Raw genomic sequence first — 124400 nt, 5'->3', positions numbered from 1 at the left:
GGTCACTCTGCTCGGATTTCAAAGCAGCCAATTGAGTAAATCTGTGCTGCTGAAGAGTATTCTTCCTAGTCAGGCCTGTGGAAGCTGGTGTCGATGTGCAGGCAATTACATTTTCTATCCAAGCAGGTTTCTGAAATGTTTTCATTGCGATGAGTGATGAAACACTTGTTTCATCCCACTGTTTCTGGCTATAGTCATCCAACTTGTGTAATAGTAGATTAGGATCAATGTAGTGCTGCTTTGTTTTTGTTTTCATCAATTCCTATCTTGGGTTATTTCGCAACACCATGGCCCTCCACTTCATCCTCCAGCACCTGGACTCCGCAGGAACCTACGCTAGGATCCTGTTTGTGGATTTCAGCTCTGCCTTTAATACCATCATCACAACTCTGCTTCAGGAGAAGCTCTCCCAGCTGAGCATGCCTGACTCCACCTGCAGGTGAATTACAGACTCCCTGTCTGACCGGAAACAGTGCATGAAGCTGGGGAAACACATCTCCGAAGCAAAGACCATCAGCACCGGATCCCCCCAGGACTGCGTTCTTTCTCCTCTGCTTTTCTCTCTGTACACGAACAGCTGCACCTCCAGTCCATCAAGCTCCTGAAATTTGCGGATGACACCACCCTCATCGGACCCATCTCTGATGGGGACGAGTCCGCCTACAGGTGGGAGGTTGACCATCTGGTGACCTGGTGTAACCAGAACAACTTAGAGCTCAACGCTCTAAAGACAGTGGAGATGGTTGTGGACTACAGAAAGAACTCAGCCTCACCTGCCCCCATCACCCTCTGTGACTCCACTATTGACACTGTGGAGTCTTTCCACAACTATCATCTCCCAGGACCTCAAGTGGGAGCCGAACATCAGCTCCCTCATCAAGAAAGCACAGCAGAGAATGTACTTCCTATGGCAGCTGAAGAAATTCAATCTGCCAAAGACAATGATGGTGCACTTATACACAGCCATCATTGAGTCCATCAATTGTGTTCAAACACATTGTTGGGGGGATGTGAAATTATTGCTCTGCTCTCCTCTTCAACAGGCCGGTGATGAAAAGAAAATTATGAATGTGATGCTATGGCAACCCGAGAATGAACTGAATGCCCTCAATAATGTTTTAAAAGTAAAAATCCTCCATGAAGTTTGGAAACATTCTTGCATTCCGTCATTGACCACGACACATGATTAGAAATCAATTACCGGTGATTTTCGATCAGCTCCTGGTCCCTGGCACCGTGTCCCATTGCAGTGTGTGGCATCTCCGCGGGACACTGCTCCATTCAAATGAGGGTGAACAGAAAACACTAAAATAGATACTAAAATAATAATGTTAGCTAGATCACAAATTGGGCTGAAAGGTGAAAGTTAGCGTAAAAAAACGACACCTCTGAAAGCGCATTGTTTTTTTTTTATTTTGGTTTTACCAGCGGTGCTCTCTGTCAATAGCGCTCCTCTGATAAGCCTCTTTAACGAGCTGCAGCGTCGGTGGACGGACGACTTCAGGCCTTGGGTGCTTTTCATTCCATAAATTGGTCTCCTCGTCTCCTCCACTCGCTTCCTCTCCTCGCGTCTAAGCTCCGCCCAGCGAGGACATGAAAGAGGGGTGCGAGGAAGGGACGTGAGGACGGAGGAAACGAAGCTCCGAAATGAAAAACCTCGCTCCACAGCGTCAGTCCGAAGCGACGTCAATTACTGATGACGTTTGCACAGCTGTAAAAGCTGTAAAACGTGATATGGTCAGATCTGCAGTCAGACTGTTCTACTCCTGATTGCTATTGATGAGGTTTCAATTATATGCCGTTAGAGGCATAACAGAGGACGGCTGTGTGGTAGATTAAACCAACAGCCTTGTAGCCTTGCTTTAAAAAAACGTAATATACCAAGAATTTTCATTAATTTCTTGGTGACAGATACAGTTGTTAAAAGGACACAGTTGAAACAAGAATCAAGATTACATTTGTGAAGACCTGCTCCCGCCATGATTCAAACGTGTGCCACATACGACACGCCCCTTAAATATCAAAAAACTTCCGCGTAGGCTACACCGGTGTATCCTCACTCTGATCTCCTTCAGAAGCCTCCTCTCTCCTCGCTCCTCGTCTCCTTCAGGCGCATTTAAGCAATTGGAAGATCCTTCATCATGGCGGAGGGGAATCGACTTACGGGTCGACGAAGGAGAGAGGAGACGAGGAGGCACAATTAAACGTAATGAAAAGCACCCCTTCTCAGGCAGCCAGCTCAGAATTAGCATCAGACCCCTCCTCCTCCTCCTCCCCCCGCTACTTGTCAGGTTTGAAATCATTCAAGAAGATTTCGGCCAAGACGGCCAATCAACCCCTCGGCTCTCAGTAAGACGCGTTCAGGGCTGACAACAACACATCAATCAAGGGCAACAAGACAACAACAGACCGCGGGATGAGCGCTTAGAATGCCTGTTATTACACACATCTGATAATAATATCATCGATTAGCATTATATTAACAAGCATGCGTACATTTAAGGTGTTTCCAATGTTTCTTTTAATATTCTTAAACTTAGGCTTTTGACTTTATTGGTAAAAGCTAGTTGCTTTCATTTTCAAACAGCAGCAACAAAAAAGCTGTGTTAGATGTGTATATTGTATAAGCTATTGACCCTATTGCTAATTATGTAATCATATAGCCTCTGACTACAATGTGATTCACCACTTAACTTTTTCTTAAGTGTCAGAAAATGTGATAACTCCTGAAATAACGCTTAGATGAGCAACAACTCTTGAGACTGTTGGTTCTCTGGTAATTGTAGTTTAACAGGTGCTTTTGAGATTTCTTTGCAAGGTCACAGTGCCCCCCTGTGGTACACTGTGGGCTATGGCTCAAAATACAACAGGCTAAATAAATAAATAAATAAATAAATAAATAAATAAATCACTGCACAGCAAACTGAGCATGAAATGAAATCAGATAAGCAGACATTAAATTAATCAAGAGTTTATTTAAGTACAAAACAATCCACAACGTTATTTCTGCATCAGTACAATAATTAGTGTTTATATATATAATAATAATTGTTATAATTTTCTTCAGTGTTTTTATTGTCATTTGTAAATTCAGCATTATTTTATATTATACCAAGACAAGTGCAGACGCTCAGGGGCGGTATGGAAGAGCTAAAGCGTTGGTTCCAACCAGTGCTGGAAGAAGTGTTCAGATCATTTTCTTTAATAAAAGTACTAATACCACACTGAAGATACTTCACTCCACTATTTATGCTGCATTCATGTGTAGGTTTAAGGTTGAGTTCATTTGAATTTACTTGCATTTGGATTGGTAATTTGATCTACAGCAATGCATCATATTCTCTAAGATCATCATATGTTTGTGGCATATCTTTAAAAAGTCAACTGTTCATGAAAAGGGTATGAATGATTGTAATCTGGAAAGTAATTATTAAGGTATCAGAAAAATGCAGTGGAGTAAAAAGTACAGTATTTCCCTCTGAGACGTAGTGGAGTAGAAGCGCAAAGCTGCATAAACTGCAAATATTCATGTAAAGTACAAATACCTCAAACTTGTGCTCAAGTACAGTAAGTGAGTAAATTTACTTGGTTACATTCCACTGCTGGTTCCAGCAAGATTAAAGTGCTAATGATTACTCATTACTGTTAAGAAATAAAAATCCTCATAACTCCATTTGAATATACTGTGCATATCAATCAAACAAGCATTGCTGATATCATTTACAAAGGTTTTGAAATAGAACGACTTGGCAGCATTCGAGGCTTTTAACTGAGGCCGGATCTTAGCATTTGACCATTCATTTGCTGTGACTCCTGTGTCTGACGGAGCACACCACTCCGCTCTTCGGCCTGAGCGTGAGAGTGTCCAGGATGTCAAAGGTCTGTCCCGGCTGAAGGGTGAAGTCAAACCTCTGGAGCAGCTTGGCCATCACCACCTTAGCCTCCATCTGAAAGCACCCATTGAGTTAACGCCATATGTTGTTATGTTTCGTGTGTGTGTTTGTGTTCATTCTTTTTGATTGCCACCACCCACCTGAGCAAAGTTCTGTCCCAGGCATGAGCGTGGTCCGAGGGCAAAGGGGTAGTAGCAATAATAAGGCCTTGTAAAGCAGACAAGAGAAAGCGTTCAGTACACACCATTGTCCCTCTTTCATCTGGTACGATCATTAATGACACTAAAATATGTTGCTTTGTGTAAACTGTGTGCTGCTTACTTGGGAGCATCTGGGTGAAATCTGTCTGGATCAAATCTCAGCGGGTCCTTGAAGAATTTCTCCAGTCTACCAGTCACGTAGGAGCTAAACTGAATTTCAGAACAGTTTATTGAACATTTGATGGCAGGGCATTGTTTACACTTTGTTGACTCTTTTCAATTGATTGATTTATTGAGTGTTTCTAAGTGATAGCTGCCACTGTCCTTCACGTATGGAAAGCACAAACACACTACAGAACATTTTGGGATTCTGACACACACTTCTGTTTTTATGGGAACAAGCAAAAGTGAATGACTCACCATACATGTGACTCCTCCGGGTATGTGGATGCCAGCAATGACAATGTCTTCCAGAACATCACGAGATGTGCCTGGAGCTGTGGGGTAAATCCTCAGAGTCTCTTTGAGCACCTAGTGTAGTGTTGAAAAATAAAAAGTAGATGAAACACATTTAAGCAGAATTGCAGAGAGGAGGTAAGTGAATGATCCCGGCTATGCGTTTCACCTGTAGATGGAGCCATTGCTCATATTTCAAACAACAGCATTTACAGTGCAGGCTAACTTGAGACTTTGTGAGTAAATTGCACCACGGATTCACAACGTGCTTCATTTTCTTCAAAATACATACCTGTGAGAGGTAACTCAGTTCTCCCAGATCGTCATAACTGATGTCCTGTTTCATCCCAATGACTTCATCCACCTCTTTCTTCACTCTGGGAAATAGAAACACAACTGGAGAAACTCATTGCTCAACAGCTACATTATGACACTGCTTTGCACTGTATTATTAGTTCTCACTTCTCCAGTATATCAGGATGTCTTGCGAGTTCCATGATGCAAAAAGCCAGCTGATTAGCTGTTGTTTCCTGCCCTAAAATGGTACAGATGACCAAGTGAATCAGAACATCGCCTTCAAATGGAGCAAATGTGGATCAACAACACACAACACACATTAAAGTGATCATATTCCTAATATCATATCTGCAAAGCAAAAAAATGGGCTTTAATGAACAGGTGACATAAGAACACAGGACTTTTTTATTTAGAGCATTTTACACAACGAAGCACAAACAACGCAGACTCACCCGCAATGAAAAATGTCACAAAATTGTCCAACATGAGCTCTTCATCTTCTTGAGTCATGCTTTCCTCTGGAATAATAAGAAAATACTATTGAACAAACCAATATTCTAGTCATTTAATCACAGTGCAAAAAAGTTGAACTCATTTTCTACACCTGTCTGACCTACTTCCAGACATATCTACTGTAACATTATCTGACTGTGAACTTTGCACCACCATCTATTTATGTAGAAATGTTAATAACACACCTGTTGAGATGATGACTGCACTTTATTTGTGCTTTTTGTATTATTTGTGATAGTATTCTGCACAGTTTAAAACAAGTATTTGATTCTCATCTAGACCCTTGAAAGTATTGTTTTAAACTGCCATGACCCTATTTACAACACAGGGATTTAAAACGTTCCTCCAATCTAATCTAATCTAATCTAATCTAATCTAATCTAATCTAATCTAATCTAATCTAATCTAATCTAATCTGAACTTTAGGAACCATAACCTTTGCCAGCACTTTTGATGATCTGCGTGAGGATGTCCTTGGGGACATCATCGCCGTTTCGCATGGCAGTCTTTCTCTCATTGATCCACTTTGCTCCAGTGGTGCGCAGCAGGTGGCAAGCTTCCTTCACTTCATTAATGACAGGCCAGTTCTTTGGATTGAACTGGAGATGCAAGGTTTTAGGATCTCACATGGTTTGCAATATTTTCATCATCCAAACTCCAGACCAAGTTGCAGTAATGTCATACCTGAAAAAATGTATTTCTGGTATGGTGCAACATTCCTTTAAGACATGTCTCAATGGCTTTAGGGAAAGGTGAACTCTTATTCAGCAGGTCTAAATCCACACCAAAAGCAACCTGAGAGGTATCAGGAAAACAAACATAGTTACAATCTGATTAAATTAATGGCTGTGATAAGATGGCGGTTTCATCACATTCATGGAAAAACTTGTTTGATCAAGGCTACTGCAGAGAAAGCTGCAAAACAGACTAAGGCATAGTACCTTAGCAATAACATCCATGGTCACACAGTTGACAAGGTGGAGCATGTTGGCCTCTGTTTTGGTCTCGGCGAAATCCGAAAGTTTAATCATCAGTTTCTCTGCCCTCTCATTGAAGGTGCCCATAAGACCTCTCAAATACCTGCAAATAATAGTAGTTTTAGACAGTGGACTAGCATGGTCAGGACATACCCGCAAAGCTCAAGAGAAAATCTGTAATTGGACAAAACAAAAGCAGAGCAAAGGATATTCTTTGAGATGATTAACTCACAAGCTGCTGAATGCAGGGTCCATGATCCGGCGCTGTTTATACCACTGTTCATGATCCTGGGAAGTTACCAGGCCATTTCCTAGGAACCTTAGAGACAGAAAAAGACAGAAATGGAACTTTCCAAACGGCAAAATAAGCCTGCAAATGACTTGACATCACAAAACTACAACTACTTATCATTGCTAAAGTGTTCCTAGTTCTGTTTGTCAACAATGAATGACAATGAGACTATCTGTATCTGTATCACTGGGATGTATACAGCATTAATATCTTGAATAATCTGACAGTTGGATAAAATACCTTTGACCAAACAAGCTGAAGAGTCTCTTGTAGGTTAATTTATTTTTGGGGTACTTTGGGGACATCAGAATTTCCTGAAACAGAGCCATCAAAAGAGGGAGCATTGAAAGACAAGGTGTTTTTAGAGCAAATATGACAGGACATAAGCTAACAGATTTTCATCAAACAGGACAGCAGCTGGCACTGTAGGGCCATATTTATTTTGGAAAGACCGCTTATTGCGCAAGATTTATACAACGACTGGTTTTGCAAACACTATTGTTGGGTGCTGCATTTACCTTGGTTGCCTCTGGACAGGTCACGGTGAGGAAAACATAATGCAGACTGTTTATCCTGCAAAGTGGCCCATATCGCTCTGACCTGTAAATTACATCTTAATTATAGGCTTGAATTGCAAATATACATCCATAGTTACACATGAAAACCTGGACCCACAGTGAAGGTGCATAAATCACAACCACAAGAAAAAAAAGAAAAAAAAAAGCATTTCTATACACATACACACACACACACACACACACACACACACACACACACACACGATACGTGAAGAACAACTTAACCACAAGAAAGCTGCACAAAAGAGGAAGAGACTAGGGAAACTAGTTTACTGACCTACATACAGTGTCATGGACAGCTAGTTACAGCCCGCAGCAGCCTATGAGGGCTAAACTGTACTGGTATACCGGTGTCAGCAGTGACCTTGACTACTTAACAGTGTTGCTATGGCGTTAGTTGAACATTTATACTTTTGCTTACCATTCCAGAAACTGGTCGTGTAGCAATGTGTCATTTTTCATTGCCTTCCATAGCGCGGTTGAATGTCCGAAGAGAAAACTGCGGAAGAAAAAAAAAAAAAGAACAGATAATGTAAGTAACTCACTGTTACTAAAAAACAAAAATGTCTTCGCCGACGTTAGCTAGGTGACGAAAGTAATGTTAACGTTAGCATTAACTAAACAGCGACCCACTTCAGCGTTAACTTACCTGTCCCTCGGGGGTCCAGGTATGTGGTCATATTTCGTGTGAATGTGGTGAATATACAGGCAGTAACCAAGAAACGCTATTAAAAGCAGAAAAAGCAGAAACACGAGCGCTTGAGCAGCCCAGCTCAAAATCACAGGGAAAAGGGCCATTTCGGTAAGTCAAGTCCGTGGAGTTGTATCGCGGGTTAGGTCGTCTGTGAAGTGAAAAGGTCAGCCAGTCAAGAGTCGTAGAGTTAGTACGTCAATGCCTTCGATATCCGTAATGTTGACGCAGCTACAAAAACTTATATGTAAAAGAAAATCATGGTTACAGGTTCCATAACTCAGTGGTTAGAGTAACGGTGTTATAAATCAGAGGTCGCGAGTTCGATTGTCGCAGGGGCATGCCTGTTTGTAGGCTAGATTAAATTGATATCAGCTTTATTGTCATCGTCGGAGTGCAACACAGAGACAACGAAATGCAGTTTAATATCTAATCGGAAGCGCAAATAGTCATAATATCCAAAATATAAATACATATGTTTGTAGGTTAAATGCTTTCCAAGTGCAATACAACTTATGACATTAGTAGTTTTCTCATAAGAATATTGGCAATAGTACTTTTTTTTATGGCAGTAGGATTTTTATGGCATTTACAATTTTTTTATTATCTGTACAAATGTGCATACACATAGTTGTTTTTCTATTCTGTACACCTTTTTTTTATAGTATACATACTTTTGCCAGTGGAGCAGAGTGTCCAAACTTTATTTATTATATTTTGTTTTCAGTTTATTTATTATATGTATTCTAAATATTTCTTTTGTTAATTTCCTTGTGTGTGTAATTTGATTACAAGTGTGTGTGAGAAAGAATTAAGGTGTGAAAACAGGCGTCTAGTAAAGTTTAGCTTTTTGCAAACTCAAGCCACTGAGGAAATAATAAGAAAGAAATCAAACAGTATCGCTAACATTTCCACAGTGTGTGCATGTGTGTATGTAGCAAGCCCACTTTATTTTGTTCTTGCTGTCTCTCGCTTTGTCCACCAGAGGACAGCCTGCATTGTTTATATGTTGATGTTGAGTCTGCTTTTAATGCACTTTTCAGCGTGATTTCCTCATTTTCATATATTCGCCTGTTTTGGAGCTGGTGGTTCCTTTTCTGCTTTTCTGCAGTGGTAAGATTTTATTTTGAAGACCAGTTTTTTCTATTTCCTTGCTTCCTGTATTGTACTACTAGGAAAAATAAAGGCATTTGACCACGGCATTTAAGAGCTAACGGCAAAAACGCTAAAAGTTTAAAGGCAAGGTGAAACGGCAACTAACATTTCTAAGGCTGTATGTTTTCTAGCTACCCCTGAGGAAGCACAAGGTTGGTGTGTTATGGTCTTTTACTCAACTATATGTCAATTTATATCGGAAATATGTTAATTCTGTTGACTGCTTGTTTGGTAAATTGGCGGCTTATTGCGTGGTATAACGCTGTGTTGTTGGAGAAAATGCTGTGTTTGTTTGCCATCTATTCCAGATACATGCAGAAAATTACTGTTTTGCTTTTGTTTGACAGTTCTCACGTTGGTTTAAAGGAGGTTTGTGACACAATAAACGTTAAACCATCAGTCGAGTCTTTCACCATCTTTTGGCGGGTATGCTAAAGTGTAGTTACACTATGTGTGTAGTTGTGACTACTGGTTCTTATAAATGTTTCTCACATTGCTATACATTTCCACACATTTCTACATCATGTAACCATTAAATACCACACACACACACACACACATAGATATATATACACACAGCATAATAGTGACACACACAAAAAGCAAAGTAGCTGTAGCTTTATAGGTTAATGCCAGGTCCCTGAAGCTGAACTATTATGCCTTCTTAATGAAGCAGAAGTTGGCCTACATGGCACACACCCACTGCATCTTCATCTTCCTTCCTTTCATGATAAACATGACACAGAGGTGAGTTGGAGAGCTTTCACGACTTTAAAACTAAAAAGAATCCATCCCTCACCAATCAGTTGACAAGGGAATTCCTCAATGACTGAAAATAGGACCAATATTGCCAATTGGAGCATACAACTACACATAGGTAGATGCACTTCACACTTCAGCTCATTTCTGCTTTCACTTCAGAAACTCTCTGTTGGTTTATACAATTGCTCTTGTTTCCAGGAGCAGAAGAACAGGGTAATTGTTTGAGTCAACACAGAATCTCACATAGGTTTAATAAAGAGATGCATACAGAAGTGATAGACTAAGTGATGCATGTGGACATTGTAAATCAAATATCCACTTATGTTTGCTCATGTAATAAAACACATTCTGTGGTGATAAAAGGGGCTAAAAGGCTGTGACAAAGGAAGCAGAAAAGGCACAAAATCCTATCTAGAAACAGCTATATTGTTTCTTTTATGCATCCTTCTTCAAGAACTACCATAAATTGATATATAAATATAATATATAAATATAATATATAAATATATACAGCTCTGGAAAAAAATTAAGAGACCACTGCATCTCCACATGTATGACAGCCATTCCATTCCAGTGTCTTTTGAATTCCACACCTCATTCTCATGGCCGCCTTAACCTACTGTTAGGCCCTGAACCTTGATATGCTTCTTACGGAGCCACTCCTTGGTTTTCCTGGCTGTGTGCCAGGTCGTTGTCATGTTGGATGACGCAGCCACGACCCATCTTCAACGTTCTGACTGAGGGAAGGAGGTTTTTGCCCAATATCTCACAATACACAGCCCCGTTCATCCTCTCCTTAATACAGTGCAGTCGTCCTGTTCCCTGTGCAGAAAAACACCCCCAGAGCATGATGCTTCCATCCCCATGCTTCACTGTAGGTATGGTGTTCTATGGATGATACTCCTCCTTCTTCCTCCTCCAAACACGGCGAATAGATCAAAAAGTTCTATTTTGGTCTCATCTGACCACATGACTTTCTCCCATGACTCCTCTGGATCCTCCAGATGGTCAATGGCAAACTTCAGACGGGCCTTGACATGGGCTGACTTCAGCAGGGGAACCTTCTGTGTGCTGCATGATTTTAAACTATGACGTCTTAATGTCTTGCTGATAGTAGCCTTGGAAACGGTGGTCCCAGCTCTCTTCAGGTCATTGACCAGCTCCTCCCGTGTAGTCCTGGGCTGATTCTTCACCTTCCTTAGCATCATTGATACCCCACGAGGTGAGAACTTACGTGGGGCCCCAGTCCGAGGGACATTGACAGTCATTATTAGCTTCTTCCATTTTCTGACAATTGCTCCAACAGTTGTTCTTTTCTCACCAAGCTGCTTGGCAATTGCCCCGTAGCCCTTTCCAGCTTTGTGAAGGTCTACAATTTTCTCTCTTGTGTCTTTTGACAGCTCTTTGGTTTTGCCCATGTTGGTAGTTAGACTTTTGACTGATTGTGGGGTGCACAGGTGCCTTTATGAAAGCTAACGACCTCAAACAGGTGCTACTAAATTAGAATCATGAGCAGAGTGGAGTTGGACTATTTAAAAGCAGCATAGCAGGTCTTTGCGGGTCAGAAATCTGTCTGATAAGCGAGTGATCAAATACTTATTTGACACAGTAATATACAAATAAATTGTTAAAAAAAATCATACAATGTGATTTCTGGATTTTTTTTTTTTTTTTAGATTCTGTCTCTAACAGTGGAAATGCACCTATGATGAAAATTTTAGACCCTTCCATGATTTCTAAGTAGGAGAACTTGCAAAATCACAGGGTGATCAAATACTTATTGACCTCACTGTAAGTGTACGGTTACTGACTCTGTCATGCTGCATGCTGGATGGGAGTCAACGAAATACACTCCTATTGATGGTGAGTAACATAGCCATTCTCTGTTTACACACTCGCTGTTACTCAGTTTGCGGCTGAAATACGTTTTTGGAAAAAAAACGTCTCTGTTGTTTATATGTGCGCTCTGCCGCAGACATATCAGCGCTTTTATTTTGACAAGCCGTTGGTCCCATTTTTGCCCAGTAAGCGCGTACTTTGGGCCGGTCAAAGTCATTTCCCCAGAGGCCCGGGTCACTGCTAAAAGCACCGTTGAACTCGTCGCCCGTTTTTTTGGCCGACATCTTCCACCTGGCTCTCTATCAAAGTCATGAAGCCTGAACAGATTGACAAATAGGGGGGCGGGGTTGGGCATGGTGGCAACGGGTTAATTTAGATGAATCAGCAGTCTCAAATTTGCACGTAATATGATTGACAGGAAAACTGACAAGTTACATAACAATTAGACTTTTTATGCTAATTTGTCCCAAAAATGATAGGCCCCTAAACCCCGTGGGCCCCTGGGCTACAGCCCAGGTAAGCCCGTACATTAAGGCAGCCTTGCTCATTCTGCTTAATGAGGTTCTCATTCGGTGATCACCTGAACCAAATCTTATTTAATGAGGAAAAGTATAAAAACCATTGCTGTGGTCATCACTATCCTCTTGGAATAGGACGAGCTGGATGGCAAAAACAGTGCTAGCAGCACTTCAAAAGTAATTGGAATCAAAAAAATCTATTGCACATGCCAAAAGACTTGAAAAGAAAAGTTTTGAGTGAGAAAAAGAAGGGTTCAATTCTGGCTTTACTGGCAGAGGGATACGACGGCAGTTCATAAGAACAATGTCAAGCAGCAGACCCTGGGAACAACAAAGCTACAGACCAGCAGAGGGTGAAAACGACTCTCCACTGACTGGGATGACCATCAACTCATTTGAATGTCACTCAGCAATTGTAGGATGACATTAAGTGACCTACAGAAAGAATGGCAAATGGCAGCTGGGGTGAAGTGCAAGGTGAGAATGGTTCAGGCACCTAGGGTGATTAGGGTGATAGGATCCAGCAGTGATTGGATGGATTGAAATTGGGTACAGATATGTTCCCTTCAGCATGAGCTGTACCATCAAAACTAAAGACATTCCCAGCAGCATCAGTTGTACTTTGTGTTTCCTAATTAGAAAATGTTAACATGCTAACACACTCAACTACAATGGTGACCATGCTCATTTTAGCATTTATTCCTGCCTCATGAATGGAGGCTGCATTTTGAGATTTGTCTTGTTGTTCATCTCAGAACAGGGCTTCTCATCAACAACACCTCATGTTCCTGCCAGCCTACAAAAGTAAACAGATCTGCAACCACCAAGCACTGGCACCAGGCCTGGGCCACCAGTGCTATAATTAAAAGAAAGAATCACACCACACGCATATTCACCATCTACGTGCAAGTTGAAGCGTGCTGAACAGTTTAAGATGGCAGCGCATGCATAATGCAAGGCTCAGCGTCTCACTGTCATACTGGATTCCAGCCTGTTCACTCATTACAGCTTTGTGAACACTTCCTACAACAGACAGAAACTTTTGGATTTAAGATTTTGATGCACAAGCAGTGTGTTCAACAAATTTCAGCTCCCCCAAAAGATCGCCAGGACAGCGAGGCCGACCGACTCAGCTACAGACATTTCTGAGGCTTACAAAGCTGCCCCCATCCCCCACGTGGGACAGTCTGATCACCTCTCTTTGTTCCCACTCCCCAAGTACACACCACTCATCAGATGTGTGAAGCCATCAGCAAGGACTGCTGAAGTATGGCTAGAGGGAGCAAACACCACACCAACCTGCAATGCTTCCCTCCCGGACGAGTTCGACAAGTTCTACACTCACTTTGACTGTGGACAACACACCACCAGCCACCAAAACTACTCCCCACCCAGATGAACAGCCCCTCACGCTCTGCACTTACGACGTGCATTCTGCATGCAGCAGGATGAACGTCCGTAAGGCTGCTGGCCCTGATGGCATACCCGGCCATGTGCTTAAAGCCTTTGCAGAGCAGCTGGCTGGGGTCTTCACTGACATCTTCGACCTGTCACTGGCCGAGGCAACAGTCTCCATGTGCCTCAAGACCACCACCATTATGCCGGTGTCGAAGCACTCACCTGCAGTGGGCTGTAATGACTCTCACCTCGTCGCACTCACCCCCATCATCACCAAGTGCGTCAAGAGGCTGGTATTGGCCCACCTCAAATGCTGTCTTTCCCCCACACTGGACCCCCATCAGTTTGATGACCAAACCAAACAGGTCGATGGAGGATGCCATCTCCACGGCACTGCACTCCACCCTGATGCATCTGGACAGCAACACCTACAGCATTCAACACAGTCATCCCCTCCAAGCTGGTCAACAAATTCAGTGACCTCAGCATCAGAACCTCCCTCTGCAACTAGACCCTAGACTTCCTGACCAACAGACCCCAGTCTGTTAAGTTAGATAACCACAACTCCACCACCCTGACCCTGAACACCGGCATCTGACAAGGCTGTGTGCTGAGCCCTCTGACCCATAACACCAAGAAGACCAAGGAGCTCATCATGGACTACAGGAAAACTAAAGACTACAGTCACACCCCAATTCACATCGACGGACTACTGCACCATTGAGAGTATCCTGACCAAGTGCATCTCAGTATGGTACAGTAGCTGCACAGCCTCTGAGCAGAAGGACCTGCAACGTGTGGTGAAAACAGCCCAGTACATTACCAATGCCCAGCTAACTGCCATCGAGGACCTCCAGCGCAAGCAGTGTCTGAGAAGGACACACAGCATCAGTTGAGATGGGTCCCACCCCATCCATGGACTGTTTTCCCCCTTACCATTTGGTAGGAGGCTCAGGAGCCTTTGTTCCCACTCCCGTTCCTGTCCCCCAGCAGCACTTACTACCTGTTGCACATGTCACTTGTATTCACTCCATTTTTAAATGCATCCGCCCTGGAACTCTTGCTCCATTCAATATTTTAGATAACATCTTTTCGCCACAGATTTTTGAAACCTCCCCTCTTTTTTTATGTTCCTTTCTCCTCTCTCTTCTGTTTTCCCTCTCTGCTTTCTCCTCTGTCTACACATCTGAGGTTATTTATCTGCTATTCTGCTGCAGCAATGTGGTCAACATGTGTCTGGCTTCCCTCCATGCATCACTCACCTATAGTCAACTTAGGAATCACTGAAGGACCACAGTAGACCTAAAAAGTTCCTTATCCTTCATTCCACAGTGGATGCTCACCACATGGATGGATAGATGGATTTCCAAGTATCTCCTTGGTTGTGCACATGAACATTTACGTGGACGTGTACGTCCTCTATTAATTGTGTCCCAAATTTGACCTAAAGCTCTATTTTGAATGTATAAGCAGGCTTTTTTTCTCTTCTCTCTTAGGTCAGTGAGAGCAGTCAGTGGAGGATAGACATCATGACCTACAGGAGTTAGAGTATCTAAGAGGAGTACTTGGAAGCCTATGGATTTCCATAACCCCGACCTTTGAACTTTTCATCTCATGTTATTTAATCCTGTGGAAAGAGTATAACCTCAGTCAATATGAGGGAGTAATTGTTACGGTTTTTACCAAGGCTTTTAACAGGACCCAATGATGCAGACCAGAGAGAGAAGGCAGGTAAAGAACACAAATTTATTAATAAAGAAAAGCGCACTCAAAAGGAGTGGAATAAACAACGAACAACGAAAAGCGCTCTCTAACAGAGTGGAGATAACAAAGGGAGCTCCATTTGACGGGTCTGAGGCAAGGCACACATGGAAGTGGCAGACAGGCAACTGAAACAAAGGAAACACACCTTTAGTGGTGGCTCAAAGAAAACACATTAGCACGCTCACAATAGCTAGAGAGAGAAAGTACTCACAATACAGAATCACGAACAGGTCTGGGGGGTATTCCAGGTAGGAGGTTCAACAAACTGAGTTTATCTCTGAACTCTGAGTATCTGGTTCCAGAACAGCTGATCTGAATTAGTTCAATCAACCCTGAGTATGTTAACCTTGAGTTGCGCGTGTGCACAACCACTATAAAAATTATTATAGTTATTATTACCCGGATGGAGTTGGAGGTCTTATTGCAGGCCTATGCGGGATAGGAGCACATATTTCGGCCACTTGGCTTCTACATTCGTAATGATGTAAGCTGCATCACATCTGATCTTCACAGTGCAGAGAATGACATGTGTTACAGTGTATTGTTATGTATACATTTTCATGTACATAATTTTTAAGATGGTAGGTCATAAATCTGGACATTGATGCTCTGAAAGGATTTTCTTTTCACATAGTGCCCTTCGTTTTCTGCGGGAGCTGTAACAGGAATTTGTGTCCCATCTATGCATCCTATCACATTTGGAAGCCCTGCAAAATGACAGCTAATTAAGCTACTGAACCCACTGTGAGGTCGCAGCAGAATGTATATCAGAATTTAAAATAAAAGAATATATGATTTTTACATCAGTCACCAGTCACATTAGTAACAGGCGTTTGAGTGCGAGGATCACTTTCCTCACAGCTCTACACACTGTTGCCTTTCCGAAGTGCTCTGCATCCTCAATATTGTACAAAAAACTACCGCTTGAAAGAAGAAAAACGTAGCGCTATGTGTAAAATTTGCTGTGATGTGAGCGCACGCCTGTGGTGTGTGAGGTTGGTGATGTATGGCCGGAGAATGTTATCCAGATAAATTATACCGTTTGATGAAAAGCGGTAGCGTTCGAACAGATATTCCTCTGGAAATGACGGGACATCTAAACTCGGCCGGAAGATTCTCTCGCGACGTAAAGCGTTTCAAATCAGTTGGGCTTCGATATCAATCGGATTGGGAATGAACGGGTAATCCATGTCTACCAGCTTTCTTCATGTGGGAGGAGACAGGTAGAAACTCAGGGTTTCTTAAAGTAAACCTGCCAGCGAGCAGGTTATGTTCACAGAGTCTGTTACCATGGTGACTGACTCAGAGTTTCAGTTACCTCTCTTTCTGGAACGGAAAACTCAGAGTTTCCTCATCTCAGGGTTCACTTACTCTGAGTTTTCACATAACCCGCTTTCTGGAATACCCCCCTGGAAGGATCTCGGGAGGAAGGAGACTGGAACAATCCGGCAACAGCTAGGAGAGAGCTCTCTACTGTGCCTGACGAGCCTGATGAGCAACCGGTGTGCCAGGTAGGCGGAGCTGGCCAGGTGCAGGACACACCCAGCTGCACAGGCAGGGGAAAAACAGACAGACAAAAACACACTGGGAAAAGGGAAAAGGACACACAAGGGTGAGACAAACTGCCAAGTCCTAACAGTAATAGATCAACCGAGATGCCACAATGGAGATGGATGACACTGACTATATCTACATGCTCAAAATATTCTGGTTTTGTTGCTTCAGATACCCCACTGAAGGACCACAGCCTCCTGCTTTCAGCCCCCTTCTTCAAAAGGTCAGAGTTGTACACATCCAAAAGCCTGTTGATACCCAAGTCTTTTATAATAAGTAGGCACATTTCTCCTTCTGACCAGAAATGGTGGCTTTTCTTTAGTGCATCTAAAGGTGATTATAAGAGGTCGTGTGTTGCATTACTGAGGGATTGTCGTAAAAACCCCAACTACTGTAATACACATATTCTCAATGTGCCGTATGCATGTTCAAAGAATGCTCCTAAAATCTGAATAATATCAACATATCCCACATGTCTTTATAGGTAAATGCAACAGTTCAAATAAGGCCTATTTCAGATTAGGCTCTCCAAACAGATTGTGTTGTTTACACCCAAAGGGTAAAAGAAAATTGAAAAGAGAGCGAAGCAGAGAGAGAAATGGCTCCAGAGAAGAGAAGAGGAAGAGTTCCCAATCACTGTGGCACCTCAGGCACCTCATATATTAGCGCACACACACACACACACACACACACACACACACACACACACACACACACACACACACACACACACACACACACACACACACACACACACACACATAGAAAGGCCAGGCGTTAATCACCCCAGTTAAAGCACGCAATTTTATGACTTCTCAGTCAGTTCATTAGGACTAATTTGAACCTAATTTGAGCCTATGTGGGCAGGTTTACAGGGTGACTCAACAGAGTGACTAAACATAGCTTTCTATGTTTATGGCTCCTTAAGAACAGCAGAACAAGCATCCGCCTTTAATGTGGAACAACATATTCATCAAGTTCAAATGAACGTATTGTGCTGAAGCTCTCCTGCAGACGTTGAGAAGTCTGGACATGGAAGTCACCCTTAAACACAGTGGTGCTCAGTGCGACCCCTACTGTCCTTTCTCTTTGATTTCTTCAGAACACAAGCCTTCAGTCTCCTCACACACTCTGTCCAAGCAAACATGCACATATACACACACACACACAACCAAGGGAAGCAAAGTGGTGGTGGTGGGGTGGGAGGGGTTGTCAGCGTCTCAACGCACATGAAATTCAATTAAGCAGACAGTAGGATGTCTCCAAAAACCCAACCTCCTTTGAGCTCAATATGCCCTCCTACAGTCCCCCAATTCTCCACCCCCAGGCTTCAAGCCGACCCCTTACTGCCATTCTGCCTCTCCCCCAAAACCACCGAGACCTATTAAGGGCCCTTTGCTGGGTCCCTCTTTCATACTTTCCTCAACAAGCCTCTTGCTCAAACAACAGGTCGCTGTTACTCTTTGCACACCGAGCGCAATCATCATCTTCTCTCTTCTTCCCTAGTCTGTGTGTGTCTGGCAACCGGACAAATGCTGTTCATTTAGCACTTGAGCGGCAGTCCTCGAGCTTGTCTCCTAAATGCCCAGGGGAGCCACTGGCATTTGGACAGCATTAAATAAAGTCACTCTGCAGACCTCACACCACGGCCAGATCTGACCTCGCAACATGGTCACTCTGCTCGGATTTCAAAGCAGCCAATTGAGTAAATCTGTGCTGCTGAAGAGTATTCTTCCTAGTCAGGCCTGTGGAAGCTGGTGTTGAGTGCAGGCAAATTACATTTTCTATCCAAGCAGGTTTTTTAAATGTTTTCACTGCGATGAGTGATGAAACACTTGTTTTATCCCACTGCTTCTGGCTACAGTCATCCAACTTGTGTAATAGTAGATTAGGATCAATGTAGTGCTGCTTTGTTGTTGTTTTTATCGATTCCTATCTTGGGTTATTTCACCACACCATGTCAATAACAGTTCTGTTTCTTTACGCATGGTGTTGTTTGCAATTATGTAAAAGCCAGAAAGATTTGTGATGCTCAGCTGGACGAGATAGCATCTCATTACCAATGCACTGCTTTTAACACTGAAGTAACAAACCTTCTGTCAAGTGAAACGAGACATTCCCATGCTCGCTGTCTCGTGTGTGTGTTTTAATCTTTCACAGCAGTTTTGATCAGCATATGTTGTCAGTGCAATCACACGCACATGGTAAACACATCCTGACTGTACTGACATCAGGAGAAGGAAAACAGATGTAAGAGACCAGTGGCATACCTGTCTTTTGAGAGCATAACTTTTAGTCATCCTTTCCATCTCATGTGAGCAACTTTTGGACAATTCTCCAGTGTTTAATGTGAGAAAATGTGGTTTATTTTGGAGCTTATCTCTGGCCTGATTGGTTGGTCTCTACAGTGCGCGTCTTCACGTGTTAGGTCTGCATGCAGATTACAGCAGCCGAGTGTGCTGCAATCTGTTCTCTGTGTCCACAGGTGGAGGGCTGTGTGTGTGTGTGTGTGTGTGTGTGTGTGTGTGCACTCACCATCACCATTAAGTCCATTGGGGATGCTCCTGTGATGGTGGTGCTGACAGGTCATGTCATCCATGGACCTCGTCATAGTGAGGCCCATCTTACTGTTCTCTGAGGTGGGCTTGTGTATGTGGTTGGGATTGTGGTGATCAGGGCTCCCAGCACTACCTGTGCTGGATGTGCTACTCCCATCTCCGACATCCCTGACCGTGTCGGTGCCACCGTTCAAGTTGGCTAAACTGGACTGACTGTCTATCAAACTCCTGGACCCCGCTCCGTTCCTCTCCTCATCCAGCATGAGGATGATCTCTTTCAGCTCAGAGTTCTCCCTTGACACGGTGTCCTGGTTGGCCTCCAGCTCCTTCAGGTTCATCATGTAGGTGCCCACCTCCTTCCACATGGCACTGGCAGTGTAGCGGCCGAAGCACTGCCACTCCCGGGACAGCTTCTTGCCCTTCTGTCGGTCATCGACCAGGAAGCAGCACAGCTCCCGGAGCTCATGGTTGTCATCCTGCAGCTTCTGATTGATCTCCTTCAGGCTCCGGATTTCGTGCAGGTGCACCTGCAGCCGCCGGTTGATGTCTGTCATCATGTTGCCATGCTCGATCATCAAGTTCATCTTCTCGCTGTCAACCCCCTTTAATCTCCGGAGCAGCTCGTCTTTGCTGCACCGTAGCAGCTCCTTGTCCGTCAGTTGGCTCAGATCATCCTTCGGCCCCTCGGACGGATTTTTAGCCATGACTGTCTTGGCTGTGAGTCTCAGTTCATTGAAATGGCGGCTTGAAATTAACTCTCAAAACTCATGCAACCAAGTCTCATTTGCGGAATTGTGTTCAAACGCATTGTTGGGGGAAGTGAAAGTATCGCTCTGCTCTCCTCTTCAAGGATGATGAAAAGGATGAAAAGAAAAATATGAATGTGATGCTATGGCAACCCGAGCATGAACTGAATGCCCTCACTAATCTTTTAAAAGTAAAAATCCTCCATGAAACCTGGAAACATTCTCGCATTCCGCCAATAACCATGACAGTGATTTTCGACCAGCTCCTGGACCCCCGTGCCGCGTCCCATTGCAGTGTGCGGCGTCTCCGCCGGACACTACTCCATTCAAATGAGGGTGAACTGAAAAAAATAAAATAGAAACTAAAACAATAACGTTAGCTAGATCGCAATTTGGGCTGAAATGTTAAAATTAGCGTAAACACGACACCTCTGTAAGTGCACTTTTTTTACCTGGCGGCGCTCTCCATCAACAGCGCTCCTCGGATAAGCCTCTTTAACGAGCTGCAGCATCGGTGGACGGACGACTCCAGACTACCAGACCTTCTCAGGCAGCCAGCTCGGAATTAGCATCAGATCCCCTCCTACTCCTCCTCTTTCCCCTCCCCCTACTTGTCCAAGCACTTGGGTTTGAAATCATTCAAGAGGATTTCGGCCAAGACGGCCAATCAAGACGTAGGAGAGGAGTGGGCAGCAGGTAGATGAAAAAGTGCACTGAAGCCTCACAAGGCTCAGACTCGGCCCTCTTAAAGGGACAGTAAGACGCGTTCAGGGTGTGTCCTCAACACATCAATCAAGTGGAAAAACAGCATCAGACTGCGAGATTAGTGCTTAGAATGCCTGTTTTTACACATCTCATAATATCATAGATTAGCATTATATTAACAAGCATGCATACATTTAAGGCGTTTCCATTGTTTCTTTTAATATTCTTAAACTTTGGCTTTTGACTTTATTGGTAAAAGCTAGTTACTTTCATTTTCAAACAACAACAAAAGCTGTGTTAGCTGTGTATATTGTATAAGCTATTGACCCTATTGCTAATTATGTAATCATATAGCCTCTGACTACAATGTGATTCACCACTTAACTTTTTCTTAAGTGTCAGAAAATGTGACAACAAACTCCTGAAATGAAGCTTAGATGAGCAGCAACTTTTGAGACTGTTGCTTCTCTGGTAACTGTAGTTTAACAGGTGCTTTTGAGATTTCTTTGCAAGGTCACAGCGCCCCCCTGTGGTGGGCTACACTGTGGGCTATGGCTCAAAATACAACAGGCAAAAAAAAAACACTGCACAGCAAACTGAGCATGAAATGAAATCAAATTATCAGACATTAAACTAATCAAGAGTTTATTTGAGCATGAAACAATCCACAACAAGTTATTTCTGCATTAGTACAATAATGTATAATAATTTTCTTCAGTGTTTCTATTTTCATTTGTAAGTTCAGTATTTTTTTAAATTGACGCTGAAGGCACAAGAAGTGCAGACGCTCAGGGCTGGTATGGAAGAGCTAAAGCGTTGGTTCCAAACAGTGTTGGAAGAAGTATTCAGATCATTTTCTTAACTAAGGCTACGTTTACACGGAAATGATCTGAGCGGAAAACGCTCAGATCGCAGAAACGCATTCTCACTTTTTATTCCACGTTTAGAGAAGCCTTTTTTGGGGGGGGGGGGGGGGGGGGGGAATCTGCATGCATACGGTGATGCAAAAGTGTGTGGAAACAGAGAATGTAAGGGATGGGCTCTGGCAGATTGAAGCACATTTTTGTGCTTTTACCCTTTAGATGGGAACGCAACGGTGGAGTGTTTTTAAGATTACGACTCTGGAGGGGGGTTTCACTTTTTTGCGTTTTTAAGCCCCAAAAACATCTTAATGAAAGGCACATCCGATAAAACATTTTAGCGTTTTCACCCGCGAATGTTGTCATGTAAATGGGGCCATAGGCCCGTTCATATCTTTTGGGGTAAATGTAGCCAAAAGTACTAATACCACACTCCAATATTTATGCTGCATTCATGTTTAGGTTTAAGGTTGAGTTCATTTGAATTTACTTGCATTCGGATTGGTAGTTTGATCTACAGCAATGCATCATATTCTCTAAGATCATCATAAGTTTGTGGCATATCTCTAAAAAGTCAACTGTTCATGATCTCAGAAAAATAGAATTTTCCTCTTTGTGACAATGCATTCCCCCACTAAATCCAAGACAATTTTTCAAGAGTTTATTTTAAGAAGTAGGACAATTTCCTCAAACCGTAAAGGAACACTGAACCCTTCAGATTCTCAGTAAAGTTGGAGATACATGGTTTCCACTGGACAGGAAGGGCATGAATGATTGTAATCTGAAAAGCAGCTATTAACAGTATTTTCCTCTGAGACGTAGTGGAGTAGAAGCACAAAGCTGCATAAACTGTAAATATTCATGTAAAGTACAAATACCTCAAATTTGTGCTCAAGTACAGTAATTGAGTAAATGTACTTGGTTACATTCCACTGCTGGTTCCAGCAAGTGCTAATGATACTGTAACCCACCCAGGTTTCCCATACCCTCATTACTGTTAGGAAATAAAAATGCTCGTAACTCCATCTGAATATACTGTGCACATCAATCAAACAAGCATTGCTGATATCATTTACAAAGGTTTTGAAATAGAACGACTTGGCAGCATTAGAGGCTTTTAACTGAGGCCGGATCTTAGAGTTGTATTACGATTATGGCAGCATTTGACCATTCATTTGCTGTGACTCCTGTGTCTGACGGAGCACACCACTCCGCTCTTCGGCCTGAGAGTGCCAGTGTCCAGGATGTCAAAGGTCTGTCCCGGCTGAAGGGTGAAGTCAAACCTCTGGAGCAGCTTGGCCATCACCACCTTAGCCTCCATCTGAAAGCACCCATTGAGTTAACGCCATATGTTGTTATGTTTCGTGTGTGTTTGTGTTCATTCTTTTTGATTGCCACCACCCACCTGAGCAAAGTTCTGTCCCAGGCATGAGCGTGGTCCGAGGGCAAAGGGGTAGTAGCAATAATAAGGCCTTGTAAAGCAGACAAGAGAAAGCGTTCAGTACACACCATTGTCCCTCTTTCATCTTGTACAGTCATTAATGACATTAAAACATGTTGTTATGTGTAAACTGTATACTGCTTACTTGGGAGCATCTGGGTGAAATCTGTCTGGATCAAATTTCAGCGGGTCCTTGAAGAATTTCTCCATTCTACCAGCCACGTAGGAGCTTAACTGAATATCAGAACAGTTCATTGAACATCTGATGGCAAGGAATTTATTCAAAAAACACTTCCTGTTTTGTTGACTCTTTTTAAGTGATAGCTGCCACTGTCCTTTATGTTAGATTAGATTAGATTGAACTTTATTGATCCCTTTGGGAGGACCCCTCAGGGAAATTGGAGAAACTATAGGTCCCTGGGTGGTCTCGAACCACCAACCTTTCAGTTAACAGCCATGTATGGAAAGCACAAACACACTAGAAAATATTTTGGGATTCTGACACACACTTCTGTTTTTATGGGAACAAGCAAAAGTGAATGACTCACCATACATGTGACTCCTCCGGGTATGTGGATGCCAGCAATGACAATGTCTTCCAGAACATCACGAGATGTGCCTGGAGCTGTGGGGTAAATCCTCAGAGTCTCTTTGAGCACCTAGTGTAGTGTTGAAAAATAAAAAGTAGATGAAACACATTTAGAATTGCAAAGAGGAGGTAAGTGAATGATCCCAGCTATGCGTTTCACCTGTAGATGGAGCCATTGCTCATATTTCAAACAACAGCATTTACAGTGCAGGCTAACTTGAGACTTTGTGAGTAAATTGCACAACGGATTCACAACGTGCTTCATTTTCTTCAAAATACATACCTGTGAGAGGTAACTCAGTTCTCCCAGATCGTCATAACTGATGTCCTGTTTCATCCCAATGACTTCATCCACCTCTTTCTTCACTCTGGGAAATAGAAACACAACTGGAGAAACTCATTGCTCAACAGCTACATTATGACACTGCTTTGCACTGTATTATTAGTTCTCACTTCTCCAGTATATCAGGATGTCTTGCGAGTTCCATGATGCAAAAAGCCAGCTGATTAGCTGTTGTTTCCTGCCCTAAAATGGTACAGATGACCAAGTGAATCAGAACATCGCCTTCAAACGGAGCAAATGTGGATCAACAACACACAACACACATTAAAGTGATCATATTCCTAATATCATATCTGCAAAGCAAAAAAATGGGTTTTAATGAACAGGTGACATAAGAACAACACAGGACTTTTTTATTTAGAGCATTTTACACAACGAAGCACAAACAACGCAGACTCACCCGCAATGAAAAATGTCACAAAATTGTCCAATATGAGCTCTTCATCTTCTTGAGTCATGCTTTCCTCTGGAATAATAAGAAAATACTATTGAACAAACCAATATTCTAGTCATTTAATCACAGTGCAAAAAAGTTGAACTAATTTTCTACACCTGTCTGACCTACTTCCAGACATATCTACTGTAACATTATCTGACTGTGAACTTTGCACCACCATCTATTTATGTAAAAATGTTAATGACACACCTGTTGAGATGATAATTGCACGTTATTTGTGCTTCTTGTATTATTTGTGATAGTATAGTATATTTAAAAAAAAGTATTTGATTCTCATCTAGACCCTTGAAAGTATTTAAACTGCCATGACCCTATTTACAACACAGGGATTTAAAACGTTCCTCTAATCTAATCTGAACTTTAGGAACCATAACCTTTGCCAGCACTTTTGATGATCTGCGTGAGGATGTCCTTGGGGACATCATCGCCGTTTCGCATGGCAGTCTTTCTCTCATTGATCCACTTTGCTCCAGTGGTGCGCAGCAGGTGGCAAGCTTCCTTCACTTCATTAATGACAGGCCAGTTCTTTGGATTGAACTGGAGATGCAAGGTTTTAGGATCTCACATGGTTTGCAATATTTTCATCATCCAAACTCCAGACCAAGTTGCAGTAATGTCATACCTGAAAAAATATATCTCTGAGATAGGATACCATCCCTTTAAGACATGTCTCAATGGCTTTAGGGAAAGGTGAACTCTTATTCAGCAAGTCTAAATCCACGCCAAAAGCAACCTGAGAGGTATCAGGAAAACAAACATAGTTACAATCTGATTAAATTAAAGGCTGTGAGAAGATGGCGGTTTCATCACATTCACGGAAAAACTTGTTTGATCAAGGCTACTGCAGAGGAAGCTGCAAAACAGACTAAGGCATAGTACCTTAGCAATAACATCCATGGTCACACAGTTGACTAGGTGAAGCATGTTGGCCTCTGTTTTGGTCTCGGCGAAATCCGAAAGTTTAATCATCAGTTTCTCTGCCCTCTCATTGAAGGTGCCCATAAGACCTCTCAAATACCTGCAAATAATAGTAGTTTTAGACAGTGGACTAGCATGGTCAGGACATACCTGCAAAGCTCAAGAGAAATTCTGTAAATGGACAAAACAAAAACAGAGCAAAGGATATTCTTTGAGATGATTAACTCACAAGCTGCTGAATGCAGGGTCCATGATCCGGCGCTGTTTATACCACTGTTCATGATCCTGGGAAGTTACCAGGCCATTTCCTAGGAACCTTAGAGACAGAAAAAGACAGAAATGGAACTTTCCAAACAGCAAAATAAGGCTGCAAATGACTTGACATCACAAAACTACAACTACTTATCATTGCTAAAGTGTTCCTAGTTCTGTTTGTCAACAATGAATGACAATGAGACTATCTGTATCTGTATCACTGGGATGTATACAGCATGAATAGCTTGAATAATCTAACAGTCAGATCAAATACCTTTGACCAAACAAGCTGAAGAGTCTCTTGTAGACGAATTTATCTTTGGGATACTTTGGGGACATCAGAATTTCCTGAAACAGAGCCATCAAAAGAGGGAGCATTGGAAGACAAGGTGTTTTTAGAGCAAATATGACAGGACATAAGCTTTCATACAAATTTTCATCAAACAGGACAGCGGCTGGCACTGTAGGGCCATATTTATTTTGGAAAGAGTTCCATGAAAAGTAGGTCTATCTGTCTTCTTGTTCCCTTTTTCACCGTTTATTGCGCAATATTTATGCAACGACTGGTTTTGTAAATACTATTGTTGGGTGTGGTGTTTACCTTGGTTGCCTCTGGACACGTCACAGCGAGGAAAACATAATGCAGACTATTTATCCTGCAAACAGGCCCATATTTCTCTGACCTGTAAATTACATCTTAATTATAGGACTGAATAGCAAATATACATCCATAGTTACACATAAAAACCTGGACCCAAAGTGAAGGTGCACATATCACAACCACAGAAAAAAAAAGCATTTCTATACATACACACACACACGTTATGTGAAGATGAATAGTCACAGAAAAAAAAAACAACTTAAACATAAGACAGCTGCACAAAAGAGGAAAAGACTATCGAAACTAGTTAACTGACCTGCATGCAGTATCACAGACAGCTCGTTACAGCCTGAGGGCAAGAGTTAGCTGGACTGCTTAACAGTGTAGCTATGGCGTTAGTTCGTTAGTTGAACATTTATACTTTTGCTTACCATTCCAGAAACTGGTCGTGTAGATTTCCGTCATTTTTCATTACCTTTAAAAACGTTGGTGAATGTCCGAAGAGAAAACTGTGGAAGAAAAAAAAAATGGTACAGATAATGGCAGTAACATGCTGTAACTAAAAAACAAAAATGTCTTCGCCGACGTTAGCTAGGAGACGAAAGTAATGTTAACGTTAGCATTAACTAAACAGCGACCCACTTTACCCAGTTAACTTACTTGTCCCTCGGTGGTCCAGGTATGTGGTCATATTTCGTGTGAATGTGGTGAATATACAGGCAGTAACCAAGAAACGCTATTAAAAGCAGAAAAAGCAGAACCATGAGCGCTTGAGCAGCCCAGCTCAAAATCAAAAGAAAAACGGCCATTTCGGTAAGTCAAGTCAAGTCCGTGGAGTTGTGTCGCGGGTTAGCTCGACTGTGAAGTGAAAAGATCAGCCAGCCAAGAGTTATTCAGTGACTAGGTCAATGCTTTCGATAGCTGTGGTGTTGACAGGCAGAAAATGATTTTTGTCGGCAAAATATATTGTAACAGGCTCCATAGCTCAGTGGTTAGAGCACTGGTCTTGTAAACCAGGGGTCGCGAGTTCGATCCTCGCTGGGGCCTGGTCGCGTGAGTGTTTTTGACTTTACTTGACGTATATACTGACAAATATTTGGTAATAAATGTGAATTATATTTCTGCGACAGTATGGCATTTTTACTAAACATGTCTATTAAAGCAGGTGTTAAGTAAAGTGTAGCTTTTTGCAAACTCAAGCCACTGATGATGAAGAAGAAGAAATCCTTTATTAGTCACATTAACACGCACAACATGCGAAATTAGGGAGGGAAACTGCACACGCCATGCATATGTGAAAATCTTCTCCGCCTTTAACCCACCCTTGGTCCGTCCTTACTCCGCGGCGGACCAGGAGCGGTGGGCTGCCAGCCGACCGGCGCCCGGGGACCACTTCCTTGTTATCACCATTGGTCAGGTGGTGATCTTCTTGCGTGTTTTTAGTGGGGATTCATTTTATGGAGGATACACCAGGTGAACACGGGGAGAACATGCAAACTCCACACAGAGAGGCCCCTTACTCCTCAAGCAGCAGGCACCGACGGCATGGTGGAGGATACGCCCACAGCGGGATTCGCACCGGAACCTTCTAGCTGTGAGGCGACAGTGTTACCACCTGTTCCACCGTGCCACCGCCAAATAACAAGAAACCAAATAACAAGAAAGGAATCAAACAGTATTGCAAACAGTTACACAGTGTGTGCATGTGTGAAGTTACACTACATGTGTGTAGTTGTGACTAGTGGTCCTTACAAATGTTTCTCACATTGCTATTCACTTCCACACATTTCTACATCAAGTAACCATTAAATACCACAAAGTATTATTATTTCATTGTATGGTGTTCAAAATAAGGCACTTTCCTATTTGTATCGTCTATGAAGTGATTTTTTTTTTTTAATTCAAGGCACATGATAAGAGTTCAGGTTTAAGGAGATATGTTCCATGTCAGGTATTGAACTGGCGATTTCAGATAGTTCAAATATTGCCTATTGGACATGATATTATCATTAGGAACTACAGAGACAAGTTTCAACCATGATTGAGGTTCTTGAGACAATGTCTTAAAAATGAGGCTTGGTGGTGGAAAATGCTCGTTTTATCCCTTGTTTTGAAGTAGCTGTTTCAAAGTGACTGTTTTGTCCTTCAGTTTAGTTAGGATCTTTATCAGTATCAGTTCGTTTCTTCAGATGATATATTAGGGTACACCATGTTAGCTGAAATATTTTAAACCACCACACAGCATAATAGTGACGCACACAAAAAGCAGTGTAGCTGCAGCTTTATAGGTTAATGCCAGGTCCCTGAAAGCTGAACTGTTATGCCTTCTTAATGAAGCAGAAGTAGGCCTATGTGGCACACACCCACTGCATCTTGTGAACTTCCTTTCATGATGAACATGACGCAGAGGTGAGTTGGAGAGCTTTCATGACTTTAAAACTTAAAAAAGAATCCATCCCTCACCAATCAGTTGACAAGGGAAATCCTCCATGACTGAAAATAGGACCAATTTTGCCAATCGGCGCATACAACTACGTAGGTAGATGCACTTCACACTTCAGATCGTTTCTGCTTTCACTTCAGAAACTCTCCGTCGGTTTATGCAATTGCACTCGTCTCCAGGAGCACTGGAAGAACAGGGTAATTGTTTGAGTCAACACAGAATCTCACATAGGTTTAATAAAGAGATGCATACAGAAGTGATGGACTAAGTGATGCATGTGGACATTGAGAATCAAATGTGCACTTATGTTTGCTCATGTAATAAAACACATTCTGTGGTGCTAAAAGGGGCTAAAAGGCTGTGACAAAAGAAGCAGAAAAGGCACAAAATCCTATTTAGAGAAAAGGCACAAAATCCTATTTAGAAACAGCTATATTGTTTCTTTTATGCATCCTTCTTCGAGAACTACCATAAATTGATTGCATCTGATGCATTGCCCCATTTTCCCTGATGCATTACCCTGTACAGCATCTGGTATGTAGGAGTTAATATAGTGGAATTCTAAAATATATAACTGATTATAGCTATGAAATTTGATCAAACACTGCTATCGTAACCAATAACCCCAAAAAAGCTCAACATGACGTCTTCTCAAGCTCATACACTCATCTACTTTACATTCTTTCGGCCCACACGAAGCTGGAAGCAATGAACAGCTCACTGATCTGAGCGCCATCTCAACCCGTGGGTGGTGACATACAAACACTATAGGATTATTTTTACACGGTAAACCAAGCTATTAACAACTTTTCAGAGTCACAGTGTATGGGGCAAGGCAAATCTCCACTCTACTGCTTCTGTGTTAAAATGCATGTAGTGTGATTTTTCAGACCACTTCACCAGGGGCTGAGACAGGGACTCTGAAAGCTAAGTATGATTCTGTGGGACGGACCAAAAATGTTTTTGTTCATGTGGATGTGCAGTACCAGTCAAAAGTTTGGATACACCTTCTCATTCTCATTGCTTTATTTTCCAAATTGTATATTAATACTGAAGACATCCAAACTATGAAGAAACACATATGGAATGATGTAGTAGTAGCCACAGGCTGCAAGGTGGAGCAGCAGGTAGTGCGCGTGTTTCACAGCAGCACAGACCAAAAACATGCTCTTTAGGTTAATTGGCAACTCTAAATTGTCCTTAGGTGTGAGCGTGAGCGTGATTGGCTGTATGTCTATATATGTTGCCCTGTAATTGACTGGCAACCGGCTCAGGGTGTACCCCGCCTTTCGCCCAATGACAGCTGGGATAGGCTCCAGCGCCCCCACAACCCCGAAAGGGATAGTCGGGTATACACAATGGATGGATGGATGGAAAGTAGCCACCCTTTGCCTTGATGGCAGCTTAGCCCACTCTTGGCATGCTCTCAATCAGTTTCATGAGGTAGTCACCTGGAATGGTTCCCAGAGGTGCGGAGCACTTGCTTGCCTTCACTCTGCAGTCCAACTCATCCCAGACCATCTCATTTGGGTTTAGGTCAGGTGATTGTGGAGGCCAGGTCATCTAACGCAGCACTCCATCGCTCTCTTTCTTGGTCAAATAGCCCTTACATAGCCTGGAGGTGTGCTTGGGGACATTGACCTGTTGAGTAACAAATGATGGTCCCACTAAGCACAAACCAGATGGGATGGCATATCGCTGCAGAATGCTATGGTAGCCATGCTGGTTAAGTGTGCCTTCAATTTTGAATAAATCACCAATAGTGCCACCAGCAAAGCACCCCAATACCATCACACCTCCTCCTCCATGCTTCATGGTGGGAACCACACATGTAGAAACCATCTGCTCACCTTTTCTGCATCTCACAAAGACATGGCAGGTGGAGCCAAAAATCTCAATCAGACCAAAGGACAGATTTCCACTGGTCTAATGTCCATTCCTTGTGTTTCTTGGCCTAGGCAATTCTCTGCCCGTTGCTGTTCTTCCTCAGAAGTGGTTTCTTTGCAGCAATCTGACCATGGAGGCCTGATTCACACAGTCTCTTCTGAACAGTTGATGTTGAGATGTATCTGCTACTTGAACTCTGTGAAGGATTTATGTGGGCTCTAATCTGAGGTACTGTTTACTATTTGTGGTTTCTGAAGCCGGTAACTCTGGTGAACTTATCCTCTGCAACAGAGGTAACTCTTGGTCTTCCTTTCCTGTGTCGGTCCTCATGACAGCCAGTTTCATTATAGCATTTGATGGTGTTTGCAACTGCACTTGAGGATTCATTCAAAGTTCTTGAAATTTTCCAGATTGACTGACCTTCATGTTGTAAGGTAATTATGGACTGTCATTTCTATTTACTTAGCTGAGTGGTTCTTGCCATAATATGGATTAGAACAGTAGTCAAATAGGGCTATTCACTCTATAGACCTTTGTACCAACCCTACCTCTGCACAACACAACTGATGGTCTCAAACACATTAAAAAGGCAAGAAATTCCAGAAATGAACTCTTGACAAGGCACACCTGTTAACTGAAAACCATTCCAGGTGACTGCCTCATGAAGCTAATTGAGAGCATGCCAAGAGTGGGCTAAGCTGCCATCAAGGCAAAGGGTGGCTACTTTGAATAATCTAAAATATACAACATATTCTGGTTTGTTTAACACTTTTTGTTTACTACATCATTCCGTATGTGTTCCTTCATAGTTTGGATGTCTTCAGTACTAATCTACAATTTAGAAAATAAAAAAATAAAGCAAAACCGTTGAATGAGAAGTTGTGTCCAAACTTTTGACAGACTGTATATGTGGTTTCATTCTCATTTAACCTAGCAGATCAGCTGATGACCAAACACGCAACCTTTACTTGATTAATTGATTAGTTGATGGCCAGAAAATTCATTTGCAACTATTTTTGGAATCAATTATTCATTTATGTTTTTTTTTTTAGGTTTTTCAAAGCAAAAATCCTACAAATTTACTGGCTCCAGCTTTTAAAATTGTTTTCTGTTTTTCATGATATATTTAAGTTTTGGGCTGTTGGTCAGACAAGAACAAACAATGAATTGATTGATGAGTGAAATGTGAAAATAATCTGCAGATGAATTTCAATTTCAATTTTCAATTTTTCAATTTTATTTGTATAGCGCCAAATCACAACAGAAGTTGTCTCAGGACACTTTCCATATAGAGCTGGTACAGACCAAGCTCTTTTATCTACAAAGAAACCAACAATTCCCCCATGAGCAAGCACTTGGCGACAGTGGCGAGGAAAAACTTCCTTTTAACAGGCAGAAACCTCGAGCAGAACCAGACTCTGGGTGGGCGGCCATCTGCCTCGACCGGTTGGGTGAGAGAGGAAGAGCAAGAGAGGGAGAGTGAGACAGACAGACAGACAGACAGACAGACAGACAGACAGACAGACAGACAGACAGACAGACAGACAGACAGACAGACAGAAAAGCAGTCAGAGAGAGAGAGAGAGAGAGACAGAGAGAGACAGAGAGACAGACATGCAGTCACAGTAACAGTGACAGTGATGAATCAACAATGAAAATAGTTGCAGGCTTATAACAGATGTGTAGACGGCTGTAATGGTATATTTATGAGCCTAACTTTAAATGCAACAACTTTGTGAATAACAAATAAAAATAAATTCTGTCCAATTGTCTATTGTGAACTTATATTATTGTGAATAAGATTACAAGCAAAGCTTTTAATTCTGAGATCACTGCTGAAGTTTGAGGCAGCTCAGGCACAGAGGTGAAGTCCACATTAAGGCCTGTGTACTTAGTCTTCATGACCAGCAGGGGGTGCTCTTTGTCAGTTAGCTAAAATTTTCAGTACTCTCCCATCTCTGATTTTTCTTTAACAACATGAACTCACTGTCACAAGACAGATTATGATGTTTTCTTTGTGTACAACACGCCTGTGTATTGCTCATTTAAACGAGAAAGTTGTCCATTTCTGTCCCCATCATTCCTGCAAGACAATATCTATAATCCCTGAACATTCTGATCCAGGCCTTCCAAGAACTCTCATCTGGCCTGAAGTATCCCCAAACTCTCTTCTCCTACTTGTTTGCTGCGATCCATCCTCTTCTATCACTATGGACACTTCATACCTGTACATATTGTTCGCAATAACCTTCAAGCTTGTCTGCATTCTTATCTTAAAAAGAACGAGCAATCATATTTTTGGTCCAGAGTCTTGGCTCTGTGTAAACGCTGGAGGCTAGGGGCTGTTTGATGTTGTTATGGCTGGCTGGCTGCCGCCTCGGTACTACTGGATCTGCAGGCCCCTCTCATGTCCAAAGGTATTGTGTTGGCTTCTCTTTTGATTATATTATCAACAGAGAAAGAGAGAGGGAGAAAATTAAGACTCCCACTGGACATGAGTAAACAAACAAAGGTTTGTAGTCTGGTTCATGCGAAGAATGTCAGTTATTCAGACTTCGCTGAGGATATTGATGTCCCAGCGTCGGGATTACCCTGCTCAGTGTTGTTCTTGCTTGATAAAACAATTTGCCTGTACTCTGTCTGCAACATTGAGGAGCATGAAAAATATTAATAAAGAGGAAAGGACATTTTGACCCTGGACATCCTAAAAAAATCAATATCATTATCTATACATAACAGGACCTGTAAGTGAGTGAAAGACAATAATGTGAACAGTCATAATTTTAGACATTTTTACCCAGTTGGCTCCAGACTAAAATATCTCAACACCTATTGGATGGTTTGCCATGGGATTTTGTACAGGCATTCATAGTCCCCAGAGGATACGTCCTGCTGACTTTGGCAATCCCATGACTTTGTCTCTAATGAACTGTCTCAGTGATTGGATGGATTGAAATTTGGGACAGATATGTTCCCTTCAGCATGAGCTGTAGCATCAAAACTAAAGACATTCCCATCAGTATCAATTGTACTTTGTGATTCCTAATGAAAAATGTTAACATGCTTACACACTTTGGTGGCACAGTAGAAGGGGTTCAATTCCTGCTGTGGGTGCCGGGGGGGGGGGGGGGGGGGGGGGGGCTCCACCATGCCTTCAGTACCTGCTCTAGGAAAGGGGCCTTTCTGTGTGGAGTTTGCATGTTCTCCGCGTGTTCACCTGCATGCAAGTGAACATGCAAGAAGATCACCACCTGACCAATGGTGACGAAAGGAACTGGGTCCCTGGGCGCCGTTGTTGGCTGGCAGCCCACCGCTCCTGGTCTGCCGCGGTGGAAAGACTTTCCAGGATGGGTCAAATGTGGAGAAAATAATTTCACTAAGCATGGCGTGCGTGCCGTCTCTCCCCTGTAGCATGTGTGTGCAGTGATTAATAAAAGTATATCTTAATCTCTCTTAATCTAAACTACAATGGTGAATATGGTTAGCATGCTCATTTTAGCATTTATTTTTGCATCTTATGAATTGAGGCTGCATTTTGAGATTAGTCTTGTTGTTCATCTCAGAACAAGGCTTTCCTCTGTGTCAGGCTGGTCAAGGCATGGGATAAGTCAAACTCCAGATAATCCATAAGATCCTAAGATCCACTGGCATTCATAAGTCATGCAGGTAGAGCAGCTAAAGTATGCGTATGGGTTTATAAGTGCGTTTGGGCAGCGGATGTTTACCAGCGCAGATGCATTATGTTGGCTAGTTTTCGTGACTTTCGTGACAATGAACCTTTGTCAGTGTCTGTATGAGTATACGTTTGTTTGTATGGGGTTACCCTGAACACAAGTGACCCCGCAGGAGGGGAGGGGGGCGCTGGGGATGAGGCAGCCTGTAATGGGAGCAGCAAGAGACTTGAAGGGCCATGCTGTTTGCAGGTCACCCAGCCGCAGTACACCCAGAGGAAATCTCATGTTCCTGCCAGCCTACAAAAGTAAACAGGTCTGCAACCACCAAGCGCTGGCACCAGGCCTGGGCCACCAGCGCTATAACTAAAGGAATGAATCACACCACACACATATTCACCGTGGACGTGCACGGTGAAGCGTGCTTGCAAAATGTTGGATGGCAACGCAGTCTGTTTGCATTTTGTATGCGAAATAATTGGTGCTAAATTGCGATACAATGATTCTGGTCAGATTGAATATCAGTGTAACCACAGTGTACTCCCTCAGTGACATGACACATGTGCCCTCCATAAGCTGTGAAGTGTATTCACCCCGATTTTAAATGCATCCGCCCTGGAACTCTTGCTCCATTCAATATTTTAGATAACATCTTTTCACCACAGAGTTTTGAAACCTCCCCTCTCTTTTATGTTCCTTTCTCCTCTCTCTTCTGTTTTCCCTCTCTCTGCTTTCTCCTCTGTCTACACATCTGCGGTTATTTATCTGTTATTCTGCGGCAGCAATGTGGTCAACATGTGTCTGGCTTCCCTCCATGCACCACTCATCTGTAGTCAACTTAGGAATCACTGAAGGACCATAGGAGACCTACCAAGCTCCTTATCCTTCATTCCACAGTGGATACTCACCACATGGATGGATAGATGGATTTCTAAGTATCTCCTTGGTTGTGCACATGAACATGGACATGCACATCCTCTGTTAATTGTGTCCCACATTTGACCTAATGTTCTATTTTGAATGCATAACCAGGCTTTTTTTCTCTTCTCTCTTGGGTCAGTGAGAACAGCAAGTGGAGGATAGACATCATGACCTACAGGAATTAGAGTATCTAAGAGGAGTACTTGGATTGCCTAAGCCTATGGATTTCCATTACCCCGACCTTTGAACTTTTAATCTCAATGTTATTTAATCCTCTGGAAAGACTATAGCCTCAGAGAACATGATGGGAGGAATAGATCAACCGAGATGCCACAAAGGAGATGGATGACACTGACTACATTTAAATGAATAAAATATTCTGCTTTTGTTCCTTCAGATAGCCCACTGAAGGACCACAGCCCCCTCCTTGAAAAGGTCAGAGTTGCACATAATCCAAAAGCCTGTTGATACCCAAGTCTTTGATAATAAGTAGGCACGTTTTTTCGTCTGACCAGAAATGTGGGCTTTTCTTTTTTGCACCTCCAGCCCAGCCTTGCAAATTCTCGGCTAGCTGGTGTGTTTAAAATGCACAGAGGTGATTGCAAGAGGCCGTATGTTGCATTACTGTGCATTACTGGAAAACCCCAACTAATACACATATTCTGAATGTACCGTATGCATGTTCAAAGAATGCTCCTAAAAGCTGAATAATATCAACACATCCCACATGTCTTTACAGGAAAATGCTACAGTCGGATTAAGGCCTATTATGGATTGGGCTGTCCAAACATAATGTGCTGTTTTCATGACCTTATCAGATTGGGAATATTGTCGTAATAGTAGTGCATGTAAACATAGTCATTGATAGTGGCTATTAGTGGAGAGGGGCTTAAGTTTTAGTGGTTGCGTGGAACCTTTTGTACAACTTTGATGGAGGCTGGAACCTGAATTTAAAGGAATCTCTAGCCAACACTGCCATCCCTTTCGCTCTTGCCTGGACTTGTAGCTTTGCACCCCCAACCACAACTTCGAATCACATCCATGAATAATGTGTCACTCTTGTGAATCACCAAAGGAATGCCCACAACACGTTTGTAAATCCTGAAGCATGCAAGGTTTAAAAAAAGGCTGCGGTTGTTTGTTTAGAAGTCTGACAGAAAATGTTAGTATGACTTTTGACTTCTAGTTGTGAACTGTACTTAAAAAGAAAACCAAAGTTAGATAGAGATCTTGAGGCGATCACACAGTGTAAACGGAGGAAATGTTTGATGCTGTCGGTTCAAACGGGAACTGCACATACGGCTCACATGTGCTAGCAAGAGAACTCATGCTGAAAACCTAATTGAATCCTGCTATCGCTGTGTTCAGGATGTGTTGGATGTGGAAAAGGTGTAGTGAATAATTAGATTCACATGCTACACATTGCTTCCCATCAAGGACGACACAAACGCACAAATGGTATTTATGGTGTTAAATATTTAGCATCACAGCTTCCATCAGTTCAGCTATGTGGACATGCCACTCACAGCTGAATAGACACCTCACTCTTCTTTGCTAATGTCATGATACAATGTTTTAGACATTTGGCGTTTTTGATAAAGAAGCCTGAGTGCTCTGTCACTGGGTCTTGGTACAGTATCTGCAATTGGTTGTCCTAAGATTTATCCTGCCTCTGCAAACAAGGAAGTGACATGTTTGTGTTTTAAAGGAATGCTTGCTGCACTGTACCTGTCTTGTTGGAGAGGAAAGGTACGGAAAAGTTTGGTATGTCAGTCATTAAAGAGTATAACTAGCCAGTTGTGTTAAAGGAATTTTGCTCTGCAGCACGATGCTATGCTTGGCTCTACTACACAGTATGTAAAGTGTGGAAAAAGAAACGACACATTAAAAAGTCAGATGATGAATGCAAGGTCTTTATATATTTCTTCAGCATAATTGCAACAACATATTCATAGAGCACTGCAGTACAACGTAGAATGAAACAGACACTTGATGTTGCTGTATGAAGTGATATGAGGTTATGAGGGCAAGTGGTTTCCCTTTTGATCATGGGTGCCTTCATTTCTCAGTCCGATTAGTGCACCATGTTGAGTATAGAGACAATTCAAAGCTTCAGCAAACTTAAAAAAAGAACAGACAAATAAATACTGTACAACACCATATATGTAATACTAAATTCAGAAATCACAAAAAGATCATGCTTTCCTCAACAGAACACTTGATATATGCACTTTCATAGAACAATGCAGCATTTCTGGCGAGTTTCCCTTCACAATAACACTATCATCAACAAATGGCAAACATGAGCACATTTTGATATATCTTTTGTGTGTGTGTGTGTGTGTGTATACGTATATGTATATATGTGTGTGTGTGTGTGTGTGTGTGTGTGTGTGTGTGTGTGTGTGTGTGTGTGTGTATACACACATACCTTTAATAAAGTGCCTTCCTTGAAAATCAGTGATTCCAAAATGTAAATGCCTGTTTGCATTTACACATCTGGAAGCAGAATTCCTGAAAAAAGGTTTGGAGCAAACACCCTTAGAATTAGACTGGATAGAAGGGGCAATTCCCGGAGTGTTTCTGTGTAAATCTAACATCACTGTCACTCACTTTTATGGATGAGGTGCAGCAGTCTTTTCAATACGTTATCCTAATGGTGAAAGGCTGAAATATTTGCGGTTGGTGACTACTGTACCTGTATTCTACGTTAGCCTGGGAAAGCGCTCCAACGACATGGCCTCTCAGGAATGTTTATTTGAGTAGGAATGTCCTTTCTATCCAATCCAAATTCTGCTCATAAACCCAAAGATTGTAAGCCAACAGCTTAAACAGCAATGACATCTTTCTACAACACACAATGCATCAACAGCTATTCAGTGATAAGGGTTCCAATTGCTTTCTGAAAGCATTATCTGCTCATCAATTACAATCTGGATTACACATCCGATACCCTCCTACTAATCTTTACCCAATACACTTTGTACTAGTTCCAATAGTGCTCCGCTGTCGAGGTAAATGAACAAATTTGTTTATCATGGTCAGTTAGTCCCCTGAGAACATTGTAGAGACACATCTATGAGCACAATCTACTCACTGTAGAACTGAATGTTATCCTACATTTGCACCATAGAGACTTAGGAGGCTGGATTTACACAGGCACCAACAGTCTGATTTTTAACTCTTTGGCACCCAGATCATATAACTTCCTGGCTGTGAAAATGTTAGGAAATACATGAAATCAATCTGTGTGACAAAACATTTGAAATCAAATGTGCTGTTCCCGTACCATTACTGCTTAAAGGCTGTTCTCATAACTCTCACGGCAAAGCTCGACAGCAGAATGTTTCAAATCCTTTTAGTTTACCTCTCTGGTTGAGCACCTAAATTCTTTTGACATGACTAATTTTAGTGTCCAGAAAGATTGGCTGAAATGTATATTACTGTGAATGCATGCGGCATTTTTGGGTCTACTGATGATCCTATTGTCTTGTTCCCATTAATACCTTTGTAAAACCTGAAGGATTTTATATTGTAGCAGCATAGATGGGATTATCATCTGGTGGACTCTTCCCATGCATGTGTAAGTTTAATCAGTACAACCAGCCCACATTCATATATTTCCTAATGTAAAACCTACAAGAGGCATGATCAAGATGTTTACCATATGTTGCTATTGTCAATCACAAGCGCTCCAGGACACTGTCAAAAAAGCCAGTAGGTAGACATCATGCATACACGCACCCAGGAGAGTGAACTGAATACGAAGAGAGAGAGCTTGATGCCATGCCAGAAGTGGAACAGGTTGGCAAGCGATGGGAGGACCCTGCATTTTTTTTTGCCATTCTTGCAATTCAGTTCAGTTCAGTTGAGCCCAATACCAGGACACTGTGCCAAATCCTAACTTGAGACAGCCACACTTCACCATCATCCTAAACCTCACAAATCTCCCAATCACAAATGTGCATTTCCTCTGAGCCAATGCATGTTAATGCATGACGCATGGTTTAGATGTATTATTTCATGACTTTTAACGTAGGCATTCTCCTCTCAAATTAGGATTGGGCCCTCTGACTCTCTGAGTGAAGTGGTAGTTTTGGCTGTGGTCCCTCAGTACTCCCTGGCCTCTTCCAGTTCATCCATGAACACATCTTCATGGGGGTTTTCTGGACAGCTCAATCCATTATTGGGTGGTCGCACCGCATGGAAGCGACTCCAGTCTCCCTTGCACAGGATCCAAGGCAGCACATCCACTTTGAAGTGCAGCTCAGGTGAGAACTCAGTGCTGATCAGGTTAGGCGTGCCTGCGCCTTTCCCCCGTGTGATCAGCCGCCCACGATCGCCATAACAACAGTGCTGCGCTGCAAGAGTAGATGAGTCGCTCGAAAGTGCTGAGCGGATGCAGCTACGTGCCGAAGGCTTGTAGATGTCCAGGCGCTCCTTGGGGCCGCTGGCATCACGCCAGCGGAACTGCCGGCCATGGTTCTCATCATAGACACTGACCACAGTGTATGCCACTTCAGTGGGGTAGGAGCAGGGGCAGCTGGGCAACTCAGACAAGACCTGGTGGAGGTACCTCTGCAGGAAGTCACTCTTACAGTTTAGCCACTTCTCACAGCTGTCCACATCTATTGGAAAGAGGACAGCAATGCCACATGAAATTGGGGGTTGCAGTTGTTCATGATAACACTACAGGTAGGATAAACTCAGTATACTTTGTAAAATTGTGTAAAGCATAAACGGCTTGCAGTTAAAGTGGTAAAATGTGATCCTTTAAGCTGATGGAAGCAGTTATGGAGAACTTTCCAGTAGAAAAACTCACCTGCTCCAAATGGTTCTGTGCCATTCTCCATCTCAAAAGGGAAAGGCTCCACCACAGTGTTAACATCACCTACAAAGAGGAGAGTGACACATGAGCTGGAGATTAAACACCAGCTGGGAAAGCTGAATTCAAATACCTTTTATTTCTTGAAATGGAAATATAATCTCACCTGGACAAGGCTCCAGGTCACACTTAGAGGCCTCTGTCAGAGTGCAGGAGTACCCACAGGACTTGGTCCTCTTCCTCTCACCGTGTCCACAGGTCACTGAACAGGGAGACCAGGGTGTCCACTCATCTGTCTCCGTCTCTGTGTAAAGGAAAAGAAAATTCAAATGTATTCAGTGCCACAAACTCAGCCTAAGCATTTGTACTACATTTCACACAGATCAAAACTTACTTAAGATTAAAGCAATGTAATTTACATGCTGTAAAACTATCACTGAGATCATGAAAGGAATGCATAAAGAAAGGACATGATTTAAACAGTTAAAGGAGCTCTACATCATGCTTTCAGGAGCAGATTACAATTACTAGATGTAGTGTATTTAACAGGCGAGTGGGAAGCAACTTCAAAGGGTTGAGATTCTGAACACAAGAGAGAAACTCAACAAAACACCTTACATTTTTGTGTTGAAGTGAACTCAGCCTGTACTTCAACAGTATCCAGAATACGTTTTCAAAGTTTCTGCACTGTCTCAGTCCATATAAATGACAAACCTTTCCCATGCAAACCCATATTCTTTTAAAGAAGGCTTCAGTAAAATTAGAGAGAGAAGCTGTGCTGTGGCTGTCCGCCTCCGCACCATGTTTCCTTGTGGTGTTAATAACACTGAAAACAAGTCATTCTTGATTAAAGGCGAGGTGGGTGCAGAAATACCAGCTTGGGTGTAGCGAGCACCCAATTTTACTTTATGGCCGCTGCCAACTCGCCATGTGGCCATACGGGAATGAGGTCTCAGGAGAGTCTTAATTACAGAAGAAGCTGAGGCAGACATCCTTGATTTATGTTCACTGAGTCTTTAGACGTGACCACTTAATAGGCATTGTTGCCCTTTGCTGGCTCGTCTACATGCAGAACAGTTAAACAGATAAAGTCTATGCATTGGCCTAACGGACGAGGGAAAGGTTAGAGACTTAAAAACTAGCCATTTTCCAGACACCTGTTACTACATTTGGAGATTACATGACTACAACAGTGGAGGTCTGTGCAAGAATAGCCTTCAAAAACCAGAGAGAAACAAACAGATCAATCATGCACAGAATGGTATCTGTGGGAAATTTCTCTGAAGAATGAAAGCTTTAGGCTGTGGTAAGCCCATGACTGAGCTCTGATCTACAGTAGGACTCATACACATTGGCCTTCCCACTGCCCAGCCCATCAGACTTTTTCTTTCTTTCCCTATCTCTTTTCCATCTTCTCTCCCTTTCATTCACTAAGTACACCTTTCTCCTTCTCTCTCATTATTTACTATTTTTACCACTGCATAAGTGGTCTGTGCAAGTTGAGACACAAAAATTTTTCCCACCAGAGGAAGGCAGAATTAAGAGCGGGAAAAGAACTGTAAAAGTTATGCAGAGCCCTGAAAGCCCCCCGAAATTCTTGAACTGGCTCAAAAGGCCGAGCCGCAGAGGGCAGTGAGGGCCGCCAGGGTCTGGGGGGGCCCATGGGGTCCCAGGGAAGGATGAAAGGGCCAGCCGAATGGCCCCTGTCTTTCTGTGTTCCCAATCTGCCCTCTAATTGTCCACAAGCAGAGGGCTGTTTTGTCCCAGGGAACAGTGCCGGCCTCACGCTGCCATTAGCGAGCGCATCGGACCCATCTTCAAAAGGTAGGCCTCTGCGACCAGCACGGCCAGTGTCGACTTCAAAGTGCCCATAACCCACAATGTCCTGATGGTCGAGTGCTCATGCTGCCTCGCATGCTGGCATCGTTTAGTTCTCTCTGACTGTGAAGACAGTTATCATGCAGCCTTCCTAAGCCACTCTGCTGTTCCATCTCCATTGTTCTCTATCACTTTCTGTCTCTCTCCCTCCCTTACAGATATTCCCATTATCTCCATCTTTTTTGTGCTGAGATAAATCCAGTGATTGTTTTTCCTTTTTTTGTTCTTTGGCAAAACCTGCAGGACACATCTTGGCATTTTTTTAAAAGCCATTATCAGTTTGGTTAAGTCATATCTAAAAGAGCTGTGCGTCTGTATGAGCAGACTGCGAGTGTACTACTTGGCAAACCTTACCATAGTAGCCCTGCATTGGATCCCAGCCTTCGTTCCAACGAGTATCCCAGTCTCCGCCCACTCCACTGGGTAAGGGCTCCTCACTGCCGTAATCCAGGGAGTAATCCTCCTCCTCCTCTTCCTCGCCAGTTTCCTCCACGCCTGACCGGCTGTTGCTGTCCTCGCTGGAATCGGCGTCGGTGTAACTCCAGAAAAGGGGCCAGAAAAGCTTCTTGCCTCCGAGCCAATCTACTGTGGATGAGGGGGAGGAGGAGGAGGAAGGTAGCCAGTCTTTTTCCTTGGCCAAGTCCATCTCTACCTCCATCTGGGGGTCGTCCACTACCTCAATGGTTACCTATGTTGAAAAAGAGAGGGTCTCTGTCAACCTGAAGTAACCCATGAACACATTCATCTGTGGCACTCATGTGTTCTTGGACAGCATCATCATTTGTGAAGCTGAACGACTGTCTCCCAAAGGTCTGAACTAGCAAACAAAGACTCCAAATTGTCTTGTGATTGGATAACCAAACAGACAATAACATACAACAAGTGACTGAATTGTCCAGTTGCTGCTGTGTTAGCTCCACTTTTGCTGTAAAAGCAAAAAAAGTAAAGTATTTCCAATACTTCTGTGCAGCTTTAGCACTTGCACTTACAGGTTCTTCTCAAGAAATCAACTATCTCAAATGTGCAGAGAAGTTTTTCAGCAAGTGAACCCGCTCCCTGGATCCAAGTCAGCCAGCCAGACATGAACATGAGCATTCACCCAGCCAAACGATCCTCTCAGGGGTAGAATGTGAGCATTTATTATGGATAACTACCTCTCATTACCTCAATATGACTCATCCTAGATGCTACAGTACTTCCAAGGGCCCACTCCAGCTGATGCGAAGACCAGGCAACAGGGATACTACAGGGAAAACTACCTTTTACTAATGTGAAATTAATTTCACAGTTAGGAAAGCCATGTGATGATTGGAACTGCTTTCATTTGTCTTAGTTGAGTATATCCTTAGTGTAGAGTCTTTTAGTCTTTTGGTCTATATACTACATGAAAACTCATCATAAATGTAAATGGTCCCTGTACTTGATGTACACGTAGGTCGGCATCATTATGTCCGTCTAACCACATCCTGATTACGCTGACCAGAGTTGGAGAGGATAACTGCCACGAGATAAGTTAAACAGAACACCATTTTGAACATTTTGGGTCAATGTAGAAGGAGATGATGAGGACTTAATGGCTAACACTTAGAGCCCATTTTCTTTTATTGCACTTAAATTAAACGGTAGCAAAGAAAGATGCAGGCGGGTCTCTAAGATTAGACTGAGAAACTGTTGATTTTGTTACACATTGAGGAAATAAATCATTCTACACAATAAAAGTGCCCCAGTTCTCCTTGGATGAGAGCTTTTAATTTGACCCATAATTCACCGTCTGATGGTTACTGTACGGATACAGCCGGCAAACTGAAATGAATTTGTTTTAGTGCATATAAGAGCTTGCTTTGTGAGTGTAAATTAAGAGCATGTTCTTACCAATATCTTGAGGGCTGTCTGAGACTAAAAGACTTACTAATAATAACTAAGACAAAAAACGTGTGACTGCCATCTCCTGACTCACCTGTATGTTGGGGTTCTGTGAGTTGATGTCAGCATTGGCCAAGTCTGGAAAGTTCTTGAGATCCAGGATGAAGGGTTTAGTCTCCTCCTCGGGCTCGGGCTGTGGAAGAACACCAACCGAGCGGTGCTGGGGGTGGGACCACCTTCTCTGGTGGCTGTGGGGCTCAGGCAGAAGACTCTGGACCTGGTTCTGCTGCTCCAAAGCCTCAGGGACATACTGGACCCCACTGCTGTGAACTGAGTGGCCATGAGCCTGTAAATGCAAGTTAAAACCTAACATTAAAAGTTCATCCAGACCAGAAACAATAATCTAGTGAAATGACTTAACTGATTAAATGGCTAAAGGAAAAATGGTTGATAGGAAATGCCTTAAAGCCTACATCTCTCATGACTGTGGGCACCTCTAATAAGCAACTCAGATAACTAGACACTCAAAAGCCCGTGGCTTCTTTAAAGCAAATGACAAAAAAGCATGTCACTTGTAATGGCTCATCGATGAGCATAAAAACAATTGGTGCTCTGTTTCCAGGAAGAAACCTGAACACTATCTACCACTCTATAGCCTGGTCAGCAATTCCAAAAAGCCTCTGAGGCATCCAGCTAACCAGCCAAGTGACCAACCAGCCTTCGTTTATTTCATTCTTTTTTTTTCCCACAACAGCCATGGCATCCAGGCCGTGGACAAAGAGGGGCCTGTGCCAGAGAGATCCTCTTTTAGCTTTAATGAGAGGGCCTGGGAGGCGTGGGACCCCTGGGCTGCTGCGAGCGTGCCTGAACCTGCTGTGCTGCCGCCACTATGGCCACCACTTAATTTGACCTTTCAGGTTTTACAGTTACTCAGAAGAACAGGAGGAAATGTTGATCTCTGAGATGAATGGTGACATTATAATGGGGGGGCACTGAAGATATATGTGCTGTATCTGGAATATAGTCACTGAAAATGGATTGGTCTTATTCTCCAGTGTGCATGTATCTGTTTCAAGTCTAATAGGACGCATATCTATTTCATGCCTGACACTGGTCAAAACCAAAATCCGAACCCTCTAATGAACCCTCATCTTCCATTCACTCATGTCTATATCATCCGGAATATGCTAAATTGGCCCAAACATATGATTGGATGGGACCTTAAGATTTGACCTGAGCCAGTTTGTGGTCTGCTCAGAGCAAACCAGTTGCAGTTGGAGGACTAAAGAGGAGAAGAAATGTCTGAATTAATGACCAAACGGTCTGTGATTTATAGTTATAGCCTCTAGAACAGGGCGTACTTTTCACTGACTGCCTGTGATTGTCCCATAAAGAAGTTATGTGGTCGGTCAAATTCAAGCATGTGAACACATTATGCCTGTTTTGAGGAGAAGCCCGTCAAGCATGATAAATGATGGATGAAGAGAAGTTGGCCCCCACCCCAGATATCTGTAAACTGGTGGTGACAAGTAGATATGGGCTATTTGGCCTTTCTCTCTGTAATTTCATCCACTGCAAATACTGAAAGCAAATATTACACATATTGCAATCATTGCAAATTGACTATTTGCCACATTTTATTGCCAAGAAAACTCAACATCCCATTAAAAGTGATGAACTATAATAATGCTGCTGAAACCACTCAGGAATGAAATTTCTCTAGCTTTCTGCAGGAATTTTTAACACACATTAATGCATAAAATATTGCAAGTGGCTGTCATATTCATCAGTATGTCAATGTCAGTTTGACCAATTTTTAGATCACTATAAACTTCATAGATTTTTAGGAGAGCATGTCATTTTGCTATTGTTTTTGATGAAAACAGGTCCTGTTTTAACCCAATTTTCAGTATTGGAAACAGTTTAAGTACAGCTGAAACAATTAGTTGATTCATTGATCAACAGAAAAAGAAGTGGCAACGAATCTGATAATCTGTGAATTGTTCAAGTAATTTTCAAGCAAAAAAACAAAAACAAAACAAAAAACCTTTGAGAAAGTGTCAAAACTGGAACTGTATGCTGCCTTTCCCTGGTTTAATGTATATCTTTGTTCAGTGAGTATCTTTGAATTTTGGACTGTTGGTCAGACAAAACATTAGAAGATATCACTTCTGGATTCTGGGAAACAGAAATGTACATTTTTCACTACTGAGTGAAACTGTTGCACTGGTTAGTTTTTATTTTATGTGTAGTGTCTGGCATTCTGAATTTTACTGAAGAAGTCCTCCAGCATGATGCCCCATTTTACTCCGGCCTGCTATTAGCATGTGTGCATCATCGTTAAACCTGACCAGCAGTGACAATATTCACTCATACATACCAACATTCACACACATGCCCTACATACACACTCACGCAGACACAGAAGGTCCAGAGTCACGAGAGAGGCCACATACTTTCACACCCTCCTCATCTCGTCCTGTTACACATCTGGATCCTGTATTCTTTCACCCTGTATATCACTCTCCTCCTCCTTCCTTCCTCCCCCTCGTTCTCTCTGATCCTGCTCTCCTCCTCGCTGCAGTGGGGCTCCTCCGATCAAAGGCCCGATGGCTGATGGCATGCAGTGCTTTTAACATGGAGACTATCTGGATGCAGTGAGGGACCTCGGCCTGGTCTGGAGACTGCTTCTCTCTTCTCTCTCAGACAAACATTAAATCCTCCCTTCACTACACTGAAAAGACTGGATCCATTTGGGATCATCGCTGCTACTGATGGTGACACACATTCAGGTTAGGCAGCACAGAGCAGGAGATGGGATGGGGGCAGCAGGGACGGAGGTGAGGGGCAGGGATGGGATTCAGTGGGGCTGGGGGGCAGGCTGGGAAGGCAGGCAGTGTGGCAGCCCTGATTTATGTGCCCGCTGATATCAAAGGCCTCTGCACTTGGCTGTTTCCAAACCATTACAGAAGAACAATAAACTATGGATGCTCTTTGATCGCCATCTTTTGCGAATGGAAAGGGGACAACAAATGCATGCCTGGTGGAATCGGGGTGAGGTTGTGGAGGTTGGGGTGGGTGGTGGGGATACAAAACAGTCACGGCAAACAGGTCCCAATATTTAGAAAAGAGGCCACTTCAACACAAATCCCCCCCTCCCCCTCTTCTTCTTCACAGAGAGATGGGGGTAAAACCAAAAACAGGAAATTCCACATTAACACAAAAAAAGAGCCAATGTAAACAATCAGATGAATGACACTTGACCCGAGTTCCAGTGTGAGAGATGCCGAGGGCTCGCCTTATTCTGGTTACATAAGCATCTCGTTACCAGGCGCCCGCTTTACTGAGCTTCCCCTCCTCCTTCTCTCTTCCTCTGCTAATCTCTCCTCTCCATCCACCACTTATGAACACACATCCAGCAGGTCACAGGCAAAGGCACAGAGTCACCAACTGCAGCCTTTTGGTGAATGAAATGAACAATCACACAAGCCTCAGTGATTTTTTTTTTCTTCTTCTTCTCACTAATCATTCCCTTCTCCTCTCCCCCTCCCTCCTTTTCCTCTCTGTCTCCCTTTGCTTTGACATCAATCAGACAGACGATGAGAGAGAGAGAGTCCCAAAAGGGCATCCATGGGAGGCCACACAAGAAGGAGAGTTCAAAGACAAAAACTGAACCCTGACACAAACACACACAAACAGACTTTGATATCCAAATATGTCCGTGTGTAACACAAACATTCCCGTACACACACCACACACACTGCACAACGTGTGTGTATGTGTGTGTGTGGAGGGAGTTTGGATTTATTATAGCAGAGTGAATGCCTAGTGAAGGAAAACCTTACTATACATGGAGAGAGAAGTGCAACAAAAGAGAGCAGCATGCACTGATGAGGAACGTCATTTCAGCTCATTTAATTGACTGAACCATTTGATGCAAACTGACTGAGGATAATGGTTGATAAAGAGCACTGACTTTAACAGCCATATTAAACATTTTTTTCTATTATTTGAAATTTTTTATCAAACCTGTACACATAAACACCGAAAATGTGTTGGGAATTACCTCCTTATGATTCCCCCCCCCCCCCCCCCCCCCCCCCCCCCCCCCCCAATTCACAAAAGGTAGCAAATTTTAGTGTCTGTTGTTGCCAGTAAGAATTAGGACTACAAATGTCCTTATTCAGCTTTAGCTTTGGGAGTTTTGAATGTTTTCACTCACATTGCAATTTTCCAACAAAAGCCGTTTTAAGTTTCAATGTGATATTTATATAATTCTGTCAATGTCATTATAAAAATGAGACTGTTAGTCGACATTAATGAAGGTACTGTATTTAGCTATAAAGCGGACAGAACCTGAACATTTTACCACAGCTAGCTAACCTGCAGCGCGGCGCTGGCTAATTATTAAAAAAAAAAAAAAAAAAAAAAAAAAAAAGTTTTGTCACCGTCAGGTGAGAGTTTGAGACTTCGCAGAAACCTGTTGCTACAACTTGCTAAACTTCAAAAACACGTAGCCACCATCTGAAGAAAACTTACCTTGTGGCCAACATTCTTGTGTCTGGTGGGAAACCCCGTCCCCAAACTAACGACAAGTATGGACCAAATCATAAGCAGCATCTGAAATCTCCACGCGACCTCTTGACGCATCTTCTCTCCTTCAAAGCTCCGCGTGAAGGTTTGTAAAAGTACTTCGGAGGTCAAACTGTTCTCCCTAAGTTAGCTTGTTGGTTTAGAAGAAGCGACTGCGTCTTGCTCGTCCTCCGTTTGTCCGCAACCTTGACTCAGGACAAGTGAAGTTTTAGGCCTCGTCAGTCTCAAAGTGTCGCACTTTATGAAGATGCGCACCAGCGTCCAGAGGTATCCCGCGCGCTATCCATATCTGGCACCAGCGCCTCGCGCAGCAACTGTCAGTCCGTATGGCGGGTCGAGCTCAACGCCTCTCTTCCCCATAAAAACCACAGTCGGGAGAGCTTTAAGTACCAGAAAGAAGTCAAATACCCCACGCAGAATCTCCCCGTCCGCACCGGCGCTCGCTTATTCAACTACTTTAAACTGTGAGTCATCCCGTCGTGGGTGGGTGGGTGTTTTCTTCCAATACATTGACATCTGGAGTTCATAGCATGCTGTGCGTTTTGCTATCTGTCTGATGCGTTAATCCATTATCCAGCTGAAGTTCATCCACCGGTTCGAGTCAATGTGTGTGTGTGCGTTTGTGTGCGCACAGCCCAGCCAACCGGTTTCGGTAAACTTGCCTTTTACGCACGCATTCAGAGGGTTGATGCTGTAGGAGTTGGGGGTGGGAAGCTTATTGCTCACAGCTGTGTGGAGGGGGCTGCGTCGGGCCACTGAGGTTTTTGATAAGGTACGAGGTTTAGTTTACATGGAGCCTGCAATAGGCACATTCGCAGACTCTGAAGTGGACATTTATTCACTCACTAAGAAAAGTAAATTTCATCAAATAGTCAGACCTGAATGCCAAACTTTGAAGTGAGATATCCCCCCAATGCCTTGAGAATGTATTTCCCTTGTTCCTGCAATCTTTGAAATCACTTAATTTTCTTTGGACTTGTTTTGCTGTTTTCGAATCTCTGGAAACAAGTCATTATACCATCCCACCCTTTCACAAATAGACCATTTTAAGACAGAAGTGAATGACTGGCTGGTGTGGAATGCTGGGTAATGGCAGGATGTCAGTGACTTATCAGTCAAAAAGGCTTACAAACATGTTTGTCATGAGCTCTTAGGTAGTGTCTCCAGTCTGTGTGTACCTGCTGTAAATAAACACACGCCCGTTCCAGACCGTGATACAAAGAAAGTGATTTAATCAGCACTGTTTCCAACAGCATGGTTGACAAACATCATGGCTTTACAAACTCCTCAAAGTGGTTTATCTTCAACCCAAGTACAATTCCAAGGGCGAAAGCAAGTGATAAGCAAGTTTCCAACAGTCGCTACAGGTCAGTCCACAGGTTTTTGTGGTAGGTAGGCTGGAAAACATCACATTAAATCAAAGAGCTCGAAGCAACTCAAACATTTTTGTAATCTGTGGACTTCAATTCCTCAGTTTCAGCGAGGGAAACCTGGCTGAGCGAAACAGTCACGTTGCTGTTTGCAATTACATTTTTGCCTCCATAGACAGAAATGCAGAGACTTAACGTACTGCATGGCGCTGCAGACAGCTTGAGAGGAAACTCTGACGAGAAGAAAGTGTTTTATGTCAGGGCACATTTCTGAAGAGTGCAATTCCAGATCATAGTCACGAGTTCCACCTTTTATATTAGATTTATTAAAAGCAAATGCATCACAGAGTTGTTATTCAAGCCATTTCTGTGTGAACAAAAACAACAATATTGGAATGACTCACTCAAAGACAACAATGCCTGATGGAGGTACAGTTAAAAGAGACCCCAAAAAGTTGTGCTGTGCTAAAATACCAAAAACATGAAAAAAGCAACTCTAAACTTGAGTTTAATCACTTTGATGAACTTTTCTAGGAATGGTCACAATGCCAGACAATGGCCAGCTTTCTGACTGGCTACACGGACATGGCCTCCAATTCTCATCAGTCAAGTGATAGAGCACAAACACACACGTGAACAGGACACTTGACAATGACACGTATGCCATGTTTGGGGCGTTTTCACACAGAAAAGTCAGACAAAAACAGTCAACCAAAACAAACACTGGACACTGAAAGCAGATTTAAATGGAATGTCATTCCAGAAGATGACCACAGATGATAAATTATGACGGCAAATACAAAAATTACATTTGAAGCATACCCAAGCAAATGTTGCAAATTTCAGTGACTACGTCATCTGTGCATTTACAATGCCTGTCAGTAGTGCTAGCACTGAAGTTAAGACCTGTAAGTAGTCAGTTAAAATATGCACCTTCCACTGAGACACATTTGGAGCTGCCTTTCAGATTACAGTTACATTTTTTTCTCTCACAAAAATAAGATAATTGAAAGATGACAGAAACATTTTAAATAAATAAAGCTGTCTGTATATCAGATGAGCATGGGAGCAGCATCGTCATACGTACAGATCAAAGTTACCGCGTGTCATCGTGCTCACAGACGGGTGTCGACGCTGATTCACATCTCGCACTTGGGTGACAAAAACTTGTTCAAAGGGGGAGAAAAAAAAAACACGTGTAGCTCATTATCTTATAGAAATGCTTAAGATGCTGGGCTCAAGTTTTTGAGTGCAGGTGTAAACAGTAAATAAGGCAGAAAAATATTTATAGAAAATAAGCAGTAAAAAATATTCCGTCTTGGTCTTGTTCCCTGGGATTCTTTCCCTGTTACGTGTTTTCTTTTGGAACATTCGCTTTGCATTTTCTGAGAAACTGTAGAAAACATACTGTATATATATATATATGTATATGTATATGTGTGTGTGTGTGTGTGTGTGTGTGTGTGTGTGTGTGTGTGTGTGTGTGTGTGTATATATATATATATATATATAGGGAGAGATATATATATATCCTTTGGTTAGGGAATGAACCCAATATTCCATAATCTCTTTTCAAGTAAAAGTGATTAGAAAAAAAGCCATCAGATAAATACATAGAGAGTGAACATGCTAATGTTACTCCTGTGAAATAATAGATCTCTCTTTGAGGTTCGGGATGCTACCCTAAGGCAGTATTACCAACATGAGGATAAAAATATTTACACATATCATTTTTTTTGTTGTGTTCATCATAGCAACAGCTATGATCGGATTTCTTTTTTCTCCAAGCGCACAAGTAAGAACTCGTGGCAAAAATCTATCTACTTTGCTCTAGGTTGTTTGAATTACAGCGAAACTCCACATTGTTGTTATTATTGCACAAATAAGACACACATTCAATGTGCACAAAGGAATAAGACTCTATGTTAGACCGCTGCAGTCACAATAAGTTAGGACAAACTGAAAGGCTGTGAATGCACTGTGTAAAAACGGACACGCACAGAAGGATGAGGGTGATTTTGGCCCTCCCCTGCTGTGGGTGAAATCAGCTGGACAGGTCACAGACTGCACACAGACTAATGAGCAATGCTAGTCTGCAGGTTTCAAAATGGGGTGGACCTGTGAATGACTTTGGTTCTGGGGAGTCCATGGGAGTCTGATGTGAGGTATGGCAAAGTTAGACACAGAGACTGGCTCAGAGGAAAATGAAGGACACAAAAAAGAGGGATATCAGATGTGAAAAGGCAAAGTAAAGGAGGGCTAGTTGAGCTGGGGGGAGGACTGGATGATAGTGGCTCAGTCCTGAAGCAGGCTCTCCTCGGCCATCCACCCAAGCGAGGGAAGAGGCTGTTCACGTCTGGAGTATTTCAGCTGCAGCAGGTCGCCCACTTCACTGATGGCCCCCAATGCCTGGCAAGAACAATGGGAAGAATGCTATAAATCTGAATCCAAAAGATAATATTTATGTCAATCACAATTAAGTGAAGACACCCGGACAGAGGAACCAGACAGTAAAGAAAAAGCCCCTCAGTACTATACACATAGCACAGCCTGAAAGAGGATCGCTTTGTAGGTGATAAATGAAGTGATAAGGTTTAATCACATTTGGATTTTCAAGCATTAAACATGACAGAAGGCTCCCTGCATAAACCACAACTGAACAGAAACTACTCCACTTCTTTCCACAAGAGACTGTATCAGCATTGCAACACTGCAGGGCACCTGGAAACAATTTACCTTCCTCCTGACCTTTCTTCTGATTCCATGGTTTGAGAAATAGCGAGGGCTGGCTTTTCCAAAGACGGAAAAAGCGGCTCGTCGAAGTGCTCTACAAAGGCAGGCTGATGCCCTTTAAATGGACTATTACAAACGGTGTTGACATGCTCCTCAGTAAGATGAATGAAGTGTCTTTGGAGAGACAGAGCAGCTCAAATTAAAGTCTCTGTCTGAGCCACACTGTAATACTTGGAGACAACTTTGGTCTTCCAAGTTTCTTTATAATAAAGGACATACCGGGAGTCTTTATTAAGCACACTCACCCCATGAGTCTGCAGACACACACACACACACACACAAGTTGTGAAAAGCCTGCCAAGGGTGAGGATTCATGATCACCCTTGAATCCAAATAAAGTCTTATATCATGTATAGGATAAAATTAAGTCTGCAGCAATGTAAGTCCTGTCCTGTTACAACATTCCTTGAACTGGACCCGCTGGTGAGGAAGACAGACTGAGCTGAGATCAGATGTTTTTGTCTTCACATCTTGGATAATAAATAAAGACCAAATGGCAGCTGTATGTAACAAAATCCAGATCGTCCAAGAAGCTAGTCTTGCTGTTTCTATACTGATGCATATAAGTGATGACAGGAGAGCAAATGCAAATATTCCTACAGACATACTTTCAGTTTGTGCTAACGCTTTGCCCAAAAAACCCAGATTGTTTAAAGGCGATGATCATTTTAAAGTGATTTCCATGCCGATTTTCAAGTTGTTTGTTCCCACTGCAAGTGGAAACTGCCAACATCATTTTCGAGTCCTTTTATGGCAAGACATCTGGGAACGTCTTCTGTCGTAAGACAGTGAAGAGGAAATAAATGGAAGTAAAATGTAAAGGAACTGCCGACTGCGTCCCTTGTAGTGATGAAAAGTGTAAACCTATGGGGTGCCTCTGCTGGAAATTCCATTTTCAGAATCCAATTTGAACCTAGATTTTTAAATTATTGATATGAAAAAAGATCTGCATAAATATCGACACATCTTTCTTTTTGCACTTCCGTCAGCGATCGGCCTTATCTGTGACTTACTGTGTCGAGCATCTCTCTGGTATGGGCGGCCGAAACACAGAAACGCGCCCTCGACTCAATGATGGGTGTTGCTGGGAAGCCGACGACCACTGTGCCGATGTTCCTCTTTAACATTTCCCGGCCAAATGCCCTGAAAAGCAACAGCAACATTAGACACAGGGCAACATTTGGCAAATCTAACTGCTGATGTGATCTCTCCACCACCGGCACCACATCTTAGATGGTATTCTCTTTAATGTGTGAAACTGAAATCATAAACCACTTTCCACACACCAAGTCAGATTCTATTTGGAGAAGGGAGAACAGTGAGAAAACTCAAACTCTTTCTGTCTTTTCCAAATGTGAAATCCTTTGGGAGATTCTTCCAATTAGCCATCTTAATCATTCTTGATATTTAAAGCACTGAAAATATCAAATAATATGAAATGGACCAGTCACACACCCAATTTTGGCAGGCATGTAGAGCATCATGGGTACTACGGGTGAGTCATCGTTGCCATAGATGATGAAGCCCATGTCCCGGAGTCTCTTGCGGAAGTAGTTAGTGTTCTCTGATAGCTGTCTGAGGCGATCGCCACCTGGAAAGGGCAGATACACAAAGGGATATTTCTCATGATGTGGGCATGAGTCTGTTATGAAGCTAATATCTGTTACCCAAAGCAAACTTGGATGGACGTCAGTTATATTACTACTTATACTTTATAGGTTTTTTGGTGATATGCCTGTCTTACTTTACTGAGAGCTCAACACTATGAATGATGGTTTGTACCCAGCAAGGATGCAACAGGAATATACCTTTTATATATACCCTTTGACTGTTTAGCAGAGGTGACACAGGCAGTAACAAAACTGGTCAGCTGGACACATTGGAGATGCATCGTAGACACAGGTGTGAAAGGTGGTGTGTCTCGGCTCTCAGCTTGTGATCAGATTACCCAAGACAAATGTTAATGTCTGGTGTAAACAGGGTTTTGCAGCCACCATAGGTTCTTCTACATGCAAATCAGACATTTCTGCAACCTCACAGCTAGATGCCACTAAATCCTACACACTGGTCATATTTTGCCTTTTCCCTCATTAGACCGTTTCTCATCATCTGTGCGTGTGCAGAAACAGACTGTTCTTGATTGGTATTTTCCTCATTCTCCTGTTTCACCTATTATTTCTATTAGTAGATGAAGTTTAATGACCATACACACAGTTCCAGGCAACCTGCACAGAGGTCTGATCAGCCACAATAAGTAAAATCACCTGTGGGGGTGTGCAGGCCCCAAACACTATGTTTGAGTTATATTTATGCTTGTAAGCCTCATGGAACTGTATTATCAGCTCCTGTTCAGAGGCCAAGTGAAGGAAACAGAAGAATGCATCATCAATAGTGGATAACAGTAGAAGTGCTTGGTATTTATCCTGCTTTTAAAATGCAGAACATGAATATCATCTGACAGCACAAGGCCAAGTTAGTCTGCTACAGTAACGAAAACACGTCAGCCAAAACAAAATCAATAGGATGAGTAAAACTCATCACTAAATCACAAAACGCCACGTTTTTTCTCATGTCTTACACTTATTTTGGACAGCACTACACCACTTGCCTTTGAAGGCAACCGGGACTCTTTCAAGTTGAGGTCAAGGGGCTGAAAATGAACAGGCATCAATCCTCACGTGTCAGTCTTATGCACATTGTGGATTCACTCACTGAATCCTCAGGCTGAGCCTCCAGAGATAGCATCTTAACCAAACAAATAACCATATGGCACAAAGCGCCAACAGCAACACACATCTGCCTGGCTGTGCTGAAAAACAGAGCAGAAACACCACGGCTTCAAAGTACCCTGAGACACAACAAAGTCTGACATTATATTTATCCAGACATTTTTTTTCCACAGTCAAGGAATCCAAAACTATTCTCAGCACTGAGTGATATAAAAAAAAACAGTGGCATATGATATTCAGACATTTTGCTTTTCAAGTGCTTTAGCATTCTTTTCATATTGAAGAAAGCTTTGCCGGTCTTGTGTCCTTATTTCCCATCCACATATTTGATTGATGTAAGCTTCAAACAACAAATGCCCATTTTGATGCGGGCCTATGCCGGGAACCACGAGCAGCCGCCCTGAGCAACATGAACACAGCAACAAACTGTTAGCAGGCAGCTCAGCTGTCACTTCGACTTTGTGTCAGTGTCTGAATCTTCAAAGGCCTGAATTTCAAACAGTGACAGGGCTGCAACCAATCAGACTGTCATTGTTAGTCTTCTACAAGGAAAAGTGGGATGTATTGTAAGGTCAGCCAATCTGGCCTCCTCTTCTCCAGAATGGCTTAGAGAAAGAGTCGTTGACATTGTGCAACAGTCACACCATAAAGGCTGCTCCAGGTATTTATTCCCATATGATTGAACGACTGAGGAGCAAGGTAACCCGATCTTATATCAGCATTTTAAGGGAGGCCACATCAATCAAGCCCCGTAAAGAGTAAAAGGGTGCTGCCCTGCAAGAAAAACAAGACTTAGTGATCTGTTTGTGTGTGTAGGAGATGAGTCCAGCAGAGTTTGATCTGCACAGATCTCTGGCCCTAAGCACCATGCTGCTTTGTACCCAGCGTGAAGGCAAAGAAGCACACGTACACAAAGAAACACACATCTGAAAGCCATAAAGGGAAAGTGTGAGCATACCACCACTCCAAGACCTTCTGTCAGCCCAGGGTGAATCAGAAGAAGGCAACTGTCCACATATCAGTTTTTAAAAATGCACATCCGGAAAGATAAAGACGAGAAGAGGAAATCAAACTGCAAGTTCAGTCAGACTGGGTCGTGAAAAAAAGGGAAATCACCTGTAACATTTAAGAGAAACTCTTCAGCTTACAAGTGTTTCTCAAAAGGTGAAGTAACCATGTCAAAACATAAAAAAATAACCAACATTTTGCTCAAGCAATAAAGTTTTACTCAGAGAGGACTCTTCCACTGTCACTCATCTTGAAAAATAAGATCATGTGACATTCTCAAGTACTATTACTGTTATCCAATTTTGTCCTTGCAAGTGACATGGTGTGAAGGGAAACGTATGAAGGGCATGACCCTGTCTAGAATGGGTTTACTCATGCCATACAGTTTGATAAGGCTATATAACCTTCATTTACTGGTAAATAATTGCCAGTTGGTCATATGTGGTAACCTTTTATCACTTGACTGGGAATTAAACATTTCCAACAAGCACAATCAGCAGGAAGAAATACAAAAGGTGGTAAAGCTCATGTAAATTGACTGAAATTGGATTTCTGTCAACCAGTCATCTGCTCCAGACCTGAGGTTTGCAGGAATGAATGAAGACTTAGCCACAAGCTTATACTGCCATCTTGTGGTCACTGATGAACAGTCACGCCAAACACAACCAGTACTGTGGACAATTCAGAATTGCAGAAACGGCAATGAGAAACACTGGCAAGAAAAGCTCACCAAGGAGAGCTTCTTCAGCCCACATACTAAACATGTGCCATTAGCTTCAATTTAGCTTGTAAGTTTCACATTTGACTAAGCCAAATATCAAATTTATGTTTCTACTTGTTCAATGTTTCTTGTCCAAACAAAGGTGAGACCATATATTGAGCTGCCTTTTTAATGAGTACCCTTCTCATTACACAATGCTGCTGCCAATGCAGAGATGCACTTTCAGAGATTAGTGTCATTTTCTGGCACCCACCCAGCGTGGTCCCATCCTCTCCCATGATGATCTTCATAGAGGTGATTATCTGCTGGGCCACAGGAGGGGACATGGAGGTGGCGTACAGGGCGCTGTGAGAGTGGCTTCGTAGGTAGTCGATCAGCTCCTGACAGAGAAATAACATTAAAGTTGTTTTTATTTTAAATAGCAATGCAGATGTAATACATGTCTGCTCTACTTTGACTGAAAACGAAAGCTTGGACTAAGTCAAACCCTGTTCAGAAAAACAGGAAGCTGGTAAACAGTGTTGACCAATACCAACACAGAATGACACACAACATGCTGAGTCCCAGCAAACAGGAAATTGCAAAGGTCCCTGAAGAGGATGACTAAAAGTTCCCGCTCCTGTAATCAGTTTTCTTCATCAGCTCCCTTGGAACCGAGAAGGCTTCATATTCCACCATCTGACCTCACAGCCTTTGTTTTATCTCTGCAAGAATTCACTCACCTTTTTGCCTCCAATGTATCCTCCAGCAGCACCGAAGCTCTTGGTGAATGTTCCCATCATGATGTCAACATCTTTGGGATCCAGGCCAAAGTAGTCCACCACTCCTCTGCCGTTAGGTCCCAGGGCCCCGATACTGTGAGCCTCATCAAGGTACAGATACGCCTTGTAGCGCTTCTTCAGAGCGATGACTTCTGGCAGACGCACAACGGACCCCTCCATACTTCAGGACAAGAACATGATGTGAAAAATCTTCTTCTACAGTAATGACATACTCATTAATAAACAGTTCATTTGGATGTGATGAGTTTTAGCGCTCCCAAATCAATAATCTGGTAAAAGATCTTTTATGAGGAATACAGTAACATCAGAAAGCTGCTGTGTAATTGAGGGCACATATTGACCCTTTAGACATCAGCCAAACCTTTGTTTTGTCGTGTGTGTAGGTGTTAATGTCTGTGTAGGCCTTTGTAGCAGCTGAAGCATTGATTTTGAAAATCCCAGTGGAAATGAAACTCCATTAACATTGCAGTAGTACGGAACATTGAGTATGGAAGGCAGTTTGTCTGGGAGCTATATTGATCAGCAGGATTGACTGCCTTTATGGTAAGTACATTTAAAAGAACAAGGCATACATTATGCCTTAGGAAGAGTGGGTACACTCCCACACTGCCATTATTCTCTATATTTAAACAAAATGATATAAGGGAGTGTTGCCATTGTGGCGAAAAAACTATTTGGATGAGAAATTGCTAAAAAATGCCTTGGGTCAGTATGTCGGGGAAGTTAAACAGAGAAATGTTCCTGCATTGAACTCTGATCTGCTGAGATATTGCTTCACTTATCTTATTAAAGTGCTTCATCTTTTTATTACAAATGAGCTTGCTGCAACAGTGACGATGGAGACATGGCCATATCATAAAAAGAACCTTTGGGATCTATGGCAGACTTAGTACACATCACCAATGACAGTGACACAGAAGAATATAGTGAAACACAACACATAAATGATTGAAAGCTTTTTCTCAAATGTACAAACGCACTACTAGTCAAGCGAAATCAATTAATGAGTCCTGATGCACAAAATTGTGGGTGTCAAGTAACTGACTGTAAACAGAGAGTAATGTGATACAGCACTGGTATAAAGTACTTCAAGTGAAAAAATAACAAAACAGAAGAAATAGAAACGTAATTAGCTTAACTGTCTGTGTGTATGTGTGAGAGAACAGCAGGAGTTACTGTGCTTACCTGTATATGCCCTCCACCACAATGAGAATTTTCTTCCAGGGTCGGTGGGTTCTTGGCTGCCCGTGTACGATAGCATCTCTGAGCAGCTTCTCCAGGCTTTGCATGTCTACAACACAGAGAAAACACTTGCTGTCCACAGATGGATTTAACTCCCCTAAAGTAACATGAGAGCTTTCTTTAATTAATGGATGAGTGTCAATATTTAATGATCCCAACACTTTGAAGCATTGTGAGTGTTTTCTTAGCAGTCAGCCTGCCTGGTGTAGGTCAAGAGTGTCTGTGTCTGTGTTCATCCTGAACCACAAAAATCATACCACACCCAATACTGTGTGATTCAACATAGTAAATAAGAGAATTAAGAAATAAGTGAAGGTGTGTCATCAAGATGAATTTGCATTGAGTAAAGTAACTTGCTGTAACTCACTGTTAAATGCACTTACTCTCCTGTTGGGTAAAGCTGTTTTTAGCCAATTCCTGTCTCACACTGTAAAAGACCCATTTAAGCCACTTTAATCTGGTGTGTTCTGTGTTACTGCATCCCTTCGGTGTGCTCTTAAGAACAAATTCTAACTGTTCTTGGGTAAAGTGCTCATTATTAAAGGTCACCCACTGTTGTGTTTGAAGACCCGAATTGTGGAGCCAGACAGGCGGGCGCCCAGCACCAGCGACGCGTGATTCAGCTCGTCACTCAGAATAAGACAACCCTAAAACAAGAAGAAAGGAGAAAAAAAGAGACTCTTTATAAACTAATGTTGCAGACTTTTGATTTTCTAAGCTGGTGAACTCAGTTTCTGGAACCCTGAGCCAGCAGGATTTCACATGCTGGAGTTATTAGAGTTGAGCAGTGACTTTGTAGCCCCAACTCGGATTCCATCCTCTTTGAGGAAGACGTACCCAAAGTCTCTGGAGCATACAGACTTTGTATGACCAACGATCCAGACTGGCTCTAGTTAAGCTCTTCACATGAACCTTTACTGCTTTATGACTGCGTATGCCTGTTGCCTTGAAAAAAATACTAACACTCTGACGTTCATATAAGGTTTCTGCCCCCTGAAAAGTAGGAAAATGTCATACAAGTGCCCTGTTCTTTTTTGTTTGACAAATAATACTTAATTATTACTTTTGATAAAATAAAATGATGGTCCCAAATTAAATGTGTGACTGTTTTCTATTATAACTAAAATGGATCCATGGCACTGTGTGAAGTGTGAACAATAAATCAAGACTTATGTTATGAAAAACTCTAAAAACCACCTGAATAATAAACAAGACTTTTCTTAATCAGAGTATAAGCTTCTCAGACAAACATAGATTTGATATCCACGTGCACGGATCATCACCAGCCAAACATATTTCCAGAATGGGAATATTAACTTCTTAACTGAACTGCTGCTGACACCTTATCCACCTCTCAAAGTCAACCCACTCAAGCATTCAGACAGGTCACACCATTTGCTCTGGTCAATGAATAAATGGGCTTGTTACACAACACACATACCATGACATAACAATGCCAGCTAGCAGGAAAGTTACAGGCAGAGTTAAGAATTGATGAACCCTTGTGACAAGGGCAGTGACTCAAATCTTTACTATTGTGCTCAGAGTTTCTCTCCCTGTCTGCTCAGCACATGTCTGCTTTTCACTCCTGTGGTCGTCAGGAAATGTGGTCTGCCAGTCACAAGGTACACACAATGTCAGCTCACATCTCTACTTCCTGTTCTAGTGATATTGGCGCAAGCAAGACCTGGTATGTATGATTTGTTGGAGTTAGAACAACAGTGGCTGGGACTTATCAATCTGCAGCCCCCTGCACTCAGAATGTTTTGAAAGCTTTTGCCGGAAACGACCGTGTTATGGAACAGTCTGAACTCTTCAAGTTTGGCTCGCACAGGAAACAGTGTTTTTCCTGAACAGTAGCACTGTCAATGGCACTCACATACCCATACAGTATGGGCACAGGGACCAATGTAACTATAAAAGCACAGGGGAAACAATGAAAGCAATCAAACCAAGAAGAGTGGGATGTTGTAGAGAGAGAGAGAGAGAGAGAGAGAGAGAGAGAGAGAGAGAGAGAGAGAGAGAGAGAGAGAGAGAGAGAGAGAAACAAGGAAGTGTAGGAAATTCCATACCTTCCCGGTGAGAGCAGGAATGTTCATGGAGTTGGTTGCAAAGCCCATGCCAAAAGCCATGGATGACTCAACACCGAGGAACCTGGCAACCATCTGCTCCAGCTCCTCGTGGATGTCCAAGTTCCCTGGAAGTGACATAATTTCATAAATTACATAAATTCAGTTATTTTCTTATACCTATTCAACAAACTGGTAGCACTATAGAGCTTTTTGTATGAGTGGATCTCTGTTGTGTTTATCTTGTGCACAAAGACACGCACGCAGGTGATGTGATGCACAGTCCTGCCAATGTTGTCACACTATTCCACTGAACAACAGGTGGCAGTAACAAGCCAAGATGTGCTGCAATGCACCACTAAAGGCAGGCTGGGTATTTTACAGTTTTACATCAGCTTTGCAAATGTTTTCTGATGAATGAAATGTACTCTACTTGTCCAGGTCAAAGGAGGCTGTGGCAAGGAATGTACTGAATAGAAAAGGACTTCAGCCTCAAAGCTTTCACAGTGTATCATTACATTTCAAACTCAATCTGTCAGTCCTTCAAAACCACTTGAGCCTGTGGCCTCTGCTGTGTGCTGAAGGAGCACCAGACAACGGAGCTAAAGTACCATTTGATCACGAACTCAATCTTTATAACAGAGGCACTCTTAAGATGATGACAAATCATGAAAGCTTTTTTTTTTAAAAAAAAAAAAAAAACACATCTCACGTCCAAAATAACTTGTTCTGACCCTTACCCATCTCACAGCGCGTGCTGCCCACTCCGACTCCATACTTCTGTGTGGACTCAATAGCAGCATCGGCACAAGTCCCAGTGTTCTCGGCAAAGCCAAGGTAGTTGTATGAGCCCATATTGATGACGTCCTTCACCACTTTGCCTGTGTGCCTGAGAGGGTCAGAGAACATCAGAGACATAGAACTGGTACCCTGATTGCAGGTTGATAGAAATAATTATCTTCCACATGTGTGCCTGTTGACCCTGGTTGCCCAGCAACCATTTCCTGCTCAATGTCATCCATTAACTGCCCCAGTTATCATGCACTGTGATAATATGCAATAGTTTATTATCCAAAGGGAATTCAGCCAGCACAGTGCACACACTACAGTACATATCAATCAGATAAATAGAATAATATGACACAACCTTCACTGTTATCACAGCAGTTTGCCTCCAGAGATAACAATGCACTCTCCGTGTTTGTTTGAACAGTTTCATAAAAGCCAGAATTCATTAGTCCAGCTAACACCAATATACATGTTTGTATATATTACTGTATATTTGTGATTCAAAATATCACATACCTCAAGCTGTTCTAAAATCAGTGAGTTAAGGTGTTCTCAATTCTCTTGAAGTAACAAGAGGGAATAAAATGAAGGTAATGGGACAATATTTAGTCACTTGTATGGCATTTATTTTCCATTTTGTGCTGTCTCGCTTGTACTGGTACTAGATTGCATGTATATTACCTCGTAATTTGAACGGTACTATGTGTTTAGGGCTGCTTGTGTTTTTGTTCAGTGCCATGTGACAGATACTAGTTTCAACATAAGCATCTGAATCATGACTTTCGTCACTCTTTTTATCAGAGACATGAGGTCAGTGACTGAAAGTGCAAACCAGTGAACTTCCTGTAAAGCTTAGAATCAGAGGCATGGAAACACACACCTCTGGGGGAGTCATGACCTTTATTTACAACACCTTGGTTCTAAATTAACCCTGTGCACATGGAACAACAAACAAGCAACTTACTCAAAGGTCCAGTTATAGTCATGGGAAACTCTCTCCACCAGGTCCATCTTAGCACCAGGGACGCTACAGATGGGTCGGTTCCAGTTGTCTCGAATCCTCATGTACAAGTTCCTAGTGTAAAAGTTCTCAAAGTCCTGATAGAGGGGGACAAAATCCTGCAAGAAAGTCTTGGAGTGAGTGATAGCTTCACATTCATTTTTTTTTTTTTACCAGCATTTGCATGCAAAGGGGTCTAATGTAAATACTTCTTTACCTTCTGCTCCTCTCTCTCCCGAGCCACGTGGCACTTCTCGATGTTCCACTGGCGAAGGAAGTCTCGGAGGTAGCCAAAGATGGTGAGGATGCCATAGCCCATGTAGGTGAGCACGGCCACCAGCAGAGGAGTCTCCTCAAATGACTCCAAAAAGGGCTTCTTGTACAGGCTGGAGTTGTGTGGGACATTTCGGTTCTGGAGGAAAATGAAGTAAAAGAATGTTTAATTCCAAGTCTCCTCAAGTTATAGTTACAGCTGAAATCAAGAAGTTTGCAAAGCTTTTAGCAGAGTATTTATTTATATTGAAAAAAATCCTGCTGGTGGTTTCTCCTTTAAAATGTAATGGTTTATCTATGCTTCAAGTCTGCCACACCAGGCAGCCCAGTAAATTGTGATAGAAAGCAGACCAGGCCCATGCAGTATAAGCTGGGCACACGCTAGACGACAGCAGGACTGCTATGTTACAGTTATGTTAAAACTGTGTTTTTCTTGGAAAGAGACTTCGAAACCTAATAAAGGTTACAAAAAGCACATTAATTCATGGAGACTTGCCTGTGCCACCATGGACCAGTGAGCAGTAATGTGGCCATCAATCCACTTTTCTAATTCATTGAGTTTTATGAATAGCGATATTTATCTTGGATTATGGTACCATAAAAATGTGGTTACGCATTGGAGGAGCTGTGCTAAAACTTAAAAAACTAGCATGATTTCGAGCTGGACTGTGGACTGGCTGTCTACTAAACTGACATTAAACAAATGAGGGCGGTCACTTGTTGCAGGCTCTGGCCCGCAGCTTAGCAACCGTACCTCATGTGACCGGTCATGCTTCTCCAAGAAATACCTTTGAGGCAGGGAACAGGAGAGCACTGCACTGTGTGTGTGTGTGTGTGTGTGTGTGTGTGTGTGTGTGTGTGTGTGTGTGTGTGTGTGTGTGTGTGTGTGTGTGTGTGTGTGTGTGTGTGTGTGTGTGTGTGTGTGTGTGTGGTTTTTGTGTGTCTTTAAAGCCAGTCAAACAGGTCCCTTTCTCTAAAGTTCAGAAACATGCATAGAAAGACTAGCGGGCTGAAACCCATGAACTGTCTCAAACAGCGAACACAAAAACACATTCACATCCCAGCCCGAGACACCAACCACAGCAGCTAAATACAGTTTGACAGACGTCATATTCGTTTAATCTTTCATACCTGTGGGCAAACAGGGGCTGGGAGGAGGTAGGCCTGTACCGCTCATTTATAGCTGCAGAGCACAGCAACTGACCCTGGAGCAGCACCCAATCAACAATCTCTGTGGAAATCAGCTCGTTCACATGCTTGCTCAGCAGCTCAACAAATCATGATCTTATTACATTGTATACACATTAAGAGAAGCTTGCACATGGTGTATGTTTCAAAGGAGGCCTAAAAGAGTTAAGAGTCCTCTCCCCGCTAATTGCCTATTCAATCCACGGCTCATTTTTAACGAGCTGTCATTGACACTACATCCCAGCTGAAAGCTGTTAGTGAGATCACCTGCTCCAAACCATTTTGCCTACATTCTCCTTATAGGGATCATGACTAGCTCAATAAGGAAAGATCAATTTTTCAGCTGCGGACCCAGACCCACACCCAGGAGGACATTTATTACTGCTCTGCGATTCAGACTTACTGTAAAATGGTCTAAATACAGGCTTAACATGCTGACCAGCTGATTTCAGGAACACAGAAGACATAGCCACATGAGACACAGAGCTCTAACACACCCTGGTTCTTTTTGGAAACACAGGTCTATGTGCTTCTAACTCCAACTTCAGCCACCTTATCAAGAACCAGCAGAGCTACTTGCCACTTTGTGATGCCACTTTTTTGGTGATGATGGTAATCCTGATTATTACTAACCTTTAAGTACTGCTAAATACTGTTCATAATATCAACTGACATCTTGAATAAAAATGATCAACATCCTGACCTGGCATAATTCTGAGAGATATAAAAACCACCCATGGTGAAAATGCCATTGCCTTAAATGTGTGGATTCAAATACTTTACTGTTCCCCCTTTCAACTGGGACACACAGACGAATACCTATACATATAGCATTATCAGCAGTGATATGACCTGCTATGCTTTAACTTGAAGCAGGATGGAAGCATTGAACACATATGGATGTAACTGGTATGGCAGCTATAGCATCTGGACCCAATTGTATTAATCCACTGAATGTTGGAAACAGCAGCTTCAAGCTGTCACAAGTCCAGAATCTGATGTTTTCAAATTTCAGTTCATCCTGTATGAACCCAAGCAACTGAAAACAAAACAAAACAAAACAAAACAAAACAAAACAAAACAAAACAAAACAAAGGCGTATGTGTATACCCCACCTCCACCCACCACACACACACACACACACACACACACACACACACACACACACACACACACACACACACACACACACACACACACACACACACACTGAGTTTTCTGTGCTTTTCATTCCACCCTAGTAGGGACCACACCCTTCACAGCCTGAGACATTCCTCTCCCGCTAAAGTGTCATGTAGAGAGCAGGCCTGCTGTCCTCTCCCTGGAGACAGATAGACAGCTTCTCTGGTAATAACACAACGGGGCCCCGGTCCTCTTCATACTAGAGTCTGTGTAAACACAGACCGGTCTAACTTAACCACACACACACAGAAACAACAGGGTGTAAGGTTACAAAAAGAGTCACCACTACAATCCTCCCTGATCAGGTGGCTTGTACCACCAAACAAGAAGTTGAAAACGCAAAAGTACGCGCAGCTTTCAAAGCACACAGCAGCGTTTACACGATAACTTTGCGTTTAATAGACCATAATGTTACTAATGTGCAGTATTTGGAAAGCACGTGATTACACATTAAGCATTAGAAGTTAAATTCCGGGTAGCTCCTAGCAACAGCTAGCTTGAAATGTGACGCACTGGGACAAACCCCTGGGCTGACAAGTAACGCTAAACACATTTCGTCCACGCAAATAGCACATCCAAATGAACTGCATATTATTATACTGTATATTGACGTTACACCGTTGACTTGAGGTGATGTCAGGCTGCCGTCATTACGCCGCAGCACACACTTCTCGCGTGTCAGTTAGTAAAACATACCCCAAACAAGATTGTACAGTCGTCATAGAAACATAGAAAAAAGAAATGCTACCACATGAGCTAGCTAACGTTGTTGTCTTAAATCAAATCATTTTATTAGACAGTATCGCTCACAGCGGTGCTTGTTTACAGCCCTCCCCTGTCGAGCAGTTGACGGTTGGGCCTTACCTTCTCCCTGGGGCGACGATACTTCTGTGGCTGTTGAAACAAGCAGTGGTTCTTCACGAAGCCATTTTTAGTCGATTTTCTACCATTTGATGTGTGGTGACAGGCGTCTCCATTTAGCAGCTTGTTCGAGGAGCTCTCCGTCATCTTTGCAGGCCGGCTATGACTGGAAATTTCACGGTGCGAAGTTGCCCAACTTGTGTAATGTTAATCGTGAAGTCATGTATGAGCAGGGAAAGAATACGGATTAAACGCCCACTCTGCACTGTGACCGCACGAGACTGCCGGAAATCCACGCCCCTGAGTGGTTTCATTGGCCAATGGTGTTACTCCAGTACAAAGATCTTCTACATAAAAGAAGTGCATTACTCTGATAAGGGTTGCAGATCACATTGGGGATAATAGGACCGTGTCCATGGTACACATGGCATTTTTTGATTAAATTTGAAAAATCAAAATGATAAGAACAACTCTTAATTTCAATATTTAATCCACTGTTCATGCTTGTGGATGCTACAACTAAAAAAAATAATCATGAAATTTTTAAATATTTCACCAGATATTGTGGGATGTGAAAGATGGTATTTTTGGTGCACCTGCATTTTTACAACTTATATTATTATTACTTATCAGCATTTTCTAATAAATATAGTATATATTGTGATAAAAAAAAAACGTTTTTATAGTGTTCCTGAAACAATAAAGCACGTTACATTCTTTTTTTTTTTTTTTTTTCTTTTTTTTTTTGTCTATAGTAACGGTCAAATCTGAGCACGGTAAATTTGTAGCGTGCTAATTTTGAATAGTGTGAGAACTCCTGTTATACTTCTTACTCTTTGCTAGGCGTCACCCTCTGTTCAGCGTGGGACGTCCTAAAGCCGAACCCATGGAAATAACCCATAGTAACCTTTGCTGGGCGTCATGTTAATACCTTTTCCACTGATGCTATTGCTCACCTGGGCTGGGAAGATGCAAAACAAAGGTCAAGGCCGTCTCCACAGAGACGCCCACACCAGTAAAGGAGTGGAAGAATGACACAGCCACACTGCACGGTCATCACCCGTCCAGGCCTGTATTTCAAAAGGTTAGTAGTCTACTTTGGAGTTAAGGAGAGTCTGTCACCGGTTTCCCAAAGCTTTTATGCTTGGCTATGAAATAACTGAGTGGATTATGTATGTAATAATAAAACTACAAGTAGCACTACTGGTTGGTCTAGTATTGAAAACTGCAGCCTCAACAAGAAATTTGGTATTATGAACATCAGATCATTGTCTGCACAATGTGACACTGATTTGCAAGCCCTGATGAAGTGCAGAAATGTGTGGTCGCCTCATTGAGCCCCTCTGAGGCTGTAGCTCCTGTTACTGTAGTGCCACAGGTGGATGGAACCAGAATCACTTCCACCAACACCTCTAAATGGGTATATGGTGGGTGTATTACAGGTTATTAAAGTTCCTTCTGTCCTCACTGTTGGACGTGACTAATTCCTCCATGTGCACAGTAACAGTGCACGTGATTTTCTCCAGGAAGAAAACAAGCGATTTACAACTGTCAGTCCAAACTACATCAGTTGTTTGATCATTAACAGAAATTACAAAGGGAACATTTACATCGGAACAACAGGACAATGTTTTTCTTGGCCTTTTTTCTGGTTTTGCATTCCTACTGTTGTCTTCATTGTGGCTGTGTTGATGGACTTTAGCTAATTTTGAAGATCTCCATTGGTCCAGACACCTTTGGCAGGTTGAGCTGCAGAGCTGACATTTCATGGAGATTTCTGGGGGTTGTGGTGAGGTGCTGATCCCTGGAAGTAAACCTGAGAGCAGGAAAGAAGTGTCACACACTCTGGCTCTAGCTCCATATGATTTTCTTTTATTCAAATGACATTTTGGGCCTTGAGGCCTTCGTCAAGATCCAAAGTCATGATCAGACCCAGGCATTCGTATGTTAAATAGGCCACACCCAAGTCACACACCTGATGGTGAACTCCACCATCATTTCTTAATTTTCATCAAAAACTCAAACACAACACCAACAGCTAGGGTGGAGAAACAATGGTCTCCCCAGGCTATGGAGAGGTATGAATTTAAGCAGGTAGTACAGGAGGCTAAGGCTAAGACAACCTGGGAGCAAGCTCCAGGATAGGGACAGCATAGTTGTGTGGCAGGAGCTGCTGCAGATGACCAACTATAAGCCTAAATACTCAGCCTGTAATGATGACCTCCCTGATGAACTTAATGAATTCTGCTGCCGTGTTGATAAAATCTGAACCTGCCGACAGAGTGGGTCTGCAGAGGAGGTCCCCCTGAGCCACCTTCAGTGACAGAGGAGGATGAGGTCAGGTGTTTCCTGTGCAATCAGAATAGCTGCAGGCCCTCATCTTGTGTCCTCAACTACTTCAAAGTGGTGTGCTGCTGAACTTGCTGGTGTTTTGGCAGGTATTTTCAGTTGGTCTGTCAACCAGTGTAAAGAAGCAGCATGCTTTAAATCTATGGTAATAATTCCTGTGCCAAAGAAACCCACTGTTAGCTGTTTAAATGACTGCAGGCCTGTTGCCTTAACTTGTGTTGTAATTAAAATGTTTGAGCATACGGTATGTAAACATCTGTGCAGTACTGTACTAGTATCCAATCAGTTTGTGTACAGGGCCAATAGCTTTCTGGATGATGCTGTATGTCTCCACTCCGTCAGATACTGTTCATCAACTATAGCTCAGCTTTTAATACAGTTATAAGGCTGTATAATAAACTTTAGCAGTCTATAGTCTCTCGGTCTTGGACTTCCTACTGGACAGAACACAGGTTGTCAAAATCGACAGTAGTTTTTCAAGCTTACTGACCAGATTCTATTCATCAATCAGTACAGGTGCTCCTCAGGGGTGTGTCCTCTCACTTCTGCTTTACTCGTTAAACACTGACACTTGACACTCTGACACTGTAAAGATAACAAGTTAGTTATGGTGTAACATTGGTGGGACTGATTTCCTTTGATGATGAGACAAGTTCTATAAATGAGGTCTCCCAACTTGTCAACTCGACAACAAAAAATATACTAGTTCTTAGTACCGGTGGTCATCAACAAGCAGGCAGTAGAGAAAGTGGATCTTTTCAAATCATTTGGGCCCACATGTACTACTTTTTAAAAAATCCCAACATGATCGATCATCCTCACAAATGCATCACGACATCATTAACCAGCACCTCACTGCTGTTACCTGCCCTGCAAATCATCACAGCAAAGTGAATTAGTGTTCAAAACCATTTATAAAAAGATTACTGAAGGTAAGGATGCTCCCTGAACTCTACTCTACATCAGGTTTTGCTGTCACCAAGTGATAAGTCTTTGTCCTGTGGCCCCGTCCCCTTGCTGTGGCTGAGAAAGAGGCCAGCAGAAAGGCTTCACTGCCCTCTTCTGGTGAAAAGATCACATTCATTCTGCTGCATCAGTCTATCAGACGTTTCTCTTTCAGGCAGAAAAATAATGTTTTACAGTTTTGTCAGGAAAACAGGGCTATATGTTTATGGACGACCAGCATGTTGGAGTAAATGTTACATCCTGAAGGGAAAAAAGAGGACAAGAAAAACGATTCAGATCTCAGTTCACAGTATTACCTCATGTTAACCTGCTCTAATTGGCTTTAGCCCACTGCCAACTGAGGTTTTAGAACATGTTTATATAATAAATATATCTGATCTGTGTTTTCACAGTTGGTCACCTGTGTTTTATTTCACATTACTACTGTTTCCTGCTGCTATTGCTGCAGTTTGAACAATGATGTAAAGTTGGAGGAAAACGAATACAAACATGTGGTGAAGGATATTAGATAATAACACAAGTCTATGGCTCTGTCTTACAAAGATATACTCCTTTCATTCAGGAGACCTACAGGACACCCGAGAGATGTCCTTAGCTCTATGGAAGAGTGATCAGTTTCATTTCAGCTTGGATACAGTAAGTTACATTTACTGTGAGATGACTCTCCACAGACACCTGAACAAGTGTCTTTTCAGACTCCTTTGTGAGACAGGCGCTGGCTGCACAGCAAAGTAAACCTGTGCATTGTTTATTTCTGCAAACTAGCAAACGGGCTCTGGTCGCCTTGTAGTCAAGACAGACAAAATATCCATGGCAACATGAGACACTGCATGACATGAGCTATGCTGAAGAAAAAAGAACTTTTATTACGGCCTCACGCCTCCTCCAACTTGTCAAGCTGCAGGTTACATCTGTGTCTGTCCAGACTCATCTAATAAATGCACTAAACGTTTTGATACAACATGTAAAGAGTATTTTCTGGCAAAACTGGATGTTATCACTACTGACATGTATGATTCAAGGGAATACTTTCCATGGAGAAACATGCTGTCTTCACTTAGAGACTGTTTTTACAGATGAGTACAGAAGACTGATAGAGAGCTTCACACTGGCTCTTCCGAAACCTCTGGTAGTATTCACAGTGAATACTAAACTGAGACAGAAGTGAGAGTTGTAGCGTTCACTTAACTGTAATTTCCATCTATTAAAAGTACTGTGTTGTGTGATTTTTAACAAAATGTAGCACACAGTGTACAGCTGTCGGGTCCTAATACTGCAGGATTTACGAGCAGCTGTGTTCTTTAATCTGACGCTTACCACTGAGACTCCTGATGCAGCGTTTATCTACGTTCTTCAACGAGTTGTCATTGAGAAGATCCAGATTGTTAGGAACGCTCCTCTGTGCCACTTGAACTTTCTTCAAACCAAAAGTATATCTGACTGTGTGTCATCGTAGTGCCAGATGGTTTAAAGCTTAAGCTAAAATTGCTGCCGCACACGTGGTTTTTAAGTGATCAGAGATTTCAACTAATCACTGAACCAAATTTGCTGTTATGGGATATGTGCAAGATGCTTAATCTGCCTCTTCTCATTTTTAAGGCCATGAGAGTTGTTAATTATCATTGATTACAAACCCTGTCTTAACTAAAGCACCAGCACAAGTCCACAGGAGGCCTTTGGTTTCATGAGTCTGTCAGAAATGTACAGTAGGCAGGTGAGTCACTTGCTCTATAAAGAAATCACAGAAACAAAACAAAGATCATACATGTAATTATATTTTCCAAGAAATTAAACCACTTCACTTTGAAGAAAACAGCCTATTTATTTCGCTTAGTCAGAAACAATAAGCACAATCTGAGAATTCTTTGTGACACTGTAACTGAACCGTCTGTCAGCTGCTCGTCCTGTACGGCTCATCATTTCTTCGATTTTTTAAAATAGATGAGATCAGACATAAAATTACTTCCTCATCTCCAGCTACCTCTGCGGAACATGGTCTTAAAATTTTCATAAGCTGAGTCCCAGCTAGTCTGACAAATTTTGACACTATCCCTCTTAAGACACAGATGCAGAGGCCTTAATTCATGCCTTTGTTTCATTCAGGCTTGATTACTGTAATCTGCCAGGTGTTTGCGTGAAAACATTGCAGCGAGGATCTTCACTAAAACCAGAAAATGTGACCAAATTACACCAATTTTAGCTTCATTTCATTGGCTTCCTATCCACATTATATGAGACTTCAAGGAGCTTCTGATGACCTCACCCCTTCACATCTGTCTGATGTCATTATACCGACAACCCATCTCTCTGTGCTCTCAGGCTCCTGTCTGTCCCCACAGTCAAAAAAGAAGTCTGCTACGCCTTTTCCTATCGTTCTCCTTTCCTCTGGAATAACCTTCCAGCTGATGTCTGACTCTGCTGAGTCCTTTAAATGTAAGATAAGCTTATCTGAAGCCAGGGTGTGAGGACAGAGGGTCACATGCTGTACAGGCTATAAAGCCCCTGGAGGCAAATTGTGATTTGTGATAATCACAGTCTTAACTGTCCATTAACATAAAACCAACATGTCATTGATGAGTCTTTGACCTGTGACGTAACACCTCTTATCTGAACCCCATCAGGCTTTGTAAACAACATAATCTCACAGCACCTAAAATGTGTTCAATCCACCATTACACCGACAGAATAATCCATTATACATACATGATGAATTTATTGTATTATTGCCAGTGTTCCCTCTTACTTTGTGTCCTACATGGGCAGAGGCCTTCCACAGTAGTTGTTCAGGTAGAGCAGGAGAGGGCCTCCGTTGTGAAAGAATGCAACAACAGTAGGAGAGTTTCCTGGAGTCACAGCCATGATTTTGCGGTGGACCTCCAGGTGGAACTTCCTGTTTTCTTCCTCTTTGGTAAATATGGTCTGGTGAAACGTGCCTGTCAGCACGTCCCTGCTCTGTTTTTTGTGTGTTTCAGATATGGTGTAACATTCCATCTGTAAGGCACCAAGCCCCTTCCTTCCTCCACTACTAACTATATATTTTATTATTGGTTGAGTGTTGGGTTATATTTTTCATGTAGGGACCCTGTGCAGACTCTTCCAGTTACACTTCCACTAAGCTAGTCCTACTTTCAAACTCCTAGATGGCACTGTGGGGCCACACAAAGGCTGAGCCCTGTCCTTTAACAGACCCACAGTCAGAGGTTATGCTGGTGCCGTGGGTTATACTTCAGTGTTGGGTGGCACCGGTGTGCAGCTTGGCGTTCCTCGGGCGTGACATCCATGATTAAGACAATGATGATAACATCTGGTGATCTGATTCCCTCATCAATTTTCAAGCCTTTCCCTCTTGTTTCCTCTCAAGGTTGTAACCTTGAGTGTGGAATAATGAAACATTAGTCTGGCCAGCTCTTGCCAGTGTTCACAAAGGCAGTTAAGCTCCCATCCATTCCAAACCTGATAAAGGTGATAAGGATCCCGCTTTAATAGGATCAGAGGCAGGGTTAAAAGGAAAAGAGGATCTGCCCTCATTGATACAGACACTGCAAGGAGCTTTAATAATGATTGGAATTCATTCTGATGAGACTCTGAACATCATGCTGACTTGAAATGTGGAAGCAGTTTCTGTGTTTTTGATGTGATCTCTAAAACCTGCTGCCTTTAACTGTGTTTCTGTTCTCGTGCAAAACAGAAACTGACAGACGACAGTTGTTGTTGTTGTTGTTGTTTGATTGGTGTGATGTCTGTGTGGGCTGGCGTTAGATTTATACAGTATGTGATTCCACTGGCCACAGCTAATTGTTTAATTGGCTCACGGGAACTCTCCGTTTGTAGGTAGATGCCAGTGTTAGTTACGAAATTTTGCCAGCTCATGAAAGACATGCATGTTTGAGCTGACCATGCCGAGCCAATTACAGGACTGACTAGTACATACAGTATATTCTGTACAAAAATAGAAGCAACAGTTGGTATGGTGAAGTGTTAGCAAACGTATATCCAACATCATTTAGCCTCTTGTTTCTGGCTATTGCTGCAGCCTCACAGCTCAAGGCTTGAATCTCAGCTGCTGTTTCCACAAATAAAAAACGGATTCCCATGGAAAAATGTTCTTTTGTGCAGGCCTAATAGCAAATGTTTGCGCAGGGGCCCCTTATCATCTTAATCCAGCCCTGCACATGACCGTGACTGAACACCTGCGTTTCCACAGATACACTGTGACTGCAACAACTATTCACATACAGTATATTGATTTCTCAGCTGCTCTGAGGGTATATAATCATATCCTTCCTCCCTATTGCATCATGGGCTAAATCCAAGCTATCTATGAATGTGTCTATGTAGCCTTGTGTAATGCACCAACATAACATCCCTTTTGAGAAAAACATCATAATTACTGTGTCTCCGCTGACAAGGTTACTTGTCACTGCTGATGTTCTTACAGTATCATTCAAATGACAGATGATTTCCTATTCACTGAAGATGTATTCCCGCTCTCCGTTGCAATTTTCCTGCTTTGATGTCATCTAATGAAATCATCAGGAGAATCAATCTCTCCTCCCATTCCCCCGACAGCCTATTAAGACCCAGCGCTGCCAGAGAGGAAGTCTAGGCAAGCAGCCATTTTTCATACTTCAGTGGCGTCTAAATGTGGGAGATTACAAATGATGAAATCACAATAGTACACAAGTAACCATATAAATGAGTATAAACGAGTGTATTCATTGCTAGGAATTACGCTCATGCACAAACAGAGCGAGTGCAAGTCACAGGCCAATCAGTGATCCATTCTGCTGCTGACAGACAATTTCTGCAATCAGTGTCTCAAACAATCATGTGAGGACAAAGTGTTAATCAGAGCGCTGCTTTTGACATCAAGTTAAAGGGGGAACAATGGAAGTGTGGTGTGGAGATCGTATGATACTGGATGACGCTTTCTTGCATCATCAAAATACATCCAGCTCTACCGCTATGTCTCCCTCTGGCCCGGCTCTTTTTCTCAAATGAAGACATCGGCTCAGGCGTCAATCAGTTCCTGTCACAGCAAATCCCAGAGCAGTCGATGTGCACTCCCACCACGGCTGGGCGGGCCCTGCCGCTGGTGTGTGCGTGGTGGGCTGCTTTCTGACTGACACACCCATTAGAGATTGTCACGCCTGTCTGAGTCTTGCCACCATAATAGATCATCCACAGAGGGAGCCACTGAGGAGACGATGAATTCTGCTCTCCAGGATTCAGGTAAGGCGGACAGGACAGACGGATTGACAGGCAGACCATTTCCCAGTGAGCAGTAGACTCTGTCTGACTCCAGACTGCTGGTATAATGATGAGTGAATTCCGGCCTAAATATGCACAGATGAGGAACTAATGATAAGAAAGTGAGTGAGTGACAGAGGAAAGACAGGTTGCTCTGGTGTGCGCTGCCATCAGTGAACATTAGTTTGACAGCTTCAATTTACAGACTCTCTGGCTTTATACACTGCATTCATATAGAAATTCACAATGAATTAGAGTGACAGTGCATATATAAATAACTACAAAGCTCTGATTAGGCCGGCAGGGAAATCTGCATATTGTAATGCGCAAGAAATGTTTTATTTAGAATCTTACACAGCTGCAGCTGAATTTTTTTTCCAAGGATGGTGAAGGCATGACCTACTCTGCTTCTGATTGGCTGATATTCTTACCCTAACCCTAACCAATCGTATACCTCTACACCTGTGTCTACCCTGCACATACATGCAGCTGTAATTTGAACCATTGTTGCTATAAAAAAAATGACTAGTGCAGCTTTAAGTTAAGCTTACATCACCTTTAAAAGTAAAATACAAAGGTGATGTCAGAACAGAAACTTTACTTCTGACAACTTAAGTAAAACACTGCGGTGACATCGATATTTGGGGTGTGGAGGTTCGGTTTTGTTATTCCTAAAAATGACTCATCTCTCCATATGGATGAGGAACACTGGCAGAGAGGAAATAGGACATTTGTTTTCCATGCGTGTGGGTGTGTTTCTTCAACAAAACAAAACAGCTTTCAATACTGGAAGAGAAGAGCAAATCTCACGGAGTGAGATAAAATCTCTCTCTGGCCACCGTCTTCGACAGGTCAACAGTAGCAGTGGGGGACATTTATCACCAAACTTATTGCTTTGCTGCCACTGAGGGGAGGAAGGAGGGAGAAATATCACAAAAGGCATCGCAAAACAAACTCAGCCATCCTCCATCAAGTCCAACGAGTGGAAAGATGTGCTGCAACAACTCAATATTGTTTATTATTTCTGGGTTTGTTTCGTTGTGGAGCAAAGATAAGGAGCTATCCATCATGGCTTCCGTCTGCAACCTGAGGATTCCATTATGGTCCAACACAATATGGTCACCGTTTACATCAAACAGCACACAAAAGCACTGCCAAGGAACCAATTTCCTGTTACCTTCATGAATAAGAATCTCATTCATCTTCCTCTGTGCACATTCATAAAGGCAGACAAGAGCTGAGTGGAGACCTATTATCAAGCTGTCCTTACTTCAACAATGTTCCGAGCGCAAATGCAGGCTGAAGGCAGCACATCTTTTCCGGGAGAAACCAGCCTGTGTTGGAAAGCTTTTCCTGATTGTGCTGACTCAGAAATTTTTAAAATATATTTTTCACTTTTCACATTTTGCCCATTGCAAGGACTTCATTCATGTTCATAAATGTGTCTCCAAAACCACATACAGCAGCCATTATTCCTCTCATGAGTCAGTCACACTGAGCTGGTCCATGTCAGGTTGATTTCTTCACGCTGACACTCACATCAGGCCCTCACAATAAACCCCCACCGTCCTTGAATCACCTCACACCAGTGGCGTACCGACTTTCCATCCATCCTTTCATTCAACATTTATTCACACACAGGTGGGACACGCACGCTTGATCACGTTCCTCTTTTGCGTTACGGTTACAAAGCAGGTAATGCCCAATCAAGAATTTCTAAAAGTACAGTATGTAAATGATAAACATCAGGGGCCCCCTCCTAGTCATGGTTTTGTGCTGTTGAGCGTCTTTCCTCAGCTGCAGAGGGGAGATGGGGACCTGATCTGATAACTTTTTGAGCATGTCAGCTCCCCTCCACAGGAGTATAGGTCAATGTTCAATCGCATCAAAGCCACTTTGCCGTGACCGATTGAGGGTTTAATGTGTTTACTTCACAGCAGTCTTCCTCAGACCTAACAGGTGGTGAGAGCTGTGAGAGCTTGGATCTCAAACAGTGAGCAAAATGAATTTAAAGTCACAACTTGTAACATTTCCCCCATATTAGACCTCTAAACCCTCCGATTTCTGACACTATATATGGCTGGTTTGGGCTTGTCAGTTATCTCTTTGTGCAGTAGTTTGGCATTGTCAGTGGCGGAGTCCGCCATTCCCGCAATGGATTTGAATGGCGTCCAAACGGCAATCCCAGGCATTTTGAAGAAATACAGTTGCAGAAGTACAAGTATATTTCAAGTGATTGTTCATCGTCTTCGGTTGTATTTCTGTAGCAGTTCAAAGTGAATTTCGATATCAATTGTTGAAGAAATTTCTAATTTTAGAATTTCACAGCCTCTGCTCAAACAAAATGTTCATAAGAAAATAAACTACCACATTTGTACACACGCTATTAAAATCCCATTCAGCTTCTGGCAAACAAAGGTGACTTCAAGTTTTTAAATTGTAATGAACATAAGCAACTTTAGCACAAGCAGAAGATTTGCCAAGTACAGTGTTCCTTCTGGATGTCCTAATATAATCCAATTTCAGTTCACTTGGATTCTTTCTGGTTTGGAGCTCATCAATGTGCCATTTCACAGCTTTAAAAGGCTATAGTTTTTCTGCTGTCGGTAAAACGCCAGCAATAAAACATGCAAATCTGGAACACTGCACTACTACAGGAAGCCATAACCACAAACACTGGCAATTGAAGGAAACATAAATCATGCGCATATAACAACTGTCTGAGCCCTATTCAGGCATGAGTGAAAGATGGCACTGTGCAGATCTGTGCGTCTGCTGGGCTGTGTAATGCCGTGTTGATTATTTTCCAAAGCCTGGGAAAATAAAACTGTCAGACTGCGTAAGTCATAATTAATTGTAATTAATGGAACCAGTTTTGCTCTAATCATCGCATAAATCGCAGTCATTTCTGGTTAAGAAAAAAAAAAAAGAAGTCACGACTCACACTTTGTAATAGATGGCTTCTCTGAATACATTTTGGGCATTTAATCATCTATGTAAATGGGACGCATTACTTGGAAGTGATTAAAATAAGGGAAATCTAGTCCAAACAAATGAGAACGATTACACAACTAATGGACTTCCTGCTAGGTCGTAAAAGTTTAGATTCAGCAGCTCTGAGCTGGACTGAAACAAAAAAGCTGACAGGGAGCGTCTCATTTCCAAATTTGTAAACACCACAAATAACTTAAGTCAATAAGAAACACAGTGGGACACTAATTACACACTATATGAAATTTATTCCATTGGTAGTAATGTACAAGAATTATAAAGCTGGTTTGCTTAACATCTTACTGACAGTTCATACTGCTGTACATATTGTCCATCAAATACAGGCCTGAGCTGTTCTCACAGATACACCAGGAGCTTAAATAAAACACAGTGGACAAAAACTCAAAGGGGGGGAGGAGGTGGACGAATGAGAAAAATGGAAATCTGAACACTTCCTCTGTATAATGTTTAAAAAAAAAAACAAACACTGATACAATAACTAAAATCTAAACATTTCAAGGGCCAAAATGTTAGCATCCTCATGTGAACTGACATTTGCTGCCCTTCACTGACAGTTTTCAGATGCACAGGCTGATCTCACCACAGCTTTCAGTTTTGCTCCACTAGATGTAACACATGCACTCATATTATAATTAACATGAGACCAATTGCTCAGCATATTCTGAATAAAGCCGAGGAAACAAAAACGTGACAAAAAGGAAAAAAAAAAAACGACAGATCATTCCTGATAGAGACGAGTGTGTTAAAACCCCCCGTCAACCACCGACGGGTGCAGACTGACCCCCCATCCTATGACGTGCTAGCAGCTGCCCTATGTGGACCCTGTGCCCGGTCGCTCTCACTCCTTCCTGCGTTTCTTGTCGTGGTAGTCGTCCTTGGAGCGGCTGCTGGTGGAGGGCCTCTTGGAGCCGCCGTGCTGCTTGGCCTCCTCCAAGAACTTATCCAGACCGAAGGGATCCTCTTCAAACTGGACTGGCCCTTCCCTCCTCTGCCCATGGTCAGCACCTGAGAACTCTTTGTCTGGAACAAACCTGATGGTGGACGGGAAAGAGGACAGAGGACAAAGTGTTGAAACTACATGCTAATTGCAGGTTGCTTCCTGTCCAAAAAAACGTTTTCATGAGAAGAAATAAAGGACTGGATCCGCAATATAGGGTACTCCATTATACTTATGTATGTCTCAGAGGATTCCCTTAAGTCAAAGATTTTCTTTACTATGTTGTGCACAGCGGTGTAACACCCTGCAGCCAGCCAAACATTCCTAGAGGACAATGACAAGCTGGTGACTAAACATATGGGACAAGCTATGCTCGGCTAGTAGAGTGTGGCACTGCTGCCCCAAGGACAAGGGCTCCTGCTGGGACATCATGTGCGCGCTTGCCTCGTGTCTCAAAATAAAGCCAGAATGACCTCAAAATAATCCAGGCTTTTATTGGGATTTTCTGTAATTAATATTGAGGAGGTTAAAACTGAAGCAGCCTCATAACATAAAAATATAACAGTCAATAAAATTGAAGTGTTTTCAAACAAGCAATGGCGAACATCGATCGTTTTTTAATGCACTTTCTAGAGTTGTGTTTCTAAAATTGAAAGAGGCTGGTGCCACCATAGAAAAATGAAATTAGCACCATAAATGTGTGTTATTGATTCAACATAAACAAGTAATTCACAGTACCTGTTGTTTGCCATGAGTGTGTCAAAGTCATCTGTGTAGGCGTCCTTGTCTATGTTCTTGCTGGGCCGGTAGATGTTTGAAGCCATGTCTCTGCCGCCGCGGAACGGCTGGTCATACACGTTGTACGTCTCATCCTCACCACCAGCGAAACCACTATCCATACCCTGGAAAGACACGACGACAGAAAGGGAAGAGTGTCTTTCAGAAGATGTGTCAGTGTACAACAAGGTGATGTTTTTACGGGACTTTCTGCATGCGAATAAATCTCTTTTCTGCTTTTTGCTTCCCTTTTGTACCCAAGAAAAATACATTTGTCCTCTGGGTTATAAGGTGTTTTTTTGTCTTGTATCTGGGTATCGATTTACTCAATTTCATGAAATGCTGCTCATCTATCAAGTTTGTTCTGCCGCTGAGGCTTTCATTATCACCCCTGATGCAGGAAAAAACAAACCACTGGAGCCTGTACCACTTGAGGCAAACACTGGGAGCAGTGGCACTCACTGTCTCCCTTACCTTAACATATTGTAACTCTCCTTTCAGAAATGTGTCCTCATGCTGCAGAGCTGGACATTCAGTCTGTCTACATACATATTGATATTTTTCTCCAGTCAACATAAATCATCTCAGTCTATACTGCTGCAGTAAAGTAGCTGTAACATATTCTGACCTTGCTCTGATTGAAGAGTCTCTGGTCGTACTGGGCCTCACTGGCAGAGCGAGGGTTGGGCACGCCAAGAGCGATGAGCTCGCTGATGTCCCTGTCCTGGTCCCTCTGCAGCTTCGACCTGGGGCAAGAGAACAATGTCTGAAATTTAGCAAAGACTCAACGCAAAAAAAGAATGACACAAATACAAAAAAAGAGCTGGAAATGAATAATACTACAAATCTATTAACATTGTATTGTTGGTGGTGTGGCATCAAAACTCTGAAGTCATAAAAATCGTAGAATCAGTGTTGTGTTGCACAATATATAACAAGATTTTGGCTACCAACCCGTCTACCAATGGGTGTAACATAAGGTAACTTCTAAAATTATATATTTCCAAAAACTCCCAGGATTTTGCAGTTACGGCTTTCATTTATGAAGAAATATGTGTAAGGAATGGAAGTTTTTTTATGAAGTTCTTGGTGACATTAGCATCTCGACCGTCCTTCAGCAAACAGCCATTTCAAAGTTAAGTGAAAGGTAATTTTAAGATAACAAGGTTTCTGCTTTCTGACAGCTGGAATTGTGATTGTAATGAGCTCTCCCTCTGAATTTCAATTCCTGCACTCCTCCAGAGACCCGCGCTTCCATCGAATGACAACCTGACTTCACACACAAACTGATCACACATCTCACATGCACAAACAGTGTGTGGATCACTGCAAGGACTACTGCGTGAGTAGTCTGCTGGATCCCGCTGCGTTTGTTCAGTATTACTGCTGGCCCCATGAATGATTCAGCAGCGAGCGGTGCATCTGTGTGTGCATATACTGAGAGGAGGGGTGGGTGAGTTCACATGCAGTGTGTTTAAAGTGCGTGTCCAGCACCTCTTATCAGGAGCAGCTCTGGAAATGTTCCTGTCGTGCTGTCTCTCTTTCCTTCTGTCATGGCGGATCTCGTCACGCTCCCTGGCCTCACCGTCCTCGCCACCTGCCGCGTGAGATGGGTGGAGATGGATGAATGAGGAGGAGGGAGAACGGGGTGCAAAGAAACAAAAAGGACATTTAAAAACAAACGAAGAAATAAAACCCACATGAGTGGAGGAGTGGGAGACAGATGATGTGAAATGGTGCAGAGGAAATGATATGAAACATAGGGACAGAGAGAGAGAAATGAGAAGACAGGTGAGGAAAAGTGGAGGTGGGTTGTAGGTGATGTTAAGGATAATGAAAAAAAAATTGGAAGAAATATGAGGCAGGGGACTGATACACACTGTCAGCAGTCAGAGAATTTTCACCAAAACATTTTTAAGAAGTAATCCAGAATTTCTGATTCAGTGTGATGTTTTCCAGTCAAAAACAGGAAACACAGCATTGATTTTTCTTCTAAGGTGTATGTAAATGATCAGCTGGGAAGCACACACATCATTTCACAGCCTACTGGTCCTGTCAACACTGGCAGGGTGAAAAATGGTGCCATCACTTATGCCACTCATGCGCCAGATTTGGACAATACTGACAACAGAGTCTGCTGCACTAAAGTACAAACACACACACACACACACACACACACACACAAACATGACAAAATAATCCTTATCTTCAGGACTCACCTTTGTCTCCATGACTTTTGATCCCTGCCCTGCGGTCTCGAGCCATCTGGGCCAGTTCCCTCAGTTTCTCCTCCTTCTTTTCCTTCTCCTTCTGGGCCATCTTCTTCTCTACCTGGGCTCTCATCTCCACTGCCTCTCTGGCCTATGGAAACAATCAGCATTTCAGTATATAATTTAAATACGGGTTAAGAAAGGTACACATTTTATGCAATGAAACAATTCTGGGGCGATTGTGGTGCACCTTTCTGTCAGCAATGTACAGCGCCTCAGCCAACTTGGCAAAGTTTTCATTGATGTGAACTGTTTGCAGCCCCCGACCATCAGCAGCCAGGCGTTTGTCAAGAGGAATGGTGTAGCCCTGAAAGATATTAAGGACATTGAGGGGAAAAAATTAGCAGGGATTTTTAAAAAAGGCAGTAGGATAATGAAACTGGAATTACCATGACAAGATCTAAAACTCTGATGTTTATCAATATAACCTAACTAAAAAAAAAGCCTAGAAACACAAATAAGCCTGCAAGACTTACTCACAATGTGACATTCAGATACAAAAGTAAAAGTCAAGTGCACCAATTAATTCTGGTGTCATCTTACCTTTGCGTTTTTCCAGTTGGAGATGCATGGAGGAATCTTCCACTCCTGCTGCTCCTTTACTGTCATCTACAACAAAAAGGGAGAAACTGTCAAACAGATTTTTCAAGCAATGCTAACAATGACATTTTGATTCTTCAATGCAGCATGAAAGCACTGGAATGTTTCTAACATTTCTGCAAACTGTACCTTTCTGCTTGGGGAATGCATGACAGGGGCAGGGGGAGAAGGAGGTCCTCGAGGAATCTTCTTGTTGATCCTGAAACATAAAATTACACTCATCAAATCTCTTCATTTTCGCCAGACTGAGGTGGGTTGGAAAATACAGGAATTGAACAGATAAATCATTACACAGGAAAAACAGTCAAAAGGAAAACAATAAATTGTGACCCAAGTTTAATTTGACATTCTGGTCAAAAATGACTTCTTTATAATACCAAGATCCAATTTTAGACATCTAAATATATCAAAGGGCAAATGTGCAGTTATTACTAGAATTATTCATTAAGATTTTCAAGGGAATTTTGCTCAAGACAGAACTTGAACAGGTTATGAATTACATCCCACCAAAGTGTTTCAATTGGGTTTTAATTGTTTAATGTTTCTTTTAAATCCTTCTGCGTCTTACTACTTAATTCTCACTTAGATGTCCTTTGGCTACTACTTCATGCTCAATTCAGATTAGCAAACTACAACAAGCACTCTTCACACAGAAAAAAACACATAAAAACACAATGAAAAAAATGTAATACTGACTTTATTAACTGAAATGCCTCAAGTTCCAGAGTCAGACACATGTTTACTTACTTGAAACGTGGAGGTTCCATTGGATCTTTCTGCATTTCCACCATGCGGATCACCCTCTGTTTGGCCCCTGAGTTAAAAGCTACTCCCTGCTGGGATGGGGTGTACCTTAGGGAGAGGCAAAAGGGGAAGAAGAAATGTGTCACCATGTGTAAAACTTCTACCTTCACCAAATACATAAATAAAAGTGAAAGGGACGACCATTTAAATCAATAAACAGTATGTTCTTAAGAGTTTCATGACGTCATATGTCACCACTGGGAAGCTTTCTCATCACTACCATAAATCCCACGTGATGTTAGCATTAAATGAACTCACATTTGTAAAGCAATGCAGCTCTCCCTGTTGACTTTCTGTGGACTAAACTTGTATTGAAACTGTGTTCAAACTGTGATACATACCTGATGTACTGTGCAGGAGCCTGTTTGTCTGCTGCTCTTACAGGCATGGCAGCAGCGATCTTCTGAGACACCTGCTTATCCAGAGCAGCGCGGGTCTTCTCTGTCAGCTACAGATGACACAAGTTTAGATGTAGACTGATTAGCAGATTTACCTCATTCAAACTCAGTAAAATTAAAGCAAAAATTGAATAACAGGTGGTCACAAACAATTCTGACTGAGATTATGGTGACACACTGTTTTAACACTTTCTAAGTTGGCAAAATTTACTTAGTTCTGCAAACACTGAATGCTCTCCTTAGGTATATGATGTAAAGCTACACGATCCTTAAGAAGTCAAATCTATAGTGCCGGGAATAAGTCAACCTGTCTTTCCATGAATGCACATTGGAACGTGGTTTACCTCTTTCACAGCCTCCTCGTCAGGCTTCTGTAGTTCTGGAGTGTCTTCATTCAGAACTTCCTTTGGGAGAAGGTCTGTGTACTTACTGAAGACCACCTGCAACAATGAAAGATGAGAAAGGCTTAGAAATAACTAGCGCAACAAGCAATGACTGCAGAATTTGGCAAGTCATGTAATGTCATATCACTTGACATTTTAAGGTCATGTGTGAATGAGTCTTTTAACTGTATGTTGAAAGTATCCTTGCTGACTGCTGAAGCAGTCTTTTGCCTGTGTACCTTATCCTTGGATTGGCCTTGCCTGGCAATGGCATCATACTTGATCTTTCCTTCTGCATCCACCTGCACAGCCAGGGCATTGGAGGTCTTCTTCTTCCTACCCATCTCCAGAGGAAACTGGGCCACATGGATTTCTGGGAAAGCTCCTCCATCTCCAAAATCCTACAGAGACACAGATTTAACAGCAACAGTGAGGTGGTGTTGATTAGCCTTTAAAGACATAAGTGTGGGACATCAGACAAGAAATATCCCCAAACCACCACCAAATATGATAAAAACCCGTCCGAGCCGTTTTAGCACGCTTTACCTCAAGTGAACGAGGCACCCAGCCTTGTCGATGTCCATATGGAGGAGGCTCTCTGCGGGACGACACCAAGGCGGTGGAGTAGGACTTCTGAGCCCGGAGCCTCTCCTCTGCCTCCAACTGGTCTTGAGACAGCTGGGTCGGCGCCGGTAAAAAGCTGGACACATGTAATAGCCATGTAAGTCCGATTGTTTTGTACAACAGCACAACTGTTGTAAGCCTTAGCTTCCGTTAGCCGACAGCGGCACCGAGTACCCTCGTTGTTTGGGGGGTGTTGAAACTGTTAGCCAGCTAGCAAGCAAACAAGCTTCATATCGTTACAATTTTCAAGTACCAAATTGAGGTACGTAGCTAGCACATCACTACCACACAGTTGATAAACGTGTTGTGCCCACGGCTGCGTGCCGCTAAACTAGCTAACGCTAGCTAACTGTTAATGCCAAACGTTTAGCATTAGCTTACGACATACTGTTTCAGCTAACTGCCATTAGCTGATGCCGTTAGCTTTGATTAAAACAAAGAAACTATAGCAGACAGACCAAAAAAATCAATCTGAAGTCTTGAACGCAATCTCTACACCGTACAACATAAAGTGGAAGCGACATATTATACAAGTGATGATACAATAAAAACACAAAAGGCCTGGTCGCTGTACTCACCTCGTCAAAGACATTTTCCCCTTTCTTCCTTAGCAATGGACTGCGCATGCGCGGTGTAGGCTCGACTGGACGACGTAGTTTTACTTCACCTTTTCTTGTTATTTTAGATATGTATCCTACATGATTTTACTGTTTACGATTCTCTTCGTTTTGGGATTAAATTACTCTCTTGTTTTATTTTTTACATGTATTATTCAACAACATGAATTTATGCTTTGACAATGTGACATAAAAAATATGCCAATAATAATCAGAATTGCTTCGAATAGAATAGACAGGACCATGTTAGGGTCACCATCATACTGTTAATGTAACTTCCCACCAAAAAACTCTCAAACCTCAACACCAACTTGATTATAACTTAACCCCAAAATGTCATTATGTCAATATAAGTCAAATTCCAAAGTGTTTCTCGTAGTTTTGCAGCTTACAGTGGTGCACAATGTACTAGTAGGGGAATGTAACATCCCTTCAAGAAAAAGGAAAATGCAGCTATTATAGTTAGGAGAAGTTTCAGCCTCTTCTGACAAACTTAAAAGTAATTTAACATAGCAGTTTGTATTTCCCTGCATAGTTTCTCTCCAAAGTGATAAATCTCACTGAAGACTCTGCTAAATTGCATCCGAGTAGCTGAGGAGACTGGCAATATAGCAAACAGAGCAACAAAGTGCAATCAGCAAGAAACTCACACAAGTCTTTGCTTACACACACTCTCAGCAAATATTATTTCATAATCCATTCATAATTTATTCATAAGTCATTTCAAGTTGTTTCATCTTGAGTTGCAAGCAGATCTCTGCCATAGACTTGATATCCACAAAATTAGAAGGGAAAAGGTTTTTTTTTAAAGAATAGGCCTTTTTTTTTCAGTAGACGTTTTGCCTTGTCATAGTCGGAAAAGCACAGGCGTCACTAACAACAATAACAATGGTTCTATTGTGCTGTGAAAGTGTGACAGTGAGCCAGCATGAACAATGTCAGTACACTGAAACTACTTTCATTCATTTGTTATTTACACCTGTGCTGTGCTTCTGTGACACAGAAGTAATGGTCGCAAAAGTAACGGTTGGAAAATGTTCAGTATCAATAGATCAGTCAGTCAGTGAATAATGCTTATTAAATCTGGTATTGACACCTAACACATCTAGCATATAGTGTCTGGTATTTTAGTATATTTTAATGATAAACTGGAATAATTTCATAAATGTTAATATTACTAATAGGACTGTCCACAGTGAGCAGCAGCAATCTCTATTATGCTAATTTTGCTTTCTTTTTAATTCCAATTTCACTTGTGTGAGGGGATTTCTGTGCTTTTAATCTGTGCTGCCCACTAATGGGAACTTGTGTCCTCTCTCTGTTGTTTCTGACTGGAATCCCTGTGTCATGTTAGCCAGGACACACACATGTCTATTATATTGTGCTGTGTTGCAAGAAAAGCAATTGCAAATGCAAGAATGAAACAAATTTGCCTCTTGATAGTAAGTTTTGCAAATTGCTTACTTTCTAAATACTAAAAATGTTCACGTATTATCATGACATTGTAGCACTGAGTCCCCCCTCGGCTGCAGCACACATCCTTGCAGCCTGTCTGTGGTTTACTACATCGGGGAGTGTGACTGCTCTGAGCTCCTTCTCTCTTTAGAATTTAGGTTTGAAAAGGAAGGACACAGGGCCATATCCTCGTCTATTCTATTCTCAGGGCCACTGATAAGCGCTTGGTTGCTCCACTCCATACCAGGGTTTCTCCTGTTGTGCAAACATTGCTTTTTTTTGGCCACTAACTGATTCTATCTGGTTCCACATACAGAGTAATGAGGCAGCATAAGCAGGAAGGACAGCCAACATTATCTTGTGCAAAATGGCTGGAAGGAAATCCTCAAGCTGCTTCAGTCTCGGTTGCCAGTAAGGCATATATGTTTCCCTTGAGACCACTAAACACTGGGAGAACATAAAAGCTTGCAAAATGAGTTTTGCTGTGGAATAGGAGAATTATGTAATGTCGCCATAATAGACCCTGCTGTTATGATGAATGTGATAAATATCTTGAATCGGGCTCTCCTGCCATAATGATCAGCAATAAAAGTGACATCCCTTCTGTGAATGACTTGTGCTTGTTGGTCTTCCTCCTTCGCTTTTCTCTGTCTCTGCCTTTCTGTGCGTCTGCCTTTCTTTCTTTCTTTCTTTCTTTCTTCCTATGCTAATACTTTTATCTGGGTGTCTGCATCTTTTCCATCCCTGTATCTCCTCTGTCTCTGTTCCCTTCCCATCTTTCTTCCTTCCTCTCCCTCTGTTTCTCGGAGGAGGAGGCAGTCTGTCAGTCTCTCAGCAGAGACGTGGTTTATTAATGTGACACAGGGTAAAAGGACACGTCAGAGGAGATCAATCACAGAGCTACGGCACGGGACAAGAGAGCTTTTAATAAACCCAATCATCTGGGTGCTTCTCTTTTAGGCCGTGCCTGGCATTTGGCATTGAGGAGCTCTATACCATTCTGTGTGCCCCTCCCTGGACTTGCTGCAGGCTCACTGATGGAGCGGGCACCGATTCACTCAAATGAAATCACCCTCCAGGGAGTTTGTAAGCCGTGCTTTAGGTTTTTGAGTGTTTTCTTCAGGATGGTGGGAGATGATTGAATTCCGTTTTTTGGAAACATTTGATACACTGGTTATGTCATATTCCTCACCAGCAGCCTTATTGAAAAATTCATTGAATTTCCTTGAATTTCTCAATGGGATCCTCTGAATGAAATGTATAACCTGTGAAAAAGTCTCTTGAGTAGGATTTACAAATCAAAGACGAGGGCTAAGGTCAAGGCTAATTCTCTTTTGACTGAGAAGCAGTATTTGGCGGAATATACCCATGAGCTGAAGGTCAGACAATGACAACACAGAAAAGGTTTTTCTCATCATGAGGCCAGACTAACAATGGGAGGGGCATCCACGTGCTTGTGGCAGAGGGCTTTGATGTGAGCCGACATGGATGTGGCAGAGCTACCGGCTATGTTAATGCTCCCTGTAATAGAAGTGTGTGGGGCTGAGGAAGGAAGCACATGCTCTGCGGTACCTCATCACATGCCCAATCTCCAGAGTCACTGCAGAGCACGGAGGGAGCACGGCAAAGAGAGATCAAAGAGGAGGAGAGCATCGTCAGATTAACAGACGCATAAGCAGGCATCATTCGCCCTTTACACTGATTGTTACAAGTTTAAATAGGCCAGTTCATACTTTAATAATGTGTACACATGTAGCACTCCAAGCTAAAGTGATGATCAGCTAAGCTACATAAACAGGAAGTCACTGTGGCATCACTAAACTACAGTTTTAAGACAAACAATATATTTAACTTGACTGCTACTGTTTTGTAAGGTATTTTGTGTTATTTTTGAGAATTAAAATTTAATATCCTTATTTATGTCATTATTAAACAGCATTTTATCAAGTGTCAGGTCAGTTATGTCCTACACATTCCACAGTGCATCTTTTACTTCTTATTCAAAATGGATTATATATTAGCAAACTAAGGTTATCTTTGCCAGTTTATCCGGTAAACTTTGCAGTACTTACGCCTGGCAGTTACTGGGTGTAAATATTTCGAAACAGCTAATCTCTACATAAGAATTAGTTTGTGTGGTGCAGATCATTTAATTAAGTGATGCCTATTAGTAAACACTTAAAGGACCAGTGTGTAGGATTTAGTGGCATCTGGTGGTGAGGTTGCAGACTGCAACCATCTGAATACCACTGCTTGCCTCACTGTGCCTGCTAAAACACACAAAAAATGTGAAGGCCCTCATTGGAGGCAGCATTTGGTTTGTCCAGTCTGGGCTACCATAGAAACATGGAAGTGTGAGATGGCAGACTTTGTGGAAGAGGACCTGCTCCCTCTGTAGAATTAAAGAGATCAATCTAGGGTAATGAAAACAAGGTTGTTATGTTTAAAATGAAAACATAATCATGATTATATCCCATTTATGCCAATGAATCCCCCTACATCGTACACACCGGTCCTTTAAGTTAGAACTGGTTTAAGTTTGCACTTAAGAAGAGCAGGTGCGACCAGCTCCTACTCAGAGAACATTATGTCCTGTACATGCACAGCCGTATAACAGAAGTCTATGAGGCCTGTCCCTGTGAATGTATGTTCTTCATGTATGAGGTCTTCAGCAGTTGTTAGAGTAGCAGGGACAGCTTGTTAGAAGGCCATTATTTTTCCTCTAACAATGTCACATTCCCCTTTCTGCCAGGGCAGTGGCTGCTAGTGTCTGTGATGTCGAATCTCAGCCTATAGAAAAACTGCATATATGTCTCGTGCAGCATGGTCCCCCAGTCTCCCTCATTATCGCCCTTGTTTGCTTTCTTCTGATTTATTATACAACCTGTGTGTGAGCATTAAATGTAGAATGAGAACTTTTCTGAGACGGACCTTCGGTAAAAGCAAGTGCTGTGTTCACACTTTTTAAAGAGCTATGGTGAATAGGGAAAAGCTGAATAATATGTTGTACTTGTAGACACTTCCCTGAAATGCAAAATGACGGAACCTCCTGGGCTTCAGTGCGACAGAGAAATGAAAATAAGCATTTTTCAGGTCCATTTTAGTGAACCAAATTAAACCTGAACTAATTTAAATGTCCCTGCAGTAATTCCTGAAAATAGCTGGGGATGACATTTACTGTTATTTCCTTGTGAGAGATTATTTGTGATTACCCCTACAAAGCGAAGTGAGCAGAAAACAAACATGCAGTGCATAATCACTCTACAATCAAACATCTCAGTGTGGCTGAGTTATTGGCAACCAGCTGTAGCATGGATGAGCATGCTCAAATGTCTTGTCGGCCCATGCAGCCACCTAGTGAGCACCTCAAGCCTTTTTAGCCCAAAGATCCCGTTGGACCTCTGATAGATAAGCTGAAATCTATCCAGACTTGTGAGCTGCAGATTAAGCCTTGACATGTTTCCTCTCTGTTGATAAAGCTGAACACTGTGCCTTCACTGTGGCCACTGGAACATGATGGGTAGCCGTTACCACGAGACTCATCAAGAGACTCGGGCTCCTTTCAACCAATGAAATCGTTGTGTAGCATCAGCGATAAAGGCACCGTAGAACATGTCCAGAGAGAGCAAATCCAAGAGGATCTCCATATCTCATCAACTCAGGGCTCTCACGCCGAGCATACAGTGCCAGCGGGCCTTCACCATTGCAGGTGCGGACCATATTATAACATCCAAGTGACATTTTAAATGATGGTGGTGGAAATGGATAAGACGTGCAGTTAGTTCAGCTCTCTGGCTGGGTAATACGTATGTTGATATTTTGTTTTATCATCTACAATTCTATACAAATAGAGGCACATTTCTTCCAAAGTGACCATTGACATGCTGACAAAATACAATGCAACCCATTATATTTCAGGTATGTGCAGCTTTGCTAGAGTATTGCTGCACTGTTGCCTCTATATCTGTGTCACAAATCTACATTTGAAGAAGAAAAAAAGAATATGATGTTACTGTCTTTTCCCTGCATACAGCATGTTGTGTTCCCTGCCCACCATAGACGCTGATGTTTTCCACTAAAATCACTCAAAAGGTAAGCAGTGAGACACAGGCAGCTCTTGTAAACTCATCAGTTTCTTGAGCTGTGGGAATCAAAACAAAGTTTCTCTTCCTCTCCCTGGCTTTTGTAGCGGAGTTTTGTTCTCAAAGCTGAGCTCCTCCCTGTCGGAAATGATTCATGTCACAATTATTACCAGGTAAATACTGGGAGGGGAACGGGAAGGAGAGGAAAATAAAAAGAGAGAAAGCAAGAGCCTTGTGGCTGCTCATGGGGAGTGAATGAAAAATGAAAACAACCCAAAGTGGGTCAGCAGCCTGCCAGTTCCCAGTCTGGTGAATGCACAAGCACGGGCACACACACACACACACACACACACACACACACACACACACACACACACACACACACACACACACACACACATGCATGCATAATATGAAAGCACACACACACAAATTGAGATACTCGAGAGGACGTTTACTGCATGAGGTACAGCGCGTTTGACAAAGTGAAGCAATGCTGGAGTGGCACTTTGCTTATTCATGGCACCACTGCAGCCCTCCACCTGATATAACAACCTCACAAAGCTTCTTTACTACTATGTGCCACCTAAGATTATATATGGCAGGGAGATGCTCTTAGATTAGTTGAAGTCCATTCAATCCTTACCTGTCGAATATGGTTACACAGTGAATGCCATAGCTGCTCCCCTCTGCAGCTGCTTTGATGAGGGGAATCACTTTGACTTACATGGATGTGTGTTCCTGTATATTGGGGAAAACATCATTCGTTAATCCAGGAGACAGGTATGGAGAGCTACTGCGTGTGCTGGCTAGTTATCCCTCATTAGTGCATCACTGTCTTTCTAAAGTGTCTATAAATTTCATGGTTACACTGCTGTTTGGGTTTTAATTGAGTGTATATAGTTTACAAAGATCTTCTTGGCAAAAAAGAGGGAAAAAATAGGGGAAAAGAAAATAAGATGGATACAAAAAAGACATATCAGAAAGGCTAAGAGATGCAAGAGCAGACTGAGAGAAACTATATGCTGTTCTAATGGCAGATAAATTCTCCCTACCCTTTACCACTGACCTTAACCCACTGTTGTTGAAGCCAGGGGCCGTGCTATCTGGCTTTCCCAGAGCGCAGTCACTCCTGCTCATTGCTCCTCTGTGCCAGCACCAGGATGGAGTCCAGAGAAAGACAGGGCCAATCAAGGTCAGGAGAGGGCTTGCACAGCTTATGAGGGCTAAATATACTGCAGGCGCTGCCTTTACTCCAAAGGAAGGGGAGCAGCCATGGGAGCCCTGAGGAGAAGAGAGCTGCGGGGTGTTGATGTTGCATGACACACTGTTAGGTAAAAATGCCACCCTTCATCTTTGTGTACCAGTATTTTCTCATTCTGATTTGGATCCCAGAGCTATTTTGTGAAAAATATGTCTACATTTGTCTTATGGACATAATTAGGTCATCGGAATGGATGATTAGGTTTGCAGCAGAACGGATGATTCAGTGTTTATGACCATGTAGTTTATGCAGTGATGCAAACAGCATCAACACATTTACACATCACATACTCTTTGCTTGCTGGGTAAGGTTGTGAATCATATGTTAAACACTTTCTTTCATCCACTAACAGTTAGACTGAACAATCTATTAGCCAATTTGGAGCTAATGTAAAGATATTCCACAGAAATGGAATTTTAATTGCATAGTTGTTTAATTGCATGTTCCCCTTTTTCATAAATTAAAGGATGAATACGTGATATGGCTCTGTGTTTATTCACCCGTTGGGTTATTATGTGATGAATGAACCATGTCATGCACATCAGATGCAGCCTGGTTTTCAGTTCACATGCTCACCACTAGATGGCAGCACCACTCAAAGCTGGCTTGTCAGTCTCGTATGCAGACACACACACACACACACACACACACACACACACACACACACACACACACACACACACACACACACACACACACACACACACACACACACAAATACAAGCACATACACTTTCACAAGTGACAACAAAGATGCCTGCAGGTGTTTCCACGACTGAGCTCGACTACACTGCATCTGTTTTGCATGACAAAGAGACAGACATTGAAATGGTGAGATGATGCTGTAGCTTTGTAGCCGACTGTATGTTTTCCCATTGCGAGTGTGCTTGTGTGCAGCTCTGTGTGAATGTCGGAGGAAGTATTAGCAGAGGGTGAGAGAGAGGGAGCCAGCAGCGGACAGTCAGGGCCTCTTTACATCAGCAGGAGGGCTGTCTGAGATACTATTCCCACTTCTGGATTTGGACTTTATCCAACTTGCGCAGTGCACATCCCATTCAGGGTGCTGGGAGGGAGGTGGACTCCCATCAGCAGTCCTGTCCTCGCCCTCCCAATTTGAAGAGTCAGTCATTCATTTCCTAATCGACGCAAAATTGCTTTGTCATTCGAAGAGAACTCTTTGTTGAGGGGGCAAACGAGACCTAATTAAAATGCTCTCAGCACACATCGTCAGCCTTTTCACGCAATTACTCAACATGCTGCTTGTGCTCAAATAAACAAGTTGCTCTCTGATAGGCCTCATTTCATGCCGCGCTCATGCCGATCGCGCACACGACGCTGGTGCTCGGCGCCTCGGCGCTGATGTGACCTTGAGAAGGGGAAGGGGAGATACAGGCGGCGCTAGTGGGAGCAGCAGCACACAGGGCTAATCTCCAGAGCTTGTCGCTCGATGAGGAGTGCTGATAGTGAGCAGCAGCAGCAGCGTCTCCGGCAGGGGAGATACGTATCGCTCCAGATTTGAGACAGAGCCCACGAAGTGAAGCAAAGGATTTGAAAGCTTCCGCAGTTCAGCCTCATTTTCTGCCCCGTTTTATGTTCAGTAAAGGTAACACGGTTCAGTTTGAGAAAAAGGGACTGGTGATGCTGCACTTGGGTCTCTCATGGCAGTAAGAGAACTTGTAGCTGTTATACTTAACACCTGGAACAGTACAGTGCATTTGCTGTCGATGGTGTGACAATAATCCAAGCAATCGCAGAACTATGTTTCGGACTAACTTGCTATGAGACTGGACAGGCAGAATCTAGTACAGTGTGAGTGTGTATTTGTGGCAGAAAGCACGTTTCCTCTATGTATGTCAGTGGACGTAGCTGCACACAAATCAGTTCACAGACACACACATATTCCTGTCACAGTTGGGGAACTGCCAGGACAGCTGCACCCTCCAACCACTGTCTGATTGATTTGTTGGAGCAACGATGGCCCCTGTGCTTTCATCTTTATGCATGGAGGTTCCCCGAGGCGGTCCACCCCCCAATTTTCCGCACTTCCTTTCCATCTTCATTCCTTCCGTTCACCCCCCTCTACCCATGTTCCCTCAAGCCTACCCCTAACTACCCCACCACAGGCAGGCAGTGTTCTGAAATGGACCTCATTATCAGAGTAAGTGCCAGCGAGGTTCACCTAGGGACAGCTGCATTCTCCACAGCAACCAGACGACATGTTTCGGTAGCGTGTGGTGTGATGGGGCCACTCCGCCCTAACTGCTTTCGACAGGTAAAGGAGACGGGAGGTAGGATGTGCAGCTGTGCCCCACACATACCTGGTAGCAGATCAGCTGGCACCGTCTCCTGAGGAAGAAGGGACACAGCTGCGAAATTCAGGGTTTGTTCCACCGTGTAAAGCTGGTATTTAATGATATAATGCTGGCACATGCCGCTCAAGCCCTTGGGAATATCATTAGACCAAAACCTTTATGTTGACTAATTATTCAGAGAAATGAAAGTCAAAAATGCTGCGTTGTATTAAAGGACTGTTACAGCATCTAGCTTCCTCATTTTCTTACTTGTGGTTAGATGAGAAGATCTATACCACTGAGAAGTCTATACAGTAAATAAGATGCCATTGGTTAGGTTATTAGCTTAGCATAAAGACTGGAAACAGGGGGAAAAAGGTAGCCTGGCTCTGAACAAAGTTAACAAAATCTGCCTACCAGTACCTCTAAAGCTGTTAGGCAGTAATGCACTGACTAGTAACACATTACAGTAATATAATTTCCTTTTTCAGTAAGCAGTGTAATGGATTACAGTTTAAATTACAATTTGAGACATCAGATATAAAAACTCTGGTACTCTGCAAAATACAGAGGGATTTATCTGGCAGTGATGGGCTGAATCAGCATTGTGTGAACGGCAAGGGCCTGAATGTAACGGACATTCATTTATCTGAAACAGTGCTGCACTACAGCTTTAAACAGAATGAAAGAGTTGTTTAAAGTAACCCTTGACAGAGCTGGGCTGAGTAACAAAAGTAATGGGTAATGCTGCTAATTACTTATGTTCCTGATTAATTAGTAAAATAAGGTAATTACTTTATCAGTGAGTACAGGAACACGCTCCATGCTAATTAACACATTTGATCTTATTTGCTTAATCCCTCTGAAAACTGAAGTGTGAAAATGAGTTTTTAGCATTTTAGTCAAATATTTTGGTGGAGTTTTACTCAGTGAAACCTGTTGACATTTTAGTCATCAGATTATATTGAACATTTCAGTCAATCATCTGATGAAAAGTTGAATGATTAAGAATGCAGCAGTGGTCTGATGGCATCAATTGAAGGGACACACCGAGGTTGATTTTGATGCCAAATCAAATTCATTTTGATGGTAATGTGAAAGTCAAATAAACACAAAATGTTTATGTCATGGCGGCACGGTGGCCCAGCAGGTCGCGCATGCCTCACAGCAAGAAGGTCGCCGGTTCGATCCCCGGGTCGGGCAGGGCCTTTCTGTGCATGTGTGGGTTTTCTCCGGGTACTCCGGCTTCCTCCCACAGACCAAAAACATGCTCATTAGGTTAATTGATGACTCTAAAATTGTCCTTAGGTGTGTGAGCGTGAATGGTTGTCTGTCTGTATATGTTGCCCTGTGATCGGCTGGCGACCGGCTCAGGGTGTACCCCGCCTCTCGCCCTTTGACAGCTGGGAACCAGGAAAAGGGATAGTCGGGTATAGAAAATGGATGGATGGATGTTTATATCACCAAATACATCAGTTAGTTGTAAGTTAGCTTTTAGACTGAAGCTCCTACTGCTGCTTCAGATTAACTTAAAATCTACCTTAAACATGTGCACACACACATCCCAGTGTATAACTTGGTGTACTGAAACACACATTCTCTCCATCCCTCTCTCTCTCTCTCTCTCTCTCTCTCTCTCTCTCAATATAGTGATAGTGCATCTTTTCATGTCATCTTAGTAATGGCAAAAGAGGTTGACGTTGACAAATATATTTTGTTGTAGTTTTCATGAACAAAATCAACACTATGGCAAGATATTGAACCATTCATTTAAAAGAGTCTTTTATTTCTATAACATGATAAAGAGGTTTCCCCCCCACATATTTTCTCAGCCAACTACTGCATTCTGTCAAAGGTATTAAATTACAAATGGAGCAAGACCAGGCACATTGGACGGTGGGGGTGGATAGTCATTTACATCTCAGAGGCAGTCAAGGGTGGCAAGCCCAAATGGAACTGCCACTACTGTCTCCCCCTTGGTTTTATCGGGCTCTCTCTGAATTAGCAATGTATGAAAGCAAACCGTAATATGGATTTGCAAGGCCTCCCCGCATAAAGATAGTTCAGGCTCCACCACTTGAGGCCCAGGCGAGGCGGGACTGTGGAAGATCACAGGGCGCGCGTTTCATCGTGCTGGTCTAAACCGTGAATTAGCCATGCATGACAGAAAAATACAAGGCATGAAATTAGCTACAGCTCCCCTCCTCTGCGATCTGTCTCCCCAGCCATCAGTTGCTCCCTGCTGTATTTTTTACCATACTTCCCATTACAAATAAACTAGCAGAAAAATGCAGATTAGATTTATTATTAGGGGTCAGCACTGCAGAGTGGTGTGGGAAGTCACATCCAGTGCAATTCGGTAACATAATTTATGACTATATCAGATAAAAATTTTAGTAATGTGTGATGCATTTCAAATGAGTACACATATTTTTAACTGGCTGTAGCCGAGAGGTGTTCTTTCAATTATTTAAAGACTAGGCTGTTTTGAGTTTAAAATTGTTTATGAGAGAAGAAAAAAAATGCTGCAACGATGCCTTGAAAATGCCTAGGTTTTATGTCCCAACTGATCTCCAATCCTGCATCAAAATCACACCAGCAATGAACTCAGAAAGAAAGAAAGAAAGAAAGAGGGGATGAAGTCTTCCTCATTTCTGCACATCTACACACTGAGGGGATTAGAAAATAGGAAATGTACCATTGATTCCTCCCCTTGGATTCTCGTGTCTTTTGGCTAGTAGTTGACAGAACGTAACACAACACATGTACCAATCATGAGGGTGTTTTCGTGAAAGTCTTCAAGGACATTGACTCTGTCAGATCTTTTGCCAGGCACCATTTTCATTAGAGGTTTGACTCCTTCAGCTGGCTCTCCTGAGATCAATGCACATAGTTACACCCACCGCTTTATGTTCCCATGTGATATACCTACACTTACTCGTCCTTGTAACATTCTCCAACCAAACAAAATCAAACATGTCAATTGCGGTGCTTTTGGGAGTAAGGAGTCACTCGACATTGACTCAATTGACCCTGCTCTCCCGCTGGATTGAAGTGTTTTTGGCTGAGTGAACAGTGTTTCAAGGTTATGGAGAGAGATGCAGTCAAACGTAATGGCAGCCTGTAATGAGTGTTTTCCTGTGGGATGGACGGTGACTTTGTGGATGGCAGGTGATTCAAGGCCTGAGGGAGAAAGGATTAGAGACTCTCCTGCCATCTTTGAGTTCAGACTAATTTAAACTGATAAAGCACACACTTCTTTTATGCTACTCTTTCCTCCTCTTATTATGTTTTTGTTTGATTGTCACTCTGTTTCATGCGTCTCCATCCCTTTTGCTTTGTTTTTCTTCCGCCTTTGTCTCGTTCTCCTTCTGTTGTGCATTTGTCTTTGTTGATGTCAGGCCTCTCATTAGATTTCACCTGTCTTGTTTTTTCTTTCTGTTTTCCTCCACCGTCTTCGCCCTTAACACCTCCTGAAAAACCACGAGTGTGATATCCATAATAGCTTTTTACAGATGTTCTGCTCACTTATAAGAGCATGCATTCACATGGCTTCTCCCTCTGTGATTTACCATCCATGTGACATCACACACAGATGAAATTTTGTCCTTGGCGCTGTATGGAGGGACTCACTGGCATTGAGTTCTGAATAATGCCTGTCAGTGTGTATGTTGGCTTGCAATATGAAAAAAGCATTTGCTTTGAACTTATACATGACAAAGAAAGATCAACTCAACTGGACTGGACTGTATACACATGCTTGTTGCCCACTGGCACATACGCATGGAAGATAAGTGTCTTTAGATGTGAAAAAGCCCACTCATGTGCAGAATGTGCATCATATAATCATATAACAATACTATAATATTTCTGTGCAATGTACCATTCAAACGGTCGCCATATATACGTTTTCTTTGAGCTCCAATCCTTACGTCTTTTGAGATCATTCCACTCACAAGCCCTGAGCCCGCCTCAATAGAAATAGCACAGTCACCTCTCTGTGTCCGAGACACGTTATGGCAGTAAATGGTATAGAATGAGACTCATTGGTCTCAGCACCGTGGCAGAAATAAGTGATAAATCACGGTGCAGTGTGATGTGGACACTTCATCAGGCTATGCATTTGCAGAATACGCCCGCTGTAATGCTGAAGCAATGAGTGCCATCACTGGCTCCTCATTGTAATTAATGTCACCACAGAAAAGGCAGAGTGTGAGAGAAAGATAGCGGGAGAAAGGGACAAGAATGACAAGACAGAAGTGGAAAGGAGCAGCTAGCAAGCCTCAGAGGAAGATGTAATTTAGGGTAGGACCAAGTGTCTTGATTGTGAGATAATGGTAGTAATACATGTATAAGGGCTGTCTAAAGAGAATTCCTGTAATTTGGGTGGTTTCAGCCAGTGTAGCTACATGTCATATCTGGCACATGGTGAGCAAATTTATCACTCATTTGAAGATGTGTTTCTGGCTGCCTGAGAAATGTAAGCTCGATATTTACGCTTTTAGCTTTGTTTTTGGTCTCCACCAACTACTGAAAAAATATGTGGCTCTTTAGCCGCTAAATGCTCCACAATGCTCACGAGCTATCCCACAGAGACATGTAGAATGTCCTCTGAAAAAATGTAAATGTCTGTATTAGCCAAGATCGCTTGACTAAGATACAATTCATTTCTGTACTTCCAATGTGTTAGACAGCCTAGTATTGTGTCTTCACAATATATTATATTTTATTGCATCGCATTATGTCAAAAGATATGCAAATGTATTGTATGATGTACTATTTTATTATACAGTATCAAATGGTATGGACGTCACTATGTTATCAGATACAGTGACTTCTATATTCAGCAAGTCTATTCTGCAAGTGAAAAGTTCACAGATGTATTCCTGCCATCTGTCCCTGACACAGTGCATTTATAACTACTCCATCATGTTTTGCTCTCATTTTCTAGGTGTGTTGGCCCTAGTCAGCCTTGGAAATGGAGAGGAAGCGGAGTGGCTGTATAAATAACAGGCCTCCAGGTGAAAGAGAGAGGGAGCAGTGAGGAGAGGGAGACAGGAAGCAGCTGCAGAGCAAGACTGGCTGACAGAGCACGGTAAGGAACAAGAACAGGATCATGTATTTATCTAATCAGACCCGAGTTCTAATGATGAATATCAACACATGGGAATTATTGCTCTGTTAAACAAATGAGACTGTAGTTAGATGGCTGAAAACAATATTAGCTCATATTCATTGCTTTATATTTCCATGGTAGCAGCTATCTCATGCTCTTTTTTCCTTTGACATAAATGATCAGCTAATTGATAAGCCATACAGTGTATGTGCAGTATCAACCACGTAAACTGATGGATGTCTCCATTTGAAAAGAAATTGTAGACACAAAACAGATGGAAAACACGAACTGCTCTTATTTTGCAAATTAGATTTTGTTCCTGCGCAATTGTACCGGTAATTAAATATAATGATGGCTTCAGCGATCACATTTCATTGTCGCTAAAGGGCAGAGACACAGAGCAAAGTGCACCTCCACAGGTCAGAGCAGCAGCGTTGATCTGTGGTACCTGATCCAAATCCATGTTTCGCATTTCTCCATCAAAAAACACACACGCAAAACTAGATGCATGTCAACGCTCAAAGAGGCTTACTGATACAATTCTGTTTTGTTTGAAAAACACCTGCAGCAATTTCTTCACAGAGCGCCCCAAAGCTCAGCGGTATTTAAAATCCAGCACACCTTTGATCGTCATGCATGATGCATTTTCTCACCCTCTCTAAACCGATAGCAACAATGCATACATAAAAACCTTGGGGATAGCCGCAAATTAAAGCCTGCGTTTGAAAAAACCAACACACACACGCCTGGTTCCCATGTTACCGTCACGTCACCCTCTCTTGCCGCCTTTTTGAGTTTCTGTTTGCTTTAAACAGAAATTTCCATGCGGCCCCTCGCACAGTCCCCACACTGTACCAACCCAAGGCCTGTTGATCAATGCAGCCTTAATTTGAGAGCATGGATTATAATAGAGGCATTAGCGTCCATTGATTGGAGCTCCAGTGAGATGGCTCCTTGCAGTATGAATGGAGAGTCGATAGAAACATCACTTGCAATGACAAAGACCTGCAGACCCCCGCTCAGCCACAGGAGGATTTAAATGTCAAGAACAAGCTTGATGTGAGGGGGAGTTGACCGGGCTTTACATTTAGTTTCTTCTGGGTGGTACTAAAAACAAAAGCAATTTTTCTTCAAATTACAGATCACGACACCTTCTCTTATTTCTAACCTTTCTTTTGACTTCCGATGTGGCTGACAACCATTTTATAGTTCAGACAAGTTTCTTTTTAAACATTTTGTGCAGATATGAGAGAGGTGGTGACAAAGACTTTGAGTGGATGGTCACAGCGCGGAGGGTGAATTCAGCCCAGAGCCGGGCCTCTTCAGTTCAGTTTACTCTTTTGCCCCTTTGTGCAAAATTAAAGAGAAAAATTAAAAAATTAAAAATAAAGCAGAAGAAATATACTTTTTATTAAATAAAAGCTACTTTAAAAATAAAGCAGAAGACATATACTTTTAACAAATAAAAACAACTTTTAAGTAAAGCAGAAGACCCATACTTTTAATACATAACAAATCCAAAGAGGAGGAATAATGATCGCAGCACAAGAGGAAGGCAGGTGACGTTATAGAACAGCAGAGTAAGGGGGAGGTCGAGGTGGATGAATCAAAAAAACACTGAACTTTAGCTGTCTAAATTAAAAACATTTCATCTTTGTAGGCAACAGTCTGTGGCTGCTCTAGACTCAGCGCTAGCATCAAAGTTTGGTTTGTTGTCAGTAACTAGAACATACCACTGAGTCAGTTTCTGGCCTTTGATTCTGATTGGCTAAGAGGATAACTGCCAGACTCCAAAGCTCAACATCCTGTCAGGATCCCCAAAGAATTACTGTTTTAGAATTCTAATGAACTGTTTTGAGTTTGATTTTCTAAAATGTGTCTATGTTGCATGCATGTACAATTACCATTGCCTCAGCAAGATAACACACATCTCTTCCTGTAATGTCCTGTATCCAAACCGAGATAACAGTTTGGCCAGTAATCGGATTAATGAAACAATCAGGCAATCAGCAATCATTAACTGACCGAGGCTGAGAAAGAGTTTTTTTGGGCAGGAAAAAGGCTGAGGAAACAACAATAAATAGAGCCAATCGTCTTTATCGGTGAGCAGCACATTGCTCATCCACACCCTCCACAGCCAGTCATCCGAACCCTAATTAACTCTCTGGAATTGACTGGGGGGGGTTTTTGGCCTCGATGTTCCTCCCCAGTATTCACAGTGCTGGAGATTATCTTTATCTTTTTTTTTGGTGAATGATGATAACCTGGGTATACTGCAGGGCTAGGAAAAGCATGCCGGGGGCAATAATATTTCCACTGTGTTTGCACTTCTATTGACTGCGCTGTGGCTGACAGAACCTGTCTGACAGTCAGTCACCAAGAGGCATGATCCTATACTGCTCTCAGGGTGAGAGAGAGGATCAACTTCTATCAAACCAGACCCACTTTAATTTTATGGGATAAATTACAAAGAGACGTCCAGGACTCCTCAGAGTGGCTAACAAGGAAAGAAGTATGACCACAGAGAAGCACACTGGCTGGCTGTGTCTGTGCACAGCAGCCCTGCTAGTCTACAGCATTGTTGTAGCTTCCACTTCTCTAAAGGCACTATGTGTTACTAGCTCTCCTTCCTCCTCCCTCTTCATCTTCCTCTCGTGAAGCGTGAAGTAATAGCAGTGCTGTGAAACTGCTATGCTTGCTCTTTCGTCCCCCGTGGAGCATCCGGTCGGTTTGAGCTGTGTAGTCGCGAGAACGCACACCCCGGGCCCCAGTGTGAAACTTCACCCACTAACACACAGCGATGGCATCTTCCAACAGAGCATTTTCATTTTCAACAGCTCATGCTAAATATGGCTCTCTCGTGCAGCTGGGGGTAGCTGCTGGAGACAGCGAGAGCGACACAGCTGAGAGATGGGAGAGGTGGAGGGCAGGGCTGTGAAAGGTGAGGCGGGGACACGCAGGGCTTATGGGAATGAGGAGTATGACAGCGAGATGGGCGCGGGCGGGTGAAGGGGTGAATCGTGTTGTCATGTTTCGCAGCAGCTCGAGGGGTAAAGGCTAATTTTACGTCTACAGGGGATGGAAGGGAGAGGAAATGCAATGTGGCTAATGTGGAGAGATATGGAGGGGGAATGAGTTGAACAGCAGACTCACTCAAACAGTCAGGTTCACTCATTCAGTTTATTCCCAAGGAGGGTTAATGTACGAGAGAGGCAGACAGAGTGGGTGGGATGGAGAGAGAGATATAAGAGAGGGAGCAAAGAAGAAGAGAAATATGAGCTTAGGGCATAAGTAGGAGTGTTACATCATGGAATTGTAAAAGATTGGGTCAGGTGGGAGTTTGTCTCCTCCAGGACTGAATTTAAAACCTCTCTGTTTCCTTTACAGTCTGAAAAAATGAAAAAATAAAAAAATATCCCGCCTGATAACTCAGAGAGCCTATTATGCCACAATCCTCCACTGGCAGGTCAAGCAATAGCCTGCGCCTCCAAGCCCCCAGGACGGAGCTCTGCACCACAGGGAACTCTGCCGCCGTTCTCCCCCCGGCTGGCAGAACAGGCTCCACAGACACCCAGGAGCACCGCAGACTGCGGGTCCTTTTAAAGAATACGACTCCAGAGCTTGTCTTTTTTTAGTGAGGCATTTTTATGTTCATTAGCAAGCAGCCTGGCACTTAATTTTCATTCCTGTTGTCACTTACTCAGGTAAAAATAACAACACGACAATGTAGAAATAAGCTATTCTATTAGAAGTTAAACTTGATATTACTGATATTATGGCTAACTTGTCACCGAGCACTTACTTATTACACATCCTAAAGTTACAGAGCAACATTATTATTCAGCTGGTGCTCTGTCCACCTGGCAAAGTCCAATATTCACTCCCACTCTCGTTTAGCTCTTTTTTTGTTGACCCTCCAGAGTATCACAAGATAATTATGAAGAGTTGTGAGTTGATGGAAGGGGTGGGAAAGAAGAAATGCATAGTTTTGCTCTACTCTTGGACTTGTCTAGAATCTTTGCTTTTGCTTTTATGTGAAATATTGGGCAATTTAAGCCTCTTTCTTTTGGTCTCTAAACCATTTGAGAAGTTTAGAGGAGAAATCTCTTTGTAACTTTGTAACTTCTAGGCTGCTAACAACCAGACAGTATGTGCATACAGTAAATATATATATTGCAAATAGATGCTTGCAGATGACTACGTCTTGTCCAAATTCTATTAAAACTGAAAACAATACCACAGAAACTGAATATTTCCATATTTTCTCAAAATATATATCTAGGCATCTTCCAAAAAGAATTTACTATATATTTATCTACATGAATATCTATATATATATTCATGAAATTTAGATTTTTGCCACCTATATTAATATATAAGGTACATGTACCTGTATACTTTACTATGTTTATCACTTCAAATTGTGTGTCATATCCCCTTTAGTACAGAAATCCTTGATTTGAGGTGGCAGAGTATAAATAACCCACTGAAGTGGCACATCGTCATGTTAAGAATTTTATTGAGTATTCGAGGTGTCATTCATCTGCAAAATTGAATATGCGCATATGAGGACAAAGAGTGGGAAAGTGTTCAGCGTCTCTACATTGTGTCGCTTTGAGGCTTTGGCTAACAGGAAATAGTTTGCCAGTTGTTTACATTAGCTGTGTGACTTGATGCCGGCAGATGTTGATGTGGAACGCCACGGCTGACCAGCCTCTGTTCCAAAAGCTTCTGTAATTTAATGCAGTTCATTCAGCTTTTCTTTCTTTGGCCTTTCTGAGAAAATGAAGCATGTCCCTGGCATTTAATCCCCGTATTCTTAGACAAATTAACATCTACTACAGGTATTACAAATTAAAACCTTTGTTATTTTAACAAAGTTTAAGAACGATGACTTTGTGAGAATACAAAAAAATAAAAAAATAAAAAAACTGCTGCTCACATGGAAATTTGCCAGCGTGGCAGCATGGGTACATACATCATTGTAACTCCACATTAATATCTCCAACACTCTCTTCTAAGGTCATTTTTCCAACTCTTTCGCAGTAATCTCTGCTGTCTGAAGCTGTCCAGTCCTCTCTGTGCTGCTGTTATTACAGACATGTCTGAACTCAGAGCTCCTTCACTCGGCTTTTCTCGGGCTTCTGTTTTTCTTTTGTTGCACCTGCCCCAACTTGTTATTGAAATGTGCTGCTGGCATCAAATTTTGACAAAAATCAATGAAGGTGATGAGGTAAAACTTCAGACATATTGTCTTTGTACTGTTTTCAGTTGAATATATTAGGTCTTCCAGCTCCAGTATTGCAGCTGTGCTCACATTACTGTGATCGACTCACGCTAGTCAGCTTCTTGTGCTAACTTCTCCACATGTTGCTAACTGAACGGCTTCAAGTTCCCAAGTGGGACTCGCGCTTGTGAACTTTGGTTTATGTGTTACGTGTATTAATCTACATATATATACATCTGTATAGTCTGCATGAGGGTGCGTCAAGCAGACTGTGACGGTTCGGCATGAATAGACAAACCGCTTGACTGAATGCACTTAGTTGCATTGCACCGCTGTCTGCTCATTGGGGTTCGCATTATGCAGCTGCATCATGAAATACTTCATTAAAAATGTAGCCTGCTTGTTGTCGTTTCATTTACTCTCTTCCAGGAGGAGTGGCATTCAAATTCTGACGCATGGCAAACGTGCAAATATTTTATTCACATCACTGCAGACGAACGGTTGCTCTGATTCGCTGACTTTGTTCAGCTCTTCTCTCTCTCACTCCGTCTTCCCTCTTCCCTCCCTCTCACGGTCTCTGTTCCCCTGTCTGCCGTTTTCTGTTTCTCAGGAGAGCTCATTGTTTCAAGCTTATTTCCCATGAGCCTCCGCTGATTGTGTGATTGCAATCACCCCATGCAGCTGCCATGGTGACAGGTAGAGTGTATCCTTGCTCCGAGCACAAATTTAACACATTTGATGACATAAGCAGAATGAAGTGTATGAGGATTTGTCCCTGTGTGTGTGTGTGTGTGGGCGCACGTGTTAGCCTAATTTATTGAACTGACTTATACCCATCACAAAAGGCCATGGGTGTCAGAAACAGAGTTTTATCTGTGCTGTCTGGCAGTGTGTACTGTATGAGGGTTATTGCATCAGAAACTGAGAAATACCAACAGACATAGTACAGTTATATGTCAATTTGTCAGCATCTTCTCCTATGGGATATCGGGTTTGTCAGTGAATGGAGGTTTTATGAGCGCTGTCTGTCTCTACATCTCTGTATCTTCTACCAAACCTCTCTGAGGAGTGGAGGATGCCCTTGCTTGTGTCAAAGCAGTGTGTCAAAGCAATCTGTTTTGACAGGCTCAGAGAGATGTTTGATAGTGAGGTGCCTTTTCCCATCCAAAAAGGAAATTGGATGGCATTTTTGCTCTGTGTCATACATGCCTGACTAACCAGCAGAGTCACTGTAAGCAGGAAAAATATAAATATATATATATTTATATATATCCACTCAAATATATTATGCCATCCCCCACTGAATTTTCTTAGTTTTGTGAGTGGCAGCTGGTTTGCACTATGTGACAGTCCTTGAGTAAATTATGGTGAATGCAGGGAGAAATAACACTGAAAAACCCAATTTCACACCACATAAAACTGTACATCAAGCAGCTAATTGCCATTCTGAATCTATTCTCTTGCATTCGCCGTCAGAGGCAGTCAAGCTGAAGCAATATCGCAGACACCTTTACACAAGCTTAAGGTCTGATGTCACCTAGTCAATGTCAAGTTTTCCTGTCCAGCCCAAGTCTCTGCTGGCATCTACAGTACGCAGCTTTTATTGAACCCGTCCACACCTCACTGACTGTGGACTGAAGCTGTTAATGCAGTCCTCCTTGTGCGCCATCTCCCTTCCTCTTCTTTTCAGTCTCTGTCTTAACACATCCTTCATTTTTTTCCCAGGCTGCACCTCCCAATGATGCTTTCCTCTTTTACATTCACACTCCATCTCCCTGTTACTTTCACTGCACACTTTTCATTTCCGTGCTTCTCCTTTATCTCACACCCCTTTTCCCTCCTGATGATGCTTTCATTCCTCAGGTTCATACTTCATCTCCCTCTTTCTCTCACTCTATCCTGTTCATTTCCGTCTTTTTTTTTTTTAATGTTTTTGTTACCACTCAAGATCACGTCATGGAACACAGCTTTAGTCATGCAGTACAGTCAGATGTGCAAATGTATTTCATTATATGATTAACATGGTCTATTCAGACAAAACACAGGATATCAAACAGTTATCCATAAAATTCTGTTAAAAGCTTCAACTTGACTGTTTTTAATCTTACCAATTACATCACATGCTTCATTGAGAGTATTGTCAATCAATAATCACACTGCTGAGTGGTAGAGTACCATTCATTTGTCCTTTGCGGGATGGCCAACCATGCAGATGAGCAGAAGGCAATGCATTTGTTCCACAGTCCATGAAGTTCAAGTTGAGGCGGCTGTTTTTGCAGACTGGGAGTGGTGATGACAATGCAGGGTTGCCCTGAAAAAAAAAAGTTCTTTTGCAGCGTCATGTATCAAGGCCAACAGAGTAGCCAATCAGATATCCGCAAGCACACATTTCTCGTCTGTTCGAAATGATGCATTTCCAATGTTTATCTGGCTTAATGAAACTTAAAGCATTTGCTGATATAATGACACTGCAGTTATAAAATCCAGTCTCTTAGTATATATGCTGCTGTCCAGTGTCCAACTCTTGGCTTCATTACTCAAACTGGCCGCCTTGGATCGCATTTTATCGTCTCACTGGTACTTGAAACAACATCTATTTTCTTATGTGGTTTTTCACAGCACTGTTTTCTGTCTGCACATTTTTCAGACCAAACATTGAAGAGTGAACTGTTTGTGAGACGGAGCACACAAAATGAAAAGCAACCCATGTTCTTGCAACACACGTACCTCAGGATTCTATGGACTGCGTTGTAAATATCACAACATTAAATTTTATTTAATAAAAGAGTCTATGTTCATGGACTGGAGAGTAGACTTACATAACTCTGTGAATTCAGAGCTGCTTGAAAGTGGACTTTTCCAACATTGTCCTCCTCCAAAAGTAAATTATCACCGTTATAACTTGCAATCCCATTGGGCATGTGGTATGGAGTTCAGCCTGTTTTGCTTCAATTTACAAATTAGTTGAAATTTTGTTGCACAAATCTTTGGAAAATCAAGTGCATGTCACTACAGCTCATGCAGCTGCACTCTCTGTTAGAAATAATGCCCTTGCTCTGTGCTGTGAGTTGAACTTGAGTTGTTGGTGTGAAAAGTGAAAAGTATGGCATGACATCTAGAAGCACATACTTATGCACTTACCCTGGCTTTCTAATCATTAATGCAGTGAACACATCAGGGAATAAACCCAAACCCAAAGGCTTTTTTCAGCCAGTAATTCCAAGTATCTTCACACAGGCCTTTGTCTGAACATTTAGTGGGTTTGATGCCTCCTGCACTGGTCCTGGATACAGCCGCAGCTGGGGTTGACACTGAGCAGAATTTTAGCACTAAAACCCTGGCAGCATTCACTTTGGCAAGCAGCAACATATCCCCGTGGCCCTTTTCTCCAGAAGATAGTCATCATTAACTCTCTTTCAAATAGAAGGTTTCCCCTGGAAAATGTCCGCACCACTTTTCTTTTTCAAGATCCCTGCATGACTCACATGTTGGCCTGAAAGAATCTCGATGTTTCCAGCCTTTCAGTCCCTTTAAGTGGCCACTTCAAGGGAATTAAAAGCAAGACTTTGGCATATGTGAAGAAGGGTTCAATCTAAATTACATCACTTTCTGGTTCAGGAAGAAAAAGACATGACACTATCTACTACACTTTGTTGGTGGAATGCTGGGAAATTTTGACAGTTTCTACCTGAGGCCAGTAACGGTGAAGAAGCAGCATAAGACAACGTGATGTTTGCCTCTGTTCTTCCTCGTACAGGAATCGCTTCACAAGGCAGTAAGGGATTCATGGTGATGTGGGGCCGACTAGTGACGTGCAGGGGTCAAAAGTTGACTTTTTAACTTATTACTTATTGCAGTGTCTGGGATTTGTATGTCCCTTGCCACTAAGATTAGGGTACAATCAGGTACAAGTACAAACAAAAGCAAAGTGCTGCTTGGCATTAAGTCACATAAACTGTTGAGAACACTGTAGGTTGCTTAGTTACACAGTATTTGCTAACTAGCAAGCTATATGCTAGCTTGTGAGCACTGACACTGCTACAGTGTCCATTTGAAGGCCATTGTTTGCTGCCATTGGGTCTTCCGTGTAAGACCTCTCCACTCAACTGTACAACACTGAAAAGATATTGGAAGTGGCATTACCTGACCTCAGTGTCTCCAAAGACAATAGACATTTAGAAAGTGGGAGACAGCATTTCTTTTTTTCCCCCAAGGAGTTGAGCCACACAGTATATCCAAAATTGGGAGGAAGTCTGTGTATGACCTCTGTGTCAAGTCAGTCGGTGTTAACACAGCCAGCAAAGACTGATATTAAGTGGCAGATTCACCTCCAACTTCCAAGGGACTCGTCTGCTATATGAAATGTCTTATATAAAGTCCACTACACCCACAAAAGATGTGAGGACTAGGGATGGAAGCTGGCATCTACACTGGTGCTATTGAATCACATTTCAACCACAAGCTCCACCAAACCGTCCATTCTGACCTACCTGGCATTCTGTGTTTTTTTTAATGAGCGATTACACAGTAACACAGTTACTAACACCCCCCTCACTGTGCACTTTACAAGGCAGGCTGTGGTTTTAGTTTAATCACTGTGTTTTGTGTTTTCTTTTCCTGGCTCTAGAGGGAACAATTTTCCTCCTTGCTCAAGCAAAACTGGCTGTCAGCCCTGCATACAATGGTGAGCTTGAAGGCGCTGTTTGACCTTTTGATTTTGTTCGAAACCTTGGTAACAACAACAGGTTCTTCTGGCTTTACGTATGAATAAAAATGCAGTGATACCAGATTGTTTAATGGGCTGGTGTACATGGCTCTGTGGACTATATTTTTAGTAGCGACGCTCTGCCAGATGAACTTTAAATGACTCAATAAAGACATTTTAAATGTCAAATGTCTCATTTTCTTATTTTCTCTCGCTTTTCCTGTTTGTTTCTCTTCTGTACCCTTTGCTCAAGTGTTCCTTATCCCATCTTCTTCCATCTTTCTCTCTTTTCTAATTGTCCCTGTAGCCATGGGCACAGAGGCAGACGGGGAGACGTTTACGCAGAATTTGTCATTATGTAATTCATTATCTTGCGCTGTCTTGATTGGCTCACTTGGATGGGGTTGGCGGTGGAGAGAGCCGTGACATGGCAGAGGGGGAATAAAAGACACTTCACACATGGTACTCAGTGTTAAAGGACGGCCAAAACGAGTGTGATAGCCGGCACTGTGGTTCTGTGTTTTTACATTGCACATATATATACATACATAAATATATACGTACATATACATATATGCACGCACACACACACACACACACACACACACACACACACACACACACACACACACACACACACACACACACACACACATACTCAGGGTGGCTGTCCCTCTTCCTCCTTTCCACATCTTTAACATTTAAGACTCCTCTCTTGAAAGTCACATGGACATATACACACACACATCTAATCTTCCTGTGTTTCTGTAATTATCTGTGTGTCTGGGGTTACAGTCGTGCCGAGTATAGCAGAGGAGAAAGTTGGGTTGATAAATAGGTAAATAAATAACAATTTCTGCACTCAGACATCATAATGCATGAGTTCACAAAGCCTCTGCTGCTAGCCAGTGACAGATTGTTCAATGAAGCTGTTCATTGTGCTTGCAGCAAACATAAATGAAATCAAATTACGGGTATTCTTCATTTTTCTAAGACACTTGGAAAGCACCCATGGCTCCTGTTTGACTATGACTGTGACTGTACAGAAGACAAAATGATGGGACTGAAGAATCAGTTCATTTAGGGGCTCAAAATAGAGGGCTGATTGCCGTCTGGGTTATTTTAAGTCTATTTGTACAAAACGAGTCAGTGGGCAATGATGAAAGTATACCTATTCAAATGAATGAAGGTTACACTGAAACAACATAGATGGACGCTGCATGAAAAGGGCATAAAGGGGATGAAGGGCAGGGGAAGCGACAAGGGAAAAGTAGTGGGGGAGCCATGGCAGAAAGCGAAGAAAGGATCAGAAAAGGAAACATTGTGTGGGGGAAAGAGAAGTGAGCGAGTAAGAAACACATGCAAAGAGTTGCAGAGAGAGGAGGCTTATAGGAGTAAGACTGTCCCCAGCATTGTGTGTTTGTCATCATCTCCCTGATTCACAGCTGTGTTACATAATGCCAAGCAGAAGGCCATGGTTTTATATAATAACTGCTCACTGCAGGACATGTCCATCTCAGTATGTACTTTAGCCTTGTACACAGCCTTTGTTAGGAGCAAGCCTCAGTGAGAGAGAACGGCCAGCAATCCCAAAGAAGAAAAGCAGTCTACCTTGACCTCTGACCCCAGGAAATAAAACTGCCGTCCATTGAAGAATGTTGTATCTTGGGATCCATTTTTCATCAGTTAAGTTAATGACGCAGGTGGAGACAGTTGATAATGCAACATTAGGCAAGTTGAAGAAAGTACACACATTTGGCAAACTCACCTTCAGTCCATGGCGTCAAACGGAACCAAGTGAGGTAGCATTTGATCAGGATGCCTCTTTTTGTGCCTTCGTTTGGAAGTTTTCCAGATATGTCCAACTGGGAGGAGACCCCGTTGTAGACCTGGAACTCACTGGAAGGATCATATAGCTCATCTGGCCTGGGAACGCCATGGAATCCTCCAGGACGAGCTGGAAACTGGGAAGGGAAGAAGGACCTCTGGACTACCCTGCTTAACCTGCTGCCACAGCGACCAGATCCCGACTCAGTGGAAGACAATGGATGGATGGATGGATGGATGGATGGATGGATGGATGGATGGATGGATGGATGGAGCTCCACTGCAAACCCTCTGTCCACTGCGCTCATCTCTCTTTAACGCTGAATAAAAGAACGTGAACACAGCAGGAGCAAGGCCATGGTCTCCTATTCAGTAAAGGGACAAGGTGAACCTTCTCATGATTGCACTACACAATTTCCTGTATAGCTTGTTTAATCCATTGCTGTAGCCACCATCAGGGCTGTGTTAATGCAAACCTGCTGCTGTTGGGATTTGTTCATTGTGCTTTCTTAAAAGCTGTTGTGTTTTATGCCAATATTCTACGTAAATGAACGTCTACTGTCATGTCAAGGAACATTTTAACACCTAAAGGCATTGTAACCTCGTCCCCCATGGGATGCAGCGACATTTTTCATAAATGATTAGTTGACTTAAGTTAGATTTTGCAATCAGTAATCTGTCAACACAACCACAGAAGGCATCCAGAGGCATCGTATTTACACCTGGCATGTGTTGTTTTGTTTTAATGACAGTCTAGCACCCATGTGATATGAGTGAAAGTTTTTTTGTTTCAAGTAAAATTAATGAATACAAACTGTCTGTGGATTTTGCCAGAATGACTCTCCTGACACCTTATGTTCATCTCTTTCACAGAATAACATCTTGTTATGGTAGATAATCAAATTTGAATGTGAAGCAGTGATGAGGCAAAATACATCTCCATTTTTCATTTTCATGCACAGCAGCACACACAAAGACGCACACTGCACTCAGACATACTCACGCTTGACCCCCTGAGCTGTACCATCATCATGATAGCAGTTTACATCCATCTTGTCTAGTATTTGCGCCAGACAGCCATATTTAAATCTAATGAGCTTCTCTGAGACTCCGCTCCTGGCTCCAGTGAGGTTGAGCAAGACATGTGGAACCTAATCCTCTCTCACACAGATCACTGACTTACAGCGATCAGCTAATAACTCTGCCAACTCTCTCATTAACCGCTCTCAGCAACTCCGGCCTGGCACCTATGAACTCCACAGACAGCACAGACCTGACACTCAAACTCTCTCTCTCTCGCACACACACGCATGCACACACACAAACGAGTGCATGTTCTAGATGTAAGCAGTGGGTTGTACTTTCAAATGCAAGAATACATGCATATGCTTTCACAATTTTTAAGTACTTTTCAACTTGATACATTCCCTAACCCCACATTTAACTCTCAATACTTCATATCTGGTAAATATTACCAATTACTATTATTAAATTACATTTAGAATTAAAAACATCAACATAAATCTCGATAATCAAATCAGCGTTCTTCTTTTTCAAATAATAAACAAAACATACACACCACAGATTTTGTCCAGCAAATTGAAGCCCCTGACGACGGTTTAAGATTCTGAGCATTTCTCTATAATATTAAACATTTATGACTCTTTAAAGAAATACTCACAGTACAACAACATTCTCGGGTAATAGTTGAGAGGTGCTTTCAGGTAAACACTGACATCAGCATGCTAACATTAGAAAATTAGCTCTAAATATGAAAAGAATTAAAATTCATCCTGTTAATATGTGCACCAAATATCATCATTGCATCCAATAGTTTTTGAAACATTTCATTCAAAACCACAAGTGTGATCATGGCAGCACTGAAGGAAAAGCCAGGGATCATTAGATTATTAGAACACATCATCTGAAACTATTAATATCTGTCCCAGATGTGATAATCCATTGAGTAGAAGTTGAGATATTTCACTGGATCGTCCATAGGCGTCGTCTTTTGGGCACCATGGATATCTATACCAAATGTCGTTGCAATCTATTCAATAGCTTTTGAGATCTGTCAGTCAGGAGGACAGTGGTGGGCCGACACTGCCTCTGCACAGTGCAGGAGTGGTTTGATCAGATTTGATTGGCAGCACGAGCAACCTCACAATTGTCATCATATTTTGGTTCAAATATTACTAAACTCTGATTGGTGAATGGAAATGTGTGACATCACCTTTTCAACTTCTCCCAGAAAAGCAAGTACAGACAGATAAACATGAATGTGTGCAACCTCAAACCAATCGCACATTTATGAACATTAGCCAGCATGCAAATATATAAGCACCAGTTGTCTGCGTTCATGTCTGAGCTGCGAGCCAACATAAGGGCTCGTCCTTTGCAGCCTCAGTGAGAAATGTCCAAATTGTCCAAATTCCAATCACACGCACTTCCAAACAAATACACATACATATTTAAACAGTGCTCCTCTAGATGGCATAATGAGCCAGAAGACTAACCTTAACTGAAGATTTTGGGTTTGAGGCCTTGTGTTGGTAAGCTGAAGTGCCCTTGGGCAAGGCTACAAATCCCCCAGCTCTTTGTGGCCAGTAGTGATGTTCTGGACACATATGTATCATTGATTTGTCAGCATTTAATCAGCTCATAATGAAGGACAGAGGAATGCTCAGATTGAAGCATTCTGGGTTCTGGTGATGGTATCATGTCCTGTTGATGTTTTCCGAAGCTCTGACTAGTCATGAATTATACAGTGGGTTGTGGTGGAAATGCTGCCTCAACTGTTAAAATGTAAATGAGTTACATTGATGGCAACCAAGTAAGCTCCTCGGGGCAACTTGGGAATGCTATTGATTTTGAATGTGTCTGTGTTGTGTATCTGTGTATGGTTTTAAACTGAGGCAGTGATTCCACATCACCAGTTCTCTCTCATAGTGCCCAATTTCATCATACGAGAGCAAGTTCCAGCACTTCACTTTAAGACTGTTGCACATTCCTTGTCATTCGACTCTGAATATAACTTGGTTAATGCTCCAGTGATATCATCTCTGACCATAATGAACTAATATGTCGAATGGATGTCTCTCCTATCTGCCAATCTCCTTTCATCAAGTGAGGTGTTTGGTAGGTGGGTATGTTGGTAATCTTTATAGCAATTTTAATAGCTCCCATTATTCCGTCGTTCCACTGCTTTTCACAGTGATTCAAAACCTGCTGACAGCAGCAGCCGGCTGCCAAGCAGCAACTGGCGTACTCATTATTTCACAATCAGGAGTCTTTTATTTACCTCCATCACCACTCAGAGTCTCCATGGGAGCCAAGGGAGATGTTTTTCTTATTAAAATGAGACAAGGGGAGTATGAGCTGTCCAGCCTGAGCTCCCCAAATTTTGTGCCCATTGGCTTGTATGTGCATATAACATGTCCTGCATTGGATGCATTGTAAATGACAGCGGCCGTGTCTCCCCATTGTGTAAGTTCTTCCTGAAAAGCTGAAAGCTCAGAGACCTCAGCACCATGTTTGGTGTTTCTGAGCTGCATCGGTGGATTCTGTGGAAGTTCAGGACTCAAATTCTGCCTTTGGTAACTGTATATTATTGTATGACCCTTCATGAAATAATCTCAGTCACTCAGACAGACACACATGTGTGCAAACTCACAGTTGTGTGTAGACCAGGAAGTGTCTAAAGTGGGTTATTACTGCTGCATTTTCTTTATCACTGCAAAATAGATGTCCTTTTAGTTTCTTAGTTTTTGTCTTAGCTGCTTTTAAAACAAGTCTTTTCAATTCAGCAAATGTCTAAATACCACTTTAGCCTTGAGTAGTGGAGAGGTTGTCAGTTTTAAGCTGTACCTGTCTAGAATCAATTCCTTCTCATTTTGTAGGGTACATCTGACAGAAGCATCTTGCTTTATCTGTTAGCCTAGTTGATTATTGCTTTACTTAAAGTCACTATACTGTATGTAGAAATCTTGTGTGAGTATATCTAAGCAATCAGAGGACGGACGCTGTGTAACCTCAGAGAGTTTCTCCTCAGTTGAAGGTTTTATTTTGAAAAGGAAAGAAATAAGATGTCTAATATTATGCCGTATTCTGAAGCAGCCAGAGTGAAACAGTGCACATTAAATTAGAAAACATCTGAGAAAAACATTCAAATGTGGACTTGAATTTGCATTAGATCAAATCTAGTTTTTAATCTCTGGCTAAAGAAATAAACATGTGACTTCCACTGAATATGGACCTCCATACATGCAACAAACGTTTAGTGTTTATTCTTTTCACACTTTCTTCATTCATGCAATTTTTTAGTGGCAGTATGACAATTTCACATTACTCTTTCACTACAGTCAGTGTTTGTTATACTGAACAAACAACTACTGTTTTGCAACCTAGTTTCCTTTAACAAACCAGTCCTGGAAGAATAAAAGATGCCTTGTTTGCTGAATAATACAAAAAAAAATCCATATGATGATGGTAAGAAAAATGGGTCCTTGTAACATTTAATTATTAGAAATTGCTGAGTACAAAAGTTTTGTAATAATAGCCCTTCAGAGGAATACATAAGCATTTATCCTGTACGGGAGAAGGCCCGTGGTTGTTTGCTTTGTAATTAAGGACGCCACAGCTCCTGGAGCTAGTCAGCTCTCTCCTCCTCCTCCTCCTCCTCCTCCTCCTCTTTTCCTCTCCTCTTGTCGGCAGCAGTGCTCAATGTAATCTCTGGTCCTAATAAACACATGCACACATGCAGATACATGCGTGCACACACACTCTCCGACACACACATATTCTGTGTGAAATCCCTTTAGCTGGAAGAGCATGGCGTCTTAGCGGTGCAGGCCTTCAGCACGCGCTGCACCGGCTATATATAGAAGTCATCATAGTCGGCTTTCAGGCCCCCTCATCTATTTTCCCTCTCTTCTTCTTTTCTGTATTAACCGCACCAGTGGTTTTCTTTTCCTAAAGTGCTTTCTAGCCGGACAGCCCATCCTCGCTGCTGTCCTTGGAAAGGTTACGCGCATGTTTCATTCTTCTCCATTTTGTCTGTCTCCTGCAGAGAGAAAAGGGGGAGAGAGACGGCAGAAGAGATGGAGAGAGAGAGACAGTCCCTCCTGATTGAGAATGATTAAAAGCAGCGGGTTGTCACGCCCTGCTGGTACTGATGACACGACAAAATTACAGCGTGTTAAAGACAGTAGGAGGAGGAAGGAGGGAGCAGCGGGGAGAAAACACAGGGAAAGAAATTGCAATCCAAAACCTGTTTCAACAAATTGATGTTGAGTAGAGCCTGAAATCCCATGTGTCTTGCTGCCCCCCCCCCCACATCAGTTGCCTCATTATACACCGAATGACCTCATTATTTCCAAGAGAAACAGGCGTTTCCCTGTACGACCCCCAGCCTTGATACGTAGAGCCCCGAGGATCCCATTAAAACAGCGCTCTGTTTGAAGACCACTCAGAGACCAACACTGCTTCACTTGATTCACGGCTGTTAATGTACCAACTGTTGTAGTGCAGTGGCTCTTTGCTGCTCGCGGTGACGTTGTTAAAGTTAATGTTTTATTATGGGCTCTCTGATTGGCCATCTGGACTGCATGGCAGCACAGAAATCAGTGCGGTTACAGCAGTGCCACTTCCTATGCCTATCAACAGCTCTGGGTGTAGAAGATAATTTGAGCCTGGGTTGCCGTTTTAATACAGGTGAACAGATCTGAGACAATTTAAATCACTTTGCAATTTGAGTAGAGAGACAGGAACGTTTTTCACCACCAGATTTGCAGATGAAAACATGAGAAGAGCAAGCTAATTAGAACACCTTTAGATGTCTGCAAAGCATAAGTTCCTTAAACTAGCAGTTCAGAATGACAGTGATAGACATTCATGAGTTGCTGAACTGCTCTGTGGCTTGCAAAGATGAAGGGTTCTCATACAATAATAATGGTGCTGATTATTTGGGAGAATCAAGGTTGTTGTCCTCCAAATAGAACCGCAAAATACATAGTTTGTAACTGGCTTCTCAGCAAAGGTATGAACAGACCTTTGCTGATGCATTTACAGTATTACTTATGAGAAAACTGAAAAACCTTTTCAAGCAAGTTCTAACAACCATAATGATTTTCTTTGGAAGTGTAAGTCACACACATCTAAAATGACTCATTTATGACTCACAGAAGGAGTGGGATTCCCGTGCAGGTTGTTATGGTTAGATATTTACCTGTATGATCTCATGCAGCATTGGAAAATGGAAATACACCAGAGAACGAACCGCTCATGCTGGGAGTGAGGACACACTGACTTTCATTTGGAATTATTCCTTATTGGAAAACCAGACAATTCAAACAGCCTTACTGGGTTGTGAAAACCATTCCACAGTCAGATTTTTATGTATCAGTTAAATTCAGCACTATTCTGCTTTGATGTCCCAAATGAAATTAAATTTGGAAGTCGCTGATTTTAACGGCATCCGACAATTTCACACAGTTCATCTTACAGTAGATCATTTTAATACGAAGGAACAGCTGTTCCATTCTGCTCGTATTTATTTATTTTTCACCCATCATGAACATTTACTCACAAGCAAGTCATCAGCCCAAAACTGAGCATTAATCTGAGATCAGAGGGTTATGTCATTCTTGCCAGTATAACCAAAATATTCATCCCATGCTCCTGATTCTCGCCTTTTTAATCAGCGGTCAGAAGGGATGTGTGTCTGGTTTTCTCAGACGATTCAACTTATATACAGATACACAGTTAACCACCTGATACAAAAAATGATACACATTAATTCATAATGATACGATACATTGCAATACAAAGCCAATCATAATCATACCTGACAATCGCTTTAGTGTCAACCAGGTCGTTCACGTGAATTGTGTAGATCCAGAGCAGAATCGGCGTTAGAGTTAATTGGGGTCATTAGGGTAACCACGGGGAGGGCGCAAACTGCCGTCTATGACGTGCTCGATAATATGAGTGTGCCGTCGACAGCCAACACACCACCCATCCAGCTCCAATTCCAAAACATGCTGCAAAGTCTCACACACACAGACAGACCCAAAAATCATTCAACATTTTGCATGATAATCTGCAAAGCCAAGGCTGACATCATAAAGTGAGTTGATGCATGGTTTACCTTTAGAGTTGCAGCGTTGGTGCAGCGCGTTGGTGCCCTGACACTCAAGCAGCCAGGCCTCTCCTCCATCCGTTTTCTCCCTTCAGTCTGATAATTGCTTGCTCTCACTGAAACATATTAGCGCTGTCTGAGCTGCTCACTGACACAATTATCTTGATGTAATGACTTCAAATCAAACCAGTAGGTCAGAGGTCAAGCAGCAGACTAATGCGCATGCTTCCCTAAATGCGACCTGATGCAAATATGACCAACAAGGTTGATTGTTTTTCTTTTCTTATCATTGTTTTTTATTCCATGTCATTTCACTTAGCGAAAAGGTTTTCACTCTTAACATGATAAACATTTATTAATGAAATGCATAAGTTTGGTGCCAAACGCTTGCCAGTGGGTGAGGGGGCACAATAACTCATTTTGGGGTAGATCAGTACAGAAATTATATTATCATATCAATCAGGATTTTTGGTCCCAAGGGGGAATTTCACAAGCTACTCAGCAGTTACGTAAAGTCACATATCAAATATATATAAATAAACATAATTAGCTGCATATTTATGAGTTGCAACATTAACGCATGAATAATTATAATCCAATAATATAATCTATGTTATTCTGTAATGGGCCACTCTGCATGAGTACATTTAATTTTTGGTACTATATTTTGATGGTAATACTTTTATACTTTTACTTAAGTAACTCAAGCCCTTAACAAGGCTTTTACTCCTAACAGAGTATTTATACACCATTACTGCTTTCAAACATGCATGTGAAACCCTTGTACAGGCAAAGAAACTTAAAAAGAAAGAAAAGCACAATGTGTTCTCCCTCTTCTTCCTCTCTCTCTCTCTCTCTCTCTCTCTCTCTCTCTCTCTCCCTCTGTGTGTCTACTCTTGTCATTTCTCTCTCACCTCACCTTGATCTCTTCCTCTTCTGCCTCTGCCTCTGGGCCTCTACGCTCTCTCCTCCGTGAATGTGTGTTTGTTTGTCCGCCAGTGTGCCAACTTTTCCTCAGGCCCATCTTGCGCGCTGTTAGACACTGTGAGTAAAAGAATCAAAATGCAGTAAAACTTCTCATCAAAACAAGATGTTATTTTCTCTCATTTAAATCTCAAAATGCTCCAAAAGGCTTCATTTGCATATTAAAATCACAAACGTTTTCTTGCAGTGGAGAAAGCCCCTGGCTGCCCCCTATCAGATCCTAGTTTCTCATCTAGTCACCTTCTTCACTCTGCTGGAGTTTGTGGGAGTTGCTGAGTCAGTTCCATCCCTCTGAAGCAGGCATTTTCAGTGGTTCATGTGTAGGTGTATGTTGCTGTTGATAAAACTACATGAATTCAGAAACAAATGGGTTACGGGCAAGTTAGAAGAGGCATTAGCTAATGCTAGCGTTTGCCTTGTGAAACTTTATTAACTGCTGCGCACAGTGTTTCTGATATGTATCACTTGACCCTTGCACCCCCAGTGATTACATTAGCTGAGTGAATTAACTACAAGTACTGTAGTAATACTGATACAAATATTAGTATTATTAGTTAGAATCCAAACTTCAGAATCAGAAATGTTTTGTTCCTGTGGCTGTAAAAAGTAGATTTCTTTAAGCATAATATTGTTTTTTTTTTTTATTCATCGAAGTATGCATGGTCATTGGTGTATTAATAATCACCAGAGGCACAAGTCATTTTCCCCTGTGGAATTCATCAGTCTAAGAGCTAAAAGAGGAGTTGAAAGATTTTTTTTTCCATTGCCATCCTGTTAGTTTTTTTATGATTGCTCAAACAATTTTCCCGGACGCCTTTTTCAATCTCTATTAACAGTGGTAGTAACTCCTTCTTGATGAACATAAGGAGTAGTATATAAAGCCCACTGGGAGGAATGGGTCTTTCTGTCTAAGAGATGCCATGTCTACTTTTGCATCCTGCCAGTGCTACCCGTTCCATGATAACATTTAAATTGCTACCTCGCTGTAGGCCCAGAGATGAGCAGAAATGTCACTGTGTGATGACAAACAAACAATGCCTCTACTCTATCTTGATTCCTCTCTTTATTGGACAAAAAAAAAAAAAAAGCGGAAAGGTCCATTTGCATTTTAGAGAAACGTGGGCTAGAAAACCTCGGGCGCACACAAAGAACTGCCGGTGTGACGCTTGGAAATGTGACATCGTGCCACAAATAAAAGTCAGTCCCTCAAAGGCTACACGCTTTTCGCTCTTGCTCTCTGTGAACAGTCTCTTGCATGCACACACACAAGCCCAGCGGCCATTCGTTGTTTAAGCAGCATGTACCCATCAAATCCTACCTCCCTTCCCATCCCCGCATCCTCTCTCTTCGAGCGTATATCACAGGGCTGACAGACAGCACTGGGGCCGAATTGCTCCCTCAGCTGTGGAGGTCTGCTCTGGTGAGTAATACTGATCTGTGTGCCATCAGCCACCGTTGGCTTCGCTTGCACACTGCCTCATAGAAACCAGTTTTACTTCAAAGGTCAAGAAACAATTTATTTTCTGCCATTTGTAACACCAAAGGTAGCACATTATTAAGCTGGCTGACCCAATGGTACACATCTGTGGGACTCTTTCACATAGCACCATAAGATTTGTTTTTCTAGGTTTAAACTTAAAACCAGACAGCAGGTATATTGAAGCTGCTATGGGTAGCTTAAATTGCCTTCACAGGCTATCTCCAGGGTCTCAAGCAGACTCACCATTACATTAAGGTAATGCAAACAACATCTCATGTAACTCTCATGTAGCATTTTAGAACTATATTACCTGCAAGCCTCCAACTTTGTGATTCAATTTGTTCTGCGAAGCAACAGCGATCAGAGGTATAACTGCAAGGCATATGGAGAAAAGATAATCCAGGGATGTTTATTGGCTTAGCAATTGTACCTTTATGAGCTTTCAACGGCGCACATGACTGCTGCAGCCACTTCGCTCCACTCAGGTCTCATCCTAAGTGAGTGCTGTCTGAATCGCGGCGATTCATTTAGCGTGCCGGGGAAGATAATGTTTAATCTGTAAAATGAAAGTGTTAATCTGTTATTTATGTTGATGACTGGCAGTTCCAGCTGGATCTGCTTTGCTATTCATAGAGTTGAGACTGAGTTGCCGCACCACAGTCGGTTCCACAGGCCATTAAGGGTGTGATTTACACGCACAAACCATTGCCCTGCTCAGATACAGTGCGTGTGTGCGTGTGTGTGTATTTCTCTCGTCACCTAACCTCTGGTATTCAGCGCCTTTGCTGATCCATCACTTTTCTTGTGAAAAAAGCTAACGATATTCCCTCTATATACTTTTTCAAATAAAACCCCATAAACTATCCATTCCAACATGCCGCCTACAGCATCACCAGACTCAGTTATGTAGGTCATATATGGTTTGGTATCATAGGTTACATAAGAATGATGCAATCTGTTTCCAGCTTTACTCTGGAATTTTCTTCCCCCTGATGAAAGATTTCCAGATATTTCACCAGATCCTGAGCTAGCAAGAATGTCTCGCGTGGAAATTCAGGAAAAAACTAACGAACTTAGGCTTAATTGCATGTGGGAAAGACGCTAATGGTTCCCAGCTAAGTGGCTAACTCTGATACTAGCTGATCTTTCAACATGACAGGAAGAGCAGTAGGTGTTCAGGAGAAACTGATTTTTCGATTATTTACCCCTGCAGCTAAGCACAGGGACACAAATAATCAATTCACACAAATCATGCATTCACCTTTTTTAGCCCTCAAAAGGCTGGCATTAATTTTTTCATGCTTCTAGAAACTTTTCAGTTGTTAGTGTAGCAGAAAAAGGCAAATATATTTTTCCTATGAATTGCCCATGAATTTCTGAGTAGTTACCTTGGTAACTTTGTTAGTGTTTGTTACAGGCTTGCTGGCTATGAGACTTTAGCTATTGTTACAAAGTTAATTCAGTGATGCTACAGCAGTGTGCAGTACATTATATGGATGATTAACATTACATACACCGCTGTAGTTGTATGCTATCTATGCTTCAGGTTGGTGTGGTTGTGTTTAGCTGTCAAGCACTTTGAGCTGCAATTTCTGCATGAAAGGTTCTATACAAGTAAAATTTATTGATATAATTATCAGTGTTTCAGTTCAACCAGCTACCTACACAGTCCTTTCAGGTGCTCCACTGATGTTAAACACACGTGCGCACACACATACACACAAACACATACTCACACTGCATACTCATGTATGCATAAAAATATTTGATATGTTTGGAAAGGGAAATGTTTCACAGGGAAAGTGAACAAATGATTAAATGTGTGGCAAGAAGGAAAAATTAGGGAGTATGATAAGGAGTGAAATGAATTCCAGTTTAACTTGTTTTATCAACTGAGTTGTGTTAAAGGGGAAAAAATAAAAAAGTCTTTCTTTGTTTACCAAGTGATCAAAGGTTATAAAGATTTCTTTTTATACTCAGTTCAAATGTATAATTCAGCCAACAATATTATTTATTGATATTCAGTTACATTTTTTTGGCCTGTCCGATAACCTTTTACTAAAATTTGCTCTTTATGAATAAATCCACATAAACAGCATTATTGATGAAAGAGCTGCACTGCCATTTACACTCCCAGTGTATTCAGCCTAATGAACGTTAACACTGAATGTGTGTTCTCATTACCTTTGCTTTTGAGTTAAAAAAAAAAAAAAACAGCGGCCCCTGTGGAGTTCAATAAACCTACTGTATGTTGATTAATCACCTTAAATTACAACGCTACAACCAAACACTGAACCACACGCACTCACGCAGACATACACACATTCATTAAGTGGTGTTTCGGATATCCAGCCGCGAAATCAACCGCTGAATATGGAGTGCTTCCGTTCGGGGAAAGGGAGATCCATTGATCGCTGTCTCCCGACATAAAAGAGAGTATTGATGTCATACCCCACAAGGGCTGGTGTTAGACGCTCAGATGGAGAGGAATTGCACTCTGCAGCGGTAACTGACCCCAGTGACCCCCCTGCATACTTTTTCCTCCATTGGAGAGTGTTAATTTCTCTCATGTCAAACTTCACGGTGGACTTTGAATGCTCAGGGAAGGCCCTCACCCCATCCCCCCTATGCACAATACACCACAATATCCCACATTTTTGCCACCTCTCCCATCATCCCCACCACTAAAACATGATGCTTTCCCAGTACTCCACTTCTTCCTCTTTATGCCATGGGACAAGCTACGCAACCTGAACTTACTGAACCAAGTTAATGATAATGAGCAGTATGATAATGGCCATGCTACACTCTGACCCTGAGCACCTTATTCAAATTCAGTGTGATGATGAAGCTGAATTTCTTCCAGCCTGGCCCCTGAAAACGAGTGAATACCCACGGTCATTAACACAGCCTTATCCGCCAGAGACCCATGAGAAAAATGACCCCATTTGAGTCAAAAGTAATAGCTTCAAAAGAACTGCAGTATCAAATTATTATGCTATAAGATCAAACTGTTTTATCCATAAGACACCATCACTGACAAGCTGCAGAGTTCTCTGAAAAAATGCTGTCCTTACCGGTGAATCCGAAACTATATTTAATACACCTGCAACGTGGGCTTCACTACGTATAACTGAATTTATTAGTGTGGCATCAGAGAAAAAAATGACTTGCAAAATATTGTGCCCACAAGCAATGGATGTGACTCGGTTTTCATGTTACACGTCCCCAGTGGAACATTGCCGTATAAAGTGCTCCTCTATAAAGCGTCTGCTGTTATGCCGTTCTGGCTGCCTCCAGGCAAAAACTGTAGAGGTAGTTTGATCTCCTCAGACATTTAATTTTTCTGCCGTGAGAAGGAAAACTTCTATTTAAGTATGCTCTTAAATGAGCCTT

The 124400-nt window shown here is 42.3% G+C and overlaps 5 protein-coding genes and 1 non-coding gene across 7 annotated transcripts; 1 reads left to right on the top strand and 5 right to left on the bottom strand.

The window, feature by feature from the left end:
- Positions 1 to 3253: 3253 nt before the first annotated feature.
- On the bottom strand, positions 3254 to 27255 carry LOC139347860 (cholesterol 24-hydroxylase-like). Of its 2 annotated transcripts, XR_011603353.1 has the most exons (16): positions 27021 to 27255; positions 26792 to 26869; positions 26361 to 26442; positions 26034 to 26107; positions 25734 to 25820; positions 25466 to 25604; positions 25209 to 25319; positions 24961 to 25123; positions 24530 to 24595; positions 24240 to 24312; positions 24070 to 24154; positions 23746 to 23856; positions 23343 to 23431; positions 23162 to 23228; positions 22724 to 23077; positions 3254 to 3642 (listed from the first exon to the last, which is right to left on the bottom strand). XR_011603353.1 is itself a non-coding variant. In XM_070987690.1 (15 exons), the coding sequence occupies exons 1-15, from the start codon at positions 27167 to 27169 to the stop codon at positions 22928 to 22930; spliced, it is 1524 nt and encodes a 507-aa protein (XP_070843791.1). In that variant the 5' UTR covers positions 27170 to 27255; the 3' UTR covers positions 21157 to 22927. The 2 variants fall into 2 exon arrangements, 1 of the variants encoding a protein (XP_070843791.1); XM_070987690.1 differs by lacking the exon at positions 3254 to 3642 and having other exon boundaries at positions 21157 to 23077.
- On the bottom strand, positions 3642 to 8024 carry LOC139347859 (cholesterol 24-hydroxylase-like). Its single transcript, XM_070987689.1, has 15 exons — positions 7856 to 8024; positions 7628 to 7705; positions 7147 to 7228; positions 6869 to 6942; positions 6569 to 6655; positions 6301 to 6439; positions 6044 to 6154; positions 5796 to 5958; positions 5299 to 5364; positions 5012 to 5084; positions 4842 to 4926; positions 4514 to 4624; positions 4215 to 4303; positions 4034 to 4100; positions 3642 to 3947 (listed from the first exon to the last, which is right to left on the bottom strand). The coding sequence occupies exons 1-15, from the start codon at positions 8002 to 8004 to the stop codon at positions 3798 to 3800; spliced, it is 1524 nt and encodes a 507-aa protein (XP_070843790.1). The 5' UTR covers positions 8005 to 8024; the 3' UTR covers positions 3642 to 3797.
- A 79-nt stretch (positions 27256 to 27334) lies between the features above and the next one.
- On the top strand, positions 27335 to 27407 carry trnat-ugu (transfer RNA threonine (anticodon UGU)). Its single transcript has one exon. It is a non-coding gene; the product is annotated as a tRNA-Thr (tRNA).
- Positions 27408 to 37719: 10312 nt separating this feature from the next.
- Positions 37720 to 49035, bottom strand: ism2b (isthmin 2b). The gene is made up of 6 exons (XM_070987330.1): positions 48388 to 49035; positions 43943 to 44194; positions 42340 to 42673; positions 40274 to 40411; positions 40105 to 40173; positions 37720 to 39910 (listed from the first exon to the last, which is right to left on the bottom strand). Exons 1-6 carry the CDS (start codon positions 48496 to 48498, stop codon positions 39393 to 39395), a joined length of 1422 nt encoding a protein of 473 aa, XP_070843431.1. The 5' UTR covers positions 48499 to 49035; the 3' UTR covers positions 37720 to 39392.
- Positions 49036 to 49646: 611 nt separating this feature from the next.
- On the bottom strand, positions 49647 to 66734 carry sptlc2b (serine palmitoyltransferase, long chain base subunit 2b). The gene is made up of 12 exons (XM_070987608.1): positions 66452 to 66734; positions 63162 to 63356; positions 62909 to 63063; positions 61896 to 62044; positions 61159 to 61283; positions 59640 to 59733; positions 59030 to 59135; positions 57785 to 58004; positions 57316 to 57442; positions 54060 to 54195; positions 53618 to 53747; positions 49647 to 52220 (listed from the first exon to the last, which is right to left on the bottom strand). The coding sequence occupies exons 1-12, from the start codon at positions 66593 to 66595 to the stop codon at positions 52107 to 52109; spliced, it is 1695 nt and encodes a 564-aa protein (XP_070843709.1). The 5' UTR covers positions 66596 to 66734; the 3' UTR covers positions 49647 to 52106.
- An 11494-nt stretch (positions 66735 to 78228) lies between these two features.
- On the bottom strand, positions 78229 to 85441 carry snw1 (SNW domain containing 1). The gene is made up of 14 exons (XM_070987900.1): positions 85397 to 85441; positions 84741 to 84894; positions 84434 to 84595; positions 84156 to 84251; positions 83755 to 83861; positions 83357 to 83461; positions 82739 to 82808; positions 82553 to 82618; positions 82200 to 82316; positions 81959 to 82100; positions 81234 to 81336; positions 80368 to 80485; positions 79701 to 79864; positions 78229 to 79056 (listed from the first exon to the last, which is right to left on the bottom strand). The coding sequence occupies exons 1-14, from the start codon at positions 85408 to 85410 to the stop codon at positions 78864 to 78866; spliced, it is 1611 nt and encodes a 536-aa protein (XP_070844001.1). The 5' UTR covers positions 85411 to 85441; the 3' UTR covers positions 78229 to 78863.
- Positions 85442 to 124400: the final 38959 nt, after the last annotated feature.

This window comes from Chaetodon trifascialis, chromosome 19, assembly GCF_039877785.1.
Source record: "Chaetodon trifascialis isolate fChaTrf1 chromosome 19, fChaTrf1.hap1, whole genome shotgun sequence".
Classification (NCBI taxonomy): Eukaryota; Metazoa; Chordata; class Actinopteri; order Chaetodontiformes; family Chaetodontidae; genus Chaetodon; species Chaetodon trifascialis.
Note: the sequence above shows the minus strand (reverse complement) of the source record. Positions and strands in the feature narration are given on the sequence as shown.

What these genes read in the sequence shown, in the direction of transcription:
- LOC139347859 (XM_070987689.1), bottom strand. Translation starts at nt 8,004, where the DNA reads ATGGCCCTTTTCCCTGTGATTTTGAGCTGGGCTGCTCAAGCGCTCGTG. An exon ending in CCTGTCCAGAGGCAACCAAG is followed by an intron (nt 6,943 to 7,146) that starts GTAAATGCAGCA and finishes GCTCTGTTTCAG; the next exon opens with GAAATTCTGATGTCCCCAAA. An exon ending in TGTGACATTTTTCATTGCGG is followed by an intron (nt 5,085 to 5,298) that starts GTGAGTCTGCGT and finishes GTACCATTTTAG; the next exon opens with GGCAGGAAACAACAGCTAAT.
- LOC139347860 (XM_070987690.1), bottom strand. Translation starts at nt 27,169, where the DNA reads ATGGCCGTTTTTCTTTTGATTTTGAGCTGGGCTGCTCAAGCGCTCATG. An exon ending in CCTGGACCACCGAGGGACAA is followed by an intron (nt 26,870 to 27,020) that starts GTAAGTTAACTG and finishes TTTCTTCCACAG; the next exon opens with TTTTCTCTTCGGACATTCAC. An exon ending in GACCCTGCATTCAGCAGCTT is followed by an intron (nt 25,605 to 25,733) that starts GTGAGTTAATCA and finishes TATTATTTGCAG; the next exon opens with GTATTTGAGAGGTCTTATGG.
- ism2b (XM_070987330.1), bottom strand. Translation starts at nt 48,498, where the DNA reads ATGCGTCAAGAGGTCGCGTGGAGATTTCAGATGCTGCTTATGATTTGG. An exon ending in ACAAGAATGTTGGCCACAAG is followed by an intron (nt 44,195 to 48,387) that starts GTAAGTTTTCTT and finishes TTGCATTTACAG; the next exon opens with GCTCATGGCCACTCAGTTCA. An exon ending in TGACCTGGAGCCTTGTCCAG is followed by an intron (nt 40,174 to 40,273) that starts GTGAGATTATAT and finishes TCCTCTTTGTAG; the next exon opens with GTGATGTTAACACTGTGGTG.
- sptlc2b (XM_070987608.1), bottom strand. Translation starts at nt 66,595, where the DNA reads ATGACGGAGAGCTCCTCGAACAAGCTGCTAAATGGAGACGCCTGTCAC. An exon ending in GACTATAACTGGACCTTTGA is followed by an intron (nt 62,045 to 62,908) that starts GTAAGTTGCTTG and finishes TGACCCTCTCAG; the next exon opens with GCACACAGGCAAAGTGGTGA. An exon ending in AGAGGATGGGACCACGCTGG is followed by an intron (nt 54,196 to 57,315) that starts GTGGGTGCCAGA and finishes TGCCCTTTCCAG; the next exon opens with GTGGCGATCGCCTCAGACAG.
- snw1 (XM_070987900.1), bottom strand. An exon ending in CCAACTGGAAAAACGCAAAG is followed by an intron (nt 82,317 to 82,552) that starts GTAAGATGACAC and finishes AATATCTTTCAG; the next exon opens with GGCTACACCATTCCTCTTGA. An exon ending in ACACTCATGGCAAACAACAG is followed by an intron (nt 79,057 to 79,700) that starts GTACTGTGAATT and finishes GTCCACCATCAG; the next exon opens with GTTTGTTCCAGACAAAGAGT.